The sequence below is a fragment of the Heptranchias perlo genome, chromosome 11 (genome assembly GCF_035084215.1).
Source record: "Heptranchias perlo isolate sHepPer1 chromosome 11, sHepPer1.hap1, whole genome shotgun sequence".
In the NCBI taxonomy this organism is placed as follows: Eukaryota; Metazoa; Chordata; class Chondrichthyes; order Hexanchiformes; family Hexanchidae; genus Heptranchias; species Heptranchias perlo.
In genome coordinates, this window is record NC_090335.1 from 51,441,232 (window position 1) to 51,585,410 (window position 144,179).

General features: G+C 43.8%; 2 protein-coding genes and 1 long non-coding RNA gene across 4 annotated transcripts in view; all 3 read left to right on the forward strand.

Moving 5' to 3' along the window:
• Positions 1-32,193: 32,193 nt before the first annotated feature.
• LOC137326836 (potassium/sodium hyperpolarization-activated cyclic nucleotide-gated channel 2-like) lies at positions 32,194-75,518 on the forward strand. Its single transcript, XM_067992216.1, has 11 exons — positions 32,194-32,277; positions 35,119-35,226; positions 43,598-43,732; positions 46,052-46,213; positions 56,895-57,020; positions 63,952-64,045; positions 65,004-65,131; positions 70,882-71,038; positions 73,573-73,705; positions 74,292-74,394; positions 75,162-75,518. The coding sequence occupies exons 1-11, from the start codon at positions 32,194-32,196 to the stop codon at positions 75,405-75,407; spliced, it is 1,476 nt and encodes a 491-aa protein (XP_067848317.1). The 3' UTR covers positions 75,408-75,518.
• A 1,290-nt stretch (positions 75,519-76,808) lies between these two features.
• On the forward strand, positions 76,809-94,890 carry LOC137327325 (uncharacterized). Its single transcript, XR_010964424.1, has 3 exons — positions 76,809-76,975; positions 87,740-87,907; positions 94,750-94,890. It is a non-coding gene; the product is annotated as an uncharacterized lncRNA (long non-coding RNA).
• A 17,164-nt stretch (positions 94,891-112,054) lies between these two features.
• cfap91 (cilia and flagella associated protein 91) overlaps positions 112,055-144,179 on the forward strand; it is a 65,093-nt gene continuing 32,968 nt past the window's right edge. For both annotated transcript variants that reach the window (XM_067993016.1, XM_067993017.1), the window contains exons 1-7: positions 112,055-112,270; positions 115,027-115,103; positions 121,083-121,240; positions 123,736-123,819; positions 127,824-127,880; positions 133,724-133,899; positions 134,942-135,119. In XM_067993016.1, the coding sequence (XP_067849117.1) occupies positions 112,195-112,270; positions 115,027-115,103; positions 121,083-121,240; positions 123,736-123,819; positions 127,824-127,880; positions 133,724-133,899; positions 134,942-135,119 (806 nt within the window). In that variant the 5' untranslated portion in view covers positions 112,055-112,194. The remainder of the gene's footprint in view (positions 112,271-115,026; positions 115,104-121,082; positions 121,241-123,735; positions 123,820-127,823; positions 127,881-133,723; positions 133,900-134,941; positions 135,120-144,179) is intronic.

Consider the following 144,179-nt stretch of genomic DNA (forward strand, 5'->3'; position numbering starts at 1 on the left):
CCACATCCAGTCGTGTATGGTGGTGGATAGTTAAACAACTAACAGGAGGAGGAGGCTCTGTAAACATCCCCATCCTCAATGGTGGCAGAGTCCAGCATGCGAGTGCAAAAGACAAGGCTGAAGCGTTTGCAACCATCTTCAGCCAGAAGTGCCGAGTAGATGATCCATCTCAGCCTCCTCCCGATATCCCCACCATCACAGAAGCCAGTCTTCAGCCAATTCGATTCACTCCACGTGATATCAAGAAACGGCTGAGTGCACTGGATACAACAAAGGCTATGGGCCCCGACAACATCCCGGCTGTAGTGCTGAAGACTTGTGCTCTAGAACCAGCCGCGCCTCTAGCCAAACTGTTCCAGTACAGCTACAAAACTGGCATCTACCCAACAATGTGGAAAATTGCCCAGGTATGTCCTGAGGCAAAAAGCAGGACAAATCCAATCCAGCCAATTACCGCCCCATCAGTCTACTCTCAATCATCAGCAAAGTGATGGAAGGTGTGGTCGACAGTGCTGTCAAGCGGCACTTATTCACCAATAACCTGGTCACCGATGCTCAGTTTGGGTTCCGCCAGGACCACTGGGGTCCAGACCTCATTACAGCCTTGGTCCAAACATGGACAAAAGAGCTGAATTCCAGAGGTGAGGTGAGAGTAACTGCCCTTGACATCAAGGCAGCATTTGACCAAGTGTGGCACCAAGGAGCCCTAGTAAAATTGAAGTCAATGGGAATCAGGGGGAAAACTCTCCAGTGGCTGGAGTCATACCTAGCAAAGAGGAAGATGGTAGTGGTTGTTGAAGGGTAATTATCTCAGCCCCAGGACAATTAAGGATGGGCAATAAATGCTGGCCTTGCCAGCGACGCCCACCTCCTATGAACGAATAAAAATAACAAGACAATTCAATGGATAAATCTAATCATGTTATTGTGACGACAGTCGTCATTTGCGGGAGATTAAATAAGTTAGGATAGTCCTTTATAATGTGAATTGTGCTTTACCAATGGGAAAGAATGGGGTAGATTTTCAACATGCCATCTGGGGGTAAAACTGATATTACGGATTGACCTCTCATCATAGAAACAGCCTGATTTTAATTTCCATTGATTTCAAGTTGAAAATCTACCCCAGTGGGTCTTATAAATTGAATAACTTTCTCTTGTTGCATACTTTCTTATATTCTGTTACTTTGTCTTAACACCTTTGCCAAAAAGCTGTTCAAAGATTTCATTACAATGAAAAAAGTACTTTAACAAAGTCACACAACTTGTATACTAATATTTTGTTGATTAAGAACATTAGAAAATTGCCTAATAAAAATTTGAAACCTACTTTATGAATTAGACTGGAATATTGTTAAAACAGTGATTCGATAATTTTGTAAATTGTGGAATAGACAATATTCTAAATGTATAATTATAAATGCAGAACTCCAGAGATTTGAATAGTTAAAATATTAGGGGCCTGAAATTCTGCCCTGGGACTAGATGCATTTCTAGCGTGACTTCTGGAGGACGCCGATTCTTTCAGGATTCCATCTCATGGAAAGGAGGCCTGAAAATTCCGGTGTGGGCGAGGGCAGAGGGAAAATCTTCCACCTACCTCACTACAGACTTGAGTACATAATCTAGCTGACACTTTAGTGCAGTATTGAGAGAGAGCTGCATTGATGAGATGTTAAACCAAGGCTTGTCTGTCTGTTCAGGTAGACGTAAAAGATTCCATGGCACGATTCAAAGAAGAGCAGGGGAGTTCTCCTGATGTCCTGGTCAACATTTATCCCTCAACCTACATCACCAAAAACAGATTAACTTCTCATTTATCTTCTATGCAATGTGCAAATTGCTGCCGCATTTGCCAACATGATAATTATCTGTGAAGCGCTTTGGAACATGAAGGCGCTGTATAAATTTAAGTCTTTCTGTGTTACAAAACTAATTGTATAAATAATATCTGGTGTGTAATACAATATTTTGAATGCTTCATTAAGTAAATATTAAATAATTCCTTTACGATTATGCCTTGAAACTCTCTTGGTTTCTATAGAAATGTCATACATTAGCACAACCAATTCAGAATCATCCAAATCTCAAAGAGTTGATGGGGCGTCAAATATTTTACAAGCTGTTTAAGAGCAAAGCTGTATGCCAGCCATGAGGACAGTTCTTGAGGTAGTGATGATAGATGTTAAAATTTGGGCTACTTCACAATACTCTTCATTTTATATTCTCCCACAAGTCAGATTGCACGGGGCAAGTCCATGGTTCCATTGAACTGAAACATGGCTTTAAGTCTAAAATATTGGGCAGTAATAGTATTCTCCATTGTATGGGATACAAAGTCCATCTATGGAAGTGATTAATGGTGCTGAACCTGAGAGAATATCTACTATAGACCTCTGCGATTTGTGAGAGACATCCATTCCTCCCTTCACTCTCCCCTTTGTGAGTATTGCTTCTAATGGAAATGATTCTGGCAGCTGCATACTTTAGGCAGGAACTCCTGTTCTCATGAGAATTCCCACCTACAGTATGCAGCAGCTGGAATTACTTCCATTGGCAGCAGGGCATAGGTAGGAGCAGCACTGAAGAGAGAGTTACCTTGTTGCATTTTTTTGTCCACAAGTGCAGTCAGGTATGAAGAACAAAAGGACATACATTTAAATTAAATTCAAAACAAATCTTAGTAAAATGGCACCAAAATCTGTAGTCATTCTTGTGGACTTTGGTGGGAGTCAACTTGACCTGCTGCAAACTCCACGGGATCCAGAGATGCTGGAATGGGTTTGTGGGGGTGGAGCCTCTGCTTGGCCAGTGATGTAAGGGGGCTAGGGGCAGAGACCCCCCCCCTCATGTTGGGAGCTCCTGTACCCAGCCTCAGTCAGGATCTGGCATAGAATTGGTGCAGGCACGTCTGGTCTCATAAGGCAAATCTAGCCAACAGGTGGGGGTTCAGGCTGGTTTCGGGATCCGTTAATATGGGGGAGCAATGCAGCCCGATCTAAGCTAGTTACCTCTGACTCATTTAATGTGGGCTCATAAAGACAAAAGGAACAGTCAAGGATGAGAAAAGGCTATTCAGCTCATCGGGCCCCTGAAGGTGAAGGACAAGCATCCGCCTAACACAGAATAAGGATTTTGTGCTGCAGGCAGTTCTGAGACCATATTCGTCAAAGTCAGAAACAACATCTTGTGTAGCTTTCTGTTTCTCTTCATCCTCCTCGACCTCTCCACCCACTTTGATACCGTCGACCGTTCTATCCTACACCAGTGTCTCTCTGTAGTCCACGTCTGTGGCATTCCTCTATCCTGGTTTGGCTCATATCTGTTGTAATGCAGGCACTAAATTTGCTCCAATGACTTCTCTGCCCACATGGTCACCTTTGTTGTAACCCAAAGGTCCATTCTTGAACCTTCCTCTTTGCTGTCCACATGCCACCCCATGGTGACATCATCAGGAAGCATTGTCAGGTTTCCACATGTCCAGCTCTACTTCTGTGCTTGCTACATTGAAAAGTTGTTAGTATATGCTTCAACTGCCTGTCAGAAATCAAGACCTGGATGAGCTAAAGTTTCCTCCACCTCAATGTTAGCAAAATTGATGCCCTCATTATTTGGCTTCTGCCAGCACCTACATGCCTCTGGCTTTGACTTAGTCACCCTCTCTAGCTGCCACCTCAGGATGAATCAGAAAATGTGGAACCTTGGTGTGCTGCCTGACTCCAATGTCAGCTTTTCTCCCTACGTCTGATCTCTTTCCAAGACTACTTTCTTTGACCTCTACATCATCATCTTTATCTACCATGAAATGGATGACCACCAGGCAGAGTAAAAGGACTAGGCAGGTAGAGCAGGAGTCCCCTGGGGCCATCTCCCACTCAAACAGATATTCTGCTTTGGATACTGTTGGGGGAGATGGCTTATTAGGGGAAAGCAGCAAGAGCCTAGTTTGTGGCACCACGGGTGGCTCTGCTGCTCAGGAGGGGAGGAAGAAGAGTGGCAGGGCTATAGTGATAGGGGACTCAATTGTAAGGGGAACAGATAGGCGTTTCTGTGGCCGTAAACGTGACTCCAGGATGGTATGTTGCCTCACTGGTGCTAGGGTCAAGGATGTCACGGAACGGCTGCAGGGCATTCTGGAGGGGGAGGGTGAACTGCCAGTAGTCGTGGTCCCTATCGGTACCAGCGACATAGGTAAAAAAAGGGATGAGGTCCAGCAAGGTGAATTCAAGGAGTTAGGAGATAAATTAAAAAGCAGGACCTCAAAGGTAGTGATCTCAGGATTACTACCAGTGCCACGTGCTAGTGAGTTTGGGACAAGAGAATAGACAGGATGAATGTGTGGCTGCAGGGATGGTGTAGGAAGGAGGGATTTAGATTCCTGGGACATTGGGACCGGTTCTGGAGAAGGTGGGACCTGCAGAAGCGAGACGGGTTACACCCGAGCAGGACCGGGACCAATGTCCTTGCGGGGGTGTTTGCTAGTGCTGTTGGGGAAGGTTTAAACTAGAGTGGCAGGGGGATGAGAACCTTAGCGGGGAGTCAGAAGGGAGTAAAGTTGAGAGGGGAAGACCCAGGGGAAATTTACAATACAAATAGTACAAACAGTTGTTCAAGAACAAGTGAAAGGGAAAAACGTAGAGCAGCAGAAAGAAAGTGTACTTTAGACACTACAGATAAAGTGAAAACTAGAAGGCGTAAGGCGATTATCCCAGCATCAAAGCTGAAGGTCAGGCTAGGGTGTGTGGCCCAACTAAGAGTCCTATATACAAATGCACGGAGTATAAGGAATAAATTAAATGAACTACAGGTTCAAATTCAATTTGGAGGGTATGACATGATAGCTATTACTGAGACATGGCTGCAGGATGGTCAGGATTTGGAACTAAATATACCGAGCTATAGGGCTCGATGTTACCAGGGCTGCGGGTTCGCGGCGGGGAGGCTATTGGGCGCATGGGTAACGCGCCTGGTGAAATCAGTCTGCCCCGCGCGCGATCGCAGCCTAATTGGATCCACTTACCTGTTGTTCCGGATTCCCCGCTGCTGATCTGCGCGTCGGGCGGACTGCGCTTACGCAGTAAGCTCTGTCAGCTGGAGGAGCTCTATTTAAAGGGGCAGTCTGCCACTGACAGATGCTGCAAGAAATAGGAAAAATTACAGCATAGAGCAGCCCAGGGGGAAGGCTGCTCCCAGTTTAATGATGCCTCACTCCAGGTATCATTAGATGGGGTGAGGAGGAGGGAGAGGACAGAGATCTTCCCCCCGGCGGGCGGGAGGAAGCAGCCTGCCTCTGCCACCAGGAAGGCCTGGCTCGAGGTGGCAGAGGAGGTCACCTGCACCACCAACATATCGCCCACCTGCATACAGTGCAGGAGGCACTGCAATGACCGAAGTAGGTCAGCCAAAGTGAGTACACTTACTCATTCCCCTACACTCCGTCTGCCACATCAACGCCCCCACCCCACATCTCCTTCTGCACTGCCATCACAACTATGTCACATCACCCCTCACACCCTCTCAAACCTCATCCTCACCTTGCCTGCACTTACTCACCTCGCCAGTACTCATCCCGCCACTACCACTCAACCCAATCCTCATACAATCTCATGGCTCTGTCTCATACTCACCCTCTCATGCATCTCTTTCACGGTCAGCCTCACTCAACCTGTCACTACCTGTGCTGCAGCCACAGGGCATGCATCACATATGTGCAGTAGGAAGCGTAAGGCAAACGTGTCGTGAGCATGAAGGGGGTGCACAAGGGTGTTTGAGAGTTTGTCATGGTTTTTACTTATATTTAATTTCTGAGCAACTCACATTACATATTATAGTGGCACCACTACTGTCACGTCTTTGCGAATCTTGTCTGGTTTGTGCAATAATGCCCTTTCCTGAGGATCACAATGAAGACCCACACCTGATGCCACCCATTGTGTCACTGCAGAGTGGGTGTAGGTGTATTTGCAGGGCTCTTTTGTGCAGACGACTGAGAGACGTCGGCGATGTCCCCGGTGGCACCCTGGAAGGATGCAGAGGAGAAGTTGTTGAGGGCAGTGGTGACATTGACAGCGACAGGTAAGAAGATGGTGCTCGGGCCAGCCGGGGGCAGCTCGGCATGAAGGAGGCTGCAGATGTCCACGACTACATATCGAGTGACTCTGAGCCTCCATGAGCACTGCTGCTTAGTGAGGTCCAGGAAGCTGAGCCTCGGTGTGTGGACCCTGTGGCGAGGGTAGTGCCCCCTGCGACGCATCTCTTTCTGTGGTTGCCCTCCCTCCTGCTGTGCAGGTGGATGTGTCACAGCACTGTGTTGTGGAGCTCCATGTGTCAGAGGTGGACGGCGTGGATGGCGAGGCTGGTGATGCTGTTCGCCCTTCGAGGAGGTCATGACTGCAGCTATGGCGGCCCCCATCCGGAAGATGTACATCTGAGGGGGTCCGCAAGGTCGGTACATGTGTCTGGACCCCGGGGTAAGTGTGCAAGTTGGTGAATTTGATTGTCAGGAGGAGGGTGGTGGAGGCCAAACTTTGTCCCAAGTGACAGAGTGGCCTCCTGCAATGAGTGAGGGTCTCCCCCCACACCTGTCAAATGGACCTTTGCAGCTGCCACAGGCTGATAGCTGCAACACGTCCATTTGAACTGGGAGTGTTTCCTCCAGTATGGGAAACAGTCCTAGTTGTTTCTAAAATCCCACCCCTCCTGACATATTCCCTTAATCAGGTCTGTTAATGACCTGAAATACCTAGGTAAATAGTCTCAAGTGGCACCATGCTGGCTTTAATTGCCTGCGGGAGTCCCACATGTGGGGGCTGCGGGCGCACATCGGCGCGTCTGTGGGGAACCCGGAAGTGGGCGGATTGGAGCCGGGCTCCCGACCCGCTCTGGGATTCCCCGATTTTCGGAGCCCCCCGCCAGGAACGCACCCGATAGCGAGTGCTAAAATGGAGGCCATAAGGTCTACAGGAGAGATAGGGAAAATGGAAGAGGGGGAGGAGTAGCCTTAGTGATTAGAGATGAAATCAATTCAATGATAAAGGAGGATATAACGAGAGGTAAGCAGCCAACAGAGACCTTATGGGTTGAATTGAGAAATAGGAAAGGATCTAAGACTATAGTGGGAGTTGTGTATAGGACCCCTGGCAGCAGCTCTGAAGTGCTAGATTGTATAAATGCAGAGATTAGACAAGCGTGTAAGAAAGGCATAGTGGTCTTAATGGGGGACTTTAACCTTCACATAAATTGGGGAAAGCAGACTAGCAACTGTCAGAAAGGTAGTGAATTTCCTGAGTGTGTCCGGGATAGTTTTCTACAGCAGTATATCCTAGAGGCAACAAGGGGGCAAGCCATACTAGATTTAGTAATGAGTAATGAACCAGATTTAATTAACAGCTTAACTGTGCATGAACAATAACGATAATAACATGATCGAGTTCAATGTAGTGTTTGAAAGGGAAAAAAGTGAATCAGCTGCTAAGATTCTAGACTTGGGTAAAGCCGACTTCAATGGGATGAGACAGAGACTGTCCACAGTAAACTGGGCAAATCTGTTAATGGGTAAATCGACTGATGATCAGTGGGAAATGTTTAAAGAAACATTTAACGAGATACAGAACCGGTTTATACCCCTGAGGGGCAAGAACTCTACTTGCCAAAAAAAACAGCCATGGACAACTAAAGAGGTAAGGGACAGTATAAGACATAAGGAAAGGGCATACAAAAAGGCAAAAAATGGCACAGATCCTGGCGAATGGGAAAGATACAAAGATCAACAAAGGGTCACAAAACTGATAGTAAGAGCTACAAAAAGAGAGTATGAAAAGAAACTCGCAAGGGATATCAAAACCAATACGAAGAACTTTTATAGTTATATTAGGAAAAAGAGGGTGGTCAGGAGCAGTGTTGGCCCCTTAAAAACTGAAAGTGGGGATATTGTCATTGACAATGGGGAAATGGCGGACATGTTGAATAATTACTTTGCGTCAGTATTTACAGTAGAAATAGAGGATAGCATGCCGGAAATCCCAAGAAAACTAATATTGAATCGGGGACAGGGACTCGATAAAATTAACATAAGTAAAGCAACAGTAATGAAGAAAATAATAGCACTAAAGAGTGACAAATCCCCAGGACCAGATGGTTTCCATCCCAGGGTTTTAAAGGAAGTAGGTGAGCAGATTGCAGATGCCCTAACTATAATCTTTCAAAGTTCTCTAGATTCAGGAACTGTCCCTCTGGTTCGGAAAATTGCATATGTCACTCCGCTTTTTAAGAAAGGAGAGAGAGGGAAACCGGGGAATTATAGACCAGTTAGCCTACCACCTGCAGTGGGGAAATTGCTGGAGTCTATAATTAAGGATAGGGTGACTGAACACCTCGAGAATTTTCAGTTAATCAGAGAGAGCCAGCATGGATTTGTGAAAGGTAGGTTGTGCCTGACAAATCTGATTGAATTTTTTGAAGAGGTGACTAAAGTAGTGGACAGGGGACTGTCAATGGATGTTATTTATATGGCCTTCCAGAAGGCATTTGATAAGGTCCCACATAAGAGACTATTAGCTAAGATGGAAGCCCATGGAATCGAGGGAAAAGTACGGACTTGGTTAGGAAATTGGCTGAGCGAAAGGCGACAGAGAGTAGGGATAATGGGTAAGTATTCATATTGGTAGGATGTGACTAGTGGAGTCCCGCAGGGATCTGTCTTGGGGCTTCAATTATTCACAATATTTATTGACGACTTAGATGAAGGCACAGAAAGTCTCATATCTAAGTTTGCCGATGACACAAAGATTGGTGGCATTGTAAGCAGTGTAGACGGAAGCATAAAATTACAAAGCGATATTGATAGATTAGGTGAATGGGCAAAACTGTGGCAAATGGAATTCAATGTAGGCAAATGTGAGGTCATCCACTTTGGATCAAAAAAGGATAGAACAGGGTACTTTCTAAATGGAAAAAAGTTAAAAACAGTGGATGTCCAAAGGGACTTAGGGGTTCAGGTACATAGATCATTGAAGTGTCATGAACAGGTGCAGAAAATAATCAATAAGGCTAATGGAATGCTGGCCTTTATATCTAGAGGACTGGAGTACAAGGGGGCAGAAGTTATGCTGCAGCTATACAAAACCCTGGTTAGACCGCACCTGGATCGCAGTTCTGGGCACCGCACCTTCGGAAGGACATATTGGCCTTGGAGGGAGTGCAGCGTAGGTTTACTAAAATGATACCCGGACTTCAAGGATTAAGTTATGAGGAGAGATTACACAAATTGGGGTTGTATTCTCTCGAGTTTAGAAGGTTAAGGGGTGATCTGATCAAAGTTTACAAGATATTAAGGGGAACGGATAGGGTGGATAGAGAGAAACTATTTCCGCTGGTTGGGGATTCTAGGAGTAGGGGGCACAGTCTAAAAATTAGAGCCAGACCTTTCAGGAGTGAGATTAGAAAACATTTCTACACACAAAGGGTGGTAGAAGTTTGGAACTCTCTTTCGCAAATGGCAATTGATACTAGCTCAATTGCTAAATTTAAATGTGAGATAGATAGCTTTTTGGCAACCAAAGGTATTAAGGGATATGGGCCAAAGGCAGGTATATGGAGCTAGATCACAGATCAGGCATGATCTTATCAAATGGCAGAGCAGGCACGAGGGGCTGAATGGCCGACTCCTGTTCCTATGTTCCCTCACTGCCAAAATTCTAGTCCATGCCTTCATCACAGAATGAGGCATGGTGCAAAAAATTAGGAGTTAGTGGAAAGATGGGTTTTGAGAAGATTTTTAAAAGTATAGAGAAAGATGGAGAGTTGGAAGGGTATAGACATGGAGTTACAGAGAGTAGGGCCAAGGCGGTTGTAGGCTCTGCCACCAATGGTGGGACAGAGGAAAATGAGGATTCGCAAAAGGTCAGATTCAGAGGCCCAAAGGGTGAGGGAGGGTATGTAAGAAACATAGAAAATAGGAGCAAGAGTAGGCCATTCGGCCCTTCGGGCCTGCTCCGCCGTTCAAAATGATCATGGCTGATCGTCTAACTCAGTATCCTGTTCCCGCTTTTTCCCCATATCCCTTGATCCCTTTAGCATTAAGAAATATATCTATCTCCTTCTTGAATACATCTAATGACTTGGCCTCCACTGCCTTCTGTGGTAGAGAATTCCACAGGTTCACCTCTGAGTGAAGAAATTTCTCCTCATCTCGGTTCTAAATGGCATACCCCGTATCCTGAGAATGTGACCCCTGGTTCTGGACTCCCCAGCCATCGGGAACATCCTCCCTGCATCTGTCTAGTCTTATTAGAATTTTATATGTTTCGATGAGATCACCTCTCATTCTTCTAAACTCTAGTGAATACAGGTCTAGTCGACCCAATCTCTCCTCATACGTCAGTCCTGCCATCCCACGATTCAGTCTGGTAAGCTTTCGTTACACTCCCTCCATGGCAAGGACATCCTCCCTCAGATAAGGAGACCAAAACTGCACACAATACTCCAGATGTGGTCTCACCAAGGCCCCGTACAACTGCAGTAAGACATCCCTGCACCTGTACTCAGATCCTCTTGCAATGAAGGCCAACATACCATTCGCCTTCCTAACTGCTTGCTGCACCTGAATGCTTGCTTTCAGCGATTGGTGTACAAGGACACCCAGGTCTCGTTGCACCTCCCCTTTTCCCAATCTATCACCATTCAGATAATAATCTGCCTTTCTGTTTTTACAACCAAAATGGATAATCTCACATTTATCCATGTTATACTGCATCTGTCATGTTCTTGCCCACTCACCCAACTTGTCTAAATCACATTGGAGCCTCTTTGCATCCTCCTCACAGCTCACATTTCACCCCAGCTTTGTGTCGTCTGCAAACTTGGAAATGTTACATTTAGTTCCCTCATCCAAATCATTGATATATATTGTGAATAGCTGGGGCCAAGCACTGATCCCTGCGGTATCCCACTAGTCACTACCTGCCACCCGGAAAAAGACCCATTTATTCCTACTCTCTGTTTCCTGTGTGTCAACCAATTCTCAATCCATGCCAGTATATTCTTCCCAATCCCAAGTGCTTTAATTTTGCACACTAACCTCTTGTGTGGGACCTTATCAAAAGCCTTCTGAAAATCCAAATACATCACATCCACTGGTTCTCCCCTATCTATTCTACTAGTTACATGCTCAAAGGAGGACAAAGAGATTGATTAAGAGGGGAAAATAGAGTATGAGAGTAAACTAGCAGGGAACATAAAAACTGACTGTAAAAGCTTCTATAAATATGTCAAGAGAAAAAGATTAGTGAAGACCAATGTAGGTCCCTTACAGTTAGAAATGGGGGAAATTATAATGAGGAACAAAGAAATGGCAGAACGATTAAACACATACTTTGGTTCTGTCTTCACAAAGGAGGTTTGTTAAGCATGATTTCCCTTTCATAAACCCATGCTGACTTTGTCCAATCCCATTAATGCCTTCCAAACGTTCTGTTATCACATCTTTTATAATAGACTCTAGCATTTTCCCCACTACTGATGTTAGGCTAACTGGTCTGTAATTCCCTGTTTTTTCTCTCCCTCCTTTTTTAAATAGTGGGGTTACATTTGCCACCCTCCATTCTATAGGAACTGTTCCAGAGTCTAGAATTTTGGAAGATGATCATCAATGCATCCACTATTTCTAGGGCCACTTCTTTTAGTACTCTGGGATGTAGATTATCAGGCCCTGGGGATTTGTCAGTCTTTAGCCCCATTAATTTCCCGAGCACTATTTTTTTACTAATACTGGTTTCCTTCAGTTCCTCCCTCACACTAGACCCTTGGTTCCCTAACATTTGTGGGAGGTTATTTGTGTCCTCCTTTGTGAAGACAGAACCAAAGTATGTGTTTAATTGTTCTGCCATTTCTTTGTTCCCCGTTATAATTTCCCCCATTTCTGACTGTAAGGGACCTACATTTGTCTTCACTAATCTTTTTCTCTTGACATATTTATAGAAGCTTTTACAGTCAGTTTTTATGTTCCCTGCTAGTTTACTCTCATACTCTATTTTCCCCTCTTAATCAATCTCTTTGTCCTCCTTTGCTGAATTCTAAACTGCTCCCAATCCTCAGGCTTGCTGCTTTTTCTGGCAATTTTATATGTCTCCTCTTTGGATCTAATACTATCCTTAATTTCTTTTGTAAGCCACGGTTGAGCCACCTTTCCTGTTTTATTTTTGCGCTAGATAGGAATGAATAATTGTTGTAATTCCTGCACACGTTCTTTAAATATTAGCCATTGCCTATCCACCGTCATCCTTTTTAGTAAAGTTCCCCAATCTATCATAGCCAACTCGCACCTCATACTTTCGTAATTTCCTTTATTTAGATTCAGGACCCTAGTTTCGGATTCAACTACTTCACTCATCTTAATGAGGAATTCTATCATGTTATGGTCGCTCTTCCCTAAGGGACCCCGCACAACAAGATTGTTAATTAATCCTTTCTCATTGCACAATAGCCAGTCTAGGATTGCCTATTCTCTAGTTGGCTCCTCAATGTATTGGTCTAGAAAACTATCACGTACACACTCCAGGAATTCCTCCCCCACAGTATTATTGCTAATTTGATTTGACCAATCTATATGTAGATTAAAGTCACCCTTGATTATAGTTGTATCCTTCTTGCATTTGTCTCTAATTTCCTGTTTAATGCCCTCCCCTACATCTGCACTACTGTTTGGGGGCATATAGACAACCCCCACCAACGTTTTCTGCTCCTTGGTGTTTCTTAGCTCCACCCATACAGATTCCACATCGTGATTTTCTGAGCCAATATCCTTCCTCACTATTGCATTGATTTCCTCCTTTACTAGCAACGCTACCCCACCTCCTTTCCCTTTTTGCCTGTCCTTCCTAGATATTGAAACCCCTGGATGTTCAGTTCCCATCCTTGGTCACCCTGCGGCCATGTCTCCGTAATCGAAACTATATCATAACCGTAAGGCTACAGAGACAAAGATGGGGTGAGGCCATGGAGAAATATTAAAATGAGGATGATAAATCTAATGCACGTGGGGGACATGGAACAAATGAGGTTGACGAGGACCGGCGTGATTAGTAAACGGGGCTTTAGTGTTGGACAGGATATAGACAACTGAGTTTTGGACAAGTTGAAGTATATGGAGGATGGGAGGCCAACAAGGAGAACATTGGAGAAATCAAATCTAGAGGTGACAAAAGTGTGAATAAGGGTTTCAACAGCAGTGGTGGTGAGGTAAAGGTGGAGGCGGGTGATATAATAGGAGTGGAAATAAACAGCCATTGTGATGGAAAGGATGTATGGTTTTCAGCTCTGCTCTGGGTCAAACAGGATGCTAAGGTTTTGCATGGTCTGCTTTATCTTGTGGCCAGGGAAGGGGATAGAGTCAGTGGCAAGGGAACAGAGTTTATGGTGGGGGCCAAAAATGATGGCTTCAATATTCCTTATGTGCAGTATCTGGAAATTTTGACTCATCCAAGATGTCATTCAGGTAGTCTGATCGCACAGAGGTGATCATGGAGTTGAGGGAAGTGGTGGAGAAGGAGAGTTGGGTGTCATTAGCATGCTCTGTAAGAGATTCCTTTGTGTACATTTCAAGTGAACAATTAATTTATAAAAAAAATTCACGACATGAATTAAAACTGGGATACTAAGCTGCTCCACAGGAATGTGGAAGAATTCATTACGGAGTACTTATCATTTCAAAATAATTTATTTTTATTTCTTTGATGCTATTGTTTCTGATTGACTTGAGAATGCTAATATCAATTGCCATGATCTGGTGACATCATTAAATAGAGTGGTTGCTTTTCCATTTACAGGAGCTACTATGTCATATTTATGTTGATGCTTACATTCACCAATCTTATTATTACACCACTTGGAATTACTTTCTTTGACCATGATCAAGGTCAGAAGACATATGGATGGAGAACCTTCAGTTTTGTGTCTGATATTTTGTATATTGTCGACATCATTACAAATTTCAGAGTGGGCATCTTTACTGAGGATCGTGAGGTAAGAAATACAAATGTCATAAATGTGCATCACTGCATAAATAGTGAAAAGCCAGCAACTTAATTGATTTGTCAGTAGACAATATTTCCAAGTAGACCTCTATATTGATGGAACACAGTGAATTACAAAGTTATGCACTGCAGAAACTGAATTGTCTACTAGAAGTTATATGTGATCGTGCTTGTCCTTTTATATTATATATGGGCTATTCTCTTATTCTAACTCAGAACCAGCAAACTCAAGAGTCGATAATACAATCATTTCTTCCTATAGCACTGCCGTGCATTATGTGCTGGTTTCTTACATTATGGGGCCTGAGTCCCGAGGCCTTCTAAATGCATCGTAATGCAAACCATTATGGATGCTAGGCTCAGTAAGGCCCTAATTTTTTATATAATTTAGGGAATGCGCCCGTAATGCATTTAAGACACCTGAACAGCATTCCAGATGCTTACTGTTCATATAAGGGAGAAAAAATTGTGTTTCAACTTATTACTATTTTATATCTATGTTAATAAAAATCTTATATATGCATATACTTCTTGTCTGCAAACCTTACACCCTGTTATGATTTTTGGCAGTGCTTTTAGGTCAACATTTAATATTGAAACTGCCCACAAACATTTTATAATGACATTTCCCCATGTAAACAGTTGCCTGTCATGGTTTGTCAATTGACCATTTGAATCAATCAAATTGCTTTTTGAAATTTTCATCCACTATTTTTTCTTAGTAACTGAAATCTCTGTCTAAAATAAGGTTGTAAACAAAATTTAAAAAGTGACAAAATTACATATATCACAATAACATGATTAAATGTATCCATTTTTTTGTATGTCTTTTAATATATTCATTCAAGATTTTACTTAAAAGGCCTTAGCCTCTCTAAAAAGCTTGAGCTTGGACTTGATACATTTGCCCGGAACGATGACTCTGTCAGCTGAATGCAGGTTGTGCGGTCCGAGTATGTGCAGCGTGCACAATTTCCCAGGATGTTTCAGTAGCATTTGCGCGAGCCAAATGATAAAATGCTTCTCCCCCACTCTCTAACAAAATCTATTTGATAGTTTTTAAAAGTTATTTGAAAAAAAGCTAGAAGACAAATTTCAAATTCTTTAATCGGGAAAAATTGTGTTGAGTTTTTTAAATACCGAGCCTGTGTGTGAGAGTGAAAGAGAAAGAAATATGATAGCCTTTACTGATTACACACTTGTTATAGTTTTAGTTGATGTCCAAATTATAAGTACTCTATAAACTTCAGAAAGTTATTAAGCTGAGAAAGAGAGAGAAAAACATACAAAGTGCAGAGAGTAACTTTATTCATCGTAATATAATTTTTTTTTTGAAGTGTTGCATTTTGAAAGCAAGCAGAATCCTCTAATTATCAAAAGCAAAATACTGCGGATGCTAGAAATCTGAAATAAAAACAGAAAATGCTGGAGAAGCTCAGCAAATCAGGCAGCATCTGTGGAGAAAGGAACAGAGTTAACGTTTCAGGTCGACGACCTTTCGTCAGAACTGGAAGATGTTAAAAAAGTTAAAGTTATTGAGCAAGTACAGAGCCAGGGAAAGGGGAGAGAGGGAGGGGAAGGGAGGAAAGAACAAAAAGGGAAGGTCTGTGATGGGGTGGAGGGCATGAGTGATTAAATGACAAAAGAGATGATGGTACAAGGCAAGGAAGGTGGTAATGGGACAGGTTAAGAAACAAAAGATTGATCAGGAGTGGCTGTAAATGGCAGCAGCAGAACCATTACTAGCACTAACTGATAGAAAAAATGGGAGCAGTGATTACGATCAGTTGATTATCAGGTGTGTTTTGTTGATAGTTATTCATTTACTTATCGACTGGGAGACAGAGAGAGAATGAAAGACTTGCACCAGGAATTTCCTCACGGGATCTACCAAATGGCCATCGCAACTTCAGCGGAAGGTTGGCAGAAACCCTGTTTACACATGTATCTGGGGATTTTACTGACATGCTAAAGTTACTGTGGCCAATCAGGAGAATCCCTGAGGAAATTCCAGGCAGTAATTTATATAGCACCTTTCATGTACCCAGGTCATCCCAAAGCAGTATATAACCAACAAATTTACTTTCAGCTGTCTTCACTGCTATTTTTGTAGGTAATCGCATGCAGCCAATTTTCACATAACAAAGACTCACAAACAGCAATCTGATGAATGGTCAGTTAATCAGTTTTGGTAGTATTGGTTGAGGGATGAATGTTGGCTACGACATAGGAACATAGGAACAGGAGTAGGCCATTTAGCCCCTCCAGCCTGTTCCACCATTCAATGAGATCATGGCTGATTTGTGACCTAACTCCATATATCCGCCTTAGCCCCATAACCCTTAATACCTTTGGTTAACAAAAATCTATCTCAGATTTAAAATTAACAATTGAGCTAGCATCAACTGCTGTTTGCGGAAGAGTTCCAAATACTTTCCACCCTTTGCGTGTAGAAGTGTTTCCTAACTTCACTCCTGAAAGTCCTGGCGCTAATTTTTAGGCTATGTCCTCTAGTCCTAGATTCCCCAACCAGCGGAAACAGTTTCTCTCTACCTATCCTATCAGTTTTTAATATCTTGAAAACTTTAATCAAATCACCCCTTAATCTGCTAAATTCCAGGGAATACAAGCCTAGTTTTTGTAATCTCTCCTCATAATTTAACCCTTGGAGTCCAGGTATCTTTCTAGTAAATCTACGCTGCACTCCCTCTAAGGCCAATATATCCTTCCTAAGGAGCCGGGCCCAGAATTGAACACAGTACTCCAGGTGTGGTCTAACCAGGGCTTTGTATAGCTGTAGCATAACTTCTACCCCCTTGTATTCTAGTCCTCTAGATATAAAGGCCAGCATTCCATTAACCTTTATAATTATTTTCTGTACCTGTCCGTGACATTTTAATAATCTATATACATGGAACCCTAAGTCTCTTTGGACTTCCACTGTTTCAAACTTTTCACCATTTAGAAAGTACTCTGATCTATCCTTTTTAGGTCCAAAGTGGATGACCTCACACTTGCCTACACTGAAATCCATTTGCCACAGTTTTGCTCATTCACTTAATCTATTAATATCTCTCTGTAATTTTATGCTTCTGGCTACACTGCTTACAATGCTGCCTATCTTTGTGTCATCGACACACTTGGATATGTGGTTCTCTATCCCGTCATCTAGGTCGTTAATAAATGCAACTTAAATATGTCACTGGGAAAACGCCCTGCTTTTTTCAAAAAAGCACCATGAGATCTTTTACACTTGAACAAACAGAGAGGGCATTGATTTATTGTCTCACCCAAAAGATAGCACCTCCAATAATGCAGCACTCCCTCACTAATGCACTAAAATGTCAGCCTAGATTATGCGCAAAAATCCTGGAACTGGGCTTGACTGTACAATCTTCTAACTCAGAGGTAAGAGTACGCTGAGAGAGAGCCAGAAAGAGACAATGGGGTCAATTTTAGGATGGCCGAGCAGGTGCGTTGGGGGTGGGGAGGCTCGTAAAATCGGGGAATCCCGGAGCGGGTCCAGAGCCTGGCTCCAACCCACCCACTTCCGGGTTCCCCAGTGACGCATCTGGGTGCGCGCGCAGCTCCCGCATGTAGGACTCCCACCGGCAATTAAAGCTGTCGGGATGACAATTTAAATATTTACTTACCTAGTTGAGGTACTTGACAGCCCTCATTGACAGGAGATTTTGGCAGGGGTGCAATTTTCATGGATCCTCAGCGTGTTTCCCGTGCTGTGGGAAACACTCCCTGTTGGAGCAGATGTGTTTCAGTCAGCAGCCAAGCCCAGCCATGGGAGATGAAAAGGATTTTTTGACAGTTGGGGGGAATATCTCATTTACTGCAGCAGGGCACTCTGTCACTTCAGACAAAGTTATGGCTGCAACACTTTTGTCTTTCCACTCAAAATTATTAATTTATACCCTAAACTCTGCTGTGCAAACACATTTACCTACTTTGCGGACCCCCTCAAACTCACACCGTCAGGATGGTGGGGGGTGGGGGGGGGGCGACGTGGCTGCATTCATCACTTCATCCAAGGACGAGCAACATCACCAGCCTCGCCAGGCATGCCGTCCACCTCCGCCACGTGGAGCTCCACAACACAGTGCTGCGCCACAGGCACCTGCACAAAATAGTCGTGCAACTACACATACACCCACTGTATTGTGACCCAATGGGTGGCATCAAGTGAAGGTGTTCATGGAGAACCTCATGAAAGGGACTTATTGCACAAGCCAGTCAAGAATGGCCAAGACGTGGCAATCGTGGTGACAATATAATGATGATATATACTGCCAACAATACTCTATCACATCACTCCTCACACCCACTCAAACCTCATCCTCAACTTACCTGCACTTACTCACCTCCCCAGTACTCATCCCACCACTACCACTCAACCCAGTGCCGAAGGAGTTGTGGGGTGGGGGCGGTGATGTGGAAGATAGAGTGTAGGAGAATGAGTAAGTGTGCTCACTTTGGCTGACGTAGTTAGGTCATTGAAGCACTTCCTGCACTGTATCCAGGTGCGGGATATGTTGCTGGTGCTGCTGACCTCCTCTGCACCTCGAGCCAGACCTTCTTGGTGGCAGAGGCAGGCCACTTCCCCCCGTCGGCCGGGTAGAAGATCTGTCTCCTCCTCCTCACCCCATCCAGTAAGACCTGGAGTGAGGCATCATTAAACCTGGGAGCAGCCTTTCCCCTGGGCTGCCCCATGGCTGTTTGCTGCAGGAGCAGCATTGGAGGACTGCCCCTTTAAATAGGGCTCCTCCAGCTGACAGCCTGTGATGCGGGTGCGCAGTCCGCCCACTGCGCAGGTTTCCAACGGGAAACCCGGAAGCCAAGGTAAGTGGCTTCAATTTACTTGGGAAATAAGGAAGGGCAGGTGACAGAAGTGTTAGTGAGGGATCACTTTGGGACCAGTGATCATAATTCCATTAGTTTTAAGATAGCTATGGAGAATGATAGGTCTGGCCCAAAAGTTAAAATTCTAAATTGGGGAAAGGCCAATTTTGATGGTATTAGACAGGAACTTTCAGAAGTTGATTGGGAGAGTCTGTTGGCAGGCAAAGGGACGTCTGGTAAGTGGGAGGCTTTCAAAAGTGTGCTAACCAGGGTTCAGGGTAAGCACATTCCTTATAAAGTGAAGGGCAAGGCTGGTAGAAGTAGGGAACCTTGGATGACTCGGGAGATTGAGGCCCTAGTCAAAAAGAAGAAGGAGGCATATGACATGCATAGACAGCTGGGATCAAGTGGATCCCTTGAAGAGTATAGAGATTGCCGGAGTAGAGTTAAGAGAGAAATCAGGAGGGCAAAAAGGGGACATGAGATTGCTTTGGCAGATAAGGCAAAGGAGAATCCAAAGAGCTTCTACAAATACATAAAGGGCAAAAGAGTAACTAGGGAGAGAGTAGGGCCTCTTAAGGATCAACAAGGTCATCTATGTGCGGAACCACAAGAGATGGGTGAGATCCTAAATGAATATTTCACATCGGTATTTACGGTTGAGAAAGGCATGGATGTTAGGGAACGTGGGGAAATAAATAGTGATGTCTTGAGGAGTGTACATATTACAGAGAGGGAGGTGCTGGAAGTCTTAACGCGCATCAAGGTAGATAAATCTCGGGGACCTGATGAAATGTATCCCAGGACGTTATGGGAGGTTAGGGAGGAAATTGCGGGTCCCCTAGCAGAGATATTTGAATCATCGACAGCTACAGGTGAGGTGCCTGAAGATTGGAGCGTAGCAAATATTGTGCTTTTGTTTAAGAAGGGCGGCAGGGAAAAGCCTGGGAACTACAGACCGGTGAGCCTGACATCTGTAGTGGGTAAGTTGTTAGAGGGTATTCTGAGAGACAGGATCTACAGGCATTTGGAGAGGCAGGGACTGATTAGGAACAGTCAGCATGGTTTTGTGAGAGGAAAATCATGTCTCACGAATTTGATTGAGTTTTTTGAAGGGGTAACCAAGAAGATAGATGAGGGCTGTGCAGTAGACGTGGTCTACATGGACTTTAGCAAAGCCTTTGACAAGGTACCGCATGGTAGGTTGTTACATAAGGTTAAATCTCACGGGATCCAAGGTGAGGTAGCCAATTGGATACAAAATTGGATTGACGACAGAAGACAGAGGGTGGTTGTAGAGGGTTGTTTTTCAAACTGGAGGCCTGTGAACAGCGGTGTGCCTCAGGGATCGGTGCTGGGTCCGCTGTTATTTGTTATTTATATTAATGATTTGGATGAGAATTTAGGAGGCATGGTTAGTAAGTTTGCAGATGACACCAAGATTGGTGGCATTGTGGACAGTGAAGAAGGTTATTTAGGATTGCAACGGGATCTTGATAAATTGGGCCAGTGGGCCGATGAATGGCAGATGGAGTTTAATTTAGATAAATGTGAGGTGATGCATTTTGGTAGATCGAATCGGGCCAGGACCTACTCCGTTAATGGTAGGGCGTTGGGGAGAGTTATAGAACAAAGAGATCTAGGAGTACAGGTTCATAGCTCCTTGAAAGTGGAGTCACAGGTGGATAGGGTGGTGAAGAAGGCATTCAGCATGCTTGGTTTCATTGGTCAGAACATTGAATACAGGAGTTGGGATGTCTTGTTGAAGTTGTACAAGACATTAATAAGGCCACACTTGGAATACTGTGTACAGTTCTGGTCACCCTATTATAGAAAGGATATTATTAAACTAGAAAGAGTGCAGAAAAGATTTACTAGGATGCTACCGGGACTTGATGGTTTGACTTATAGGGAGAGGTTGGATAGACTGAGACTTTTTTCCCTGGAGAGTAGGAGGTTAAGGGGTGATCTTATAGAAGTCTATAAAATAATGAGGGGCATAGATAAGGTAGATAGTCAAAATCTTTTCCCAAAGGTAGGGGAGTCTATAACGAGGGGGCATAGATTTAAGGTGAGAGGGGAGAGATACGAAAGGGTCCAGAGGGGCAATTTTTTCACTCAAAGGGTGGTGAGTGTCTGGAACGAGCTGCCAGAGGCCGTAGTAGAGGCGGGTACAATTTTGTCTTTTAAAAAGCATTTGGACAGTTACATGGGTAAGATGGGTATAGAGGGATATGGGCCAAGTGCAGGCAATTGGGACTAGCTTAGTGGTATAAACTGGGCGACATGGACATGTTGGGCCGAAGGTCTGCTTCCATGTTGTAAACTTCTATGATTCTATGATTCTATTGCGTGGTGAACCCACCGATTTTATTGGGCGGGTTATCCACGCGCCCAATCGACCCCCGCTGCCAACCCACCTCTCTGGTAATATCGGGGCTATATCTGTGTTGGTGCTTGCAGCAGTTAGTGAGAATGATGGAAGGTACTGGCACAGTTAAGGCCAATGGCAATCCTAGCATGCTGTTCTTCTAGGCCTACAAGAAATGTATATGGTATGCTTTCTCCACCTTCAAACAAGTGTGTGCATACTATGAGTGATGTTTCAATGGTTGAGTATATGCCTATGTGTAATTGTGTGATTAAATAGAGGGACAAGACATGATAAGAGCAGGATGATAGCCCTGAGCTTCGAAGAGATATATGGCATCATCCTCCCCTACTCCCTTGATCTTCTCAATAGCCAACGATGTCCAGCATGGACTCCTGAAAGGGAGTCAAGGGCTTGTAATTTCTGGGGCCCTCCTCCACTATGGGTCTATTTCCTTTCTCTATGTGCTGTCTTGTCCTGCAAGCACAGAATTAGTCTCATGATGTTGCAAGTTTAAGGAGCACGTACAGTGACAGACAATGGCCATCTCACAGCCCATCCTGTGTATCTGTAAATTAACACACATCATATAGCTAAGTTGTGTTAGGAGGATTTACTGCATGAAGGCCTTTTAAGATTTAAATACATAGAAATCATGGCCTAAATTTTAACTAGGAGGCGGGATCTCAGCGGGGTGGGGGGTCAATAATTGGGTGGCAAACCCGGAGAAAAAAATTGTGTGGTTTCTCGAGCAATCGTGACTCAATTGAAGCCACTTAACTCAATTTCTGGGTTTTGTGTCCTCAAGCTGCATGGCGGGTGGACTGCACACCCGCATGACGCGTTTAAAGTGCACTATTTAAAGGACTACCCTAACAATGCATTTTGAAGGAGAAAGGAGGCTAAAATAAATATGCAACGTTCCAGGGCCAAACCAGCACCTAGGTTCTCCAATGCCATCCTGGGGACATGGCTGGGCGCAGTGAGAAGCAGGAGGGAGGTGGTTTATCCAGCAGACAGGAATATGAAACCTGGGGGTTCTGGCGCAAAGAAGGTGTGGCTGGAGGTGGCAGAACAAATCAGCAGCAGGAGCACACTGTCCCGGTCGTGGCTGCAATACTGAAAGAGATTTAATGACCTAACCAGGTCAGGAAAATTGAGTACAGTTACTGATTGACCTGCATTCTATGGTGAACATTACCCCCCCCTCACACTGCCCTGCGAAGCCTACTCCATCACATCACTCCTCACACCCACTTAAGGCTCAGTGTCAAGTTACCTTCACTTTCTTCACCCCCCCAATTTGTGCACCTACCCGTCCCACTTACCCCAATCCTGATCCAATGTGATCAATCTGTCTGATAGTCACCCTTTGATGTATCTGCTTCATTGTCATCCTGACCCAAAGCAATGCATCCATTGGGTGACCACTTCACCCTCAATCACTCACATGTCTGTACTTTCTCCTCTTGTAGGAGAAGAGAGCACAAACTGCAAGGGAGAGGACGAGGACTGGAGGGGGGCCTCCACAAATCGTGGCCTTCACAGAGGCCTAGGAGGAGGCGTTGGAGATAAGCCGGACAGTGGAGTGCCTGGCCGTAGGGGATGCCGAGACTGGCACCCTGTAAATGTCTGATGACAGAACTTTAACATCCCTCACATACAACATGGATTGATGTTATCCGTAATTGACCTGTTGCACACCTCATTATGCTCATCACAACATTACTTCTGCAATGATTATTAATATTGCTGTATGTTCTCTTTCAGGGCATCACGGACTGAAGACGTAGTTGAGGGCAATTCCTCAGAGGAGCTCCCTGCCTCTGAGGGTGCACCGTCACATCTTAGCGAGCCATCCATCAGCGCAAATACTCACACCTTGTTGCGTCCTATTAGAGAGGTGGTTGGGTTGTCACCTGGTGAGTCAACACACACACAAGTGAGCACAAGCAGACACTGGTGGCAGGGGCAGTGGTGGAGAGTCCACGTCAGTGGGCGCACTTCTCTCCAAGCTCTGCTCAGCTTGGCACAGATGCTGAACCCGGGTGCCATCCTTGAGAAGGAGAATGATGGAAGTACAGGAGCAACTTTACGAGTAGAAAACGTGCCATGCACACTCTCCACAATAGCGGAGAGGATGAGGAGTCCAACTCCGTCGTTAGTGGATTGGTGGCGCAGATAAGTGCGGGAATGTCTGCGATGGAGAGAATGGCAGCATCCATTGAACTTCAAGCACGGCTCACAAATGAGTCCATTTAGGCCCTGGCAACAGCCGTGCAAACTCAGGGCGAACTACATTCTGCTGCCTTAGACAGGCAGACAGATACATTAGCACTGGCCTTACAAGGCATCACACATGTCCTGCAGAATGGTAGGTGTGATGTGGCCCTGGCCCAGGAAAGGGATAATGGCGAAAGGGGACATGGAAGTGGGGATGCCACTCAAAGCGCTCCCATGTCTCACCCGTTGCCCGCCCCCCCCTCAACCGCTACCCGCAAAGCTGCCTCCTCTCCAGATGGCCGAATCTGCCCCTGCATAGGTGCAGGTGGAGCAGTCTCCAAAACCCAGAGGTCATAGGCCAAAAGCATCTATGCAGTCCAGGCATGTACCTGAGCAACCTACCACTGCATCTGCTGCAGCCATAGGGGATCCACCACTTAGAAGCGTTAGGAAGAGGAAATTGAAGGTTTTGTAATCACCAAGGGTATGTACAAGGGTTTCTGACAGACCATCATGTTTTTCATTTATATTTGGTTTCTGTTAAATTCACATTAAATATTATGATTCTCACCACCACTGCCACGTCTTGCCCATTCTTGAGTCCCTTTGGTGAATGCGCCCTTACATGTGGTGGCTCATAAATGGCGAGACTTGATACCAACCATTGGGTGCGTCATTTGCAATGGGTGTATGTGTGTTGTATGACTGTTTTGTGCAACTTAGGGTGGTTGGCAGGGGGTTGTGGTGGTCCTTACAGGTGGTCTGAGTACTTGGCTGTAGTCACTTTGCAGATCTCCCTATGAGAATCTATCAAATATAAGTGACTGCTGGCATGATGAGCAGCCAGGTGAGACGCTGTTCTGCTGATGGTTTGCCCATCCTCATCATCCTCATCAGCTTCCTCGTCTTCTTCAATGTCGTTGGCAGATGCGGCTGCTTTTGGAGCGCATGGGAACTCATTCACCGCTAACCCTCTCTGTTGAGCGATGTTATGCAGGACACAACACATGACTATTTTTCACAGAATCATAGAAAGTTATGGCACAGAAGGAGGCCGTTCGGCCCATCGTGTTTGTGCCGGCCGAAAGTGAGCTATCCAGCTAAATCCCACTTTCCAGCACTTGTTCCGTAGCCCGATAGATTACGGCACTTCAAGTGCACATCCAAGTACTTTTTAAATGTGTTGAGGGTTTCAGCCTTTACCACCCTTTCAGGCAGTGAGTTCCAGACCCCCACCACCCTCTGGGTGAAAACATTTCTCCTCAGCTCCCGTCTAATCCTTCTACCAATTATTTTAAATCTATGCCCACTGGTCACTGATCCCTCTGCTAAGGGAAATAGGCCCTCCCTATCCATTCTATCTAATCCCGTCATAATTTTATATACCACAATTAAATCTCCCCTCAGCCTCCTTTGTTCCAAAGAAAATAACCCCAGCCTATCCAATCTTTTCTCATAGCTAAAATTCTCCAGCCCTGGCAACGTCCTCATAAATCTACTCGGTACCCTCTCTAGTGCAATCACATCTTTCCTGTAATGTGGTGACCAGAACTGTACACAGTACTCAAGCTGTGGCCTAACCAATGATTTACACAGTTCTAGCATAACCTCCCTACTCTTATATTCTATGCCTCGGCTAATAAAGGAAAGTATCTTTTATGCCTTTTTAACCACCCTATCTACCTGTCCTGCTACCTTCAGGGATCTGTGGACATGCACTCCAAGGTCCCTTTGTTCCTCTACACCTCTCAGTATCCTCCCATTTATTGTGTACTCCCTTGCCTTGTTTGCCCTCCCCAAATGCATTACCTCACACTTCTCTGGATTGAATTCCATTTGCCACTTTTCTGCCCACCTGACCAGTCCATTGGTATCTTCCTGCAGAATACAGCTTTCCTCCTCACTATCAACCACACGGTCAATTTTTGTATCATCTGCATTGATCAAGCCCCCCACATTCAAGTCCAAATCATTAATATATACCACAAAACGCAAAGGACCGAGTACTGAGCCTTGCAGGACCCCACTGGAAACAATCTTCCAGTCGCAAAAACACCCGTCAACCATTACCCTTTGCTTCCTGCCACTGTGCCAATTTTGGATCCAACTAGCCACTTTCACTTGGTATCTTGATCCCATGAGCTTTTACTTATTTGACCAGTCTGCCATGTGGGACCTTGTCAAAAGCCTTGCTAAAATCCGTGTATACTACATGGACCCTCCTTGTTACCTGCTCAAAAAATTCAATCAAGTTAGTCAGACATGACCTTCCCTTAACAAATCATTGCTGACTGTCCTTGAGTAACCCGTGCCTTTCTAAATGACGTGAAAGCGCCCTTACATGTGGTGGCTCATGAACGGCGAGACTTGATGCTACCCATTGGGTGCATCGTTTGCAATGGGTCTATGTGTTGTTGTATGACTGTTTTGTGCAACCTGGGATGGTTCGGAGGGGGGGAGGTTGTGGTGGTCCTTACAGGTGGTCTGAGTACTTGGCTGTAGTCATTTTGAAGATCTCCCCATGAGAATCTATCAAATATGAGTGACTCCCTGGCATGACGAGTAGCCAGATGAGATGCTGCACTGCCGGTGGTTCGCCCATCCTCATCCTCATCCTCATTCTCCTCGTCTTCTTCAATGTTGATGGCAGGTGCGGCTGCTTCTGGAACGCATGGGAACTCATCCACCGCTAACCCTCTCTGTTGAGCGATGTTATGCAGGACACAACATATGACTTTTTCATAGAATCATAAAAAGTTACGGCACAGAAGGAGGCCATTCGGCCCATTGTGTCCATGCCGGCCAGAAAAGAGCTATCCAGCTTAATCCCACTTTCCAGCACTTGTTCCGTAGCCCTGTAGATTAGCGCACTTCAAGTGCACATCCAAATACTTTTTAAATGAGTTGAGGGTTTCTGCCTCTACCACCCTTTCAGGCAGTGAGTTCCAGACCCCCACCACCCTCTGGGTGAAAAAATTTCTCCTTAGCTCCCGTCTAATCCTTCTACCAATTACTTTAAATCTATGCCCCCTGGTCAAATAAGGGAGAAACAATTATGTTTTAAGCTATTATTATTTTACATCTATGTTAATAAAAATCTTACATATGCTTATTCTTCTTGTCTGCAAACCTTACAACCTGTTATGATTTTTGGCAGTGCTTTTAGGTCAACAATTTACATTGAAACTGCCCATTTTAATAATCATGACGACTTATGCTGTCCCTCAGAATCAATTCCAATAATTTGCCCACCACCGAGGTTAGACTGACTGGCCTATAATTACTCGGTCGATCTCTTTCTCCCTTTTTAAATAATGGTACAACGTTAGCAGTCCTCCAATCCTCCAGCACCACCCCTGTGGCCAGGGAGGATTGGAAAATGATGGTCAGAGCATCCTCTATTTCCTCCCTTGCTTCTGTTAGCAGCCTATCTACTTTCAAAGATGCTAAATCCCTTAATACTTTCTCTCTCACTATGCTTATCCCATCCAATATTTCACACTCCTCCTCCTTAACTACAATCTCTGCATTGTCCCCCTCTTTTGTGAAGACAGACACAAAGTATTCATTAAGAACCATACCCACATCTTCAGCCTCCACACATAGGTTACCTTTTTGGTCTCTAGTAGGCCCTACTCTTTCCTTAGTTGTCCACTTGCTGTTTATGTATTTACAAAACATTTTTGGGTTTTCCTTAATTTTATTTGCCAGTATTTTTTCATGCCCTCTCTTTGCTTTCCTAATTTCCTTTTTAATTTCACCCCTACACTTTCTATAGGCTTTCTGCAGTACTGAGCTCTTGGTTTCTGACATAAGCTTCCCTTTTTTGCCTTATCTTACCCTGTATGCTCCTTGTCATCCAGGGGGCTCTAGATTTGGCAGCCCCACCCTTTTTCTTTGTGGGAACATGTTTATTCTGAACACCTTGAATCTCCCCCTTGAATGCCTCCCACTGCTCTGACACTGATTTACCTTCAAGTAGCTGTTTCCAGTCGACTTTTGCAAAACATGACTGGACAGATGGTCTGAGAAAGCAGGGCAAAGAACAAGGGAAGTCTAGATTAAACTGCATTTATTTCAATGCAAGAAGTCTGATGGGCAAGGCAGATGAACTCAGGGCATGGATGGGTACATGGGACTGGGATGTTATAGCTATTACTGAAACATGGCTAAGGGAGGGGCAGGATTGGCAGCTCAATGTTCCAGGGTACAGATGCTATAGGAAAGATAGAGCAGGAGGTAAGAGAGGAGGGGGAGTTGCGTTCTTGATTAGGGAGAACATCACGGCAGTAGTGAGAGGGGATATATCCGAGGGTTCGCCCACTGAGTCTATATGGGGAGAACTGAAAAATAAGAAGGGAGAGATCACTTTGATAGGATTGTATTACAGACCCCCAAATAGTCAATGGGAAATTGAGGAGCAAATATGTAAGGAGATTACAGACAGCTGCAAGAAAAATAGGGTGGTAATAGTAGGGGACTTTAACTTTCCCAACATTGACTGGGACAGCCATAGCATTAGGGGCTTGGATGGGGAGAAATTTGTTGAGTGTATTCAGGAGGAATTTCTCATTCAGTATGTGGATGGCCCGACTAGAGAGGGGGCAAAACTTGACCTCCTCTTGGGAAATAAGGAAGGGCAGGTGACAGAAGTTAGGTCATTGAAGCACTTCCTGCACTGTATCCAGGTGCGGGATATGTTGTGGTGCTGCTGACCTCCTCTGCCACCTCGAGCCAGACCTTCTTGGTGGCAGAGGCAGGCCACTTCCTCCCGTCCGCCGGGTAGAAGATCTCTCTCCTCTTCCTCACCCCATCCAGTAAGACCTGGAGTGAGGCATCATTAAACCTGGGAGCAGCCTTTCCCCTGGGCTGCCCCATGGCAGTTTGCTGCAGGAGCAGCATTGGAGGACTGCCCCTTTAAATAGGGCTCCTCCAGCTGACAGCCTGTGATGCGGGTGCGCAGTCCGCCCACTGCGCAGGTTTCCAACGGGAAACCCGGAAGCCAAGGTAAGTGGCTTCAATTTACTTGGGAAATAAGGAAGGGCAGGTGACAGAAGTGTTAGTGAGGGATCACTTTGGGACCAGTGATCATAATTCCATTAGTTTTAAGATAGCTATGGAGAATGATAGGTCTGGCCCAAAAGTTAAAATTCTAAATTGGGGAAAGGCCAATTTTGATGGTATTAGACAGGAACTTTCAGAAGTTGATTGGGAGAGTCTGTTGGCAGGCAAAGGGACATCTGGTAAGTGGGAGGCTTTCAAAAGTGTGCTAACCAGGGTTCAGGGTAAGCACATTCCTTATAAAGTGAAGGGCAAGGCTGGTAGAAGTAGGGAACCTTGGATGACTCGGGAGATTGAGGCCCTAGTCAAAAAGAAGAAGGAGGCATATGACATGCAAAGGCAGCTGGGATCAAGTGGATCCCTTGAAGAGTATAGAGATTGCCGGAGTAGAGTTAAGAGAGAAATCAGGAGGGCAAAAAGGGGACATGAGATTGCTTTGGCAGATAAGGCAAAGGAGAATCCAAAGAGCTTCTACAAATACATAAAGGGCAAAAGAGTAACTAGGGAGAGAGTAGGGCCTCTTAAGGATCAACAAGGTCATCTATGTGCGGAACCACAAGAGATGGGTGAGATCCTGAATGAATATTTCACATCGGTATTTACGGTTGAGAAAGGCATGGATGTTAGGGAACTTGGGGAGATAAATAGTGATGTCTTGAGGAGTGTGCATATTAGAGAGGGAGGTGCTGGAAGTCTTAACGCGCATCACGGTAAATAAATCTCCGGGACCTGATGAAATGTATCCCAGGACGTTATGGGAGGTTAGGGAGGAAATTGCGGGTCCCCTAGCAGAGATATTTGAATCATCGACAGCTACAGGTGAGGTGCCTGAAGATTGGAGCGTAGCAAATGTTGTGCCTTTGTTTAAGAAGGGCGGCAGGGAAAAGCCTGGGAACTACAGACCGGTGAGCCTGACATCTGTAGTGGGTAAGTTGTTAGAGGGTATTCTGAGAGACAGGATCTACAGGCATTTGGAGAGGCAGGGACTGATTAGGAACAGTCAGCATGGTTTTGTGAGAGGAAAATCATGTCTCACGAATTTGATTGAGTTTTTTGAAGGGGTAACCAAGAAGATAGATGAGGGCTGTGCAGTAGACGTGGTCTACATGGACTTTAGCAAAGCCTTTGACAAGGTACCGCATGGTAGGTTGTTACATAAGGTTAAATCTCACTGGATCCAAGGTGAGGTAGCCAATTGGATACAAAATTGGATTGACGACAGAAGACAGAGGGTGGTTGTAGAGGGTTGTTTTTCAAACTGGAGGCCTGTGACCAGCGGTGTGCCTCAGGGATCGGTGCTGGGTCCGCTGTTATTTGTTATTTATATTAATGATTTGGATGAGAATTTAGGTTTGCAGTAAGTTTGCAGATGACACCAAGATTGGTGGCATTGTGGACAGTGAAGAAGGTTATCTAGGATTGCAACGGGATCTTGATAAATTGGGCCAGTGGGCCGATGAATAGCAGATGGAGTTTAATTTAGATAAATGTGAGGTGATGCATTTTGGTAGATCGAATCAGGCCAGGACCTACTCCGTTAATGGTAGGGCGTTGGGGAGAGTTATAGAACAAAGAGATCTAGGAGTACAGGTTCATAGCTCCTTGAAAGTGGAGTCACAGGTGGATAGGGTGGTGAAGAAGGCATTCAGCATGCTTGGTTTCATTGGTCAGAATATTGAATACAGGAGTTGGGATGTCTTGTTGAAGTTGTACAAGACATTAGTAAGGCCACACTTGGAATACTGTGTACAGTTCTGGTCACCCTATTATAGAAAGGATATTATTAAACTAGAAAGAGTGCAGAAAAGATTTACTAGGATGCTACCGGGACTTGATGGTTTGACTTATAGGGAGAGGTTGGATAGACTGAGACTTTATTCCCTGGAGAGTAGGAGGTTTAGGGGTGATCTTATAGAAGTCTATAAAATAATGAGGGGCATAGATAAGGTAGATAGTCAAAATCTTTTCCCAAAGATAGGGGAGTCTATAACGAGGGGCCATAGATTTAAGGTGAGAGGGGAGAGATACGAAAGGGTCCAGACGGGCAATTTTTTCACTTAAAGGGTGGTGAGTGTCTGGAACGAGCTGCCAGAGGCAGTAGTAGAGGCGGGTACAATTTTGTCTTTTAAAAAGCATTTGGACAGTTACATGGGTAAGATGGGTATAGAGGGATATGGGCCAAGTGCAGGCAATTGGGACTAGCTTAGTGGTATAAACTGGGCGACATGGGCATGTTGGGCCGAAGGGCCTGTTTCCATGCTGTAAACTTCTATGATTCTATGAAATCACTTCTCAGCTTAGTAAAATTGGCTTTTCTCCAATTTAGAACTTTTACTGCTGTTCTATCTCTGTCCTTTTCCATAACTATGCTAAATCCAACTGAATTATGATCACTACCACCATAATGCTCTCCCACTGATACTCCTTCTACCTGCCCAGCTTTATTCCCTAAAACTAAATCCAGAACTGCACCCCCACCACCCCCCCCCCACCCACCACCTCGTTGGGCTTACTACGTACTGGCTAAAAAAGTTCTTCTGAATGCAATTTAAGAATTCTGCGCCCTCTATACCTTTTGCGCTGATTGTATCATAGTTAATATTAGAGTAGTTGAAAATCCCTACTATTACTGCCCTATTGTTTTTGCACTTCTCAGAAATTTGCCTACATATTTGTTCTTCTATTTCCCTCTGACTATTATTCTACACACCCTCGCTGGTTCGTACTGAAGGGCTCCCCCAGATCAATCCAGGCACTGGAAGCACATCTTCAGCATTCCTATGGCTTGCACTATGACAGGCCCGGTGGGTGACTGTCGTAACGCTTCTGTGCCTCGCTAATGGGGTTCCTCAAAGGTGTCATGAGCCACGTCTGCAGGGGATATCCCTTGTCTCCAAGGAGCCCTCCCTTATGTGTGTCTTGTGCGTGGAAGAGGGCTGGGATGTTGGATTCGCACAGAATGAAGGAATCATGGCAGCTGACCGGGAATTTGGCACACACCTGCAGAAATTTCTTCCGGTGGTCGCAAACCAGTTGCGCATTGATAGAGTGACATCCCTTTCTGTTTATGAACATTCCTGGCTCATGTGGAGGTGCTCGGATTGCCACGGGTACAGGATCATTTGCGTCCTGTGCCCGTGGGAAGCCTGCCAGAGAGTGAAAACCCACAGCCCTCTCATTCTGGCTGATGTCGCGATGGGGAAGTTGACATGGTGGAATGCCCTGGCAAACAAGCCATCTGTGACCTGTCGTATACACTTATGGGCAGACAATTGAGAGATCCTGGTGGTGTCACCGGTGGCACCCTGGGTGGATCTGGAGGCAAAGAAATTGAGGGCAGCGGTGACTTTAACTGCGACAGGCAATGCATGGCCACTGGGCCAAGTCGGGAGCAGCACTGCATGAAGGAAGCTCAGCCTCTGCCTGTAGACCCTCTCACGAGGGTAGTGCCTCCTGCGACGTCAGGCTCTATGTTGTTCCCCTCTCAGCTCTTCTGCAGGTCCCTGTGGCGCACCTCTGTCTTGTGGAGCTGCAACTGCCATAACTGCACGCCGTGCCTGGCGCAGATGGTGATGTACCTCCTCCTCAGATGTAGTGCTGAATACATCAATTGCACCGCCTAAGTTGATGGTGTGTGTCAGTTTGAGGGGGTCCAAAATGCAGGCAAATACGTCTGAACAGAAGAATTTTGAGTGTGAACAAAGAAATCTGTGTCTAAACACTAAGAACTCCCTGCCAAATGTTTGTCTGAGAGAATTGCTTGCCTTGCTGTAAAAACTCACCTTTTATCCCCATTTGTCAATCACTGGTTTAAATGTCCAAATGGCTGCCGGCTGCAACTCGCCTCCGTTTCCATGGCGTGTTTCAGAGGCCACGGGAGACAAGTTCAGGCAGAGTTAGAATCATTTGTCTACCTCAATCCGCACAAATTTAATTGATTTCCCGCTCCACACTTTTAAAATATTTACTGCGGCAACACCCCCCCCCACCCCGCCCCCGCTTCCAACCCACCCATTCTTCAGGGTTAAAATCATGCCCCATCACACAGAAACAGACTGTTCGATCCTACCAGCCTGTGTCGGCATTACCCGCCACACAAGCAAATCATACAAATCACATTTACCTGTCCTTTTCCTGCATCCTTTTATCCCATTTTTCTTCATCCACCTATCAAATCCAATCTTGAATGTTGACACAGCCTCAACCACGAACCCTGGAAGTGATTTTTAACAGCCTCACAACTCTGCATAAAGAAGTTTCTCTTGCCCTCTTCTATCATATCGCCCTGTAATCTGCATTGTGCTAATGAAAAAAGATCCACTTTTTTAAGTCTTTGCACATACCATGCAGCATCCAAGTGAATCTGCATAGTACGCTCTCTATAAAGCATCATATTCTTCCTATAGTGTGGAGCCCAATACTGCAAAAGATACTGTAACTGAAGTCTTATTAAGGTTTTATATGGGTTCATCATAACCTCTTGGTGTTTATATTCTCTATCTCTTGTGATAAAACCTAGAATCCCATTCGTTTTTTTATAGCCGTATCAACCTGAAGTGCTGCATTTAATATTCTGTGAATCTGTCTTTATCTCCAAATTGTTCTGCTCTTCCACAGCACTGAGCCTATTTCTATTCAGAGTATAATTACTGCTGTTATTTTTTTACCAAAATGTATTACCTCACACTGACATTGAATTCCATTTGTCACATTTTAGCCCATCTTATCAATATCCCTTTGCAGCTTCCTTTGGTCTCCAAAAGAATTAACCATACCTGCTATTTTGTATCATTTGCAAATTTCAACACCTCTCCCTCTAGGCTTATATCCAAATCATTGATTTACAAACTGAACAGAAGTGGTCCAGAATTGAATTCTGTAGGACATCACTACCTACTTCAATCAAGCTCTACTAGCTACCTATAGCTTATCTCCTACTGACCACTGAATTTTCACTCTCTGCAAATTCTAAAGGACTCTTTTAGAAGCACTATTGCATACAGGCTTAGTACGTGAAGAAGCTTTGGAGATCCGTATATGGACCTAAATCACTGCCCTAATTCCTGATTTTTTTGCAAGGCATACTATTGTTCAGTCATAGAATCATAGAATGATACAGCACAGGAGGAGGCCATTCGGCCTATTGTGCCTGTGCCGGCTCTTTGAAAGAGCTATCTAATTAGTTCCATTCCCCTGCTCTTTCCCCAAAGCCCTGTAAATTTTTCCCCTTCAAGTATTTATCCAATTTCCTTTTGCAAATTATTATTGAATATGCGTCCACCACCCTTTCAGGCAGTGCATTCTAGATCCTAACAACTCGCTGCCTAAATTTTTTTTTCCTCATTTCGCCTCTGGTGTTACCGACCTTTCTGCCACTGGAAACAGTTTCACCTTATTTGCTCTATCAAAACCCTACATGGTTTTGAACACCTCCATCAAATTTCCCCTTAACCTTCTCTGCTCTAAGGAGATAAGACCCAGTTCCTCTAGTCTCTCCATGTAACTAAAGTCTTTCATCCCTGGTATCATTCTAGTAAATCTCCTCTGCACCCTCGCTAAGGCCCTGACATCCTTCCTAAAGCGTGGTGCCCAGAATTGGCCACAATACTCCAAATAGAGCCTAACCAGTGTTTTAGAAAGGGTTAGCTTAAATTCCTTGCTTTGTACTTTATGCCTTTATTTATAAACTCAAGGATCCCGTATGCCTTTTAACTTGTCCTGCCACCTTCAAAGGCTTGTGTACGTACACTCCCAGGTCTTTCTGTTCCTGCACCCCCTTTAAAATTGTACCATTTAGTTTATATTGCCTCTCTTCATTCTTCCTACCAAAATGAATCACTTCACACTTCTCTGCGTTAAATTTCATCTACCATGTATCTGCCCATTTCACCAGTCTGTCTATGTCCTCCGAGTTTCGTGTCATCTGCAAACTTTGAAATTATGCCCTGTATACCCAAGTCCAGGTCATTAATCTATAACAAAAACAGCAGTAGTCCCAACATTGACCCCTGGGGGACACTACTGCACACTTCCCTCCAGTCTAAAAAACAACCATTCACCACCACTCTCTGCTTTCTATCCCTTAGCCAATTTCGTATCTATGCAGCAACTGCCCTTTTAATCCCACGGGCTTCAGTTTTGCTGACAACTCTATTATGTGGTACTTTATCAAATGCCTTTTGAAAGTCCATATACACAACATCAACTGCACTCCTCTCGTCAATCCTTTCTGTTACTTCATCACAGACAGGCTGGTCTTGTTGATATGATTTTTTAAAAAGCATCTGTCATATTTGTATTTCTTGTTGGACCCCTTTACTTTCATCTATGTATACTTTGCAATAGTTTTTGTTTTAAAAAAAAAGCATTGTTTTGTACATTTTTGTTTTTGTTTCAGATTTGGTTTGCCTTTTACAGCTATTTGGTTATAGTACAAGAAACCAAAAAGTATTCTAATTAGTAGTTGATCAGTGTGACAAATTTCAATTTTACATTATTGCACAGAAATGATTCTTTACATTGTTCAGTTTTCGTAATGTGGAACTAGGGTACAGTAACATGAGTCTGTATCTTTACCTATAGGTGGTGCTCTTGAATCCAAAAGATATTGCAAAACAATACATCAAAACTTGGTTTCTGATTGACCTAGCTGCAGCATTTCCTCTGGACTCTATATTGTTCCTTATTAAGGTAAGAATACTAAGCTGGATTTACTCAAAAACATTTACATAACAAGCTACTTAATTTCTTCAGACTACAAATCTATATGTGTTATTAAAAAACATCTTTGCATGTGTGCACTTACTGTCCACAAATATTATTTCCTGTAATAGTTTTTATGTCAACTTTTATAATGGAAACTTCCTATGTAAACATTTATAATGGGAATCTGCATGTAAATATTGATGTAAACTATAATGGGAAAACTGTATATAAACACCTCATCATCTTGATTTGTTGATGAACCAATCAAATCACTCAGAATGATTCTTGAAAGCATTTTTCTGCCTTTTTTCAATAACTACAAACTCTAATAACTTAAATAAAGTTTTAAACAAAATTTTAAAAGTCACAAAATTACACATTTCACAATAGCGTTCTTAAATTTATCCATTGAATTGTTTTTTAAAGTTTATACCCGAATGCCTCAACCTCAAAAGCCTGGGCTTGAACTTGATATTTTGCCTAAAGCCATCTAAATGTATGTAGTGTGCACAATTTCCTCGGATTTTTCAACTCATAAGCTACCAAAATAAAAGAATATTTTTCTCTTTCAGTCTCCAAATCTATTTAGTTGTTTTTCACATTTTTTGGAACAAAAATTAGAGAAGAAATTTCAAAAGCTTTATTCAGGTAAAATTTAACTTGAGTTTTTTTTAAACAGAGAGACTGTGGGCCCGATATTACCAGAGCGGCGGGGGTTGGGGGGGGTGGGGGGGGGGGCGGGCGATTGGCCACGTGGGTAACGCGCCCGGTGAAATCAGTCTGCCCCGCACGCAATCGCAGGCTAATTGGATCCACTTACCTCTTGTTCCGGGTTCCCTGTTGCTAAGCTGCGCGGCGGGCGGACTGCGCATGCGCAGTAAGGTCTGTCAGCTGGAGGAGCTCTATTTAAAGGGGCAGTCCTCCACTGACTGATGCTGCAAGAAATAGGAAAAATTACAGCATGGAGCAGCCCGGGGGAAGGCTGCTCCCAGGTTTAATGATGCCTCACTCCAGGTATCATTAGATGGGGTGAGGAGGAGGGGGAGGACAGAGATCTTCCCCCCGGCGGGCGGGAGGAAGCAGCCTGCCTCTGCCACCAGGAAGGCCTGGCTCGAGGTGGCAGAGGAGGTCACCTGCACCACCAACATATCGCCCACCTGCACACAGTGCAGGAGGCGCTCCAATGACCTAAGTAGGTCAGCCAAAGTGAGTACACTTACTCATTCCCCTACACTCCGTCTGCCACATCACCGCCCCCACCCCACATCTCCTTCTGCACTGCCAACACTACTCTGTCACATCACCCCTTACACCCACTCAAACCTCATCCTCATCTTACCTGCACTTACTCACCTTGCCAGTACTCATCCCGCCACTACCACTCAACCCAATCCTCGTACAATCTCATGGCTCTATCTCATCCTCACCCTCTCATGCATCTCTTTCACAGTCAGCCTCACTCAACCTGCCACTACCTGTGCTGCAGCCACAGGGCATGCATCACATATGTGCAGTAGGCAGCGTAAGGCAAACGTGTCATGAGCATGAAGGGGATGCATAAGGGTGTTTGAGGGTTTCTCATGGTTTTTACTTATATTTAATTTCTGAGCAACTCACATTACATATTATATTGGCACCACTACTGTCACATCTTTGCGAATCTTGTCTGGTTTGTGCAATAATGCCCTTTCCTGAGGATCACAATGAAGACCCACAACTGATGCCACCCATTGTGTCACTGCAGAGTGGGTGTAGGTGTATTTGCAGGGCTCTTTTGTGCAGACGACTGAGAGACGTCGGCGATGTCCCCGGTGGCACCCTGGAAGGATGCGGAGGAGAAGTTGTTGAGGGCAGTGGTGACATTGACAGCGACAGGTAAGAAGATGGTGCTCGGGCCAGCCGGGAGCAGCTCGGCATGAAGGAGGCTGCAGATGTCCACGACTACATATCGAGTGACTCTGAGCCTCCATGTGCACTGCTGCTCAGAGAGGTCCAGGAAGCTGAGCCTCGGTGTGTGGACCCTGTGGCGAGGGTAGTGCCCTCTGCGACGCATCTCTCTCTGCGGTTGCCCTCCCTCCTGCTGTGCAGGTGGATGTGTCACAGCACTGTGTTGTGGAGCTCCACGTGTCAGAGGTGGACGGCGTGGCCGGCGAGGCTGGTGATGCTCTTCGCCCTCCGAGGAGGTCATGACTGCAGCTACGGCGGCCCCCATCCGGAAGATGTACATCTGAGGGGTCCGCAAGGTAGCTACATGTGTCTGGACACCGGGGTAAGTGTGCAAATGGTGAATTTTATTGTTAGGAGGAGGGTGGTGGAGGCCAAACTTTGTCCCAAGTGACAGAGTGGCCTCCTGCAATGAGTGAGGGTCTCCCCCACCACCTGTCAAATGGACCTTTGCAGCTGCCACAGGCTGATAGCTGCAACACGTCCATTTGAACTGGGAGTGTTCCCCCAGTACGGGAAGCAGTCCCAGTTGTTTGTAAAATCCCAACCCTCCTGAAATATCTCCTTAATCAGGTCTGTAAACAACCTGAAATACCTAAATAAATAGCTTAAGTGGCACCCCGCCGGCCTTAATTGCCTGCGGGAGTCCCACATGCGGGGGCTGCACGCGCACGTCAGCGCGTCTGTGGGAAACTCGGAAGTGGGCGGGTTGGAGCCGGGCTCCCGACCCGCCCCGCCCCGGGATTCCCGAAGCCCCCCCCGCCAGGAACGCACCCGATCGCAGGTGCTAAAATCAACCCCTGTGTGTGTTTGAGTGTAAACACGCAAGAAGAATATGGCAGACTACTAATTACACTTCTGTTCTAACTTTAGCTGGTGTTTGAATTATATTCTAAAAACTTATAAAAGCATATTAAGCTGAGAAAGAGAGGCAGAAATGCTAACACTGTCTTCCCTCATCCTTATTTGAGTTCTTTAACAAAAATCAGTTGATTTTGAAACAAAAAACCTCAAATTATCACCTGTTCTTTGAGAGTTAGAAAATGCGAACATTCTAATCACTGGTACTTATGGGAAAGAGAGAGAGAAACAGAGTGACACAAGAGGCAAAAACAGGGAAGGAGAGGGAGACAGACAGAATGGGCCCGATTTTACCAGGCCTGCGGGTTTCCGGCGGGTTGGGTTTCGGGAGCGTGGTCAACACGCTCGGTGAAATTAGTGGGTTGCCCGCGCGATCGTAGCAGGCAACACACTAATTGGATCCACTTACCTGCTCCTCCGGGGTCCACGCTGCTGGTCTGCGCGTCGGGCGGGCTGCGCATGCGCAGTATGATCTGTCAGCTGGAGGCTCTCTAGTTAAAGGGGCAGTCCTCCACTGACAGATGCTGCAACCAATAGAACACATTACAGCATGGAGCAGCCCAGGGGGAAGGCTGCTCCCAGTTTAATGATGCCTCACCCCAGGTATCATCAGATGGGGTGAGGAGGAGGGGGAGGACAGAGCTCTTCCACCCGGCGGGCGGGAGGAAGCGGCCTGCCTCTGCCACCAAGAAGGCCTGGCTCGAGGTGGCCGAGGAGGTCACCTGCACCACCAACATATCGCCCACCTGCATACAGTGCAGGAGGCGCTCCAATGACCGCAGTAGGTCAGCCACAGTGAGAACACGTAGTCTTTCCCCTACACTCCGTCTGCCACAACACTGCCCCACCCCACATCTCCTTCGGCACCGCCAACACCACTCTGTCACATGACCCCTCATACCCACTCAAACCCCATCCTCATCTTACCTGCACCTACTCACCTCGCGAGTATTCACCCCGCCACTAACACGCAACCCAATCCTCATATAATCTCATGGCTCTATCCCATACGCACCCTCTCGTGCATCTCCCTCACGGCCAGCCTCACTCAACCTGCCTCCACCTGTGCTGCAGCCACAGGGCATGCATCACATATGTGCAGTAGGCAGCGTAAGGCAAACGTGTCGTGAGCATGAAGGGGATGCACAAGGGTGTTGGAGGGTTTGTCATGGGTGTTACCTATATTGAATTTCAGAACAACTCACATCACACATTATATTGGCACCACCACTGCCATGTCTCCGCGAATCCTGTCTGTTTTGTGCAATAATGCCCGCTCCTGGGTATCACAATGAGGACCCACCACTGATGCCACCCATTGTGTTACTGCAGAGTAGGTGCAGGTGTATTTGCAGGGCTCTTCCGCGCAGACCACTGAGAGACATCGGCGGTGTACCCGGCTGCACCCTGGAAGGATGCGGAGGAGAAGTTGTGGAGGGCAGTGGTGACTTTGGCAGCGACAGGTAAGCAGATGGTGCTGGGGCCAGCCAGGAGCAGCTCGGCATGAAAGAGGCTGCAGATGTCCACGACTACATGTCGAGTGAATCTGCGCCTCGGTGTGCACTGCTGCTCAGAGAGGTCCGGGGAGCTGCGCCTCAGTTTGTGGACCCTGTGGCGAGGGTAGTCCCCTCTGCGACGCGTCTCTCTCTGCGGTAGCCCTCCCTCCTGCTGTACAGGTGGATGTGTCACAGCACTCTGTTGTGGAGCTCCACGTGTCAGAGGTGGACAGCGTGGATGGTGACGCTGGCGATGTTGTGCGCCCTCCGAGGAGGTCATGACTGCAGCTACGGCGGCCCCCATCCGCAATATGTACATCTGAGGGGGTCCACAAGGTAGGCACATGTCTCCGGACCCCGGGGTGAGTGTGCAGGTTGGTGACTTTGACCTTCAGGAGGGGGGTGGTGGAGGCCACACTTTGTCCCAAGTGACAGAGCGGCCTCCTGCAATGGGTGAGGGTCTCCCCCCACCACCTGTCAAATGGACCTTTGCAGCTGCCACAGGCCGACGGCTGCAACACGTCCAGTTCAACTAGGACTGTTTCCCCCAGTGTGTGAAACAGTCCCATGTTTCTCCAAAATCACACACAGTCCCTTAATCAGGTCAGTTAATGACCTGAACAAGCAAAATAAATACACTCAAGTGGCATCCCGCTGGCTTTAATTGCCTGCGGGATTCCCACCAGCGGGGGCTGCGCACGCACCCCCGCACGTCATCGGGGAACCCGAAAGTGGGCGGGATCGTGGCGCGATCCGGTCACGTGCCTGGATATCGGGATTTTCGGGGCCCCCCCGCTGGAAACGCACACGAAACCCGCTGGTAAAATCGAGCCCAGTGGCTCTGATTTTAAAGTGGGGATGGGGACGGACCATGCGATCCCCAAAGTGGACGGAGAATCTGGGGAATCCAGGAACCTGAAAGCCGAACCGATCTTAATGGCCGAGCTTCATTTACATAAATTCTGAACCCGCCAGATTCACTACCTGGCCAGTGGGCGGGAGTTCGGCAGCAGAAGACCACAGCCAGGGATGGTCTCTGGCCGTCAGTTGGGGGTGGGGGGGGCCGCTAGAAGTGATCGGGGGCAGGGAGGGCTTATACCCATGATCGGGAAGGGCTAGGAGCCGCGATCAGTGAGGGCTTGCAGCCGAGATCGGGGGTGGCTTTCTTGGGGCAAGAAAAGCCCAAGGCTTTCTTGTGAGGACTGGAGGAGCACTCCTGCTCCTCCTGGCCCACATGGAAACCTAAAATTAATTTATTCAGACTTATCTGCTGGGCCTCTCCTGGTCCACGATCTGGCTTCCGGCAGGTCTGGCCTGACGGGGAAGCCATCACTGCACCCCCGCTCAGGCCTCCAACTAAAACTGCAGATCAGGCCCCGATGACATCATTGGACCTGATCTGCATATTTAAAGAAGGACTCAGAAACATAGGAAGAGGAGTAGGCCATTCAGCCCCTTGAACCTGTTCTGCCATTCAATTAGATCATGGCTGATCTGTATCTTAACTCCATCCACCCGCTTTGGTTCTGTAACCCTTAATCCCCTTGCCTAACAAAAATCTATCAATCTCAGTTTTGAAATTTTTAATTGACCTAGCCTCAACAGCTTTTTGGGGAGAGAGGTCCAGATTTGCACTACCTTTTGTGTGAAGAAGTGCTTTCTGACATCACCCCTGAATGGCCTAGCTCTAATTTTAAGGTTATGCCTCCTTGTTCTGGACTCTCCCACCAGAGGAAATAGTTTCTCTCCATCTACCCTATAAAATCCTTTAATCATTTTAAACACTTCAATTAGATCACCCCTCAATCTTCTATATTCAAGGGAATACAAGCCTAGTCAATGCAACCTGTCCTCATAATTTAACCCTTTTAGCCCCGGTATCATTCTGATGAATCTGCACTGTACCCCCTCCAAAGTTAATATAGCCTTCCTGAGGTGCGGTGCTCAGAACTGACTGCAGTACTCCAGATAGGGTCTAACTAGAGCTCTGTACAGTTACAACATAAGTTCCATCCCTTTGTATTCCAGCCCTCACGAGATAAAGGCCAACGTTCCATTAGCCTTTTTAATTATTTTTTGTCCCTGTCCACTAGCTTCCTTCCTATGGGTATCCCGTTTGCCTGCTCGAAAGAGCAGATCAAGATCGGGCTACGGCTGGAAGGGTGCAGGATCAGAAGAGGTAACTAATGCCTCATTTTAACTACCCCCATCCCCCTCCCAATTTCTGCCAGGCGGGGGGAGTTACTATCGGGGCCAATATTTCGCTTCATGTTAATCTGAGTTCTTTTAAAGGGAACACCTGATATTAGGTGTTGGGTCTTGGTTTAAATGAGACCGGAGAGCTACGAACACATGCAGACAGCGACCCTCAGGTAGGTCCTGGGAGTGGGGGGGTGGTAGGCGATCGGGAGGAGGCTGGTTAAGCTGCACGTAGACTACATTTTCCTGAATGCAGCCGTCAAAGGGGGCCTTTGTGTATGCAAAGGGCCTAACACCTAATTCAGGCTCCGGCCCAGGCCTCCTCTTTTTCTGCCTTTATCAATATGCCGGGCAGCACACTTCCAGCGTGGAATGTTTGTGCACACGTGGTCCACTATATTGGAAGCTTTGGTGTCCGTTTTACACCTGTAAAATGGAGTGCGGCGACGACCAATTTCTGGGTCCAGGAATAAAGGATATTTACTGTCTTCATAGAATATTGAGCAGAGTTATGGAATCAAATCTTCAAACAACCATTAAAAATCCCAGAATACCAATTAATAAAAATTAGAATTTGATTTACTCAGTCACTGCAAATTAGTAACCCTATGTATCATAAGCTTCCCTATTATAGCATATCCTCTGACTCACCATAACTAATGCTGCAGGAGATCTGCCAGAAATCAAAACTCAAGCGAGTGCAAGCTTTAATGTGTGGTGATGGGAACCACTGCAGTAGTATTTTCAGACTTTTACATTGCACTGAAGTCAATAGACTGTCACTTGAACACATCTCTTCCAACTTCTTACAGTGTACTTTTTTGTTTAGCTGCCAAATTGCACTTTATCATAATGATTTCTTGTAAAAGCATATGAACTAAATGGTACAATTTTAAAAGAGGTGCAGGAACAGAGAGACCTGGGGCGTACGTATACAAATCTTTGAAGATGTCAGGACAAGTTGAGAAGGCTGTTAAAAAAGCAAACATCATCCTTGGCTTTATAAACAGGCATGGAGTACAAAATCAAGGAAGTTATGCTAAACCTTTACAAATCACTGGTTAGGCCCCAATTGGAGTATTGTGTCCAAATGTGGGCACCATACTTTAGGAAAGATTTCAAGGCCTTAGAGAGGGTGCAGAGGAGATTTACTAGAATGGTACCAGGGATATGGGACTTTAGTTACATGGAGAGACTAGAGAAGCTGCTTAGAACAGAGAAAGTTAAGAGGAGATTTAATAGAGGTGTACAAAATCATGAAGGGTTTTGATAGAATAAATAAGAAGAAACTGTTTCCAGTGGCAGAATGGTTGGTAACCAGAGGACACAAATTTAAGGTAATTAGCAAAAGAACCAGAGGCGAGATGAGGAGAAATTTTTTTAATGCAGTGAGTTGTTATGATCTAGAATGCAATGCCTGAAAGGATGTGGAAGCAGGTTCAATAATAACTTTCAAAAGGGAATTGGATAAATACTTGAAGGGGAAAATTTTGCAGGGCTGTGGGGAAAGGACAGGAGAATGGAACTAAATGGATAGCTCTTTCAAAGATCCAGCACAGGCATGATGGGCTGAATGGCCTCCTTCTGTGCTGTATCTTTCTGTGATTCTACATACAAAAAGAAACAATAAATGGTTTTCTTGATGGAATATATTAATTATGTCACAGACTGATATTCAAATATATGATAATTATTTAATTTATTTATATTGGAAGAATACATTACAGTTGTCTACACCCTGACATTCCACATGGATGTTGGATCAGCAGTAATAGCCCTTACATTACAATGCAAAAACCTAAATTAACATGTCGTATCAGAAGAAGTTATACTATATTAAATGTTTTGTTTTTCAGGCTGTTGGCTTTCATCAGTTCAGTTCTTACACTTTCTCCAAATTTCTAAGATTTCTGTACTTTGGCCGGATAGTGAGCTTGATACGACTTCTGTGGGTCTCCAGTCCGATGAGACGCTTTAAAGAATGGGAATTAGTAAGAAATTTTACACTTCAAAAATAATATGTATTAATGAGATACAATTTTTTTGGAACATTTATAACTGAGGGCTATAAATAACTTTCTGCCTTTCACTGAGTCTGTAATTGAAACTGATAAGAACCATACTTTCTCATTTACATGTTTGGAAATTCAATTAATTTTTAAAAATATAATATAAATTTCAAGGTCGAAATGGTGAGAGGTGGTATGCTGGCACAGTATTTGGACATGGGTTTGCACCTGCAGTCCTGTACATGGTGAGTCACCGATCTCAGCTGTGCCATGCTTGGGACAGCAAATGGATGATAGCAAGGGAGAGAAAATAAGTTGGAGGGAGATATGTTTTTTTTCAGCTCCTAGAAATAAGTTCGGAGTGGTATTAGCAGAAGCTGAGGAGTGGTTTGCCCACCTACCCTTTTAACTGCAATTGTTACAAGGCCCAGGGGAGAAAATGGGAAGAAAAATTAAAGGGCATTTGCCCTAAAAAAAACCCTGCACACTTTGATTCTTATTTTCAGGGTTACGTTAACTTTTTTCTTGTGACTGATCCCTTTGGATGTTTCACATTTGTTTCTTCTGTTCTAAAGAGGTGTTGGACAATTGCTACCCCTTTGGGAGCCCTCATCTGACTGTGAAGACTCCTCCATTTGTGGGAGCAGGGGAAATACAGGGACGGAAGTTTCTGGGACCACATCTGGAGAGGCTTGACAGCCCACAATGATTTACCCTACACCTTAAGCAACACGTAGATTGAATGTCCCACAGGAGTTCGACAACACTTTGTAAGATCATTACACCAAGATTCACATCTTGATTCTCTGATCGGTACGTGTAGAATTGGAGATATAGAGAGGAAAATAATAACTTTGCACAAATTTGTAAAATAATTGGATTTGACTGCACAGAGATTCATGTTTGCATGTGGGAAGGAGAAAATGTGACTCTGACTCCAAAACATTTAAACTTTGCTTACATTGTGTAGCTATGATCTCATAATCAATAAAGCCATAAGAGGTCCGAGGAAAAAAGTATATGACATCATCAGCTTAGTAATAGACCTTTACAGGCCAACTGCACTAGGACCAGAAGGATACATACCTGCAGGACATGAGTATGCACCAGGAGCAATGAATATTTAATTAAATGAGTTGACCTCGCATTTATTATGTGAGATCTACTCATGTAAGTAAATATTCAGTGCTCCTAGTGCATAGCACATGACATGCTGTGCACACCAAAGAGGCAAAGGGCGTGCAAGAACTTTGTAAAGGGCTGTAGGTTGCCCCTAAACGGGAACATCAACATTTTAAAAACCTGACAATGATGTGGAGGCAGACAGTGTGCAGCTTTAAGAAGCTGTCCATAACTAGACTTTTTGCAATGTATCCAAACAGATACATACCGTAGGAATTGGATAGGGGAACACCAAAGAATCACAGAAATAGCTGCAAGCAAATATAGTGGAAGAATCTGAGAAGTAGCTGCAAATTTAGCGGCTACTGGTAGCAAATCACTGCTGTGAAACCAAGAAAAGAACTCCTACAACACTTGTTTCAAATGAGCAATGAGTGTTTAATGTGCCTTTCAGGTACTCCAAGTACATTATGGAGCAATCCCCTAATTTGAATAAAATTCAGGGCCATAATAAGACTACTGCATTGGCAATGGTTCACAAGTGCTAGCATGCTGAGCATACATGACTGAACAGGCTGCATGCTTCAGCAGTCCATAATGCAGGAAGTGGGCGCCTTATGCACATCAGTGCTATGGGTGCTGCATATTTCATTATCGGCTTCACTTATCTTTAACATTTAAAAAAAATGAGTTTCCTGACCTTGCAGGCAATCTATTCATTGGCCCTTGTCAATATTGCTCTTCAACCGGCCACTAGGAAGTGCGCAAACTCGTCCTTCAATTTTCTTTCCTTTTTTTTGGAAAAGCACCTGGCTTGTCCCCAGCATCTGCACTTGATGGAATGACTGAGATCAAAAATTCATTTGATGGGCAAACCCAGAGGCCAACATACTGTATCTTTGTGCCACCAGTGCCAACAGATATAAACTGAGATTAATGATAGAAATTATACCAATAAGTAAATGCTTATCAATTTTTGCAGCTTCTTTACAGGAAACTGGACAATTCATACTTTGGACTTTTTTCTGAGCAGCTCTAAATCTCTTTTTCCTTTTCAGGAGCCACATTTATAGATAAAGTTAACTTTTCATGTGGTACTGATTAAAACCTTACTAAAATGGTAAATGTTTCCTATAGACCTTCACTAATTTTCCAAAAATGTGTTTTTGTTTTGTTTAGGCAACAGACATGAATCTGGAACCAATACAGTTGCTTCTGCGTGCTGTGTCTGTTTGCTTTATAATACTACTCGTCTGTCATTGGAATGGCTGCATACAGTTTTTCATTCCAATGCTGCAAGGATTTCCTAAGGAAAGCTGGGTGGTAAAAGCAAATCTTACAGTAAGTAATTTCTTCATTATCTAGACTGATCCTTGTCAGAGATAACAGCACTACTAATTGGAATATTTTCCATTTTTGTACCCAGTGACAGCATCAGACTCTCTCACCTCTGTATGGTGTGGGCCAATTATATTGCACTGCGTTCTTGTAAGCACTGATTCAACCTAAATTCTTGAAACAAAATAAATGAACAATATGAAGATTTTCATAATATTCAAAATGTGATAGGTTAATTATTATTAGCTAATATTCATGCTTGGGAAATTGAGGAGAAGTTGGGCAAATTGTCTGAAGCCCTTGGTTCATCAAAATATAGCTTGAAGATTTTCACATTTTATTTTCATATTTCTTGTTATGTTTCTTTTCGTTTAAACAAAGTTCTGCACATGTTTCCTTGTACTGTGCTGGTTACATAGCTTTAATAAAGCTCCAAGAATAAATAAGTAATATGTTTTTTTCCCAATTTTTTTTGCTGGTTTTTATGTTGTTGCATTTGTACAGTTTACTTCCACAGTATAGACAGTTGCATATTGCCTAATTATCCACATGATACAAGGTTATGTCAGTTATTAAAAGGCCAGGAGGCGAGCCAAAGGGGACTGCTTACAGGGAGCACACATCAGACTGGGGTGACAAGTGGAAACTAAGCAAAGCACCTCAGAATAAAATACTGTTATCAGTTTCTGGTGCCTTGAGTTCTATTCTCATAGGATCCAAACACCTATATCAATACAAGAGGAGTGTTGGCATAGTTATACATACTACTAATGTATTAGTCCTGTGGGACTAAGTATAAATGCAGCACTGCAAACTTAGGACCACTACCGCCCCATTTCCACCAGGCAGGCCGAGTTAAAACTGGCCCTATAGAAAGTTACAGCACAGAAAAACAGGCCATTTGGCCTATGAAAGCTATACAGATGTTCATCTCCACATGAGCCACCTAAACTAATCTCATACTTTTGCTTGCTCCCCATACCTTTTTGACATACAGTGGGGGCAATTTTTACCTTCACTGCCTGGGCGGTGGAGCAGATGGGATGGATGTCAGGTGAGTTTTACAACATGCGAGTGATCCGCTCTGACAGATTACCGCCCAAGCACCCTTTGTCATGCCCCCCTCAATTTGATGTCATTAGCAAATGTTGATATTGCTCCCTTAATTCCTCAGTCCTCATTTATGTATATAGTAAATAAAAGCGGCCTCAGCACAGACCCTTGTGGAACACTACTCTCTCGTCCAAACTTCTTTTTGCCTCTATACTTCGCTTTCTGCTCTCCAACCATCCCTCTATCCTTGTGATTACATTGTCCCCATGCCATTATCTTTGCCCTGAGTCTCGTATGTAGTACCTTATCAAATACTTTTTGAAAATTCATATAAACTACTTCTATTGCATTTTCTTTATCTATCCTCTCTGTTATTTCTTCAAAGAATTCTATAAAGTCAGTCAAACATGACCTGCCTTTTAAAAATCCACGCTGACTGACCCAGATTAATTTGTGTTCCTCATAAATTAGTGTTATGTTTAGTAATTAGTGTTTAGTAATTTCATCCCATGTTCTAGACTAGAGGCTGATTTTTGTATTCAGATGTAAGTCAGTTTCAAGTGGTTTAAGATTGTGCCTAATCCAACCTGGTTCTCAAGTGCAAATAATACTCAATCCCCCACTCATCAGATATGGTAGTGTTGTGGTTATGTTACTAGATTAGTAATTGACAGAACGTGAGTTCAAATCTCACCATGGCAGTTTGAGAATTTGAATTCAGTTTAAAAATTTTGAAAATAAAAAGCTGGCATCAGTAAAAAGCGACCAAATAAAAAGGGTTGTTTTAAAAACATCACTGGTTCACTAATGTTCCTTAAGAAGGAAACCTGCTGTCCTTACTTGGACTAACTTATATGTGATTCCAGTCCTACATCAACATGGTTGACTCTTAGCTGCCCCATGAAGTGGCCAAGCAAGCCCTTTAGTTGTTTCAAACTTTCTCAGGGCAACTAGAGATGGACAATAAATGCCAGCCTTGCCAGTGACACCCACATCCCGAGAATGAATTAAAATAAACTCTTAAGCTAGTTTGAATAATTATTCACAGCTCCAAAAGCAAAATCAGATAGGTCCAGGAAAGACACTAGTGTTGGAAGAGGTAAATTGCGTAAATGAAATTTAAAGGGATTGACAATGAAAGGGGAGTGTCACAATAGGAGGAGAAACTGTCAGCAAACTTTTGGGGAACTGTAAAAAGGTATCTCAACCCATCAGCAGCTTTTGCCAAGGATTAAGAAGTGGCAGGTAAAAATGAAGTGAAAGAGGACCCTAGGTGCAGTGTGACCATGCAGACAAGTGATGGAACAACTCAGCATCTAAACTCCTCCCTTTCAGCAGTTAATACTGCTGAAATAATGGTGTTGCTGGCTGGGGTACTTGTGAGGAGGGTTCCTGTGTGCGCCATTCCCAGCATTATTTCCATAGGTCAGCTTTGCAGCATGCCTGCAATAAGGTGCAGCAAGGTTTCAGTTGACCATTACTGTCCTGAATGTGCCAGCCCTCTGCTGCATAGCAGCCACTGGTGTCCTTATAGCAGATGGCACAGCTCAACATCTGCTTCTCTGCTGACCCAGATCCTGAAAAGAAAGCTTCCCATGTCTTTTCCAGATTGGTGTTCCAGGGCCTGCAGAAATGCTTGGTGGTATCTTGACAGGTGTGACCAATTAAGTAATGCTGGCTCTTGGTCACAATGGCATGCCTTCTTTTATGCAGTATCATATAAAGCAAGATATGTTCTTGGTGATGCCATCTGGGGAATGCTATCTGGGGTATGTGAGTGCAGCTTCCTTGGGAAGAGGAGCCTCCACCAGTGCAACATCCGTCAAACTGAGGTAATTTCACCTCTCCCTGTAGATCTGGGGGTGTGGGTACTAGTGGCAGGTATACCAGAAACTGAAGTAAGATTAGCTGCCCTAAAATTTCCTGGCATGTCTTTATTTCCTTTTTGCTACCCTCATCTCTAGCATGATTTTTTTTTCCAAAGAATTTTGTAAAATTATATTCAGAGTTTCTGATGTTTTTTTCCTAGTTTCTCTTAGATCACTGGGTGTAAATCATCTTAAATCCAGGTACTGAATGTCCCTGTGATTTGTCTATCTTAAAATTGGGTAACCTCGTTAGAACCTTCTTTATAACTTCAGGACCTCCCAACGTGCTTTACAGCCAGTGAAGTACTTTTTGAAGCGTAGTCACTGTTGTAATGTAGGAAACACGGTAGCCAATTTCTGCGCGAACAAGGTCCCACAAGCAGCAATGAGATAAATAATCAAATCATCTGTTTTAGGTGTTGGTTGAGGGATAAATATTGGCAAAACACCAGGGAGAACTCCACTGCTCTTCTTCGAAATAGTGGCATGGGATCTTTTACGTCCACCTGAGAGGGCAGACGGAGCCTCGGTTTAACGTCTCATCCGAAAGACGGCACCTCCAACAGTGCAGCGCTCCTTCAGTACTGCACTGGAGTGCCTAGATTTTGTACTCAAGTCTCTGGAATGGGACCCACAACCTTCTCACTCAGAGGTGAAGGTGCTACCAACTGAACTACTGCTGCCCTTTGTTTTATCCTAATTTCTCTCATCATTCCCTCAGCCTTTCTAACCTCCCTTTATGTAGCTTTCTTTTATTCCTTATATTTGTCCTGCCTTTCCTATTTATTATCTAACCTGCAAGTTTTTATTTGTTTTCAAGTTTTTTTCAAATCTTCCTTTCATTCATGGAACCCCAGCCTTTGGGACACCCCCTTTTTTTCTTTATTGGAATATACTTGATTTGTTACTGGATTAATTAATAATCTTATAATAAACGATCCTCTGGGGAAGAGTGATCATAATGTGATAGAATTTCATATTGAGTTTGAGAGTGATTTAGTTAAGTCTGAAACAAGGGTCTTAAATTTAAACAAGGCCAATTATGTAGGCATGAGGGACAAGTTGGCTAAGGTAGATTGGGAAATTAGATTAAAAGATATGACGGTAGATAAGCAATGGTGAACATTTAAAGCAATAATTCATAATTCCCAGCGAATATACATAACCTTGAGGAATAAAAACCCCACAGGAAAAGTGATCCAACCGTGACTAACTAGAGAAGTTAAGGATAGTATTGATTAAGAAATAGACTTACAATGTTGCTAAAAAGAGTAGTAGGTCTGAGGATTGAGAGGGTTTTAGAAATCAGCAAAGGATAACTAAAAATTGAGAAATTGATAAAAAGGGAGAAAATTGAATATAAGAATAAACTAGCAAGAAATATAAAAACAGATTTTTTTTATTCATTCATGGAATGTGGGCGTCGCTGGTGAGGCCGGCATTTATTGCCCATCCCTAATTGCCCTTGAGAAGGTGGTGGTGAGCCGCCTTCTTGAACCGCTGCAGTCCGTGTGGTGAAGGTTTTCCCACAGTGCTGTTAGGAAGGGAGTTCCAGGATTTTGACCCAGAGTTCCAGATTGTGAGAGCTTCTGCAAGTATATAAAAAGGAAGTCAGTAACGAAATTAAACGTGGGTCCCTTAGAGGCAGAGGCAGGAGAAATTATAATGGGGAATAAGGAAATGGCAGAGACGTTAAACAAATATTTTATATCTGTCTTCATAGTAGAAGACACAAAAAACATACCAGAAATAGTGGGGAACCAAGGGTCTAATGTGAGGGAGGAATTTAAAGTAATTAAAATTAGTAAAGAAAATGTTTTAGAAAAATTAATGGGACTAAAAGCCGACAAATCCGATGGACCTGATGACTAACATAGAGGTGGCTGCAGAGATAGTGGATACATTGGTTTTGATCTTCCAGAATTCCCTAGATTCTAGAACTGTTCCCATGAATTGGAAGGTAGCAAATGTAACCCTGCTATTCAAAAAAGGAGGGAGAGAGAAAACAGGGAACTATAGGCCAGTTAGCCTGACATCAGTAGTAGGAAAGTACAATAATCTATATAAGGATGTAGTAACAGGGCACTTAGAAAATCATAATATGATTAGGCAGAGTCAACACAGTTTTATGAAAGGGAAATCGTGTTTGACAAATCTATTGGAGTTTTTTGAGGATGTAACTAGCAGGGTAGATAAGAGGGAACCAGTGGATGTAGTATATTTGGATTTTCAAAAGGAATTTGTTAAGACACCACATAAGAGGTTGTTACACAAGATTAGGACTCATGGGATTGGGGGTAATATATTAGCATGGATTGAGGATTGATTAACAGAAAACAGAGAGTAGGAATAAACGAGTCATTTTCGGGTTGGCAGGTTGTAACTAGTGGGGTGCCGCAGGATCAGTGCTTGGGCCTCAGTTATTTACAATCTATATTAGTGACTCAGATGAAGGGATGACTCAGATTAAGGTTTGGTCTCCTTACTTAAGGAAGGATATTCTTGCCTTAGAGGCGGTGCAACGAAGGTTCACTAGATTGATTCCTGGGATGAGAGGGTTGTCCTATGAGGAAAGATTGAGTAGAATGGGCCTTTACTCTCTGGAGTTTAGGAATGAGAGGTGATCTCATTGAAACATATAAGATTCTAAGAGGGCTTGACAGGGTAGATGCTGAGAGGATGTTTCTCCTGGCTCAAGAGCCTAGAACCAGGGGACATAGTCTCAGGATAAGGGGTCGGATAATGAGATGAAGAGGGATTTCTTCACTCAGAGGGTCGTGAATCTTTGGAATTCTCTTCCCCAGAGGGCTGTGGATGCTCAGAAGTTGATTTTATTCAAGACTAAGATCGATAGATTTTTGGACTCTAAGGGAATCAAGGGAAAAGGCGATCAGGCGGGAAAGTGGAGTTGAGGTTGAAGATCAGCCATGATCTTATTGAATTGCGGAACAGGCTAGGGGGGCCGTATGGCCTACTCCAGCTCCTATTTCTTATGTTCTTGTGTACACTTTCCATCGCCTGTTTAAGTATTTCCCATTGCTGACCTACGCTTCTATCTGCCAATTTTTCCTTCCATTTAATCTTAGCGAGATCCCTTTTACCTTGCTATAATTTACTTTTTTCCAGTCAAGTACCCGTGTCTTCATCTTTTGTTTTTCCTTTTCTATTCGTACACTGAACTTAATGTAGTATCTGATTCGTAAATGTTACCTACTTTTAGGTTACCTACTTGCTCTAATTCATTACCGAGAGCCAGGTCAAGTAGCGCTTCCTTCCTTGTTGGAATGCAAAAACGGTCTGGAACACACTACAAAGAAAACACTCCCTTTCTCCCGACAAACTTTTTCCTTGTTCCAGCTAGTTTTGGATAACTAAAATCTACTACAATTATGACTGTATTGTTAATTCACACCTCTCTAATTTGTCTACAAATTTATTATTCAATTTTCTTCCCAATTTTTGGTGGTCCATAATATATTCCCAGTAAGTTCTCAGCTCAGATTCCGTTTGAACCATTTCTCCATTCAAATACATATGCTGTAGTGCTTTGATATTATCTATAATTAATTCTGATTTGTTCCTCCCTTTCTTCCTTCCCTATTCCTCCTGAAAATCCTGTACTCAGGATTATTAAATTCCCAATCTTGACTCAGCTGCAGCCTCATTTCAACTGCTGCTGCTATGTCATGATTTTCTCTTTTAATCTATGGTTTTAGTTCCCAACTTTTTTTCTAAACTAATATGCTAATATGCATACAGTTTAGTTTGATCCCCTTGGTTTGGCAATTTTTCCTTTTTATTACCTTGCCACGTCCTGATTTTTTCTATTTTACGGTCTTTGAATCTTTTTACCTCATTGCTAACAATATCATCATTTGTAGTATACAGGGGAACAACTTGCCTATTTGAGATGGTAATGATGTGTTAATGTACGCCCAATCTGACTTTTCTGTTTCATTGGACTACTTAATTTTCTCATCCGTATATATTTGAGTATATATGAGTTTTGGACTCCCCCACAAGTGGAAACATCTTCTCCACGTCTACCCTAACAAACGCTTTCATAATTTTAAACACTTCTATTCAGTCACCTTTCAGTCTTTTTACTCGAGAAAAGAGCCCCAGCTTGTTCAGTCTCTCCTGATAGTCGTACCCCCTCAGTTCTGGTATCATCCCTGTAAAACTTTTTTGCACTTTCTCCAGTGCTTCTATATCGACTTTGTAATATGGAGATCAGAACTGTGCACAGTTCTCTTTAAGTGTGGTCTAACCACAGTTCTATATAAGTTTAACACAACTTCTCTGCTTTTAAATTTTATTCCTCCAGTGCTTTGTTTGCACTTTTTATGGCTTTGTTAACCTGCGTTGCTACTTTTAATGGTTTGAGTATCTGTACCCCTAGATCCCTTTGCGCCTCTACCCCATTTAGACTCTTTTTTCCCCCAAGGAGTACATGGCCTCCTTATTCCTCCTACCAAAATGCACTACCTCACACTTATCTATATTGAAATTCATTTGCATTTACATGCCCATTCTGCAAGCTTGTTAACATCTTCTTGTATTTTGTCGCAGTCCTCCTCTGTATTAACTATACCACTGCCCCCCCCCCAATTAGTATCATCCATAAATTATGATATTGTACTTCTGATTCCTGAGTCCAAATCATTTATGTAAATGGTGAGCAACAGTGGTCCCAGCATCAATCCCTGTGGAACACCACTTCCCACCTTCCAACACTCTGAGTAATTACCTTTAACCCCAACTCTCTGTTTTCTGTTTTGTCGATAGTTTCCTATCCATTCTGCTACTTGTCCTCTGACTCCATATGCTCTGACCTTAGTCACGAGTCTACTATGCAGTACCTTATCGAATGTCTTTTGAAAGTCCATGTATATCACATCCACTGCATTACGTTACTATTACTTCTTCAAAGAATTCAATAGGTTGGTCAAGCATGACCTTCTCTGTTGAAATCCGTGCTGACTATTCTTTATTATATTTTCAGTTTCTATGGCCCTGATATTACCAGGAAGGCGGGTTGGCAGCGGGGGGGGGGGGGGGGGCGACTGGGTGCGTGGGTAAATCGCCCAGTAAAATCCGTCTGTTCCCCACGCGATCGCGGGTAAATTGATGCCACTTGAAGTGGCTTCCGGGTTTCCTGTCGGAAACCTGCGCAGCGGGCGGACTGCACACCAGCATCACAGGCTGTCAGCTGGAGGAGCCCTATTTAATATTTAAAGGGGCAGTGCTCCGATGAGTGATCCTGCAGCAAAGAAACACACAACACCATGGAGCAGCCCAGGGGAAAGGCTGTCCCCAGGTTTAATGATGCCTCACTCCAGGTCTTACTGGATTGGGTAAGGAGGAGGAGGGAGATCTTCTACCTGGCGGACGGGAGGAAGTGGCCTGCCTCTGCCACCAAGAAGGCCTGGCTCAAAGTGGCAGAGGAAGTCAGCAGCAGCAGCAATGTCTCCCGCACCTGGATACAGTGCAGGAAGCGCTTCAATGACCTAACTAGGTCAACCAAAGTGAGTACACTTACTCATTCTCCTACACTCCATCTTCCACATCACTGCCCCAACCCCACAACTCCTTCGGCACTGCCAACATGACTCTATCACATCACTCCTCACACCCACTCAAAGCTTATCCTCAACTCACCTGCACTTACTCATCTCCCCACTACTCATCCCACCACTACCACTCAACCCAGTCCTCATACAATGTCATGGCTCTGTCTCATACTCACCCTCTGATGCTTCTCTTTCATGGTCAGCCTCACCCAAAACAATGCGTTCAGCGGTTGGCACGTCACCATCCCTCACTCATGCCTCTCTACTTTCTCCCCTTATAGGAGAAGAGAGCCCAGAATGCATGGGAGAAGGCGAAGACCGGAGGGGGGCCGCAACATCAGGTTGTCCTCACGGATGCGGAGCAGGAGGCTCTTGAATTGAGCCACACCCTCGAGTGCCTGTCCGTCGGGCACGCCGAGATTGCCACCCGACAAACGGCTGAGTGACAGAACTTTAACATTCAGCCCTCACAATAGCAAATGATGTTAACATGCCTTGCCATCTTCAGCACCTCAACATCTGTCATCATGCTTAATATTGCCTTCTGTTCTCTTACAGGGCCTTCAGTGACTGCTGTGATGGCAGAGGGCGATTCCTCAGAGGACCTGTCAGCCTCTGAGGGGGCACCATCACATCTGAGCGAGCCATCCACCAGCGCAGATACACATACCTCGGTGGGTCCCTGTCCTCACTTAGTTGGGGTTGCACATGGTGAGTCACCACACACGTGAGCATGAGCAGACACTGGTGGCAGGGGCAGCTGTGGAAGCATTCTTCTCCAGGCTCTGCTCAGCTGGACACAGATGATGAACCCTGGGGGCCATCCTTTAAAAAGAGAATGATTGAGGGGCAGCAGTACATTTGCGAGGTGCTGGAACAGGTGCCACGCGCACTCTTCACAATCGCGCAGAGGATGGAAGTGTCCAACTCCTGCATGAGTGGAATGGTGGCACAGGTACAGGAGGGGATCTCCGAGATACTGTCACATGGACGTGAGGGCACCTCTGAGATAGTGTTGTGGGTAAGTGCGGGAATGTCTGAGATGGCGGGAAGGCTAGCCTCTATCGAGCTTCACGCACGGCTCACCAATGAGTCCATGGAGGCCCTGACAACACCCTTCGGACTCAGGGTGAGCAACTTTATGCCACCTTAAACAGGCAGGCTGATACACTAGCACTGGCCTTACAAGGCTTCACACGTCCTCCAAACTGTTGTCCAGCAGGATGGTAGGAGTGGCCCAGGAGAGGGATGATGGCGAAAGGGAACATGGAAGTAGGGACGTCACTCAAAGTGCTTCCATGTCTCACCCGTTGCCCCCCTCTCAACCAGTACCCGCGATGCTGCTTCCTCTCCAGGTAGTCGAGTCTGCCCCTGCACAGGTGTAGGTGGAGCAGTCTTTGGAGGGGCCCTCACAGGCACCCAACCCAGAGGGCGTCAGCCCAAAGCATCTAATCGGTCAGGGCATGAACAAGAGCAACCTGCCACCACCTCTGCTGCAGCCACAGGAGAAGCACCACGTAGGAGTAGTCGGAAGCGTAAAGCAAAGGTTTTGTGAGCACAAAGGGGATGCACAAGGGTGTTTGACGGTTTGTCATGTCTTTTATTTATATTTGAATTTTGTTCAACTCACATTAAATATTATATTGTCACCACTACTGCCACATCTTGGCCATTCTTGACTGGCTTATGCAATAAGTCCCTTTCATGAGGTTCACCCACACTTGATGCCACCCATTGGGTCACTCTACAGTGGGTTTATGTGTAGTTGCATGACTATTTTATGCAGGGGGAGGGGGCTGGTGTGGCCGCTCCTCTGTCCAAGTGGTGAGGACTGGACTTTTCACACTGTCTGATGTTAGGAGAACCGTTCATATATCAGTAACTCCCTGGCCTCACAAGCAGCCAGGTGAGCCGCTGTTCTGCCCATGAGTTGCTCCTCCTCCTCAATAGGGGTGGCATATGTGGATGGGGCCTCCTGCAGCGGCACCCCTCTCTGTTGTGCCCTGTTGTGCAGGGCACAACAGACGACTATAATGCGTCCCACTCTGCAGGTGCGTATTGAAGCGCTCCCCCAGAATGATCAAGGCACAAGAAGCGCATCTTGAGCAGTCCTATAGCATGCTCAATTGTAGATCTGGTAGCGATGTGGCTGTCGTTATATCAACGCTGTTGTTTGGTGGTGTTCCTCAGAGGTGTCATGAGCCACGTGAGCAGGGGGTATCCCTTATCCCTGAGGAGCCAGCCCTTGCGGGTGTTCAGTGCGTGGAAGAGGGGCGGGAGGTTGGACTCCCGGAGGATGAAGGAATCGTCGCATCTGCCAGGGTATCTGGCGCACATGTGAAGGAATCTCTTGCGGTGGTCACAGGTGAGCTGAGTGTTGATGGAGTGATAGCCCTTCCCGTGGATGAACAGTCCTGGCTCATGTGGAGGTGCTCCTATTGCTATATGGGTGGAATTAATTACACCCTGCAGCCGTGGGAAGCCAGCCACAGCATGGAATCCTATTGCCCTCTCCGTCTGGCTGAGGTCATCCAAGGGGAAGTTGATATAGTGCGAGGCCCTGCGAAACAAGCTGACGGTGACCTGCCTTATGCACTTGTGTGCAGACGACTGAGAGACCCCGGCAATGTCCCCGGTGGCACCCTGAAGCGGAGGCGAAGTTGAGGGCGGTGGTGACTTTGACAGCGACAGGTAAGAAGATGCTGCTCGGGCCAGCCGGGAGCAGCTTGACATGAAGGAGGCTGCAGATGTCTGCGACTACCTGCCGACTGACTCTGAGCCTCCGTATGCACTGCTCCACAGAGAGGTCCAGGAAGCTGAGCCTCGGTCTATAGACCCCGTGGCGAGGGTAGTGCCTCCTGCGATGCCGCTCTCTCTGTTGTTGTCCTCCCTGCTGTTGTGCAGGGGCCTGTGGCGTAGCACTGTTTTGTGGAGCTCCATGTGGTGGAGGTGGATGGCGTGCCTGGCGAGGCTGGTGATGTTGTTCATCCACGGAAGAAGTGATGAATGCAGCCATGGTGCCCCCCACCCTGACGGTGTGAGTAAAGTAGGTAAATGTGTTTGCACAGCAGAGTTTAGGGTATAAATTAATAATTTTGAGCGGAAAGACAAAGGTGTTGCAGCCAAAACTTTGTCTGAAGTGACAGAGTGCCCTGCTGCAATAAATAAGGTATTGCCCCCAACTGTCTAAAAATCCTTTGTGTCTCTCACTGGCTGCTGGCTGAAACAAGTTTGCTCCAACAGGGAGTGTTTCCCACAGCACGGGAAATATGCTGAGGATCCTTCAAAATGCAACCCTGCCAAAATCTCCAGTCAATGAGGTCTGTCAAGTACCTCAACTACCTAAATAAGTATCTAAATTATCATCCCGCCGGCTTTAATTGCCGGTGGGAGTCCCGCATGCGGGAGCTGTGCGTGCACCCGAACGTGTCATTGGGGAACCCGGAAGTGAGCGGGTTGGAGCCGGGCTCCGAACCCGCTCTGGGATTTCGCCATTTTCGGAGCATCCCGCCCCCAACGCACCCGCTCGGCCATCCGAAAATCGGCCCCAATATGTTTTTCTATTATATCTTTAAGTAAAGATTCCAATATCTTTCCTACCACTGACATTAAGCTAATTGGTCTATAGTTCCCTGGATTTGTTCTATCTCCATTTTTGAATATAGGAATAGCATTAGCTGTCCACCAGTCCTCTGGCACTATTCCCTTTTCTGTTAAATTTTTATGTATATATACATAGCATCCAGGGTAGCTAAAAAGACAGGAGCAAAATTAAAGATCTCAGCAGCTATAGATGTTATATCATCAGAAACCTTATTTATGACCTGATTTTTTTTGCTGTTTCCAAAGGCTTTCCCATTTGCCATTGTGCAATTTGCTGTAGGGCTGATGTTTTTCTTCCCCTTCTTTCAGACATAGCACAGTCATTTCGCATTGGGAATTCTCTGTAATTTTGCTTTTTGGAAGAAAAAGAAGAGGAAGAACATTGGTGGATTGCCACGCTGGTCAGACAGTACCAGAAACACATGGCACCCCACACTAGTCTACTTCCAGTCAAGGTTATACCTTATTAGAAAGCCTAGGCTAGATTGTCAGATTTTCTACCATGGAAAGTCTAGGCTATAATGTCAGATTTCCCACTATAAAATCCATATTCAAGCTTAGCCTTGTTTGACATTCAAACTAGACTGCCATATTGAATTATCTGAGATTGAGAGATTTTTGAACTCTGGGGGAATCAAGGGATATGGGGATCGGGCTGGAAAGTGGAGTTGAGGTCGAAGATCAGCCATGATCTTATTGAATGGCCTACACCTGCTCCTATTTCTTATGTTCTTATTAGGGTGGCTTTTTCTCAGCTGTTCCACGAAAGGAAACACTGCACGGAAGGGAAGCAGTTGTGTGTGTGCGTGGGGGCGTGTGGAGTGGGGGTGGGGGTGGGGGGGGCGGGGAGAGCAAGCAGCAGCATGGATTTCAGATTGTGAAATTGTTTTTTTTAGTAGTCATATACTGCTATTTCAATTGATTGCTTATCTCATTTTTCTTCTGTTACTTTTTCTGTGTTTTATGTGTAACAAAATTATAAATCAATTCTTTATAAATGGGTTTAATTACATGTAGTGTACAGAGGAAAATTCTAATCTATTATATAATGAAAGTGGTGATTGACTTCAACATTCTTAAGTATTGTAGCTTTAGGCATGCTGAAAGCATAATAGTACATAGCCAAATTATAACAATGGGGTTGGACCTAATGTTACGTGACAGCCCCCAATCAAGGTAAAAAAACGGCCTCCATTATACTGAGCCACTTTCTTTGCCCTCCCCCCACTGTTAGAAAGATTTATCCGATGTCCACAGCCCCCAATGTCCACAGCCTTCCTCCGATGTCCACAACTCCCAATGTCCACAACCCCCGATGTCCACAAACCCCGATGTCCACAGCGTCCGATGTCCACAGCCCCCAATGTCCACAGCCTTCCTCCGATGTCCACAGCCTTCCTCCAATATCCACAGCCTTCCTCCGATGTCCACAGCCTTCCTCCGATGTCCACAGCCTCCCTCTGATGTCCACAGCCCCCGATATCCACAGCTCCCAATGTCCACAGCCTTCCTCCGATGTCCACAGCCCCCGATGTCCATAGCCCCCAATGTCCACAGCCTTCCTCCAATGTCCACAGCCTCCCTCCGATGTCTACAGCCCGGATGGCCACAGCCCCCGATGTCCACAGCCCCATTGTCCACAGCCCCTCCCTGATGTCCACAGCCTCCGATGTCCACAGCCCCTGAAGTCCACAGCCTTCCTCCGATGTCCACAGCCCCCGAAGTCCACAGCCTTCCTCCGATGTCCACAACCCCCAATATCCACAGCCTTCCTCTAATGTCCACAGCCCCCAATGTCTACAGCCTTCCTCCGATGTTCACAGCCCCCAATATCCATAGCCTTCCTCCAATGTCTACAGCCCCCAATATCCACAGCCTACCTCCAATGTCTACAGCCTTCCTCCAATATCCACAGCCCCCAATGTTCACAGCCCTCAATGTTCACAGCCCCCAATGCCCACAGCCTTCCTCCGATGTCCACAGCCCCCAACGTCCACAGCCTTCCTCCGATGTCCACAGCCCCCGATGTCCACAGCCCCCAACGTCCACAGCCTTCCTCCGATGTCCACAGCCCCCGTGTTCACAGCCCCCGATGTCCACACCCAATGTCCACAGCCTTCCTCCGATGTCCACAACACCCGATGTCCACAGCCCCCCGATGTCTCCAGCCTCCCCTATGTCTGATCCCCTCCCGATGACCGATCCCCTCTCACCCCCACGATGTCCAGCCCCAACACCCTTTTGACCGACACCCTCCCCCCCCCGATAATGTCAGTCTTACATGGCATCCCCTCCCAGGTTACTTTCCCGCCCGACAGGTAGCCAGCTTGTCAATCCGGCTTGCTGTCGTGCGGAATATCTGGAAGTAAAATTGTAATGATTCAATTAGGTCACGATCGCACATTCCAACCCGCCAACTTTACTTCCAGGTTTCCCACGCGTAAATCTACCTCCCCCCTATCTTTCCAGCTCCAGATAAAAAATCATGTCCATGGTCTCTGCTACAATAATGAATTCCTGTAGTACATTTTACAGCCTTACAACGCTCTGTGTAAAAATATTTCTTCTGCTCTCTGTCCTAAATCTCTTGTATCTGTGTCCTCTTGTTCTAGACCCCTCAGCTACTGGAAATAGTCTGATTCTATCTATTCAGTCCCATCCCTTCATAATTTTAAACACCTCTATCAAATCACCCTGTAATCTCCTTTGACAAAAACAGTTCTGATTTTTCAAGTCTCTTTTTGTATTTGTATTTCCTCATACCAGGCAGCATCCTAGTGAGCCTGCACAGTACCCGCTCTATTGTCTCAATATTCTTCCTGTGGTGTGAGCCCAAAACTAGACATAAGACTGCAACTGTGGTCTTACTAAGATTTCACATAGATTCAGCATTCTTGACTTTTATATTCTATACATAGAATTACAAAGAATTTACAGCACAGAAACAGGCAATTCAGCCTAATGGCTTCATGCCGATATTCATGCTCCACACGAGCCTCCTCCCTCCCTACTTCATCTAACCCATCAGCATATCATTCCATTCCTTTCTCCCTCATGTGTTCACCCAGCTTCCTCTTAGATGCATCTATGCTAGTGACCTCAACTACTCCTTATGGTAGCGAGTTCCACATTCTTACCACTCTCAGTGTAAAGAGGTTTCTCCTGAATTCCCTATTGGATTTATTAGTCACTATCTTATATTTATTAGTGACTATCTTATACCTCCTGCCATTAAACCCACTATTCCATTCGCCTTTATTATGGCCTTATCCACTTGACATGCTGCTTTTAATGTGAAACATCCCAAAGATATACCAATATTCGGCTATCTTGGATCCTTGACTGTGGACAACAATTCGAGATCCCTGATTGAAGAGGTATCATGGAAGGCATAATACAGTACAGCTCTCTGTGATGTAAAGAAATATTTGATTCATTATGTGGCCGGTAGAAAGACAGGACGAGAGTGCTCTTCACAATTATTTAAGCGCCAACAACCATAATTCAAAATGCATTCCCTTTCAAATAAATTTGATTTCGGGACATCTCTTATAGATGGATGACTCTAAAAACTTTAATCCCAAAAATCCATGGCTGTTCTGTAACTTCAGCGGACGTCTGCCAGAGTGGCTGGAAACTATTCGGAGACTCAAATATACTGGGTCCTGGCCTTGTTTCCAAATAATCCAATGGCTTTGTGTGGGATAGCCTCTGTCCACCCCAAACAATGCGATCATTGTAAGGGATGGGGCAGGACTCTATATGTTCGGAGCTTCCACTCCCTGATCCTTCAGAGGGACTCAGCATATGACTGGCGGGGGTACACCTGGTTTAACCAGGCAGACCTCCCCAACCACCAGTGGTTGTGAGGTTCACCTTTGTAAGGGCACCACTGGGGGCAGCTCTATTGTTTTCAGAGGAGGGTGAGCCACCCCCACCTCACCCAGACTCCTCTTCCAGACTTTCCAGTCTGATGCTAATGGCAGGCACTCTAGATGTGCCGCTTTTGGCATGGGAACCCAAGTTTGGCATTTTAATAAAAGGTCCTCCACCTGAACTCCCGCACCCCCCCCAAACTTGGAAAGACGCCCTCGTAAGAACGGGATATGACGCTCGACTCGTCGATCGACAGTTCCGACGAGCCACGGTGAAAAATCGCATACACCTCCTCAGAAGACAAACACGGGACACAACCAACAGAGTACCCTTCGTCATCCAGTACTTCCCCGGAGCAGAGAAACTGCGCCATGTTCTCCGCAGCCTTCAACATGTCATTGATGACGACGAACACCTCGCTAAGGCCATCCCCACGCCTCCACTACTCGCCTTCAAACAGCCATCCAACCTCAAACAGACCATCGTTCGCAGCAAATTACCCAGCTTTCAGGAGAACAGCGTCCACGACACCACACAACCCTGCCACGGCAACCTCTGCAAGACATGCCAGATCATCAACACAGATACCACCATCACACGAGAGGACACCACCCACCAGGTACATGGTTCATACTCCTGTGACTTGGCCAACGTTGTCTACCTCATACGTTGCAGGAAAGGATGCCCCAGAGCATGGTACATTGGCGAGACCATGCAGACAATGCGACAACAGATGAACGGACACCGCGCAACAATCGCCAGACAGGAGGATTCCCTCCCAGTCAGGGAACACTTCAGCAGTCAAGGACATTCAGCCACCGATCTTCGGGTAAGCGTTCTCCAAGGCGGCCTTCGAGACACAAGACAACGCAAAATCGTCGAGCAGAAATTGATAGCCAAGTTCCGCATCCAAGCGGACGGCCTCAACCGGGATCTTGGGTTCATGTCGCGCTACACGTAACCCCACCAGCGGGAAAAAAAATGTTATCTGTTTTTAATACAACTGGTCATTCTCTCTCTTTCTCTTCCTTTCGGATGTTTCTCTCTCTCTCTCCCTCTCTGTCTTTGGTTCTGGCCGTTTGTATATTCAGTAGTCTGGTATCTAATGTTTCTCTGTCTGAACACTATTCAATTCATTTGATTGCCTAGATAACGGGCAGTTGGAAAGATTATCTGTAATCACCAGGCATTGTTCTATAACTATATATGCGGTAATTTTCAAGGAATCCGACACTCACCTGATGAAGGAGAAAGCCTCCGAAAGCTTGTGATTTTCAAATAAAACTGTTGGACTATAACCTGGTGTTGTAAGATTCCTTACATTTGTACACCCCAGTCCATCACCGGCATCTCCACATCAAACTTGGAGAGGTCATTGGTGGAGGCATTGGGTATTTGTGCCTAGATGCACCCCATGGTGGATATTCAGAGACTTTATGTTTTTAAAAAATGTTTGTTTCTTTACATTATTTTTACTTTTACCACTTTCTCTGCTCCATCTGTCCTCCATGCACCAAAAACACAACCAACAAAAGAAGAGCTAGAGATACTTTTAAAGGACAAAAAAAAGTAAGTGGCTGTTGCTCTAGATGGCCATTTACATTTAGTCTTAATGTTGTATCAGATGCTGTACATTTTCAATATATAGGTTTTTTACACATTTAAAATAACTGGGTGAACTTATACACCACTCCATGATTTGAGATATCCTAAACATCATATTAATATTGTAAATTTGTGTACAGAAGAATTCTGTTTTATTTTACAGACAGCATGGTGGGCTGATCAGTATTCAGCTGGAGTGCTTCGTGCTATTTCTCACACACTAGGCAACAGTTATGGGATAGGAGGCCTACCTACAGGTACCAAAATGCATCAAATTTTATCGTCAATCAGATCTAAGCTTAAAATAGAGTTCAAGCACCCTGATAAGAATCCTGGAGCGTTCAATTCCTGCGACAAGTTGAGAGTTCAAACATTAGTGTATCTAATTCAAAATACTATTGCAGTATTTTCCATCGAAGTGCCCTGAAGAAAATTGATATATTTTACTATTGAGCAATGAACACTACATGAAGAGAAACAAATGTCAAAAATGTAAGGTGCAGACATGAGTCTGCAGACAAGTGACAGTAGACCAGCACCCATATCCATTGTGATGACCGCTGAAGTGGATGGAAATTGTGGTACGTGAGATGGTTGTGAAGAGGGTGGATCACTGCGTCACTACATAGCACCATCTCCATAGTTCAGAATTGCAGCATGCCTGCAATGAGGTGGAGCAAAGTTTAAGGATACAGCTGGCCATTACTGTTAGTGCATGTGCCGGGTCTATGTTGCATGGTAGCAGCAAATGTCCTTGCAGCACTGTATCTACCTCTCTGCTGATCCAGACTCTGAGAAGACATTTCCACATGATAAATAGCAGGTAGGTGTGCCAAGACCTATACAAATTGATAATGGCATCTTGGTGGTAGCAAGTAACATGCTCTAAGGTTCCTACCTGCACTTTTGTTGACCACTTGGACGTGCATGAGAATAGTTGAGGATGGATCATCATCAAAGTAGACTTTCCTTCCATCCTGGTAGGGAAGCACCTAACCTCCTCTCAATGCTGCTAATTAAGGTCCACCTACGCACTGCAGTACAATGATAGCAATCTCAAATCTGTTTTGTTCAATATCAAAAAATTAGAGGGAAAAGTTATGTCATTGCAAAATTTAAAATGTAAAAATTGCACACAATGTTTAATACTAAAACGGTTGTTTTTTTCGGTCATAATTCGTGCAATAACGTATTTTTCATTGAACAATCTTGCAGAATTTACAGAGATTGCAGTCACGGTGGTCAGTATGATTTCTGGAGCTCTGATGCATACAATAATGGTGGCAAATGTGGCGGCTTTGGTATTAAATGCAGATGTTCCAGGACGTATGTACAGAGAGAAGGTTTGTGAAGTTTAATATGAAAAAATGCTTATGTTTAGTTATAATGTATAGACATGCATACCAAAACCTAGTCTTTCTAAATATGTCAGCTCATCAATCTTACAGTGTAGGTCATCTTGGCATTTTCTTAGAGCAAATTTTCATATTTAGTTGATACATCTTAATACATTTAAATATATCTCCTCTCCATCAGGTTTAAACTACAGAAATTGATCTTTGAAAGTGTCCTATTCTCCAAGCATTTTTGTTAGTTCAGAGGATGCTTTAGAAACACATGCCACAGTGAGACTGTAGGATTTACTTAAGGATAGTGCTTAATTTATTGCTAGGATTAGGAATCTAGCAGAAATGTTCTGTTGGAGTTAAAGGGAGACATTTTGATGAAAAAGTTTGTCATCCTTTGTTTGTAAATACGGCACAATGACAAATTGATTTTTTTTATATCACTTACTTATTCAGTAAGACAGTGACTTTTCAATTCTGGCTTTAGCAGTAATAAACTATAATGTACCAAATTTACTGTGTATGTTGTGCACTTTTTATTTGGGCATCACCACTCTGCAAAGTCTCTAGGTGGCTCTCGATAGGATTTACCCTTATAAAAACTACCTGTCACACAGCTATACCTGCAATTGTACACAAGATTGAGTGTCATAAGCTCTTAAAACTGTAGATCCCCATGCTTACACCTACAATAACACATGCACTGATGGAAATTTGTTTTTTTCAGACATTCTGTTAGCAATGCTACGCGAGATCCACTAATAATATACAAAAAAATAGAAAATACAAAAACACTCTACTGCTCAGATCAAGTGCTGTGGTGCTCAAAAATGATGTGTCATAATTTAGGAACACTGGACACTGAATTCAGCATGCCTCTGATTTCAACATTGAGCAGACTGCTGAGTGAAATTACCCAGAATCTACCATTATTGAGGGGTATGATTAATATCTTATATGTCTTTCATCTAAACTTGACATCTGTGCTTGTCAAAGAACCCTTGGGTTTTCCTCACTGACCCACTGGGTCTGACTGCAACTTTACGTGATGATTCTTCAGAAATGCAAATGCCTGAAGAATCAGCTTCATGCAATCATGCAAGGAAACTAAATGGGTTCTATTCTTGATATTTCACTGTCTCCAAAAAAATCCAGGAATTTCAAACTCTGTGACACTCATTAAAATAGCTCTGTCCCGATGCAAAAGACCAGCTTATGTACAAAAATTGAGGTGCAGCAGGACCCTTAGGTCACCTGATAATGGTATAATTCAGAAGTTTCAGCCTTGGAAGAGGCCCAAACTTTGTAGCTTTAGTTCTGCAGCTGTACAGCAATTTTTCTTGTGATTTTTGGTGATTATTTTGTCATTGAGACCTGCACTAAACTTAACCGAAGTGCTGTCAGTCTCTGAATCAGACATTTTTCGAATCCACTCCCCCCCAACCCATTTTCTAGAAGGTTCAAGTAGTTGTAATGGCCTTCCCAATGGGCATACCCCTGTTCAGCATGATCATGGAAGAGGAAGGGGGGGCAATAGATGCAGGATGCCCTGAGTGAAGCACTGTGGCAGGAGGCAGTGTCCCACTCGCTATTACCCCCCTTCCCCAGAGTGTGTACTGGCAGCGCAAGTCCTTCCAGGACCTGTCGGAGGAGCTATGAGTTTGCAGACCGTGCTTCACAAAGGAAGCCATTGGCCATCTGTCTGCAGTTCTGCAGGAGGACCTCTAACCACAGCCGTTATCCGTGAAGATCACCACGACCTTGAACTTCTACAGCTCGGAATGTTTTTAATCAGCCACGAGGGGATCTATGCAACATAAACCAAGGAGCTGGAAGGATCACTAGGTTACAGATGCCCTTTTAAACACAGGGCACCAGAATTAATCTCCTATGGAATGTCACAAGCAGAGCAAAGAGAGAAGGCCATACAGTTCTGCAGGCTCGCTGAATTCCCCATTGTGCATGGGCCGATCAACGGAACCCACATGACACTGAAAGTGCCAAATATGAGCCCTGTGGCTTATGTCAACAGGAAGGATTTTCACTCCCTTAATGTGCAGATAGTCTACAATGCGCAACAGTGGATACTGCACGTTAGCAGCTCCCAGCATGCTGCACACTATGATGCAGCCATTCCACCATCTAGCAGATATTTACCGAGGATAGGCAACGATGGTTGAATCCTGGGGGATACGGCCCCTGATACCATAGCTGTTCACACCATTCAGAGTGAGGGAAGGGCTGAGCTTGAACATCCTTGGAGAGGAGCACATAGAAGCAGAAGTTCCTGAGCTGGAGATCCCAGAGTCAAGGGGTGATGCCAACTCAGACGAGATATTAGAGGACAATCAGAGCTTGGCTCTAAGCAGAAGTGTTCAGCGACTGATAGCCTTCACCGTCCAAACGCAGCTTCACCACCTTCTCCCTCATTCTTTGACAGTAAAGGTTCTTGGAAGGCCATGGCCACCCAAGCACCTGGCAACGCATCAGCTCTCTGACCTCCCCAGAAGGCGATGCCAACTTTCATTAGCCACGTGGAAAAGTCTGAACCAATTGTGTGAACCATTCCCTGTGGGATTGTGATCGTAAAGAGTGACAGACCAGAGAATTAAAGTGCAAATACAATTTTAATTCAACGAGTAACAGAACACAAACTAGTTTTCAAAATCAACAAGGTGCAAACATGAGCAAACTTTTAACCAATGTACATAAACAACGAAATCCAGACCCTTCTCCACAAAACTGCATTGGTGACCAACAATGAATAAGTGAACAATCAAGGAACATTCACACTTTGCAAGATACATTCTCTATGGAACTCTATCAATGCACTTTAATCCTCATTAGTTAAATAGTCAATTGCAAGCAGACCTACATAAATAGCACAGAACTGAGAGAGTTGCATCCATCAACTCTAGACAACTCTTGCTAGAATGAAAACATTTCTCTTATATTAAAAAAAATCCTCCAGCCTGCTGTTGCAATCTTCAGTCAGACTTGGCTTTTTAAAGGCTGCACTCTGATTTCAGACAGGGTTTTAGTTTAACATCTCAGCTGAAAGACAGCTCCTCTGACAATACTGCATTCCTTTTGTCCTGCATTGAACATAAACCTAAATTATGTGCTCAAGTCAATAGTGGGGCTATGAACCCATGACCTTCTGCTCAGAAGTGCGAGGGCTACCATTGAGCCAAGCTGAAACTTGGGAGGTGAAAGTAATTAAATTTAGCCAGATAGCAAATAGAGAATCACAATGTAGTGATCTACCTGGGATTTTGTAACCACAACAGGCCACACCTTGATTTAGCAAGCAATTATGCACAATTAACATGTATATTATTTTACTGAAATCAGGAAACCCTGCACCATGCACAAGGGGCATCATGCATCCACACAGAGGATTGTCAAGCACATTTTTGAATATGCTTCTTGTGTTCCAACATTACTGTACAGCGCATTCCAGTAGTACGTCATTTTGAATACAAAATTACTGAATAGATAGATGTGTAGCATTTATATAGAAGGCAGAATTGCATTTTTGCAACCACAACATGAATAGGGTAATGCCCTCAGTATCCTCCAGGAGAAAACAGATTAGATCGTGAAGGTGCGCATTCACCATGCTGAAGAATCTAATCCATATATGAACTTGGCTTGAAAGACTGGCTTAGAGAAGGAGACATAAGCAAGGAGCTTTTATTAAAACGAGAAGAAAAATATTGTAGGTAATGCAGAACCAGAAATATGAGAAACTCATCAATATTACTTCAAGATTCCTCCACATATGTCAGTTTGGTATCCATACTCATTTTATTTTATGAATAATATCAGATATTAATAAAAATATCAAACTGATTTTTTTTGGTTTAAGTCTTAGCAGAACTAGAGCCCAGTGAGACTTACACCCCTCGTAATATATGGTGATTTAAAATTCAGAATACGCAGTGTGAATCAAGTCATCTGCCACTTTTATTAATTTGCTCCATTTGTGTTTTAAGTTGACTGGTCGTACTTTGTTACCACTGTTTTGAGCCAATATGCAAGTTAATGCTGCCCAAAGTGTAACAATCTCAAAATTGAGAATATATCCAACATATTGCTGAATACATATTATCATATTTGGGCGAGATACCAGTGGATTGCAGGTACAAAGCAAGATGCCATCCACATATAGTGGAATTTTATGTTTTACTTCCTTTATTTCAGGATTGGTTCTCACTTGCATAGGCAGGATTTAATGGCTAAGGCAAATAAAAGAGGGGATAAAGGATGCTGCCACTATATTCCCCTGGATCAATCAAAGTTTGTGGAAACCTCCCGTTTGTCAGCACCAAAAATCTTAGGTTGAGCTTAGAAATTCCATCCTATTTTAGATGTGGAATTAGTGGAACCCATTCTCCAGGTACTGCCCCTTTCTGGCCTGGTTGCTAAATTCCGACAGAGGAAGTCGTGGGTAGTGCTTCTTCTAACAACGCCTGTTGTGACATTACTTTTGGAGGTGGGACTGGCAGAATGCCGTGACCCTCCCCCCCCCCCATCAAGAAATTCCGCCAGTTCCTCTCAGCATATGGCCAATGGTAAGTTGCATGAAGCAAGCTTACTTGCTGTACAAAGGCCATAAGTGGACCTCACCGTACTATATCTCAATGGCAATCAATCTCAAATTTATCCAATTTATTGGCCCAGAAATTGCTTAAAAAAGAATGGTGAGCTCAACAGCACTCACTGTTCTTAGTGGTGAAATCGAGGAGCAAGTTCCAGCATTTGCACATGCGCACCGAAACGCAGAAATCCAGAACTTGCTCCTCCTGCTTCGCCAGAGATATGACAGCATTGAATTAAAGGGATATCGCGGGCTGGAATCAGTGAAAACAATGGACCAGCACCAATTTGCTCATCTGCCCAGCTGGAAAGTAACTAATGTCACCACAACACAGGTACACTTAAAAATAACAGGTCTAAACTAAATTTTAACAGTAAGTCTTAATGACTGCCAAACAACTAAAAATTAACTTTTAAAAATGTAGAGTCTCATTACCCCTTATTTTAATAGTTTTTGGTTAATAAAAAAAATGTTTTAAAATTATTTTTTTTTATTTTACTTTTCCCTTCTGTCTCTTTTATTTAATTCGATTATTTCTTATCCTCTCTTTTTCGCTGTCTATAACTGTCTTTACAAATGATTTTAGTGTTGTACCTTTCACTTCTTGGATTTTACATTCCAGTTTGAAGAAAATGTTCACAGCTTGTCAAAAATGCTGCATTCTGATTGATCGAGGGGAGAGATCGCTCCTCTTGCTTCTCCCATGGGTCCTAGCTTTGCTGGAGCTAACGCTAGGCTCTTCTCCGCTTTCTATTCGAGGAAGTGCCCGCAGTAAAGACCGCAGTAAGTTAGTGGATTAGTATAAATCTATAGAGCAGCAAGCACTGTTGGTTCGCCGCTCTGAGCAATTTCTGGGCCAATGATTATCTTTCTCCTTTATCCCAAGAGCTTTCACTTCAGATACAAATCAGTATTGAGGCACCTCATCTAGTACCTTCTGAGAGTTAAAATATATTACACAAACCATCATTGCAAATCTTGTAACATCCTCAAAAAATTTGAAGAACTTTATTAGGCACGGCCTACTTAAGTACAGGCACAGTTCATTACAAAATGCCATCATTGGATCTATGGTCACTTTAAATAATTGAAGTGTCACTAAGATATTAGAGTTTAAATAATCATTCTTTATTTTATAATTTAGCTGTGTCAAGTAGAAGAGTACATGATCAATAGGAGATTCCCTCGGCTTCTACGGTTGAAGGTTTCAAACTATTACAGAGAACGTTATCACGGCAAATGGTTTAATCAAGAAGGAATTGTTTCTGAGATGTCTGAGTATCTGAGAGAGGTATTGAACTGTGACAAAATGCATGTAGAATATTGAACCTCAAGGAAGTAAGTTTTAAAGAAATATGTGTAAAACTACTTAAAGTAACTTATAACATTTCAAAAATAATCAATAATTCTTTGTATTTGAAAATAATATGGAAACAAAAAAATATTTTTTCAAAGACTTGACAATAATGGTATAGTCATCTATGCAGTTAATTAGCTACTGCGCAGCTGTGAATGTTATCCCTTTCCTCTGAACATCTTGGCTTCCACATAATTTGATATTATCTGGAAACTTAGACCTTTTTAAAGTTTTTATATCATTAAGCCTTGTTTAAGTGTCATGGGATTGTTGTAACAAAAAACATTTTCTGGTCTATTTTGGCTCCAATGTATCTGTTCAGCCAGTCATCAAATTCTCTCCTTACCCAAGGCATGGTTGTGTTTCTGGCCTAAGAAGCACTGGAACACTAGTGGGTGGTTATCTATTAACAGGAGAAAACTCACCAATTGTTATTGGTCAACTGGCATGAGTGAAAGAAACAAACGACCAGTACCGTTTACATATTTAAACTTAGAAAATGAGCATCCAGGTCTAACTTCAGTTTAGATTGCAACTGTTTGGTCACTGTGGCTAATCTCAGAGCTGTTCTGTGCTTGGAGGGTGGATGCTGAATAAGGTTTTCCAAAATTAGACCATAGCAGGTGATATGCCTACCCATGATCCATTGTCAACCCCACTGAAACTTACAGGATCGGGTAACTGGTAAGCAGTGAAAGCTCCCAACATGGAATATGCCTATACTTGGAAGCTGACACAATGGGGGAATTTCTTGCACTATTACAGCTATATAAGGAGCGGCCATTTAATGGAAGTGGCCACTTAAAGATAAAGTCTTTGGATGACACAAACTGTTTAGCTGGCAAAAGCCTCTGAATGGCACAATTTTTTTGTGAAGGCAGGAAAAGGAGTCTTTGAGCAAGTGATGGAGTGACACACCACCCAAATCTCTTGTTTGATGGATGTTCAAATGGAGACATAACTGCATTGCAGAGATCCCTTCCAAGAGGACAGTAGTGGAGCATGCCTGGCAGATGGTAGCAACCAAGGTCACTGTTAGGCACAGTATCAAGCTGCAGAAGATGGCAGACTTTAAGGAAGGTAATGCTATCCAACAGTAGCATATGCCAAGGAGATAATCTAACACACATGTGTGTCAAGCCTCTGAACTGTCAAAGCCCTCAGACAGCTTTACAGCTTTTTCATTGATTACCATGGATGTCCTTACTGCAGGAGGACACACATTCAAGCTGCAGCTTACAGCTGAAAGCCTTGGTGCACTGACATCTTAAAAGGACTTCACATTGTAACACAATGTAGCTATATGATTAACGTTCAGTTACTATATACAGGATGGGCTGCAGGTCTGTCACTGTACGTGCTCCTTAGAGTTTCAACATCTTAAGACTACGGCCTAGAATTTCGGGAGCAAGTAGAAATGTGCGCGGGGTTGGGGATCACCCCTACCAGTTGAGAGCAATGCAGACAGGACGTAGAATCCGTGTTGCCTGCTTATTATAATTATTTGTGCGTGCAGCCAGCGCTGCCCACACTGTTCATTGGTTGTATGCCTCTCGGGGTGGGGGGAGATTTCTTAAAGGCAGCTAGCACCTCTTAAAGGGGAGGTGGGTTCTGGCTGCAAGATCTGTTGTGTTACTTTTTGTAGTTGAAATGGCTGAAGCAGGGAGAGAGCAGGCACCAAGTTTTTCCGTTGCTGCACAGGAGGCCTTGGTGCAGGAAGTGGAGAGGAGGCAGGACATCCGTTTCCCCCAGATGCAGGAAGCCGTTCAGATATCTGATGAGGAGTCAGTGGGAGGAGATTGCTCACCACGTCAATGCCAGGAGCTTTGCTCTAAGAACATGAATGCAATGCAGGAAAAAGTTTAATGATTTGACTAGAGTTTTCAAGGTAAGAACACTGTTAAAATACTTTCTCATCACAGCTGCACCACTCACAGCCTCATTAATTGCAACACTCAGCGCACTCACAACACTCCCCTCCCCCACCACCCTGCCTTGTGCTGCAATCAGTACAGCACACTTCTCTAAACATTCTTCACCTCATTCTCACACACTCAACACCAATACAAACTTCACACTCACATCTCACACACACATACTGTCGGCTATTTAATCATGACAGCCACATTCCCCAAACATCTCACAGGACTCTCACTAACACACTTCCCTCTTTTTTTCAGGAGAAAGTAACGCATAACACCAGACAACAAGCTGCCACTGGAGGAGGAAGAGCCCGTCTGCACACACTCTGCTCCCTTGAAGAGATGGTCCTGGAAATTATGGAAGGGGCAGAGTGGAGTCCGTGGTGACGCTGGAGGAGACGGCGAGCAGGGTTTCTTTATACCTCATCCTCTCTGTCTCTTCTCACTTCTTTCTCACCCAAACACTCTGCAAGACAAGCTGCAGATGCTTTCAACACTCACTTCTTTCTGTTTTCCTGCACACCGTGACCTAACCCTTGTCCCTTTTTCATTTCAGCTCCTGAGAATGTCGACACTCCGCTGCCAGTGGAGGAATTCAAACGCATTATACATGAAGATGCACCTTGTGTTCATCTGACTTTCACAAGCACCAGCTCACATACTGACACCAAGTGGATCTTAGATGTTAGGTTAGAGGAGAGATGGTGACTCCGGGCAGGAGGATAGGATGCCACAGGTGCCAGCTCACCAGAGGGCGAGGTCACATACTACTTCTGCTGAAGAGGACTCAGATGCTGACTTTAATAGGCCAGATCGAAGCTCTCTGGAAGGCTGCCCAGTGTAACTAGCATTTCCTGGTAGATGCTCATCAGCCTTCTCTGGTCATCTGGGCCCTGAAGGTCAGCATCTTAGTCCTCTGCAGCAGAATTAGTATGCGACCTCACTCTTCGGCAAGCTGGCACCTGTGACGTCCTATCCCCCTGCCCTGGCTTCTGCAAACTTATGCCCGGTGTGTAGACGCCTCCTCTAACCTAGCCTCTAAAGTCTGCAGCAGTATCTGAGCTCGTGCTTGCAAGAGTCCGATCGAGTGATGGTGTATCTTCCTGAAGGCTCGCCTGCTTTTCCCCCACTGGCCCAAGGGCTTCCACATTCTCAGCATCTGAAATGAAAGAAAGGGACAAGGGTTAGCTTACGGTGTGAAGAGAGAGCATTGAGAGAGGAGTGGGTGGTGAAAGCATCTGCAGCTTGTCGTGCAGAATGTGTGGGGTGAGATAGGAGTCAGAAGGGACAAAAAGGATTAGGTATGAAGAAACCCTGCATGACTCCTTCTCCAGCGCTGCCAGTTGCCATGGTCTTGACTCTGTCCCTGTCCATGCTGGTAAGTACACTTTTATCGAGGTGGGGGAGGGTGTTCAGGTGGGCTCTTCCTCCTCCGGTGCCAGCCTGCTGTCTTGAGTTGTGTGCCACCTTCTGCTGCAAGAAAGAAGGGAGTGTGTTAGTGAGAATAATGTGAAGTATTTGGACAATGTGTCTGTCATGATGATACAGTGGGTGTGTAAGATGTGAGTGGTAGGTAATTGAGGGTTGTAATAGTGGTGAGTGTGTGAGGATGAGGAGAAGGAGGTGTGGTGCAGTGATTGTAGGAGAGTGAAGTGAAACGGGGAGAGGAGACTTGTGAGACCTGTGAGTCTTGTGATCCGTGAGGCTGTAAGTCCACATTCACCTGAGGAAGGAGGAAGCCTCCGAAAGCTTGTGAATTTCAAATAAAATTGTTGGACTATAACTTGGTGTTGTAAAATTGTTTACAAGTGAGCAGAGAGTAAGAGAGCAGTATTTTTACCTTAACAATGCTAGTGGGATCATTGAATTTCTTCTGGCATTGCAGCCATGTCCTTGGTGCTAGGCTCCTGGCATTCATGTACACTGCTCTTTAGATGAAACTCCTTGCTTCTATAAAGTGTTCCATTTTGCAATCTAGCCTAGAATTTAAAAAGTCACCCCACTAAAACAGGCAAGTTCAAGTGTGAGGCAGCCCTGAGGTTAAAAACCTGTTTGGCACTCAAGTTGGCAGTCATGAGTTATCTGAGCATCTCTTTTCTAAAACAGTAGTTATGATAAGTTGTTTGCTTTGTTATTTTATTACAGGATGTTCTAAGCTACCTATGCAGAGATCTGGTCAATAATGTGCCAATGTTCCAAAATGGGGATCCGAATTTTTTGAAAGCAATTATCACAAATCTGCATTATGAAATCTTTCAGAAGGACGATGTGATAATAAGAGAAGGAGCTGTGGCAGAAAGGATGTTCTTCATTGAATCTGGTATCGTTTCAGTAGAGACAGAGTTTTATCAAAAGCACCTTTCTGATGGTGCTTACTTTGGAGGTTTGTGAACATGGGATTTTCAGTAGTGGAAATGCCAAAGGGGCTGGGAAGTGCAATGTACTAGAATTGTAGAATTATATTCATAGGTGCACCTTTCAATTTAATTGGGACATCCTGATTTTTAGGGTGAATTTAAATTCTGTCCAGCTGTTCTAACTTCATAGCAGCATTATTGGTTGCATTCCAAGCCTAAAACTTGGAGTTAAAAGAGTTAGGGAAATAAAACAAATCTAAAGTGCTCAATTGTTTTTTCCCATACTTCTAAGAATGGGGGTTAACATCTTATTGTATTTTGCTTTAACACAAAAAGAGTTTAAATAACACTTGGGGTGTGCTACTGCGAGTCAGAACCGGGAGTACTGCTTATGAAGAGATAAAGAAGGTATGTGAAAACAGAAATTTTGAGGGTAATAGGTGATTTTAACCAACTTTCTATAAATTAGGAATGCCCAAGTGGTTTAAAGTCTGAATTAGTAAATGTAATGCACAATTGCTTCATAACTAATGCATAAAGGAAGCACAAGAGGCAGCTCTCACCTGGACTTGGTACTGGTAAGTAACCCTTGAGATGTTTTCCTACATTAAAGCACTATATAAATTCTAGTTGTTGTTGTAGAAACGATCATAAAAGTACCCATATTCAAAAAAGTGATAAATCTAATATATGAAACTTTGAGGACCAAACTTGAGGATTACCTATGCAATACTAACCTAATTAATAGCAGCCAGCACAGGAGTGGAAGACTGCTTCAATAACCTCGCTGACATTTTAGAGGAGGTGCATTCCAAGTGGACTGTGATATTTTGAGTATCTTGATTTCCAATACCGTTGATAAATTTCTTCATGAAAGGCTGCTACATCAACTTAAAGCAGTGGGAATTCATGGTAAAAGAAAAAAGTTGAGAAAATGGCTAAAGGCGAGCCGAGCGGAGGGAGCGTCCGATAAAAGGCGGGATTTCAGAGCGCTGAGAACAGCTGAGAGGAGCCGAGCCGAGCGGAGGGAGCGTCCGATAAAAGGCGGGATTTCAGAGCGCTGAGAACAGCTGAGAGGAGCCGAGCCGAGCGGAGGGAGCGTCCGATAAAAGGCGGGATTTCAGAGCGCTGAGAGGAGCCGAGCCGAGCGGAGGGAGCGTCCGATAAAAGGCGGGATTTCAGAGCGCTGAGAGGAGCCGAGCCGAGCGGAGGGAGCGTCCGATAAAAGGCGGGATTTCAGAGCGCTGAGAACAGCTGAGAGGAGCCGAGCGGAGGGAGCGTCCCATAAAAGGCGGGATTTCAGAGCGCTGAGAACAGCTGAGAGGAGCCGAGCCGAGCGGAGGGAGCGTCCAATAAAAGGCGGGATTTCAGAGCGCTGAGAACAGCTGAGAGGAGCCGAGCCGAGCGGAGGGAGCGTCCGATAAAAGGCGGGATTTCAGAGCGCTGAGAGGAGCCGAGCCGAGCGGAGGGAGCGTCCGATAAAAGACGGGATTTCAGAGCGCTGAGAGGAGCCGAGCGGAGCTGCGACCGAGTTCGAAGTGACGTCAGGAATCAGATCGGGACGCGACACAGGGGAGGCACCTGATTGGTGAGTAGGTTCAGGTGAGTATTTCTCCTTATCTACAGTAACTGAAGTAAAAGGAAAGGGAAGGTCTGCAGGTCTTATAGGAAGTAGCGTTTATTTTTTAGTGAATCAAGGTCCCTAGTGTAGTTAACATTCTCTAAATTGAGAACAATTTAAAGGAGTAAACTCCTTAAAGGGAGTGGTAAGTAGTTTTTCTTTCCTTTTTTTTTCTCTTGACATTGTAGTTGTTCTTAAGCTAATTTAAGGGTTAAGTCATGGCAGGAGATCCCAGCGCCGTGTCATGTTCCTCTTGTGGGATGTGGGAATTCAGGGCTCCTTCCTGTATCCCTGATTCCTTCACCTGCGGGAAGTGTGTCCAGCTGCAGCTATTGTTTGACCGCTTGACGGCTCTGGAGCTGCGGATGGACTCACTTTGGAGCATCCGCGATGCTGAGAAAGTCGTGGATAGCACGTTCAGTGAGTTGGTCACACCGCAGATAAAAATTACTGAGGGAGATAGTGAATGGGTGACCAACAGACAGAGGAAGAGTAGGAAGGCAGTGCAGGGGTCCCCTGCGGTCATCTCCCTCCAAAACAGGTATACCGTTTTGGATACTGTTGGCGGAGATGGCTCACCAGGGGAAGGTGGCAGTGGCCAGGTTCATGGCACCGTGGCTGGCTCTGCTGCACAGGAGGGCAGGAAAAAGAGTGGCAGAGCTATAGTGATAGGGGACTCGATTGTAAGGGGAATAGACAGGCGTTTCTGCGGACGCAACCGAGACTCCAGGATGGTATGTTGCCTCCCTGGTGCAAGGGTCAAGGATGTCTCGGAGCGGCTGCAGGACATTCTGGAGGGGGAGGGTGAACAGCCAGTTGTCGTGGTGCATATAGGCACCAACGATATAGGTAAAAAACAGGATGAGGTCCTACAAGCTGAATTTAGGGAGTTAGGAGTTAAACTAAAGAGTAGGACCTCAAAGGTAGTAATCTCAGGATTGCTACCAGTGCCACGGGCTAGTCAGAGTAGGAATGACAGGATAGCTAAGATGAATACGTGGCTTGAGAGATGGTGCAAGAGGGAGGGATTCAATTTCCTGGGCCATTGGAACCGGTTCTGGGGGAGGTGGGACCAGTACAAATTGGACGGTCTGCATCTGGGCAGGACTGGAACCAATGTCCTAGGGGGAGTGTTTGCTAGTGCTGTTGGGGAGGGTTTAAACTAATGTGGCAGGGGGATGGGAACCGATGCAGGAAGTCAGTGGGAAATAAAGTGGTGACAGAAACAAAAGGCAGTAAGGGAGAGTGTACAGAACATGACCGGACAGATGGTCTGAGAAAGCAGGGCAAAGACCAAGGGAAGACTAGATTAAACTGCATTTATTTCAATGCAAGAAGTCTGATGGGCAAGGCAGATGAACTCAGGGCATGGATGGGTACATGGGACTGGGATGTTATAGCTATTACTGAAACATGGCTAAGGGAGGGGCAGGACTGGCAGCTCAATGTTCCAGGGTACAGATGCTATAGGAAAGATAGAGCAGGAGGTAAGAGAGGAGGGGGAGTTGCGTTCTTGATTAGGGAGAACATCACGGCAGTAGTGAGAGGGGATATATCCGAGGGTTCGCCCACTGAGTCCATATGGGTAGAACTGAAAAATAAGAAGGGAGAGATCACTTTGATAGGATTGTACTACAGACCCCCAAATAGTCAACGGGAAATTGAGGAGCAAATATGTAAGGAGATTACAGACAGCTGCAAGAAAAATAGGGTGGTAATAGTAGGGGACTTTAACTTTCCCAACATTGACTGGGACAGCCATAGCATTAGGGGCTTGGATGGAGAGAAATTTGTTGAGTGTATTCAGGAGGAATTTCTCATTCAGTATGTGGATGGCCCGACTAGAGAGGGGGCAAAACTTGACCTCCTCTTGGGAAATAAGGAAGGGCAGGTGACAGAAGTGTTAGTGAGGGATCACTTTGGGACCAGTGATCATAATTCCATTAGTTTTAAGATAGCGATGGAGAAGGATAGGTCTGGCCCAAAAGTTAAAATTCTAAATTGGGGAAAGGCCAATTTTGATGGTATTAGACAGGAACTTTCAGAAGTTGATTGGGAGAGTCTGTTGGCAGGCAAAGGGACGTCTGGTAAGTGGGAGGCTTTCAAAAGTGTGTTAACCAGGGTTCAGTGTAAGCACATTCCTTATAAAGTGAAGGGCAAGGCTGGTAGAAGTAGGGAACCTTGGATGACTCGGGAGATTGAGGCACTAGTCAAAAATAAGAAGGAGGCATATGACATGCATAGGCAGCTGGGATCAAGTGGATCCCTTGAAGAGTATAGAGATTGCCGGAGTAGAGTTAAGAGAGAAATCAGGAGGGCAAAAAGGGGATATGAGATTGCTTTGGCAGATCAGGCAAAGGTGAATCCAAAGAGCTTCTACAAATACATAAAGGGCAAAAGGGTAACTAGGGAGAGAGTAGGGCCTCTTAAGGATCAACAAGGTCATCTATGTGCGGAACCACAAGAGATGGGTGAGATCCTGAATGAATATTTCACATCGGTATTTACGGTTGAGAAAGGCATGGATGTTAGGGAACTTGGGGAAATAAATAGTGATGTCTTGAGGAGTGTACATATTACAGAGAGGGAGGTGCTGGAAGTCTTAACGCGCATCAAGGTAGATAAATCTCCGGGACCTGATGAAATGTATCCCAGGACGTTATGGGAGGTTAGGGAGGAAATTGCGGGTCCCCTAGCAGAGATATTTGAATCATCCACCGCTACAGGTGAGGTGCCTGAAGATTGGAGGGTAGCAAATGTTGTGCCTTTGTTTAAGAAGGGCGGCAGGGAAAAGCCTGGGAACTACAGACCAGTGAGCCTGACATCTGTAGTGGGTAAGTTGTTAGAGGGTATTCTGAGGGACAGAATCTACAGGCATTTGGAGAGGCAGGGACTAATTAGGAACAGTCAGCATGGTTTTGTGAGAGGAAAATCATGTCTCACGAATTTGATTGAGTTTTTTGAAGGGGTAACCAAGAAGATAGATGAGGGCTGTGCAGTAGACGTGGTCTACATGGACTTCAGCAAAGCATTTGACAAGGTACCGCATGGTAGGTTGTTACATAAGGTTAAATCTCATGGGATCCAAGGTGAGGTAGCCAATTGGATACAAAATTGGCTTGACGACAGAAGACAGAGGGTGGTTGTCGAGGGTTGTTTTTCAAACTGGATGCCTGTGTCCAGCGGTGTGCCTCAGGGATCGGTGCTGGGTCCGCTGTTATTTGTTATTTATATTAATGATTTGGATGAGAATTTAGGAGGCATGGTTAGTAAGTTTGCAGATGACACCAAGATTGGTGGCATTGTGGACAGTGAAGAAGGTTATCTAGGATTGCAACGGGATCTTGATAAATTGGGCCAGTGGGCCGATGAATGGCAGATGGAGTTTAATTTAGATAAATGTGAGGTGATGCATTTTGGTAGATCGAATCGGGCCAGGACCTACTCCGTTAATGGTAGGGCGTTGGGGAGAGTTATAGAACAAAGAGATCTAGGAGTACAGATTCATAGCTCCTTGAAAGTGGAGTCACAGGTGGATAGGGTGGTGAAGAAGGCATTCAGCATGCTTGGTTTCATTGGTCAGAACATTGAATGCAGGAGTTGGGATGTCTTGTTGAAGTTGTACAGGGCATTGGTGAGGCCACACTTGGAGTACTGTGTACAGTTCTGGTCACCCTATTATAGAAAGGATATTATTAAACTAGAAAGAGTGCAGAAAAGATTTACTAGGATGCTACCGGGACTTGATGGTTTGACTTACAGGGAGAGGTTAGACAGACTGGGACTTTATTCCCTGGAGAGTAGGAGGTTAAGGGGTGATCTTATAGAAGTCTATAAAATAATGAGGGGCATAGATAAGGTCGATAGTCAAAATCTTTTCCCAAAGGTAGGGGAGTCTATAACGAGGGGGCACAGATTTAAGGTGAGAGGGGAGAGATACAAAAGGATCCAGAGGGGCAATTTTTTCACTCAAAGGGTGGTGAGTGTCTGGAACGAGCTGCCAGAGGCAGTAGTAGAGGCGGGTACAATTTTGTCTTTTAAAAAGCATTTGGACAGTTACATGGGGAAGATGGGTATCGAGGGATATGGGCCAAGTGCAGGCAATTGGGACTAGCTTAGTGGTATAAACTGGGCGACATGGACATGTTGGGCCGAAGGGCCTGTTTCCATGTTGTAACTTCTATGATTCTATGATTCTATGAAGTAATAGGTGGTAGTTAGGGGAGTGATGTCAAAGTGGAGGGAAGTATTGAGTTGAATGCCCCAGGGATCAGTGCTAAGACCCTTACTGTTTGTAATTTACTCGTGACCTACTCTCAAACTCAATGCAAAATGGCCAAGTTCATAAAATCACAAGGAAAGTTGAGTTTGAGAAGGCAGCCAGTTAGATAAAATCTGAAAATGGGCAGAACAGTGGCAGATGAAAGTTGATACCAATAAAAGTATAAGATACTACAGCATTGAAGAAACAACTGGATACATATGTAAACAATACCAAAGTATATTGCCAAATCATTGTAGTATAAGTTAGATTGGATTTTCTCAAAATGTACAATGCTTTGGTCAGACAGCACCTTGATATTGTTGCTTAGTTTTCATCATCAAGACATAAAGGAAACATTCAAACCCTGTGCACCCCTGCCTTGGAATCAAAGTAGCCTAATTTATCTGATAACTGCAAACTGACTGTCTACTTGGGTTAAGGCAACCACTGATAAACACCTTCTGGCCACAGAACTGTCAATCAAAGGACTCTAGCCAATCATTGAACCCACCCCATCTCACAAACCTGACTTACAGCTGTCAATCAAAATCACGACCCTCAGGCAGGTATGGTTTATTGATTGGTGCCATATAACTTGACCGACCTGTTTTCAAGATCTTTTGAACACATGTCAGAGTAAAATACATAAACAAACTAGAACTGTAATTATATAGATTGGCTGCCATTTCATAGAATTCAAACAGAGACGATGCTTCAAGTATGGAACTCTTTGTGGTTCAGAAGCTTTGAAATGAAAGTCTTGGCCATTTAAATTCTCTATTATCTAACAGGAACTGGCTGTAGAAGTACCAATTTACATCTGCATATTAATTAATTTTTGGCTTGCCCGACCAAAATTTGTATTCCTATATTTTGCAGGAACAGTCATAGAATAATAAAAATTTACTGCACAGAAGGAGGCCATTTGGTCTATTGTGTCTGTGCCGGCCGAGAAAGAGCTATCCAGCCGAATCCCACTTCCCAGCTCTTGGTCTGTAGCCTTGTGGGTTACGGCACTACAAGTGCATATCCAAGTACTTTTTAAATGTGATGAGGGTTTCTGTCTCTACCAACCTTTCAGGCAGTGAGTTCCAGACCCCCACCACCCTCTGGGTGAAAAAATTTCTCCTCAACTCCCCTCTAACCCTTCTACCAATTACTTTAATTCTACGCCCCCTGGTTATTGATCTCTCTGCTAAGGGAAATAGGTCCTACCTATCCACTCTATCTAGGCCCCTCATAATTTTATACACCTCAATTAAATCTCCCCTCAGCTTCCTCTGTTCTAAAGAAAACAACCCCAGCTTATCCAATCTTTCCTCACAGCTAACATTCTCCTGTCCTGGCAACATCCTTGCAAATCTCCTCTGTACCCTCTCTAGTGCAATCACATCTTTCCTGTAATGTGGTGACCAGAACTGTATGCAGTACTCTAGCTGTGGCCTAACTAGTGTTTTATACACTTCTAGCATAACCTCCCTGCTCTTATATCCTATGCCTTGGCTAATAAAGGAAAGTATCCTGTATGCCTTCTTAACCACCTTATCTATCTGTCCTGCTACCTTCAGGGATCTGTGGACATGCACTCCAAGCTCCCTCTATTCCTCTACACTTCTCAGTATTCTACCATTTAATGTGTATTCCCTTGCCTTGTTTGCTTTCCCCAAAGACATAAACTCACACTTCTCCAGATTGAATTCCTCAATGGCTATTTAATGGGCTACGGTCGTAAGTAACTGAGCCATACAGATTACGAAAGTTCCAGTTTTGTTCCTAAGTCATTTTTAAGTAAGCTTGTTTCAGTCAGGGCAATGATGGTGGTGAGGGGAGGAGCATTATAATCGGTCTCAGTGCCCTTGGGGTAGGGAGGGGAAAATTAGCCCAGGGTTCCGTTCTTGCTTACCATCCAGCGACCCATGCACTGTCTCAAACCTGGAGGTATTATACTTCCAGTGTTGTCCTTTCACTTCAGATGGTTTAATTTAATTTTTTAAACTGCTGTTTGATTTGCAATTAACAATATCCCACCAGTGCTGCTACCAGTTGTTGCAATTGGGGTTCTTGAAAGCACATTTTTCCTTTCAGTGGTTTCACAGCAATTTCCATGAGCAGACTTTGTTCCCCACAGTCGAGCACCTCTGTTTTTTGTGGCCCCTCCCCTTGCAGATGGTACGTGACCAAGGGATAACAATTATATTAATTGCAGCAAATTGAATATTAAAATTTAAATAGGCTCATTCTATGTCACCCTTTGCTTCAGCAGACCGAATGTGAAAACACATGAGAGCTTGTAAAGACAAAAACTATTATGGTATTGAAGCACAATGATGAAGCATTAGAAAGCCAATATACACATGCAACACTGAAAATCCATCAGAACGTTAGCACAGCTCTTGTTAAGCAAAAATTGTGATAGGATCTCTTGTGTGTCAGTACTGAGTACTGATGTAGTAAAATGCAAACAATACATCAAAACTGATTTCAATCTGTTCAAACTTGATTGACGAACCCAATAGATTCAACCCACCACCACCCCCTCCCCATCCCATTATGATAGGTCTCTCAGGTGGTCTCCCTCAAACTGTAATCTTCCAGTTTATAAACCATGGCCCAGGATTTGCACGGGCCTTCTTGTGCATTCCCTGCCGTAACTCTGGTAGAACCCAGAAATAGGCCAGGACCCGGATATGCTGGGAGTTTCTGGCGGTCTTGTCTGGGATGAAACCTTTGTCCACCCCAAACACTGTCCTCTGTGTCAGAAGGCGCAGGGGCGGGGACTCCCTATGCCAGTGTTTCCCTCTTCTCCAACCTCAGTGGTACCCCATATAAGGTTAGAAACCGGTATGCCCAGTGAGATGAGGGCGCAAAGTGATGAATTGGTAGAATCATAGAATCATACAGCACAGAAGGAGGCAATTCGGCCCATCATGCCTGTGCCGGCTCTTTAAAAGAGCTATCCAATTAGTCCCACTCCCCTGCTCTTTCCCCATAGCCCTGCAGATTTTTCCACTTCAAGTATTTATCCAATTCCTATTGGAAAGTTATTATTGAATCTACATCTACCACCCTTTCAGGCAGTACATTCCAGATCATAACAACTTTCTGCGTAAAAATGTTTTTCCTCATATCGCCCCTGGTTCTTTTGCCAATTACCTTAAATCTGTGTTCTCTGGTCACTGACCCTTCTGCCAGTGGAAATAGTTTCCCCTTATTTACTCTATCAAAACCCTTCATGATTTTGAACACCTCTATCAAATCTCCCTATAAATTTCTCTGCTCTAAGGAGAACAACCACAGTTTTTCTAGTCTTTCCACATAACTGAAGTCTTTCACCCCTGGTGCCATTCTATTAATCTCCTCTGCACCCTCTCTAAGGCCTTAACGTCCTTCCTAAAGTGTGGTGCCAAGAATTGGACACAATAATCCAGCTGGGGCCTAACCAGTGTTTTATAAAGGTTTAGCATAACTTCTTTGCTTTTGTACTCTATGCCACTATTTATAAATTGTAAACAATTTTACAACACCAAGTTATAGTCCAGCAATTTTATTTTAAATTCACAAGCTTTCGGAGACTTCCTCCTTCCTCAGGTAAATGTTCAGGAGCTCCTTGAAGCCTACGCATTTATACATATAGAACAATACATGGTGTTTACAGAATGCCCCTGCAACTGCCCGTTGCCAAGGCAATCACCGTGTTCAGACAGAGAGGTGTCACCTGCAGAACCCCCGAATACACATTCAACAAAAAAACAAACAGGAAAACAAACACCCAACCTCAAACAGACCATCGTTCGCAGCAAATTACCTAGCTTTCAAGAGAACAGCGTCCACGACACCACACAACCCTGCCACGGTAACCTCTGCAAGACATGCCAGATCATCGACACAGATACCACCATCACACGAGAGGACACCACCCACCAGGTGCATGGTTCATACTCCTGTGACTCGGCCAACGTTGTCTACCTCATACGTTGCAGGAAAGGATGCCCCAGAGCATGGTACATTGGCGAGACCATGCAGACACTGCGACAACGGATGAACGGACACCGCGCAACAATCGCGGGGGTTCTGCAGGTGACACCTCTCTGTCTGAACACGGTGATTGCCTTGGCAACGGGCAGTTGCAGGGGCATTCTGTAAACACCATGTATTGTTCTATATGTATAAATGCGTAGGCTTCAAGGAGCTCCTGAACATTTACCTGAGGAAGGAGGAAGTCTCCGAAAGCTTGTGAATTTAAAATAAAATTGCTGGACTATAACTTGGTGTTGTAAAATTGTTTACAATTGTCAACCCCAGTCCATCACCGGCATCTCCACATCATGACTATTTATAAAGCCATGGATCCCATATGCCTCTTCAACAAACTCCTCAACTTGTCCTGCCACCTTCAAAGACTTGTATATGTACACCCCCAAGTCTCTCTGTTCCTGCACCCCCTTTAAAATTGTACCATTTAGTTTATATTGCCTCTCCTCATTCTTCCTACCAAAATGAATCGCTTCACACTTTTCTGCATTAAATTTCATCTGCCGTGTGTCTGCCCATTTCACTAGTCATTCTATGTCCTTCTGAAGTCTGTTACTATCCTCCTCACTGTTTACTCCATTTCCGAGTTTTGTGTCATCTGTAAACTGTGAAATTATGCCCTGTATACCCAGGTCCAGGTCATTAATATATATCAAAAAGAGCAGTAATCCCAACACCAACCCCCTAGCCAATTCCATATCCACTCTGCAACTGCCCCTTTAATCCCATTTTGTTCCTTAAAAAAAATTATCAACCCCGATGTAAGAGAGCTGAAGAGGGTGGAAAAATTGTTCCTCTGGTGGGAGGGGACCCAGCTCCTGCATGTGGCAAATGTCCGTAGTGGCGCTGGCACCTGCCAAGCCCATGCTGATGAGCTGCCATTCCACTGATCCCATATACACTAGCAAGGTTGGCATTGGAGGACACTGGCAGATCCAATGCTGGCACAATGGTCAGGATTGTGGCCTGTGCAAATTTGAGGACCACATTTCTCTTTATATTCCAGATTTGGAATGACATAAGATTAACAGCTGAAGTTGTTTTTAAAACATACAATTAATGTTGAATAATCAGAGAGTGACTAACACTCTCTGATTTCCAGACAACAAATTTGCAGCATTTACCTGACTAGTTAAGAAAATACATTATTATAAAAATAATTATAGTAAGCCTATATAAATATTGGCAGGCCACTCAGGAACACAAAACAGCAGTAATATTCAATTGTTTACTCAATTATGATTTAAGTATTTACCTATTCACAGCCAACTATGATCCAGGGCATGTTCTGCTTTTAACGCTATACATAACGTTTAAACAATATAAACATTTTTACATTGGACGAGGAGCACCAGTTTTACAGCACAGGAAGTCTAATTTAACTTAATGAAGAGGCTGTTTAATATTTTACAAATCAGGCATTTCGCATAATTTGTGCCTGTAGTCATTTTGTATTTGTTACATTTAAAGAATACAATGCATTTCCATCACATCTCCACCTTTGATCTGCAAGATTGCTGTTTTTAGTTCACCAGCATTCATCACTGTGATAATCATACACTGGAATATATGAACTAGTATTGGGGCACAAATCACTTCTGAAATAACGGAGGAGCTCAACAGCACTCTCCGTTGTTAGTGGCGAATTGAAGGAGTAAGTTCCGGCGTTTGCACATGCACAATGAAACGCGGAAATCCGGAACTCACTCTTAATGGTTCGCAGGCGATATGACAGCTTTGAATTAAAGGGCCATCACACGCTGCAATCTGTGGGCGTGACTTCTCTTCCTGACAGATTTTGTGGGCGTGTCTTCTCCTCACACACTTTTCCAGCCATGGCAACTCACGCTGCCCAGAGGCTGGGTTGATAGCGCACAATTTTTTTAATTTCAAATTCAAGCAATTCGACATCACAGAGCCCACAGTAAGTAATTTCATTAATTTAATAAACTGGTATCAATACTGCTCAAAGTAGCCTTAATGCCTGCGATGGAAAGTAGATGCTATAATTATTGCTAGTTGGAATATCTGTCTGAAACTGTTTAAATTGTAAAACGCTTTGTTCTTACATACACACCTAGGCTCTCGCTCTAGTAGATCTGGATTCCAGCTGTATGTTGGCACATTAGGGAGGAATAACATTGCAGGGTCCCTATTACCTGCACTTCACATGGGGCCAGTTGTTACCCCCGTCCCTTTCTCGCAATGGTATTATTTATTGTGAGCATTATAATGCCTCAATTCTGCAGGTTAAAATATAATCTAAATTTAATGCATGTATTAAAAAAATAGCTGTAATGGGCACCATAATAACTTTTTGGCCAGAGGTAAACCCATACCATTTTTCCACGGAACTGCAAATTGTCCTGTGCGTTAATAAGAGTAATGATGCAAACAGCAAAAATAAAACATAGCTCACCTTATTTACTATATTTTTTTTGATTTTCAGAGATCTGTCTTCTCACCAAAGGTCACCGGAAAGCAACCGTGCGAGCAGTAAGTCTCTGCAAACTATATTCATTGTCAGCAGACAAATTTAATGACTTGTTGAAGCTATTTCCTGCTGCGAGGGAGGAAGTAGTACTAATGGCAGCCAAAAGGCAAAAAGCCCTCAAAAGTAAGTGACAATCCAGGAGATCGTTGTTTATCATTTGTAAGTAATGCTGATAGGATACTTCCATAAAACCCTGTCTAAAATGTTTTCGTGTCCATTGTGAGATCTGGAAGCACAAGCTGATGACGGTAGTGTTCCATTGATATGTGTGTGTATATGCCTACCAGGCGTGCAAAAATAACACTACTATGTTCAATCTGTCTGTATGTGTCATGTGATTGGCAAGAACTGATTTTATATCTTTTGTGATCTCTTCTTTTAATATTATGCCCACCTTATTAGTCTCCCTGGTAAATACTGAGACAAAGTAACTATTCAATATTTCTGCCATTTCGCTGTCATTACTTGTGAGTTTATCTTGTGCATCCCTTAATGGCCCTATCCCTATTCTGATTTTTCTTTTGTTATTTATGAATCTGTAGAATACTTTACTATTTCTTTTTATATTTCTTGATAATTTCATTTTGTAGTTCCTTTTTGCTTTCCAAATTGTTTTTTTGACTTCTTTCCTAACCTCTTCGTATTCCCTTTTGTCATCCTCTCCTTTTATTGTCCATGTACTTAGTGCATGCCTTTTTCTCTAGTTTCAGTTTTACTCTTTTCTCTTTATTCATCCATGATGCTTCATTATTGGCTAGTTTGTTCGAGCTTTTTAGAGGAATATATTTCTCCTGAACTCTATTGATCACTGTTTTAAATATTTCCAGGTTATAGTCCAACAGTTTTATTTGAAAATCACAAGCTTTCGGAGGATTTCTCCTTCGTCAGGTGAGTGTGGGATTCCATGAAGGTTACCGCATATATAGTCAGAGAACAATGCCTGGTGATTACAGATAATCTTTCCAACTGCCTGTTGTCAAGGCAATCAAACTGTTCAGATAGAGAGACATTACATACAGGACTACTGAATATACAAACGGTCAGAACCCAAAGACAGCCACTTTTCCAGCTTCCACCCTAACCACATCAAAGAGGCCATCCCCTATGGACAGGCTCTGCGAATACACAGGATCTGCTCAGACGAGGAGGAACGCGATGGACACCTACAGACGCTCTTGTAAGAACGGGATATGACACTCGACTCATCGATCGACAGTTCCGACGGGCCACAGTGGAAAATCGCATAGACCTCCTCAGAAGACAAACACGGGACACAACCAACAGAGTACCCTTCGCCGTCCAGTACGTCCCCGGAGCGGAGAAACTGCGCCATGTTCTCCGCAGCCTTCAACATGTCATCGATGACGACGAACACCTCGCTAAGGCCATCCCCACGCCTCCACGACTAGCCTTCAAACAGCCACCCAACCTCAAACAGACCATCGTTCGCAGCAAATTACCCAGCTTTCAGGAGAACAGCATCCACGACACCACACAACCCTGCCACGGCAACCTCTGCAAGACATGCCAGATCATCGACACAGATACCACCATCACACGAGAGGACTCCACCCACCAGGTACATGGTTCATACTCCTGTGACTCGGCCAATGTTGTCTACCTCATACGTTGCAGGAAAGGATGCCCCGGAGCATGGTACATTGGCGAGACCATGCAGACACTGCGACAACGGATGAACGGACACCACGCAACAATCGCCAGACAGGAAGGTTCCCTCCCAGTCGGGGAACACTTCAGCAGTCAAGGACATTCATCTTTGGGTAAGCGTTCTCCAAGGCGGCCTTCGAGACACACGACAACGCAAAATCGTCGAGCAGAAATTGATAGCCAAGTTCCGCACCCATGAGGACGGCCTCAACCGGGATCTTGGGTTCATGTCACGCTACACGTAACCCCACCAGCGAAAAAAGAGTTATCTGTTTTTAATACAACTGGTCATTCTCTCTCTTTCTCTTCCTTTCGGATGTTTCTCTCTCTCTCTGTCTTTGGGTTCTGACCGTTTGTATATTCAGTAGTCCTGTATGTAATGTCTCTCTGTCTGAACACTTTGATTGCCTTGACAACGGGTAGTTGGAAAGATTATCTGTAATCACCAGGCATTGTTCTCTGACTTTATATGTGGTAACCTTCATGGAATCCCACACTCACCTGACGAAGGAGAAAGCCTCCGAAAGCTTGTGATTTTCAAATAAAACTGTTGGACTATAACCTGGTGTTGTAAGATTCCTTACATTTGTCCACCCCAGTCCATCACCGTCATCTCCACATCTTAAATATTTCCCACTGCTGTTCTATCTCTTTGTCAAATTTTTTTTCTAGTTTACCTTCCCTAGTTCCATTCTCATCCCTTCAAAATTAGCTTTTTTCCAATCTATTACTTTGGTCTTCATCCTACTTATGTCTTTCTCAATCATTATTTTAAACCTTATTATGTTATGATCGTTATTGCCTAGATGTTCCCTACACTTACTTCTCTGATCTGCTCTGGCTCATTTCTCTTTATTAGATCCAGCAGTGATTCCTCTCTTGTTGGGCTTCTCACATACTGGGTAAGAAAGGAGTCCTGTATACATTGAAAAAACTTCATTCCCTTTTCCCCTTTCCCTGCCAATTCTTGCCAGTTTATTTGGGAGTAGTTGAAATCTCTCATGATTATTATTCGATGATTTTTACCCATTTCATAGATTTATCTACATCTTTCATCCTGCACTTCTCTTCTATTAGGTGGTCTGTAGAATATACCATGATCGATCCCTTCTTATCCTTTGTCTCAATCCATATGGATTCTGTTTCTATCGTAATGTTACTTATGTCCCTTTTTTCTATTGCCGTTATGTTGCCTCTAATCAGTACAGCTACCCCATCCCCCTTCTTCCTTCCCTATCCTTTCTAAATATGTTACATCCTACAATATTTAACTGTCAGTCCTGTTCCTTATGTAGCCATGTTTCATTTATCCCAACTACATCTGGCTCCTCACTATGAATATTGCCTCCAGTTCCCCCATTTTGTTTTGGATGCTGTGCACATTGCTGTACAGGCAGTTTAATTTGTTTTTATTAATTGTTCCCTTCGCTTTTATTTTAACAGTCATTTTGTACTTATATTCTATGACTGCATTTGTTCCCTGGCCATTTATGTTACCCTTATTCCTTACCTTGGTCTGACCTTTTGCTCTCATTTCCTATTTCTTTTTTCTTCAGACTTATGTTATCTTCACCAGATCCATCCCCCTGCCTTAATAGTTTAAAGTCCAATCGACAGCCCTATTTATCTTTTCCGCTAGGACATTGGTCCCATGCCCAATGATACAGCTCCTTCCTATCCCAGTACTGGTGCCAGTGTCCCACACCAGTCCTTCAGCCACGCATTCACCTTCCTGATCTGTTTATCCCTATGCCAATTAACGCTTGCTCGGGTAGTAATCCTGAGATTACCACCCGTTAGGTCCTGTTTTTTAATTTAGTTCCCAATTTCTGATATTCTCTTAGCAGGACTTCCTCCCTTTTCTTCCATATGCCATTGATCCCAACATGGACCATGACAACTGGATCATTCCCCTCCCTTTCCAAGTTCCTCTCCACTTGCTGCAAGATATCCTTTACACTTGTACCAGGTAGGCAACCCTCCCTCCTGGACTCTCGGTCACCACTATCCCCCTAATTATCGAATTCCCTATGACTACAACTTTTCTATTCTGCTCTTCCCCACCTTGGATTTCCTCCTGCTCCACGGTGCCGTGATTAGCATTCTGGCTGTCTTCCCCGCAGCCTACATTCTTACCCTCACATGTAGAAAGTACACTGTACCCGTTGGATAGGACCAGTGTCTGCGGAATCTCCTTCTCTATCTCCCCCTGGTTCCCCTTACCCTGCTGACATATGTGTTGGAGTGTCTCCAACTCAAGCCAAAGACATTTACTGCAGATGTGGCAATCCGGGACAGTCTCACTGTCCACAAACTCCCAAATATCACATTCCTGGCCATTTCTAGTTTTAAAATGTGTTAATTTATTTATTTATTAGTATTAACTTAATTCTTGAACTAATCGAAACATTTAAGGGCTAGATTATATTTAGTAGATGGATTTTAGCAGTGAGTAGAGTTTTCCCTGCGGTTGACCTTGTCCAGAGGTCAGGCTTGAGCTGACACCATCAATGACTTTCAATTGCCAGCTGCCCATTTCTCACCCGCCCCAACGATGCTCAAACCTCACCTGAGGCAATTTTCAGGCAAGAGTGGTTGCATAAATTTGCAAATCAGGGTACTATGCCTGTTGTAGGAACCTGATTACAATTTTCAGCTACAAATAGGCCCACATAATAACTCTGGCCCGCTGCCATTCCCTCCAAGGCCCTCCCCGGGATCACCTCCTACATCTCCCCCCCCCCCACCCCAGGCCGTCCTGCTGGCTGGCTTAGTGTGGAAGACGTCCGATTTCCCGCCCTCCCACAACCGGCGAGTTGCAGCTCACTGGCAGTATTTAAATTAGGCCCAAACCACTTTGGGCAGAAGTCGAAGATCGTCCCCAATAATTCTTGAATCACAAGTGGCGAAGATAGGTCACCTTAAGTTGGTTTAACTAGGTCTGAATACTTGGCTTCTGGGATGAGGCTGAGTATGTGCCAGACGTCAGAGATGCAAGCTTACATGCGTTTGTTCCCTCTGCGTGAACTCCTCTTAATCCTTCACTTCCATCGGAAGGCCCAATGGCATTCCCATACACTGTGGTTACCGCTAACGAAGGAACTGCTGTTAGCAACGTTGTTGTGTCAAAAGGTATCAGTAGAAAGAACCTTGCAAAGCAAGAATGAGGCAGCAAAAAGCAACAGAAATTAATGCACCAAATATAGTACAGAAACAGCTATATGAAAAGTAAAAAAGAGAATTTGTAATGCTATAATAAATTTCCATTCACACCTTTAAAAACAAAACTCAACTTCTGACCAGAGAAAGAAATCTCAGCAACACCCATTTTAGATGGGCAGACAGCACTGAAAGAGCAATGAGCTGAGAAACATTGTGGAATTTGGCATTAATTTCAGAACTCTAATGAAACTCTTACTGCTTTATACAAGACCTCCAAACCTCAACTAAATTTTAGTATTGTGGAAATTGCCCCCTGTGAATTGGATGCTTTGGCCTACTCACCCAACTTATTACTGCACACACCCAGAATGTGAAGCTATGCCTTTTCCATATATACTATCATGAAATCAGTCTTGCTGTTCCTGAAGCTTGTTTTGAACTTGGTTGGAGCTGCGTGAGGCCAAAGATGGAAAGGTCAGAATGAAAATAAGGGGTGGGGGAGAGAAAGTGAGGCGGTAGAAATGGAGAGCCACAGAGAGCCACAGAGATGGTCATGCTTATGGAAAGATTGAAGATGCTTAGCAAAGTGGTCATCCAATCTGCGTTTGGTTTCTCAATATAGAGATGTGAACAGCACATAAAATATTCTAGATTGAAGAATGTACAAGCAAACAGCTGTCTTACATGGAAAGAGTGTTTTAAGGCTCTGGACCACAGTGTAGGGGGAAAACAGAGGGACAGATGTTTCACTTACTGCAGTTGCAATGGAAATGCCTGGGAATGAGTAACCAGCAGTTAACTCGAGGACATATTTGATTTTTTTTGTTTGACTATTTTTTAAATCCCCAGTTAATAAGTGGGAAATAGACCTGCTCGCAGACCTCCACTAATGAACATAAGAAAGAAAAGAACATAAGAAATAGGAGCAGGAGTAGGCCATACGGCCCCTCGAGCCTGCTCCGCCATTCAATAAGATCATGGCTGATCTTTAATCGCAACTCCACTTTCCTGCCCAATCCCCATATCCCTTGATTCCCCGAGAGTCCAAAAATTTATCTATCTCAGCCTTGAATATGATAAGAACATAAGAAAATATAATAAGAACATAAGAAATGCCACTCTTTATCCAGTCAATGGAAGGTGCAGAAGAGGCTGATTGTCCTCCAATTTTCCACTTTGTACTTTCCCTCGTGGCGCTGCTGAACTCATTATGTGGTAATTCATGTAAACAACCCTGTGTCTTGGCGGAGCAGCACCCTTTGAAGCAGATCGTACCTTTTTTTTAAAATGAGTGTGTATGTATAATCTCACATAGATTGCAGGATCTTCTAGCATTTAACAATTAAATCCTCACTGAATGAGTTTTGTCTGCACCAAAAACAGCAAAATGATCCTACTCATCTGACAAGAAAACGCATTAGAATCAGTCCCATCCTAAAATAAACAACAAAAACATAAATAAAAATAAAAACTCAGGGGACCAGGTAATGCAGTAGGTTAGACAGTGCACTTTTACTTTGGGACCAATCCAGTTTAGACTAAAAGAATAAAAGTCTTCTTTCTCTGCTCGCAGTAAGGATGCTATCTGAAATAATATTGGACAGTTACAATCCAGTTCCTGAACCCACAGATCAAAACTACCCTTAATTTGGCATTAATTATTACTAATTTTGCATTCACACTGAGAGGATGGCTGATGTGGGAAATGGAAATGTTGTAATAGTTCAGCAGGGGTGCTCTTCTGAAGTTCAAGCTAAGGCACATCACTGGAACAGAGTGAAAAAAGCTTTACTGAATCTCTGGGCTGTGCTATACCTGACCTGGGTGTGCTTGATGTTGACACTGAGTGCTTGAAATGAGAATGTCCTTCAATTCACGGCACTAACATCACTCACCTTGATGAGCACAAAGAATTAAAAACTGAACATTGTGGGAGTAAAATTGATGTTCAATGGAAAAGAGAATCAGGCAGAGTGTAAAACAGGCTGCCAATTCGTGAGCACTCATTTTCAGCTACAGCCCAAGATAAATTTCACTCCCTATTATGTATTTCTTATTCTTAGTTCCATTTTGTTACCATGCAATGGTTCCATGTTGGTTTTACTGATCTGCCTTTTTTCTTGTTTCATTGTCAGAAGCCGTGGATCTCTGGAAGCCTCGTGTATCTCTTGAACCTCAATAGCAGACAGGAAGAATCAATAAATCTGTATATTTTGAATTCTACTATTTGTATGATATCACTTGAAAATCAACTACATTAAAAATAATAAACTCCACAGTTATTCCTTGTCCCTTATTAATAAAACTCATTTTTTATAAAATAGATTATTATATTCTGTCAAATTGAACGGCATCATATTTGCAGCCCTGCATTCAACCCTAAAAGTAAATTGCAAAGAATACATGATTTGGTTATAGGCTGGTGATATTTTGTCCATGTTGCAAAACCTGAAAACATCTATATCACCTTTGATGTTACTAGTTCACGGTCATAGCTTGGTATCTGGATATAGGTGAATTGAGGAAAATCCGAAGCTCTTCTCCTGGATGATAGCTGTCATCAGGAAGACACTGAAGGCCGCAAGGTCACAAAAAGAACCTCAAAATGAATAATGTATTTTGGCATCCTGGTGATCTCTAATTTTTAGCAACTCATAGATGTTAAGTAGGCTATTGATTCAGAGTACGCCAGGGTACAGTTTTGTAAGCCCTACCTCTTCCTTCACTGCAGTCTGTGGATGGAGGAGGATTGAGGACTAACTTCACCCCCTTCTCCGGAACGGAACCATTAATAGAAGCAGCTACGGTAATTTGAATTTTTATATAGAAACATTAAAACAATGTAAAGCATAAATGTTTGGAATTTTATCTAAAATCACCTTCACAGGAAATTGATATCTACATAATATATTAAAATTTTTACAGCTGCATGCACTTTCTGTTAATGTTTCCCATTATAAATTCCTTTGTCCACATTTATAATGGAACTATCCATGTAAATTTGTCATGCTGTAATTAGACTTCCAGCAGTGGTGGTGCTGCAGCACCTCCATTGGCAGGATGGTGTAATCACAGTGACAAGTTTACATAGGCAATATAATACTTGTGGACTACAGTTCCCAGGTAGAAATTTTCCTTTTTAAAAAAAAAAGCCCATTTTTGGGTGGTCTTCAGGCAGACGAGTGAGTAAATTTGGGCAGAGAGGCCCTCCGCCAAAACTCCACCCCTAATTATGGCCACCTCGACATTCCTCTTGTGACCTCACAGTTATCTAGATCTGCCCAGCGGTAATATGGACTGACATATTTAAATAAAGCATGATCATGTGTCCCCTGAGATTTCCTTGCATCTACACTCACCTACCACCCCTGAAAATTACACTATAAAAGTGGTGGTGCTGAGCCTGTATGATGCCTCAGAGCTGCAATTTCTGAGCATTTAAAGGAATTTAGTGAAAACTGCTGAGAATTTAAAGGGACCTCTGCATAATGAAATAATGGATTTCCCTCTGGGGATTCCTTTCTTCCTGTGCAAGAATGATGATGAGAACATAGAAAAGAAAAGGATGGAAGCTAGGAGAGTGCAATATCAAGCATGCAGTCAACAACCGGCCCACAGGTAGGATCCACAGACCATGGAGGACCTATCTGGATTTTTCCTGTAGGCAGTGCCTGAGAAGGTTGCATTTCTCCTGACACCATGACAGCAGTCTGCCAGCTGCTGGAATCTGACTTGAGTTTCTTGAGTCAATACAGAGGTACTGCATTATCTGGCTGTGAAGGTGACAGCAGTGTTTTAATTTTATGCATCTGGATGCTTCCAGGTGGCTTCTGGTGACATTGGTCACATCAGTCAGTCAGTAGTTCATCTCTGCATTCGACATGTCATGATGTGCTGTTCAGAATGTCTCTGAGTTCGCTCAGTTCCACATGGGCCCATCAAAGCAAAAAGAGAGAGCCATCAACTTCTCTCAAGTTGATGGCTCTCTCTTTTTGCTTTGATGGGCCCATGTGACTTGGATATGAATGTAAAAGGTATGATCAGTAAGTTCGCTGATGATACAAAATTGGTAGGGTGGTAAATAGCGAGGAGGATAGCCTCAGTCTACAGGACGATATAGATGGGTTGGTCAGATGGGCAGAACAGTGGCAAATGGAATTTAACCCGGAAAAGTGCGAGGTGATGCACTTTGGAGGGACTGACAAGGCAAGGGAATACACAATGAATGGGAGGACCCTAGGCAAGACAGAGGGTCAGAGGGATCTTGGTGTGCAAGTTCACAGATCCCTGAAGGCGGCGGAACAGGTAGATAAGGTGGTAAAGAAGGCATATGGGATACTTGCCTTTATTAGCCGAGGCATAGAATATAAGAGCAAGGAGGTTATGATGGAGCTGTATAAAACACTGGTTAGGCCACAGCTGGAGTACTGTGTGCAGTTCTGGTCGCCACACTACAGGAAGGATGTGATCGCTTTGGAGAGGGTGCAGAGGAGATTCACCAGGATGTTACCAGGGCTGGAGCGCTTCAGCTATGAAGAGAGACTGGGAAGATTGGGTTTGTTTTCCTTGGAGCAGAGGAGGCTGAGGGGGGACATGATTGAGGTGTACAAAATTATGAGGGGCACAGATAGGATGGATACTAAGGAGCTTTTTCCCTTCGTTGAGGGTTCTATAACAAGGGGACATAGATTCAAGGTAAAAGGCGGGAGGTTTAGAGGGGATTTGAGAAAGAACTTTTTCACCCAGAGGGTGGTTGGAGTCTGGAACTCACTGCCTGAAAGGGTTGTGGAGGCAGGAACCCTCACAACATTCAAGAAGCATTTGGATGAGCACTTGAAATGCCATAGCATACAAGGCTACGGACCAAATGCTGGAATATGGGATTAGAGTAGACAGGGCTGATGGCCGGCGCGGACACGATGGGCCGAAGGGCCTCTATCCGTGCTGTATGACTCTATGACTCTATGACTCTAAGTGGCTGGACTACTACAAATGGATTGATGCTACCTTTAGAATCATTGAAAATTTATGGCACAGAAGGAGACCATTCAGCCCATCGTTTCCATGCCAGCCGAAAATGAGCCACCCAGCCTAATTCCACTTTTCAGCGCTTGGTCCATAGCCTTGTATGTCACAGCACTTCAGGCATATTTTTTTCATTCGTTCATGGGATGTGGGCGTCGCTGGCGAGGCCAGCATTTATTGCCCATCCCTAATTGCCCTTGAGAAGGTGGTGGTGAGGCGCCTTATTGAACCGCTGCAGTCCGTGTGGTGACGTTCTCCCACAGTGCTCTTAGGTAGGGAGTTCCAGGATTTTGACCCAGCGACGATGAAGGAACGGCGATATATTTTCAAGTCGGGATGGTGTGTGACTTGGAGGGGAACGTGCAGGTGGTGTTGTTCCCATGTGCCTGCTGCCCTTGTCCTTCTAGGTAGTAGAGGTCACGGGTTTGGGAGGTGCTGTCGAAGAAGCCTTGGCGAGTTGCTGCAGTGCATCCTGTGGATGGTACACACTGCAGCCACGGTGCGCCAGTGGTGAAGGGAGTGAATGTTTAGGGTGGTGGATGGGGTGCCAATCAAGTGGGCAGCTTTGTCCTGGATGGTGTCGAGCTTCTTGAGTGTTGTTGGAGCTGCACTCATCCAAGCAAGTGGAGAGTATTCCATCACACTCCTGACTTGTGCCTTGTAGATGGTGGAAAGACTTTGGGGAGTCAGGAGGTGAGTCACTTGCCGCAGAATACCCAGCCTCTGACCTGCTCTTGTATCCAGGTACTTTTTAAATGAGTTGAGGATTTCTGCCTCTACCCCCTTTCAGGCAGTGAGTTCCAGACCCCTACCACCCTCTGGGTGAAAATTTTTTTCCTCAGCTCCCCTCTAATCCTTCTACCAATCACTTTAAATCTGTGCCCCCTGGTTATTGGCCTCTATGCTAAGGGAAATAGGTCCTTCCTCATAATTTTGTACACCTCAATTAAATCTCCCCTCAGCCTCCTGTATTCCAAAGAGAACAATGCCAGCCTATCCAATCTTTCCTCATAGCTAAAATTCTCCAATCCTGGTAATATCCTCGTAAATCTCCTCTGTACCTTCTCTAGTGCAATTACATCCTTCCTGTAATGTGGTGACCAGAAATGTACACAGTACTCAAGCTGTGGCCTAACCAGTGTTTTATACAGTTCCAGCATAACCTCCCAGCTTTATTAGCTGAGGCATATTCTATGCCTCAGCTAATAAAGAAAAGTATTCCATATGACTTCCTAATCACCTTATCTATCTGTCCTGCTACCTTCAGGGATCTGTGGATATGCACTCCAAGGTCCCTCACTTCCTCTATACCTTTCAGCATCCTCCCATTTATTGTGTACTCTCTTGTCTTGTTTGCCCTCCCCAAATGCCTTACCTCATATTTCTCTGGATTGAATTCCATTTGCCGCTTTTCTGCCCATCTGACCAGTCCATTGATATCTTCCTGCAGTCTACAGCTTTCCTCCTCACTATCAACCAAACTGCCAATTTTTGTATCATCTGCAAACTTCTTAATCATGCCCCCTACATTTAAGTCCAAATCATTAATATATATCACAAAAAGCAAGAGAACTAGTACTGAGCCTCCGGAACACCACTGGAAACAGCCTTCCAGTCACAAAAACAGCCGTCGACCATTACCCTTTGCTTCCTGCCACTGAGCCAATTTTGGATCCAACTTGCCACTCTCCCTTAGATCCCATGGGCTTGTACTTTTTTGACCAGTCTGCCATATGGGACCTTGTCAAAAGCCTTGCTAAAATCCATGTAGACTATATCAAATGCACTACTCTCTTCGACCCTCCTAGTTATCTCCTCAAAAAATTCAATCAAGTTAGTCGGACACGACCATCACTTAACAAATCCATGCTGACTGTCCTTGATTACTCCGTGCCTTTCTAACTCACGGTTTATCCTGTCCCTCAGAATTGATTCCAATAATTTGTCCTCCACCGAGGTTAGACTGACTGGCCTGTAATTATTTGGTATATCCCTTGCTCCCTTTTTAAACAATGGTACAATGTTAGCAGTTCTCCAATCCTCCGGCAATGCGTCTGTATCCAGTGAGGATTGGAAAATGATGGTCAAAGCCTTGGTTATTTCTTCCCTTACTTCTGTTAGCAGCCTGGAATACATTTCATCCGGGTCTGGCGATTTATCTACTTTCAAAGATGCTAATCCTCTTAATACTTCCTCTCTCACTGAGTTTATCCCATCCAATATTTCACACTCCTCCTCCTTAACTACAATGCCTGCATCGTCCCCCTCTTTTGTGAAGACAGACGCAAAGTATTCATTAAGAACAATACCAACGTCTTCCGCCTCCACATATAGGTTACCTTTTTGGTCTCTAATATGCCCTACTCTTTCCTTAGTTGTCCTCTTGCTCTTTATGTATTTATAAAACATCTTTGGGTTTTCCTTGAGTTTACTTGCCAATATTTTTTCATGCCTTCTCTTTACTTTCCTAATTTCCTTTTTAATTTCACCCCTGCACTTTTTATACTTCTCTAGGCTTTCTGTAGTATTGAGTTCTCAGTGTCTGACATAAGCTTCCTTTTTTTGCCTTATCTTACCCTGTATGCTCCTTGACATCATGGGGCTCTAGATTTGGCAGCCCCACCCTTTTTCTTTGTGGGAACATGTTTACTCTGCACCCCTTGAATCTTCCCCTTGAATGCCTCCCACTGCTCTGACACTGATTTTCCTTTAACTAGCTGTTTCCAGTCCACTTTTGCTAAATCACTTCTTAGCTTAGTAAAATTGGCCTTTTCCCAATTTAGAACTTTTACTCCTGTTCTATCTCTGTCCTTTTCCATAACTATGCTAAATCTAACTGAATTATGATCACTACAACCAAAATGCTCTCCCACTGATACTCCTTCCACCTGCCCAGCCTCATTTCCTAAAACTAAATCCAGAACTGCCCCCTCTCTTGTTGGGCTTGCTACATACTGGCTAAAAAAGTTCTCCTGAATGCAATTTAAGAATTTTGCACCCTCTGTATCCTTCACACTGTTTATGTCCCAGTTAATATTTGGGTAGTTGAAAATCCCCTACTATTACTGCCCTACTGTTTTTGGTCTTCTCAGAAATGTGCCTACATATTTGCCCTTCTATCTCCCTCTGACTGTTTGGGGGTCTATAGTACACTCCCAGTAGTGTGACTGCTCCTTTTTTGTTCCTTAGCTCAACCCATATGTCCTCATTTGATGATCCTTCTAACATATCATCCCTCCTCACAGCTGTAATTGTTTCTTTAACCTAAATTGCCACCCCCCTCCTTTTTTAATCGCCTTCTCTATCTCGTCTGAAAATCCTGTAACCAGGAACGTTGAGCTGCCATTCCTGCCCCTCTTTAAGCCATGTTTCTGTAATAGCTAAGATATCTTACTGCCACGTATAGGAACATAGGAACAGGAGTAGGCCATTCAGCCCCTCGTGCCTGCTCTGCCGTTTGATAAGATCATGGCTGATCTGTGATCTAACTCCATATACCTGCCTTTGGCCCATATCCCTTAATACCTTTGATTGCCAAAAAGCTATCTATCTCAGATTTAAATTTAGCAATTGAGCTAGTATCAATTGCCGTTTGCGGAAGAGAGTTCCAAACTTCTACCACCCTTTGTGTGTAGAAATGTTTTCTAATCTCACTCCTGAAAGGTCTGGCTCTAATTTTTTGACTGTGCCCCCTACTCCTCGAATCCCCAACCAGCGGAAATAGTTTCTCTCTATCCACCCTATCTGTTCCCCTTAATATCTTATAAACTTCGATCAGATCACCCCTTAACCTTCTAAACTCTAGAGAATACAACCCCAATTTATGTAATCTCTCCTCGTAACTTAACCCTTGAAGTCTGGGTACCATTCTAGTAAACCTACGCTGCACTCCCTCCAAGGCCAATATGTCCTTCCGCAGGTGCGGTGCCCAGAACTGCTCACAGTACTCCAGGTGCGGTCTAACCAGGGTTTTGTACAGCTGCAGCATAACGTCTGCCCCCTTGTACTCTAGTCCTCTAGATATAAAGGCCAGCGTTCCATTAGCCTTCTTGATTATTTTCTGCACCTGTTCATGACACTTCAATGATCTACGTACCTGAACCCCGAAGTCCCTTTGGACATCCACAGTTTTTAACTTTTTACCATTTAGAAAGTACCCTGTTCTATCCTTTTTTGATCCAAAGTGGATGACCTCACATTTGTCTACATTGAATTCCATTTGCCACAGTTTTGCCCATTCACCTAATCTGTCAATATCCCTTTGTAATTTTATGTTTTCATGTACACTGCTTACAATGCCACCAATCTTTGTGTCATCGGCAAACTTAGATATGAGACTTTCTATGCCTTCATCTAAGTCGTTAATAAATATTGTGAATAATTGAGGCCCCAAGACAGATCCCTGCGGGACTCCACTAGTCACATCCTGCCAATGTGAATGCTTACCCATTATCCCTACTCTCTGTCGCCTTTCGCTCAGCCAATTTCCTAACCAAGTCCGTACTTTTCCCTCGATTCCATGGGCTTCCATCTTAGCTAACAGTCTCTTATGTGGGACCTTATCAAATGCCTTCTGGAAGTCCATATAAATAACATCCATTGACATTCCCCTGTCCACTTCTTTAGTCATTTCTTCAAAAAATTCAATCAGGTTTGTCAGGCACGACCTACCTTTCACAAATCCATGCTGGCTCTCTCTGATTAACTGAAAATTCTCGAGGTGTTCAGTCACCCTATCCTTAATTATAGACTCCAGCAATTTCCCCACAACAGATGGTAGGCTAACTGGTCTATAATTCCCCGGTTTCCCTCTCTCTCCTTTCTTAAAAAGCAGAGTGACATGTGCAATTTTCCGAACCAGAGGGACAGTTCCTGAATCTAGAGAACTTTGAAAGATTATAGTTAGGGCATCTGCAATCTGCTCACCTACTTCCTTTAAAACCCTGGGATGGAAACCATCTGGTCCTGGGGATTTGTCACTCTTTAGTGCTATTATTTTCTTCATTACTGTTGCTTTACTTAAGTTAATTTTATCGAGTCCCTGTCCTCGATTCAATATTAGTTTTCTTGGAATTTCCGGCATGCTATCCTCTATTTCTACTGTAAATTCAACATGTCCGCCATTGACAATATCCCCACTTTCAGTTTTTAGGGGCCAACACTGCTCCTGACCACCCTCTTTTTCCTAATATAACTATAAAAGTTCTTTGTATCTATCTGTGCCCTCAACTCATCTGCCTTATTCACTATACTCCTTGCATTGAGGTATATACCTTTAAGCACTGACAAGCTCCCTTGTTGTTTATTTTATAACCTTCGTTTCCTCTTCCTTCCTAAGTCACTTACTAATTTTTTGTCTTCTATCTCCAGTTCTGATTTTGTCCCATCTGAATCTACACTCAGGTTCCCATCCCCCTGCCAAGCTAGTTTAAACCCTCCCCAACAGCACTAGCAAACGTACCCATAAGGATATTGTTCCTGGCCCTGGTGAGGTGTAACCCATCTGGCCTGTACAGGTCCCACCTCCCCCAGAACTGGTCCCAATGCCCCAAGAATCTAACGCACTCCCTCCTGCACCATCTCTCCAGCCACACGTTGATCTGCTCGATCCTCCTCTTTCTATACTCACTAGCGCGTGGCGCCGGGAGTAATCCGGAGATTACTACCTTTGAGGTCCTGCTTCTTACTCTCTTTCCTAACTCCTTAAAATCTTCCTGCAGGACCTCAACCCTCTTTCTACCTATTGAGGTCGTGGTCCATGTCATTGGTACCGATATGGACCACAACCTCTGGCTGTTCACCCTCCCCCTCCAGAATGTTCTGCATCCGCTCGTTGATATCCTTGTCCCTGGCACCGGGGAGGCAACATACCATCCTGGACTCACGTCCGCGGCCGCAGATGCGCCTGTCTGCTCCCCTAACTATAGAATTCCCTATCACTATTGCTCTGCTGACCTTTATCCTCCCCCCACACCCTGCACAGCTGAGCCACCCATGGTGCTATGGTCTTGGCTCTGGCTGCACTCCCTGGAGGAAGCCTCTCCCCCACCAGTATTCTGAATACTGGTTAGAGAGCGAGATGCACTCAGAGGAATCCTGCACTACCTGCCTGGACCTCTTTGTCTGTCTGGTGGTCACCCAGTCCCTCTCTGCCTGCACCCCCTTAAGCTGCGGGGTGACCACCTCCTGAAATGTGCTATCCACGTAGCTCTCAACTTCACGGATGCACTGCAGTGACGCTAGCTGACACTCAAGCTCCGAAATCCTGAGCTCGAGCTCCTCCAGCTGACGACACTTCCTGCACCCGTGGTTGTCCAGGACACGGGAAGCGCCCTGGAGTTCCCACATTGCACAAGATGTGTATTCCATGCGTCTGAGCTGCCCTGCCATGCCTCGGTTTATTAGATTATTAACTAAACTTAACAAAAATAAACTAAAGACTTAAAAATAAACACTCACCAGAAAAAGAAACACTCACCAATCAGCTACTCACCAATCAGCTCCTTCCCTTCTGCTGACGTCACTTTGGTTTTTTTTTTCTCTCTCCCCAACCCTCGCGCTCGGTCGTTCCTCTGCTCCCTCGCCTCAGCTAATCCTGTGCTCCTGACTCCCACCTCTGCTCCCCCGCCTCAGCTAATCCTGTGCTCCTGACTCCCACCTTTTAATGGGTCACTCCTCTGCTCCGCCGCCTCAGCTAATCCTGTGCTCCTGACTCCCACCTTTTAATGGGTCGCTCCTCTGCTCCGCCGCCTCAGCTAATCCTGTGCTCCTGACTCCCACCTTTTAATGGGTCGCTCCTCTGCTCCGCCGCCTCAGCTAATCCTGTGCTCCTGACTCCCACCTTTTAATGGGTCGCTCCGCCGCCTCAGCTAATCCTGTGCTCCTGACTCCCACCTTTTAATGGGTCGCTCCTCTGCTCCGCCGCCTCAGCTAATCCTGTGCTCCTGACTCCCACCTTTTAATGGGTCGCTCCTCTGCTCCGCCGCCTCAGCTAATCCTGTGCTCCTGACTCCCACCTTTTAATGGGTCACTCCTCTGCTCCGCCGCCTCAGCTAATCCTGTGCTCCTGACTCCCACCTTTTAATGGGTCGCTCCTCTGCTCCCCCGCCTCAGCTAATCCTGTGCTCCTGACTCCCACCTTTTAATGGGTCGCTCCTCTGCTCCGCCGCCTCAGCTAATCCTGTGCTCCTGACTCCCGCCTTTTAATGGGTCACTCCTCTGCTCCGCCGCCTCAGCTAATCCTGTGCTCCTGACTCCCGCCTTTTAATGGGTCGCTCCTCTGCTCCGCCGCCTCAGCTAATCCTGTGCTCCTGACTCCCACCTTTTAATGGGTCGCTCCTCTGTTCCGCCGCCTCAGCTAATCCTGTGCTCCTGACTCCCACCTTTTAATGGGTCACTCCTCTGTTCCACCGCCTCAGCTAATCCTGTGCTCCTGACTCCCGCCTTTTAATGGGTCGCTCCTCTGCTCCCCCGCCTCAGCTAATCCTGTGCTCCTGACTCCCGCCTTTTAATGGGTCGCTCCTCTGCTCCGCCGCCTCAGCTAATCCTGTGCTCCTGACTCCCGCCTTTTTATGGGTCGCGCCTCTGCTCCGCCGCCTCAGCCAATGTGACTATAAACAGCCTGTTTGAAAGCCCCATCATCTTCGTTCATAGGAAGGGATTTAATTTCCTGGACGTACAGATAGAGTGATGGTCACCACCTCATTATATTACCCGAGACATTTAGGAGACTATGGGTACCTGTTTGAGCCAAGGCTGCTGACATCCTTTTCAGAATCCAAAGACATTCAGAGATTGAAACTATGTTCAATGAGGCCTTGGGACTACAAGGATCATTGTGGAACAGACCTCTGGAATTGATAAGTCCCGTTTAAAATCATTGCTAGATTTTAAATAAAATAATCCTGGTAGCATCAATAGAGCTGTACGCTCAGGTAATTTTTGTTGAGACATTAACATTCTTTTATAAACTCTGTAAAATGTGACTTTTTGAAAATGAATGTCATGTAAGGTTACATGGAGGTGGATTTTCTTCCAAATTTCTTTTAGCTTATTAGACAAAAATATTTGATTTTCATCATTCCTGCTTATGCTATTAATCACTACATATACATAAAACAGTGGACGTGGGAAAATAATTACCAAACCAATAATAATTGCAACAGGAAAAAATCAATTAAGAATAACGTGTGCTGATATGTTACAATGTCAAATAAATCGGTACATATTTGTCAAGTCTTTGGAGGGGTTTTGCATTCTTCTATTTGTATTTTTCTTCAAATTTCCTCAAACGGATACGGTTGGTTGCTAAAATTCTTGTTCCTTTCTGCTGAGGCTGTGAGCTTAAAGAACAAAACATCTGAGTGACTAGCCACGGAAGATATTTCGTCGGATGTAAGAAACATTGGTCATTGGCAGCATCACTTCTAATTTGCTGCTATGCTCCCTGGCATCTAGAAGTTCCTACAATATTTAATTAGGAAATCAGTGCGACTGTATAATTTATTTAAATATTGTATTGCTCCACAAGTTTTGAATCAAGTAAAAAAACAATTAGCTCATCCTAAAAAGAAAACAATGTGTATTCTATTTTACTGTGGAGATGCTGTAGTCTGAAATGTAGCATGTTGTACTGTAACAGATTCGACTTTTCCTCATCACTTACAGAAGTAACACCAAATCAGGCGCAGGCATAAGAACATAAGAACTAGGAGCAGGAGTAGGCTACACGGCCCCTCGAGCCTGCTCTGCCATTCAAGTCGGGATGGTGTATGATTTGGAGGGGGAAAAAAAAGGGTAGTAGGCAGAAGGCTGGAAATTATAGACCAGTTAGCCTAACATCTGTGGTGGGTAAAATTTTGGAGTCCATTATTAAAGAGACAGTAACGGAACATTTAGATAAACATAATTTAATAGGACAAAGTCAGCATGGCTTTATGAAGGGGAAGTCATGTCTGACAAATTTGCTTGAGTTCTTTGAGGACATAACGTACAGGGTGGATAAAGGGGAACCAGTGGACGTAGTGTATTTGGACTTCCAGAAGGCATTCGACAAGGTGCCACATAAAAGATTATTGCTCAAGATAAAGAATCACTGGATTGGGGGTAATATTCTGGCATGGATGGAGGATTGGTTATCTAACAGGAAGCAGAGAGTTGGGATAAATGGTTCATTCTCGGACTGGCAACCAGTAGCCAGTGGTGTTCCGCAGGGGTCGGTGCTGGGTCCCCAACTCTTTACAATCTATATTAACGATTTGGAGGAGAGGACCGAGTGTAACATATCAAAGTTTGCAGATGATACAAAGATGGGAGGGAAAGTAGAGAGTGAGGAGGACATAAAAAACCTACAAGGGGATATAGACAGGCTGGGTGAGTGGGCGGAGATTTGGCAGATGCAATACAATATTGGAAAATGTGAGGTTATGCACTTTGACAGGAAAAATCAGAGAGCAAGTTATTATCTTAATGGCGAGAAACTGGAAAGTACTGCAGTACAAAGGGATCTGGGGGTCCTAGTGCAAGAAAATCAAAAAGTTAGTATGCAGGTGCAGCAGGTGATCAAGAAGGCCGACGGAATGTTGGCTTTTATTCCTAGGGGGATAGAATATAAAAACAGGGAGGTATTGCTGCAGTTATATAAGGTATTGGTGAGACCGCACCTGGAATACTGCATACAGTTTTGGTCTCCATACTTAAGAAAAGACATACGTGCTCTTGAGGCAGTACAAAGAAGGTTCACTCGGCTACTCCCGGGGATGAGCGGGTGGACATATGAGGAGAGGTTGAGTAGATTGGGACTCTACTCATTGGAGTTGAGAAGAATGAGAGGCGATCTTATTGAAACATATAAGATTGTGAAGGGGCTTGATCGGGTGGATGCGTTAAGGATGTTCCCAAGGATGGGTGAAACTAGAACTAGGGGGCATAATCTTAGAATAAGGGGCTGCTCTTTCAAAACTGAGATGAGGAGAAACTTCTTCACTCAGAGGGTAGTAGGTCTGTGGAATTTGCTGCCCCAGGAAGCTGTGGAAGCTACATCATTAAATAAATTTAAAACAGAAATCGACAGTTTCCTATAAGTAAAGGGAATTAGGGGTTACGGGGAGCGGGCAGGAAATTGGACATGAAGCTGAGTTCGGATCAGTCAAGGCCTTGTGGGTGGCGGAGCGGGCCCAGTGACCGATTGGCCTACTCCTGCTCCTACTTCTTGTGTTCTTTAGATTTGAGGTTAGGATCAGATCAGCCATGATCTTATTGAATGGCGGAGCAGGCTCGAGGGGCCGATTGGCCTACTCCTGCTCCTATTTCTTATGTTCTTATGTTATTATGTGTTGTTCCCATGTGCCTACTACCCTTGTCCATCTAGATGGTAGAGGTTCCGGGTTTGGGAGGTGCTGTCAAAGAAGCCTTGGCGAGTTGCTGCAGTGCATCCTGTAGATGATACACACTGCAGCCACTGTGTGTCGATGGTGAAGGGAGATCACTTCTCATTCTTCTAAACTCCAGAGAATATAGGCCCATGCTACTCAACTTCTCTTCATGGGACAGCCCTCTCATCCCAGGAATTAATCTAGTGAACCTTTGTTGCACCGCCTCCAAGGCAAGTATATCCTTCCTTAGATAAGGAGACCAAAACTGTACGCAGTACTCCAGGTGAGGTCTCACTAAAGCCCTGTACAACTGTAGCAAAGCTTCCTTACTCTTGTATTTCAACCCCCTTGCAATAAAGACCAACATTCCATTTGCTTTCCTAATTGCCTACTGTACCTGCATACTAACTTTTTGTGTTTCTTGTATGAGGACACCCAAGTCTTTCCGGACACCAACATTTAATAGTTTCTCACCATTTAAAAAATATTCTGTTTTTCTATTCTTCCTACCAAAGTGAATAACCTCACATTTCCCCACATTATATTCCACCTGCCATCTTCTTGTCCACTCACTCAATCTGTCTATATCCCTTTGCAGACTCTTTATGTCCTCCTCACAGCTTACTTTCCCATCTAGCTTTGTATCGTCAGCAAACTTGGATACATTACACTCGATCCCTTCATCTAAGTCATTAATATAGATTGTAAATAGTTGAGGCCCAATCACCGATCCTTGTGGCACCCCACTAGTTACAGCCTGCCAACCTGAAAATGACCCGTTTATCCCTACTTTCTCTTTTCTGTCCTGTAACCAATCCACTATCCATGCTAATATATTATCCCCAACCCCAAGAGCCCTTACCTTGTGTAACAACCTTTTATGTGGCACCTTATCGAATGCCTTTTGAAAATCCAAATATACTACATCCACTGGTTCCCCTTTATCTACCCTGCTAGTTACATCCTCAAAATACTCTGATAAATTTGTCAAACACAATTTCCCTTTCATTAAACCATGTTGATTCTGCCTAATCATGTTATGATTTTCTAAGTGCCCTGTTACCACTTCCTTAATAATGGATTCCAGCATTTTCCCGATGACTTATGTCAGGCTAACTGGTCTGTAGTTCGCTGTTTTCTCTCTCCCTCCCTTCTTGAATAGCGGGGTAACATTTACTACCTTCCAGTCCACTGGGACCGTTCCAGAATCTAGAGAATTTTGGAAGATCATAACCAATGCAACCACTATCTCTGCAGCCACCTCTTTTAGAACCCAAATGTAGGCCATCAGGTCCAGGGGATCTGATGGCTTTTAGTCCCATTAGTTTGTCCAGTACTTTTTTTCTAGTGATATTAATTGTTCTAAGTCCCTCATTCTCATTTACCCCTTGGTTCCACACTATTTTTGGTATGCTTTTTGTGTCTTCTACTGTGAAGACAGATACAAAATATTTGTATAACGCATCTGCCATTTCCTGATTCCCATTATAATTTCTCCTGTCTCAGCCTCTAAGGGACCAACGTTTACTTTTGCTACTCTCTTCCTTTTTACGTACTTGTAGAAGCTCTTACAATCCATTTTTATATTTCTTGCTAGTTTACTTTCATATTCTATTTTCTCCCTTTTTATCAATTTTTTGGTTGTCCTTTGTTGGTTTCTAAAACTCTCCCAATCCCCAGACTTATTACTCTTCTTGGCAACATTATAGACCTCTTCTTTCAATCTAATACTCTGCTTAACTTCTTTAGTTAGCCACGGGTGGATCACTTTTCCTGTGGAGTTTTTATTTCTCAATGGAATGTATACTTGTTGAGAATATTGAAATATTTCTTTAAATGTTTGCCATTGCTTTTCAACTGTCAAATTTAATTTCCCAATCTACCTTTGACAACTCGCCTCTCATACCTGTGTAATTGGCTTTATTTAAGTTTAAGACTCTAGTTTCTGACGTAAGCATGTTACTTTCAAATTCAATGTGAAATTCTATCATATAATGATCACTCTTCCCCAGAGGTTCTTTTACTGTGAGATTACTAATTAACCCTATCTCATTACAGAATACAAAATCTAAAATAGCCTGTTCCCTGATTGGTTCCATGAGGTATTGCTCCAGTAAACTTGTCTTCCAAACTGTCTTTGCCAACTTGATTTACCCAATCTATATGCAGATTAAAGTCCACCATGATGACTGCAATTCCTCTGATACAAGCTCCCATTATTTCATGATTAATACTCTGTCCAACGGTATTGCTACTATTAGGGGGCCTATAAACTACTCCCACCAGTGTTTTCTGCCCCCTGTAATTTCTAATTTCCACCCATATTGATTTTGCTTTCTGATCTTCCGAGCCAAGATCCTTTCTCACCACTGTCCTTATGTCATCCTGTATTATTAGGGCTGCACCCCCTCCTCTTCCATTCTGCCTGTCTTTTCTAAATATTATGTACCCTGGAATATTTATTTCCCAACCGTGGTCATTTTGCAACCATGTCTCTGTAATGGCTATTAGATCAAACCCATTTATCTCTATTTGTACAATTAATTCATCTATCTTGTTATGAAAGCTCCAATGCATTCAAAGAGCCTTTAATTTTGACTTTTTACCATTTTTTCTTGCTTTGACCTTACTTGTTGTTGCACTATTATTGGTAAACTCTCTGTCCCTTCCTGCCACACTCTGCTTATCTTTACCCAAATCGCTACACTGTTCTATTGTCTTAATTTTTCTCATTAGGTTTCTAAATTTCCCCTCTCCTGATCCCTCCCGCCCTTTTAGTTTAAAGCCCTATCTATAGCCCTAGTTATTCGATTTGCCAGGACGCTGGTCCCAGCCCGGTTTAAGTGGATCCTGTCCTGTTGGAACAGCTCCCTCGCTCCCCAGTACTGGTGCCAGTGCCCCATGAATCGAAACCCCTTCCTCCCACACCACTCTTTGAGCCACGCATTTAACTCTCATCTGTTTGTCCCTATGCCAATTTGCACGTGGCTCAGGTAGTAATCCAGAGATCATTACCTTTGAGGTTCTGCTTATTAATTTAGAGCTTAATGCCATTGGCATAAACCACCAATATAGGAGTTCCTCAGGGCAGTGTCCTAGGTCCAACCATCTTCAGCTGCTTCATCAATGACCTTCCCTCCATCATAAGGTCAGAAATGGGGATGTTTGCTGATAATTGCACAGTGTTCAGTTCCATTCGCAACCCCTTAAATAACGAAGCAGTCCGAGCCCGCATGCAGCAAGACCTGGACAACATCCAGGCTTGGGCTCATAAGTGGCAAGTAACATTCGCACCAGACAAGTGCCAGGCAATGGGAGAACCTTCACCACACGGACTGCAGCTGTTCAAAAGGCGGCTCACCACCACCTTCTCAAGGGCAATTAGGGATGGACAATAAATGCTGGCCTCGCCAGCGACGCCCACTTCCCATGAACGAATATTTTAAAAAGGTACTTTTCTTGCAGTCTGCTAGCAGCAGTGTGCAGAAGATTGATCCTCAGTTCCGGGAGACTCCCAGGTTGGCAACCCAATTTCCCATCTTCAATGTTTTGATAACAAATAAAGTAGTGTTCAAAGAAAATGAAAAAAGGAACATAATTTTTTTAATACCCCTATGATTTTCCTCCTAGGTTGCTTGCAGCCTTGTCTTGGAGATTAATCTTTAATTGCAGAGACTCTAGGGCAATCCGAGAGGGTTGACAATCCTACTCTTGATACAAGTTGCTGCTGAATTAACCAATTACCCCATATTCTACAAAGCCTAACAACCCTTTCCTCAAATCTCTGGTCAAGGTAGAAAATTAGAACCAGGATAATTTTCTCTTTAAAATGTGATTTTTTTTTGGGTTGACATAAATTGAACAAGTCTTATTCTTTTTTACAAATTCCTACTTCCGTTAACTGAAACGGGTTGCTGCAGACGCACTAACGGTTGGTGGCGGTGTGTGTGGATGATAGCACAGCAGGCGCATCATTCCGCTTGTTTCGATCCTCGTTTGCTGTAAATGCGTCGCTGCAGGTGTTGCTATGGTTACCGTACGCTACAAACAAGGTTGCTGCTGAACGGATTCCTTCGGCAAAAGCGGATGAATTATAATTAATAACTCTCGACATGTTCGACTGAAATATATTTTTAAAAACCCGTTGGAACTATAATTAGCGGTCTTTCACCGTCGAACACCATGAGCTTTACTCTAACCCAGACCCTGCAGGGGAAGCAACGATCCAAGCCCGAGCGAACCCACGACTATATCTATGGTAAAGCAGCCGCGCTGTTCTACTCACTGTACTGACCATTGCTGTGCTGTCCATTGTTAGACTCGTTTTCAGTTATCTTTTTGCCCTTTTGCATGGTTTCATTTAACTTTTTTAAAAAACCTCTTCCTTCTTCCCATTGATTTGCTCCAATATTCAGTCTCTGATTTCCTAACTCACGCTGAAGTGAGTGGGTACCGGTAACCCACCACCAGTGCACCGCCCCAATGGCCATTCTGTATGTGGGAATGGTAAGCTATTTGCCTGTGGGAGCATTGCAGCTGAGTCTAATTCGGCCTTTTCTGAACACGTGTGTACTTTTCAACAGCAGACATTAAAAGGAGCAGCAAGCCTGACTGATTTCTCCCCCTCATCTCCGGGACACTGAGGCCAGTTGCACCGCTTCTGCTGTCGCCCTGATTGAGATTGGCAAATTCAGCACAGGCCAAAGATTAAATCTGGGACCTTCATAGTGTCTGTGGATCCCCACCAAGGCAATTACTTCATGATCTATTGAGGGAATCCACCACATTTTTGTCTTTGCCATTTATTTTCTCATGTAGTCAGGAAATAACTAACTGTTCACCACTATGATAATTTAATTGTCAATTGCTGTGGAGCATAATTTTCTTAAAGGTGCTGTGTGCTTCAGTTTGATATTCTTGGAGGTAGAATCAGCAGTGATGTGATTCTAAAGTGTTTACAAATAAGCAATTGTTAATAAACAACAGTGGGTGCAATGATGCAGTCATTGACATAGTTACATTATCATGCCATCAGCTGTCACTATTTAGTTTTCTTGTTTAAATGCTAAAAATATGAATAATAATAAAAATGGAAAATTTGCTCAGCAGCTGATGTCTCAAGCAGCACACAGCCGGATGTTACAGGAACTGAGCCTACATAAATATGAGCCTACATACTCCTATTTTAAAAACAAAATCCAATGATAATTATAATATATGAATAGCACTTCTGCTGCCTGTCAGGATGGCCATTTTGAATGTTAACAGGCTGAAGGAGCTCCTGCAGTTTGATGCCCGTTTTCTTGGCAGCATATGGATGTCCCTAACTGGTCATGCTAGATTGCTTGTTCAGTGTTCCGTAGACTGATCTTCCAAAGCAAGCGTCTTATTTTTGACCACATCATTCAGTGTCACTGCACAGAAATTTATGCCTATGTTTGATAGTTCCTTGGATATGTAAAACAAATAATTCATGGTAATTTGCTTATGTAACAGTATTTGAGTATGCAGGAAAATCTATTTTATCCAATTTTTTGCTGATTTGTTTGCACAGTTTAAAAGTGTAGTAATTGCATTCCTGTTCCAGTCTCCTGCCTTTATAGCCTCTCTTATTTACCAGTGTAAGAGATCATAGCCCTGAAGTATAGTGGTTATGGTATTGAAATTGTAACCCAGAAGTTGTGATTTCAAATCTCAGTGACAAATTGTGAAATTGCATTCTAGAAATCTGGTAATTTGTAGGGTAGCATTAAAAGAAAGTTACCATGAAAGCTGCCAAATTGCTGTAAAACCCCAACTGGATCACTAATGTCCTTCAGAGAAGAGAACCTGCCACCCAGGGAAAGTCCCACCCTATGTGGTTGACTTATTGACCTTTGAGATGGTATAGCAAGTTGCTCAATTGTTGTTAGGGCAATGAGCGATGGGCAATAAATGTGGCCTTGCCAGTGTCACCCACACCCAGATAACAAACAAATAAAACAATTCTAACTTTTCTTTTGGTGCTGGAATTGCGCAATATGGGTAAAGGCTGAAATTAGGGCAAATATCCACCCCTTTCTTGCCCTGTTGCAGAATTCCAATGGAGAGGAGGTGGGCACTTCTGCTCATCCACTCTGTTGTGACATCACTATAAGAGCTGAGACTGATGGGGTGATGTCTCCCCCCGCCCAGAGGTTCCAACAATTCCACCTAGCGTATGACCAACATATAATGCCATAGAACAGCGTATGTGGAGCTCACAATGTCATTCCCAAATGGCAATCAATCTTATGATAGATTGATTGCTGATCTCAGAGAGATTGATTGTCATTAGGAAAGCGGCAATGACACAAAGGAACACACGAGGATGAAAATTTCTTTCTTTCGCCAGACCAGTCTTCCGCCGCCGCCCCCCCCCCCCCCCACCCCACCGCGCACGCGCACACACAACACACACACACACACACACACACACACAGAGCTGCAAGTGTGACTAGGTGACACCCCAAAATTCCAATGTGCCTAGGGAGTGTCGTAAATGGTGCAGGTACCCATCCGATTTATATTAATGACTTAGGGTTGGGATTTGGGAAGGGATCAGTGCTGGAGCAGACTGGTGGGCCGAAGTCTTGCCCTGCTGCAATTCCGGGAGTGCAGTAGCCCAACCAGAATTTCCAGGACCATATTTCCCTGCTTGGTTTTTACCAGTTTCAGCTTTTTGTTTTGTTTTTATATTGGTAGGACAGTTTTGAGAAATGGTATCTTCCCAGAACCTAAGTGCAATTTACTTTATATGAATTACAGCACAATGAAAATATAACCAAATTAGTGCATTTATGTGAAAATTGATATTACAACTAGATGAGTTCTTAGAAATAAACTAACAACTTGGAGCTAAAGGATTCATCTTGATGACTCCTATAGTTATAGTCATTCTTATTTTAATTATACACAGCAATACTTCTCATCAAATTAGAAAAAAAGTTTTGTTGATGAGCCATTGAATAACAAAACTACTCTTGTCCACCACAGATCCTCTGTATTCAGTATCTAGTGAGAAGGATCATGCCAAGATGTCCATGAAGGCATTCACATCCATTAACAGATTAGTGAGTACTTACAAATGTAGTTTATCAATATAGCTCAATCCAAAAACAAATTCTTCACTAGAATGGGTTGAGGGGATGAATGTGCTAGTATTTTTTCAACTTCCTATTGAAATGCATGGAAATTCATAGAAGAATAAGCTGTGCAAATGTATTGTCATCTAGCATCCTCTATTATTATCATTTTTTTTCTGGAAATAGTATGCAGTCTCTCTACTTTTCAGAGTTCCCTGGTTTCCCCAGATAACATACCAACTCTAATAGATTGTCCTTAAGAAAACTCCCCATTTTCGGGTAGTGTAGAGTCGGTCTGGTAAGTAAAATGGGGTGAAACTCTGTCCTTAAAAATGGCCACCAGGATTTCCCTTCCATGACCTGCTGTGATTCTGATCTGTGTGCCAGAAGTGGCACCACTGCATTTGAATGAAGCGGGCAGTGGCATAGCCAAGTGCCCCTGAGATTATCCTGCCTTTCTGCACAATTGCCACACCTGAAAATCAGAGCCGCTGTAAAGGTGACTCACAGGCGGAAGTGATCAGGAAGGTGAAAGGTCATATTGGAGTGCAATTTTGCAACGCTGTTTTGGTTAGGAGTCACTTCCACTACTTTGAAACTGCAATATCTGAGCATTTAAAGGAACTTTGTGAAATTTGCTGAGAAGTTAAAGGAAATAATGAAATAATGGATTTATCGCTGGGGATTCCATTGTTCCTGTGTTTAAAGCAGAGGAGGAAAGGATGGAAACCAGGAGACCGCAGCATTACATGTACAGTCAACACCTGTCCTACAGATATCCCATACCACAGAGGACCTATCTGGATTTTTCATGTAGGGAGTGTCTGAGAATGTTGTATTTTCTTCCTGACACCGTTATGAAGATGTGCCAGCTGTTGGAACCTGACTTGCATCCTCTTTCAACTAGGGGTACTACCTGACTGTGGCTGTGAAGGTTACAATTGCACTTTTATGCATCCGGATGCTTCTTGGTGACCTAAGGTGACATTACTCACATCAGTCAGTCAGAGATTCATCACTGCATTAGACAGGTCATGGATGCCCTTTTCAGTTACTCCTCTGAGTTCATTCAGTTATACATGGACACAGCAATGCTGATGACACCTTTTCGGAATCCAAGGAGACGCCATAAACAGATTCAGTAAGGCCTTGAATGCTACTAGGATTATTGTGGAACAATGACAATTGAAATTCTCAAGTCCTGTTTCCAGTGCCTGGACAGCTCAGAGGGAGCCCTGCAATATAATCCAGAATTATAATGACTTGCTGCATCCACCATAATTTGGACATTACAAAAGGATTAGGCCTTCCAAACACAGAAGATGAAGAGGGAGAAGGTGCTGGATCTCCACCTCATGATAAAGAATTCCAGAAGAGAGAGGAGGTGGACAATGACAGCACATGCTTCTGACAACAGGCTATCAGGCAAGAGATCATCACCAACTTCTTCCAATAAAGAGGGTGTCCTCTATCTGAATGACACAGTCAAGCCCTTCATGATCCCTTGCCTTTCTCTCATAACTATTCAGCCAATCTGTAATACCTTCAATGTCCTCTCTGAGAGAGAACAGTTACAAACATTAATCACCATATATGATGCCATGTATACCGTGAAAAAATACCCAAATACATTGAATTGCCAGAAATGTACCTGCTTACTACCACCTTGTCCCTTCATTGTATCCTACTGCTACCTGTTAACAGGGTGACTACCCCTTGTGCCAAACACTCTTTTCACGTGTGATCCTAGCCTCTTACCTCACTTACCATGTGGTGTTACCTCACTATCAGACGGTTGTGAGGTTTGTTTACCAGAACTGTACTGATGGAGCTCTTGAGGGCTGATGGGGCATTCATCTCAGTGAAGCCGATGTCCTTAAAGTACCTGTTTCCAGAAACACGTTGCTTGTGTGTTCAATATCTACCAGGCCCAGACCAGAAGCTTCCATCTATATGCTGCACCTGCTACTTGCAGCCCACTAGTGATGGGCACGGGCTCAGTTGGGCTAATTGTCTGCATTTTAGCAGGTTGAATAGTGCCAATTAAGCCCTAAAAGTCCTGAGTTAGGATTCTCTTCAAGCCATTTATGGCAGTAGTCATTGTTGCCACTATGGAAATGCAACTATGGAAATCCTCCTCCTGACGTTTTGAGGCTGCATTGATTTCCTGGACTGCCAAAATCACCAGTGTGTTCCTCATGTTGTGTCATTCCTCCTGCATTGTATTGCAGACGTAGGTTGTTGACTCCTCCAACTTTTCCATCATTTGCACCATATGAGACTGATCCACTGCCTGTACGTGGGATCAATGCTACTGAATTATAGATCTCTTAAAGACTGGGACCCTAAGATCTTAATTCTTGGGTTTCTCAACGAAGAGCAGACGTTTCTCCAGCATTCCGTCCCAGCTCCTCCTGCTCACTGGTGCTCTGTGATTCACCCTGTGATATCTCCTCTATCTGATTAATGCCCTCATCCGAAGTAGGTGTACCTGGGCTGGTGCTTGAGTAAGTAAGTTGCCATGATGGAGTGAGTGAATCAGTTGGAGGAAGAGCTTTCTTGGAGGTGCCAGGTTGATTAACAGATGTTTCTTTCTGTGAGTGTTCAGCAGCTATGAGGGTCACAAAGGACATTCAATTTAGGAAGACGCTCTCTGAATTGTGAACCAGAAGATATGACTGAGCAATGGCAGGAATCATTACAAGTCCTCAGAATGTCTGCAAACAGCAACAACTCACAGTTCTGTAAGCATTCCATCCCATTAACAACCTAAACCTGACAGCTCTCCTTCAACTTCTCCAACTCCCACTGACTCCATGGTATAAAAACAGAAAATGCTGGAAATACTCAACAGGTCAGGCAGCATCTGTGAAGAAAGAAACAGAATTAACGTTTCAGGTCGATGACCTTTCATAAGAACTGGAAGAAGTTGAAGATTTAACAGTTTTTAAGCAAGTACAGAGCCAAGCAAAGGGGGGTGTGGGGGAGAAGGGGAGGGGAAGAAAGAACAAAAGGGAAGGTCTCTGATATGGTGGAGGGCAAGAGTGATTAAATGACAAAAGAGATGATGGTGCAAGGCAAGGAGGGTGGTAATGGAACAAGTAAAGAAACAAAAGATGGGTCTAGAGGAGCTGTAAATAGCAACAGCAGAACCATTACCAGCACCCGCTGTCCAAAAAAATGGGAGTAGTGGTTATGATCTGAAGTTATTGAAATTGGTATTGGAGTCCAGAAGGTTGTAAAGTGCCTAATCGAAACTTGAGGTTCTGTTTCTCGAACTTCCGGTGAGCTTCATTGGAACAGTGTAAGAGGCCTAGGACAGAGAGGTGGGAGTGGGACGGTGAATTAAATACGTTCCCTTGTGAACATACCGAAGGGACCGTTCCCTCCGCGACACCCTAGTCCACTCTTCCATCCCCCCGAACACCTGCTTTCCTTCCCACTTGCCCTTTCACCTCCTCCCTTACCACCGTCCAGGGCCCCAAACACTCCTTCCAGGTAAAACAGTGATTTAATTATACTTCCTTCAATTTAGTATATGTATTCGCTGCTCACGATGCGGTCTCCTCTACATTCGTGAGACCAAACGCAGACAGGGTGATCGCTTTGCTGAACACCTCCGCTCAGTCCGCAAGCGTGACCCTGACCTTTTGGTCACTTGCCATTTTAATTCTCCGTCCCACTCCCACTCTGATCTCTCTGTCCTCGGCCTCCTACGCTGATCTAATGAAGCTCTACATAAGCTCGAGGAACAGCACCTCATCTTTCGTTTAGGCACTTTACAACCTTCCGCACTCAACATTGATTTCAATAACTTAAGATCATGACCACTGCTCCCATTTTTCGGACAGCAGGTGCTGATAATGGTTCTGCTGTTGCTGTTTACAGCTCCTCTAGACCCATCTTTTATTTCTTTACTTGTCCCATTACCACCCTCCTTGCCTTGCACCATCGTCCCTTCTGTCATTCAATCACTCCTGTCGTCCACCCTATCAGAGACCTTCCCTTTTGTTCTTTCCTCCCCCACCACCCCCCCTCCACCCTTTGCCTGGCTCTGTACTTGCTTAAAAACTGTTAAACCTTGACCTTTCGTCAGAACTGGAAGAAGTTGATCGACTTGAAATATTATCTCTCTTTCTTTCTCCACAGATGCTGCCTGACCTGCTGAGTATTTCCAGCAGTTCCAGATTTTATTTCAGATTTTCAGCATCTGCAGTATTTTGCTTTTGACTCCTCGGTATGTCTGCCCAGGAGTTGCAGAGCTTCCTCCTTATGCCTACTGAAGGGCCTGTTCCTCCACCCATGACAATCCTTTTCCTCTTGTTGTGTGCATGTTACTGTTTTTCAAAGAAGAGAAAGATTTAGACATCCTAATTCACAGTGTCCTTTCATTCATTTGTCTGCAGACATTCCCTTATGAACACACTATTAGGTGCAGGCAAAGCACCAGTCTTTTCTCTTCTCACTCAAACATTGCAAAAAATGTGATATAGGACGGTGGAATGGTAAGAGAGGAGTTGTACCCATAAGGGGATGGTGGGGGTCTCTTGTACCTACTAAGGGTCTCATTCATTTCATTTTAGACATTTATATGGTCCTGGGTAGTGAGGTGAGTCATGTTTCTAGCAGTATCTTAGTATCTGTATGGGCACTTGTGCCTTCACCTACCTTGGCCTGCCTGAATAGCTGTTTGTGGATTGGTAGAGTTGATACTGACTGCTAGAGCCACCTCCTTTCAAAGTTCCTACATATCTTTTTTCTGGGCCTTTACTCCCTGGGTGCCAAAGGACTTTTGTCTTCTGGCCCTTATCTCTGCCAGCGTTATCTACACTGTAGCGTCTGAGTATTTTGGGGTTTTGGTTATTGTAGATCTCCTAGATGGTGTTCTTACTTCTACCATCACTTTTCAATGTTCCGGTGGAACTCCAGCTCTCTCTGTCTCTCACATTGTGAGTGACCTGCTGTGCTTGTGGCCAGTACAACTGCTGCAGCCTGTTAACTGCTACAGCCTGCCACAGTTTCCCTCCCTCCCTCCCAAAGACGGAGACCCAACCAGTAGTGAGAGTCTTGCTGAAATCCAGACCTGCACACTCAATAAGGCCCACCCAAGGCAAAGGTGATCAAGTGCCGGTGGGATTACATGGATGGGTGGAAGTCTTGTCTTGCCATTTTACTGACAATTTCAGGAATATCCTCATCACTGTGTTATGTTGGTTGGTCGCCACTATTTATTCAATTTTTCACTGTGCCAATGAGTTCTTTCTGAACTTGACCAAGCAGGGAGCCATTGTTTTTGAGCACTAATTACCAACTTCAATACGTTTCAGATTTTCACGTGCATTAATCTGTGACTTAGTTTCCTAAGATCCATGATTGTTTTTGAAAATGTGCCTGCATGTTGTGTGTCTTTAAGTGATGCCATAAACGATTATCATACCATGACCTCAAAGATAAACTTGATGGTAATTTCTGCAGATTAGAGATATATTTCCTCTTTTTCAAAAATGGGTGTACAGGAAGCCATGAGTACAACTGCATTAGTTTATAAAAACTCTGCAATGCCACCTGGCAGATAGAATGTTTGTAATGAAGTAGTGAGACTTTGATATTTTATTTCTTATATAAATAGTACTTTAGTTTGACAAAAATAATCACAACCATTATGCAAGAGCTGCTAAATGACATAATAAGTCACAAATTATTCTTTTTTGATATTTGCTTAAGCAGAATAAGTTAAGCAATGGTACAGTTTACTGCCACTAAATGTCAACCACATGCCTTGCAAATGTGGAGTATTTATGAAGTGCAGAAAAGTTTACTATATTGACTTCATCGCTGATTCGCCTTTGTACGAAGCAATGACATAACTGTACTTTCATATCCATATATTTATGTTAGTGTGTGCTTTGAATAGTTGTCTTTGGGTCTAGCTGTCACAAATTCTGTATATTTCTTTCTATCATACAGAAAAAAATACCTGATTATAAGGCCATGTTCAGTAATTTGCAGCATTTCCCAAGGTACACCCTGCAGCTGGATCGCAATGACCCTGTCCCAAAATTTGTTGATCAACGCTGGAGAGGATATGGAGAGAAAAAACGAGAAGCCATCAAGCAACTGGCAGCGTAATTGCTATTTTCTTTTTAGATAAGCCAAATAGTCAAATCCACATATACTTTAGTATAAGCAAATCTTAGAACTGGAGTTTGATCATATTCGAAGAGCACATCTTGCTACAGATATCTGTTTGAAAAAGTTAATTATTACAAAAATGTTTTAACGTAGTGTTTGAATTCTATTTCACTTTATTTTATATATTTTTTTTATAAATTGTAAATAGTGATGATATTATTAGGGAATTGGAGAGGAGTGGCTGAATGCAATGGGGGAGAATTTCTGCAGTGGTTTTCCTATCTCCCGCTGTAACATCGGTAAAGACTGGCAGAACCACTGAAGAAATGGTCCTCATAAATGGCTGTTTTTAGTGCTTACACCATTTCTCTGGGGGTTCCACCGGTCTTCCATCAAAGTTGCAGTGGGAAATTAGGGGAACCTACAAGAAAATTCCAGACGAGTGCGTGAGGGAGCTGAATTAACATTAGTGGATAGCCATTAAACCAGAGGCCTCAAAGGTCGTGTCAGTTCAGCTGTGTGTTAAGTAAGGTTTGTCGCACTGTCCAGTGTAAAACTCATCTCAGTCAGTTCCTTTCATGTCATCGGGGCTCAACTTTTAAAAATATCAAATGAAGCAGAAAGGAAAGGAAATGTTTGGAGATTTGTGCTGGTGGTGTTCGTTAGCATATTCTCTGTTTATCAATGGGACCTAGATTTCAATAAAGCCAAGACTGATAAGATGAAAGTCTTCTCTGTGCCACCTTGTGATATCCTTTCCACTGTGAGCTGGCAGTTTGTGGTGTCGATGGTAGCCATGATGTGGAGATGCCGGTGATGGACTGGGGTTGACAATTGTAAACAATTTTACAACACCAAGTTATAGTCCAACGATTTTATTTGAAATTTATAAGCTTTCGGAGGCTTCCTCCTTCCTGGGAGGTTAGGGAGGAAATTGCGGGTCCCCTAGCAGAGATATTTGAATCATCGACAGCTACAGGTGAGGTGCCTGAAGATTGGAGGGTAGCAAATGTTGTGCCTTTGTTTAAGAAGGGAGGCAGGGAAAAGCCTGGGAACTACAGACCGGTGAGCCTGACATCTGTAGTGGGTAAGTTGTTAGAGGGTATTCTGAGAGACAGGATCTACAGGCATTTGGAGAGGCAGGGACTGATTAGGAACAGTCAGCATGGTTTTGTGAGAGGAAAATCATGTCTCACGAATTTGATTGAGTTTTTTGAAGGGGTAACCAAGAAGATAGATGAGGGCTGTGCAGTAGACGTGGTCTACATGGACTTTAGCAAAGCCTTTGACAAGGTACCGCATGGTATGTTGTTACATAAGGTTAAATCTCACGGGATCCAAGGTGAGGTAGCCAATTGGATACAAAATTGGATTGACGACAGAAGACAGAGGGTGGTTGTAGAGGGTTGTGTTTCAAACTGGAGGCCTGGGACCAGCGGTGTGCCTCAGGGATCGGTGCTGGGTCCGCTGTTATTTGTTATTTATATTAATGATTTGGATGAGAATTTAGGAGGCGTGGTTAGTAAGTTTGCAGATGACACCAAGATTGGTGGCATTGTGGACAGTGAAGAAGGTTATCTAGGATTGCAACGGGATCTTGATAAATTGGGCCAGTGGGCCGATGAATGGCAGATGGAGTTTAATTTAGATAAATGTGAGGTGATGCCTTTTGGTAGATCGAATCGGGCCAGGACCTACTCCGTTAATGGTAGGGCGTTGGGGAGAGTTATAGAACAAAGAGATCTAGGAGTACAGGTTCATAGCTCCTTGAAAGTGGAGTCACAGGTGGATAGGGTGGTGAAGAAGGCATTCAGCATGCTTGGTTTCATTGGTCAGAACATTGAATACAGGAGTTGGGATGTCTTGTACAACTTCAACAAGACATTAATAAGGCCACACTTGGAATACTGTGTACAGTTCTGGTCACCCTATTATAGAAAGGATATTATTAAACTAGAAAGAGTGCAGAAAAGATTTACTAGGATGCTACCGGGACTTGATGGTTTGACTTATAGGGAGAGGTTGGATAGACTGAGACTTTTTTCCCTGGAGAGTAGGAGGTTAAGGGGTGATCTTATAGAAGTCTATAAAATAATGAGGGGCATAGATAAGGTAGATAGTCAAAATCTTTTCCCAAAGATAGGGGAGTCTATAACGAGGGGGCATAGATTTAAGGTGAGAGGGGAGAGATACAAAAGGGTCCAAAGGGGCAATTTTTTCACTCAAAGGGTGGTGAGTGTCTGGAACGAGCTGCCAGAGGCAGTAGAGGCGGGTACAATTTTGTCTTTTAAAAAGTATTTGGACAGTTACATGGGTAAGATGGGTATAGAGTGATATGGGCCAAGTGCAGGCAATTGGGACTAGCTTAGTGGTATAAACTGGGCGACATGGACATGTTGGGCCAAAGGGCCTGTTTCCATGTTGTAAACTTCTATGATTCTTTAAAATTATTCAAGCCCATGACATAAATATTTTCTTTTTTCCCCAGATATGACGCCTCTATTAAAATGCAATTACAAGTACAGCAAGATCCAGAAGTGAGTGGTAGGAACCGGTACAAGTATTTCACAAGGTAAGATAACCAAAGAAAATATTTTTTCTCAGTTTGCCAATATTTTTGTAAAAATCAGCATGAGTATAAATTGAAGAATCCTACTTTATACTCATGTTGACTTTTTCAATAACATTGAGCTGGATTGAGAACTGGCTGGAAGGACTTAGGTAGAAATTAGTTATAGATGGATTTGGATCTGTTTGGAGACCGGTCACCAGTGGTGTCCTGCAGAGGATTGGTGTTGGGATTGTAGCTCCTTACTATTCTTATTAATGATTTAGTTGTAAGTGTTGGGGGTACAATCTGCAAATTTGCAAATGATACTAAGATCAGTGTGAGTGTCAGGACTGTAGATGATGTTCGACTGCTTCAGGCGGATCTTGATGTGTTGGGGGATTTGGTTTGTGACTGGCAAATGATGTTTAATTGCAGTAATAAAAGTGCAGTGTTATGCATGTGAGCAGGACAAACGCTGAACATACATACACCCTTCAAGGAAAAGCATTAAAGCAGGTGGAGAAAGAAAGAGATCTGGGCATTCTATTGCATAGATCTCTAAAGATTCACAAGCAATGCCGTGAAGCAATAGCCACAGCAAATAGGGTTTTGGGGTGCATTTGTAGGACAATTGGCTATAAGACAAAGCGTATTATTTTGTCGTTGTACAAGACCTTGGTCAGGCCTCATTTGGAATACTGTGTTCAGTTTTGGTCTCCTCACATGGTGGGTGATATTGAGGCTTTGGAAAGGGTGCAGAGGAGGGCCACTAGACTAATTCCTAGTTTAAAGCATCTTAGTTATCAAGATAGGCTAAAAGAGCTGGGACTCTATACTTTAGAGAAATGTAAACTTAGGAGTGATCTGATTGAGGTTTATAAGATGATGAAAGGAATATATTGTGTTCCAGTTGACAGTTTGTTCTAATTAAATACATTAGGGAGGACCGGGGGTCACAATTTTAAGTTGTACAAAGCAAGATTCAGGTTCGATGTCAGAAGGTGGTTCTTTTCCCAGAGAATAGTGGAACTCTGGAACAGGCTGCCGGCTCGTGCGGTGAACGCTGATTCGCTGAATTCCTTTCAGTGAGAGCTGGACCTGTTTCTGGCTGGGGCGGAGATCACCTCGTACAAAAGGTAGGTAATGTAATGCATAGAATTATCAGGGCCAGTGTGATTTTCTGGACTAGTTTTGATCACCAAAGGGGTCGGAGAGGAATTTCCCAGTTTTTTTTGCCCCTAAATTGGTCTGGGTTTTTATCTTTTTTTCACCTCTAAGAGAAAAAGGGGAGGATAGAACTTAAGTGGTCAGTCTGGCTGCAGAGCAAAAGTGGGGTGTACAGGGCAGAAATGGCAGTATGGTCTGCTGAAGGAAGACAGGTCAGGAGCGGCTAGGCTGGTTACAGACCAGGAGTGGGACCTATAGAATGGGATCGGGTCAGATAATTGTAGACTTTAGCCAGGAGGCAGGAAGTAGAATGGAGCACATGAGTTGAGAGAGGAGCACTTGTGTAGGGTAGGGGTGGGGTAGGGTAGGGTAGAGATCACAGCATTGAGTTGGAATGGGGAGCAGAGCACTTGAACAAGGAAAGGAGCACTTAGGTGGAGTAGGAAGAGGATTATTGGGCAGGAAGTGGAGCACTTGGACATGGAATGTAGCACTGTAGTGAGGTTGGGAGTGGAGCATTTGGGCTTGCAGCTCAGTGCTTGAACAAAGAGCGAAGCACTAAGTTGGGGCAAGGAGAGCAGCACTGTGGAAGCAGATTCTGAGTTGCAGTGAAAGGTATTTACATTTAATTGGTCTCTGATAACCACATGACTAATAATCCATTAACTGTCACTTGGTTACCATGAACCACTGAAATGTCTGGCAATGGACAGACAAACACGTCATGTTTTTTTAAAAAAAACAAATCTATAGGGTACAATAGCATGGTGGTTTAGCAAACTAGAGGTTGGGAGTTCAAATTTCACCATGGCAAAATTGAATTCAATAAATCTGGTAATTTTTCAGCTGGTACCAGAAAATAAATGATCATGAATCATAATACAAACAAGTGAATCCATACGATCAAGATTTCCTTTATTGTAAAAATCCAACTGGCTCATTCATGTGAAGGGAACTTGCTACTGTAAGGTGGTCTGGCCACCTCCTGGTGACTCCAGTCTCATACCATGTGGTTGACTCCTTATGGGCTCTTAAATGGCCTCCAAATTGCTATAACAGTTCATGAAGAAGGTCCACCACGCAACGATGGACTATAAATTTAAAAAGATGTGTCTTAAAAACAACATTCATCACATCTGTCACAAAAAATTCCAGCAAAATAAGCATACATATAGTATTAGGATAACAAAATGATCCTGTAAGATACAGGAACCATGGAACTATATCCAGTGACCATGAAGCTGTCGGATTATTGTAAAAACCCAATTGGTTCACTGATGTCGTTTAGGGAGGGAAACTTGCCATCCTTACCCGATCCAGCCTATATGTGACTCCAGTCCTACACCAATGTGGTTGACTCTTAATTGCCCTCTGAAATGGAAATTGGCCACTCAGATGTATGAAATCGCTACAAAGAATACCATCTTCTCAGGGTGGGCTGGCTATGCCAGTGATGCCCACATCCCAAGAATAAATTTTTAAAAACATGGTCATAAGGATCTTTGCCATATTGTAATGCTGCAGTGCTGTTTTTTTTATTCCACTTTACTAATAGCATTGCCACCAGTATGAAAAAATGACTTCAATTTCCTCCTCAACGGGCCTTCGACCCGCAGAATTTTCCACCCATTCATTTCCAAGATGGTGGAATTTCTTGGACACATTATTATGGTTGTGATAGCGATTTAAAATTTTCTTCTAAAATACATCTACCGTAGCTTTTTTAACATGACATCTAATAATTAAGTGTAGGTCTTGAAATTAGTGGTACATACTGCAGGTAATAATTTTCTGCCAAGTAATCAATCAATAATAAATATTTGCCAGAGTTTTCCTTATTGCCATACATACATCTGAGGAAAGAGATACAGGTCAAACGATTCAATTAGAAGCCTAATTTCAGACAGCGCCATACTATCTTTAGTATTTTCTACAATTGCTGCTGCCATCTTTGGAGTTTCATGGCATTTCACCTCCAGTGTTTGTTCACACTGTTCATCCTGCTGTCTCCAGAACATTCTTGCACACTCTTCCTTTACTTCACTTCAGAAGTTTTGGCTCAAATCCAGTCTGACAGTTGGTATGATGGTCTTCTCTTTACAGCTGGTTGTAAGAGTATTAAATGAAATAAGTTGTGCCTGGTTTCTAGTGAATGCTTTTGATAGTTTTGGTTAAGGAAACAGCTCATCTAAAGGATGGCATCTCTGACAATGCAGGACTCACTCAGTCTACCTCTGGAGAGGTGCTTGAATCTGCAACCTTCTGATTGCAGATGAGAGTGCTACCAAAGATTTAATATATCTAAAAAAATTGTATGCATGCACTTTGTGCATAAGGGTACAAAAATATAGGTATGCCATATATATTTACACACACATAGATCTTGGATGCAATGGTGTCTACTATTTTCTAATAGGGGACTCCTGAGGACAAGGAACTCCAGGTACAGGTTTTGGTATAGAGAAAACTTTAGTTTGTTGTTGATTATAACTCCATCCCTGGAAATACACTCAGCCAATTCTCAATTGGACTGCTAGAAAGAACAATGTTGAGCAATGGAACATTCGATTTTCAAGGGACAAGGAGGGAGGAGAATGGAAACTGACCAGATTGGTCTGACCATGCACCTTTTGTTGGCCATTCGTGGAGTTACATTACATTGACAGAGGTCAAAAAGGAGCATGGCTGTTCTGCCCTCTTGATTGGAAGGTAGCAGCAGTTGGGAATTAATGATGGGGAGGGACAAAGAAATGAAATCTGTTTGAAGTATCTTGCCTTGCCTTTTTAATACTTCTTGGTTCATAACACAGTTCTTATATTGCAATTTTTAATGGTTATATTTTCTGCTTACTTTACAGGCCCATTATTCCCTTTGTACAACAGCTACCTGTGAATGTAATTCTGGAGATGTCCAAGTAAGTTCATGTTACCTTTTGAGGAAGGTTAGTGATAACTTTGGTTTGGTGTATAACCCTTTTTTATATCATTTTTCCCTTTTTTTGGAGGAGGAGGTTGGTAGGAAGGGAGGTAACTGAATCAGTTGGGCTTGTATGCATGTAAATAGTACCATTCTGTACCATTAGCTAAGGGATAGGAGGCAGAGAGTAGCGGTGAACGGATGTTTTTCTGACTGGAGAGAAGTATGCAGTGGAGTCCCCCAGGGTTCGGTATTAGGACCATTGCTTTTCTTGTTTTATATAAATGACCTGGACTTGGGTAATGGGAGTACAATTTCGAAGTTTGCGGATGATACAAAACTTGACAACGTAGTAAACAGTGATGAGGATGGTAGCAGACTTCAGGAGGACATAGACAGACTGGTGAAATGGGCAGACGCATGGCAGATGCAATTTAATGTGGATAAGTGTGAAGTGATGCACTTTGGGAGAAACAACATGGAGGGACAGTATAATCTAAATGGTACTATTTTGAGGGGGGTGCAAGAGCAGAGGGACCTGGAATTGCATATTCACAGATCTTTGAAGGTGGCAGGGCAAGTTGATAAGGCGGTTAAGAAAGCGTATGGGATACTTGGCTTTGTAAATAGAGGCATTGAATACAAAAACAAGAAAGTCATGCTAAACCTTTACAAATCACTGGTTAGGTCTTAGCAGGAGTATTGTGTACAATTCTGAGCACCACACTTTAGGAAGGATGTTAAGGCCTTGGAGAGGGTTTACCAGGATGATACCAGGGATGAGGGACTTCAGTTATGTGGAGAGATTGGAGAAGCTGGGATTGTTCTCCTTAGAGCAGAGAAGGTTAATTTAATATTCAAAATAATGAGGGGTTTTGATAGAGCATGTAGGGAGAAACTGTTTCCTCTGGCAAGTGGGTCGGTAACCAGAGATCAAAGATTTAAAATAATTGGCAAAAGAACTAGAGGGGAAATGAGGAGAAATTTTTTTACATAGAGAGTTTTTAAGATCTGAATCAGATTCCGTAGGAACTTTCAAAATACATTTGGACATGTACTTGAAGAGGACTAATTTGCAGGGTTATTGGGAAAAAGCATGGGGTGTGGGACTAAATTGGATTAAATTAACTCCAGGTAGGTCTGACTTTGTAAACCAAGTTTGATACCACACTGAATTTTTTTTTATACGTTCTCAAACCCAATCTATGTAAGGAATCTTACAACACCAGGTTATAGTCCAACAGTTTTATTTGAAAATCACAAGCTCTCGGAGGCTTTCTCCTTCGTCAGGTGAGTGTCGGATTCCTTGAAAATTACCGCATATATAGTCATAGAACAATGCCTGGTGATTACAGGTAATCTTTCCAACTGCCCGTTATCAAGGCCATCAAGTGAATTGAATAGTGTTCAGACAGAGAAACATAAGATACCAGACTACTGAACATACAAACGGCCAGAACCAAAGACAGAGAGGGAGAGAGAGAGAGAGAAACATCCGAAAGGAAGAGAAAGAGAGAGAATGACCAATTGTATTAAAAACAGATAACTTTTTTTTCCCGCTGGTGGGGTTATGTGTAGCGCGACATGAACCCAAGATCCCGGTTGAGGCCGTCCTCATGGGTGCGGAACTTGGCTATCAATTTCTGCTCGACGATTTTGCGTTGTCTTGTGTCTCGAAGGCTGCCTTGGAGAACGCTTACCCGAAGATCGGTGGCTGAACGTCCTTGACTGCTGAAGTGTTCCCCGACTGGGAGGGAACCCTCCTGTCTGGCGATTGTTGCGCGGTGTCCGTTCATCCGTTGTCGCAGTGTCTGCATGGTCTCGCCAATGTACCATGCTCCAGGGCATCCTTTCCTGCAACGTATGAGGTAGACAACGTTGGCCGAGTCACAGGTGTATGAACCATGTACCTGGTGGGTGGTGTCCTCTCGTGTGATGGTGGTATCTGTGTCGATGATCTGGCATGTCTTGCAGAGGTTGCCATGGCAGGGTTGTGTGGTGTCGTGGACGCTGTTCTCCTGAAAGCTGGGTAATTTGCTGCGAACGATGGTCTGTTTGAGGTTGGGTGGCTGTTTGAAGGCGAGTAGTGGAGGCGTGGGGATGGCCTTAGCGAGGTGTTCGTCGTCATCGATGACATGTTGAAGGCTGCGGAGAACATGGCGCAGTTTCTCCGCTCCGGGGAAGTACTGGACGACGAAGGGTACTCTGTTGGTTGTGTCCCGTGTTAGTCTTCTGAGGAGGTCTATGCGATTTTCCGCTGTGGCCCGTTGGAACTGTCGATCAACGAGTCGAGCGTCATATCCCGTTCTTACGAGGGCGTCTTTCAGCGTAGGTGTCCATCGCGTTCCTCCTCGTCTGAGCAGACCCTGTGTATTCGCAGGGCCTGTCCATAGGGGATGGCCTCTTTGACGTGGTTAGGGTGGAAGCTGGAAAAGTGGAGCATCGTGAGGTTGTCCGTGCGCTTGCGGTAGAGTGAGGTGCTGAGGTGCCCGTCTTTGATGGAGATTCGTGTGTCCAAGAAAAAAAACGATTCTGAGGAGTAGTCCATGGTGAGTTTGATGGTGGGATGGAACTTGTTGATGTTATTGTGTAGTCTCTTCAGTGATTCTTCACCATGCAGACACTGCGACAACGGATGAACGGACACCGCGCAACAATCGCCAGACAGGAGGGTTCCCTCCCAGTCGGGGAATACTTCAGCAGTCAAGGACATTCAGCCACCGACCTTCGGGTAAGCGTTCTCCAAGGCGGCCTTCGAGACACAAGACAACGCAAAATCGTCTAGCAGAAATTGATAGCCAAGTTCCGCACCCATGAGGACGGCCTCAACCGGGATTTTGGGTTCATGTCGCGCTATGCATAACCCCACCAGCGGAAAAAAAAGTTATCTGTTTTTAATACAACTGGTCATTCTCTCTCTTTCTCTTCCTTTCGGATGTTTTTCTCTCTCCCTCTCTGTCTTTGGTTCTGGCCGTTTGTATATTAAGTAGTCTGGTATCTAATGTTTCTCTGTCTGAACACTATTCAATTCACTTGATGGCCTTGATAATGGGCAGTTGGAAAGATTACCTGTAATCACCAGGCATTGTTCTATGACTATATATGTGGTAATTTTCAAGGAATCCGACACTCACCTGACGAAGGAGAAAGCCTCCGAAAGCTTGTGATTTTCAAATAAAACTGTTGGACTATAATCTGGTGTTGTAAGATTCCTTACATTTGTACACCCCAGTCCATCACCGGCATCTCCACATCAAACCCAATCTATGTGAGACTATCTCCTTGAGGAAGTCTCACATTGTTTCCCTCTGGATTCACGCCAGGTCACAGCTATGGATTTATACAACAGCTTTAGTGTTGCTACAGAGAGGACACCATTTTTCAGTGATACTAAAATTGCAATCTAAACACACTCTAAAATACAAGACATTTGATATGTTTGTTCTTGACTATCTTCATCCTAACACCTCCAGGTGAACATAATCAGTATTCATTTTTTAAAGAAATGACAGTGTTTTGGCAAAAATAGTGAAAATGGCAATTATATTGGCATTGCCATCAAGACAGTTAACATTTAGAAATGTTTGCATTCTAGAAGTTTTTAATCTAAAGACTGCTATTTAAACATTAAATCAAAAAGTGCTCCCAAAAAAATTGCTGTTGGTTGGCTGTCTTCTGATATTGATTTTTTATTATTATTATTGCTAGTGACCTAGCTATTATCATATATATGTTGGATTTTTTACACAAATGGCAAAAGTGGCAGTTCTTCCCTTTTCATCATTGCAAGTCAGCAGGTGTTATAGGTAACATTTCTTTGCAGCTGAACCCTGGAGGTCAGCTTGTGGGAGAGTCAGCAGACATCTCCATGAGCTTCTTTCCTTGAACACTTTCTCATGTGATAGTTAGCAATTATGCACCTCCCCAATGTCCTTTTAAATCAAACTGGATTTTGCCTCAATTTTAAATAGAATAGATTGATTGGGCTTGTCTACTACCAGCTGCAATAGGTAGCAATGAATATTAGCAATTTTAAAAACCTGTACATATAAGAAACTTCTTAATTTATTTAATTCTATAAATACTATTTTAGATCTGGGTTTAATTGTGTTAATCATGTACAATAGCGATTGAGAGGATTCTTTTAAAGGCATTTAATTTGTCTTCCAACAGAACTAATTTTTCTTCTCCCCATACTAATAGTAGTTACTATCCCATTATAACAGAATGTTTCAGGTATAAGAGGCATTTATTGCTTTTTTTGCCATATGAGCATATTTTCTTGCACTTCAGAACTGTTCAGCTCATGTGTCAGTTGAATTCTGGTGCAGTCTGAAATTACAGTAAGTAACTTATACAAACATTAAAACCTTTTATTTTATAAATCCTTATATGCAGCTTTATCAAGGCATTCTAAAATAAACTATGTACATTTTAGTCAGTATTATAATGTTGCATCGTTTTTTTCATGCATTGTTTTTCTATCCTCATCATCAGTGAATTCTTCCCAGATTTGGAACAAGCGCCTTCATTTAAAAAAAAATTACTCATATAATTCAGCTGGAATAATATTAAGTCATACAAACCAGAGGGACCAGGTTTGCTTCCAGGTCTACTGATCTCAGCCAGGGCTGCAATTGGCTTCAGCGCCCCTGGACTAAAGAGAGGAAAGATTAGCTAGCTTTCCTTAACCTGGTTGCTATCCAATGCGTTTTTTTCTGAAAAGTGCACTTGAGAACAGGATTAGGTTTGGCTATGATATGCTCCACAGCTAAACAGTTTCCCATATCTACTGTTTAGGCTCAGACATAAAGAATTGCTACGTGGGCAAGTTATCAGAGGGTGGCCAGTGCCTGCTGAAACATACACCAACAAGATTCAATTCCATCAAGGGAAAATGAGGGAAAACTAGCAAAAGCAGTTGGGGCAAATTTAAAAAACACTAGTAGATTCTGATGGTTAGCAAACAATGAGTTCCTAATCTAACTTGAGTAGCCGATTCAAAAAAGCATTGCAGAAAGGAAACTGAATAAGGAAAATGTTGACATTATTTTAACAGAACATAATCCTTGGAGGGATGCTAACAAAAGAGGACATAATCAGTGTGTCCAGTGGGAGAATGAAATGGCTGCCCATCTCAACTCGGGGGGGGGGGGGGGGGGGGGGGAAACATAGTTACCTCCTTCTGCATGCAGTATCGCCTGTAGCTCAATGGTAGGACTCTTTCTTCTGAGTCAGGCATTGTGAGTTCAAGCCCCATTCTTGAGACTTGAGCACATAATTCAGCCTGACATTTCAATGCAGTACTGAGAGAGTGCTGCACAGCTGGATTTTTGGATGAGCCATTAAACCGAGGCCCCATCTGCCCTTTCATGCGGATATAAGTGATCCCATACCACTATTCGAAGAAGATACGGGAGTTCTCCCAGTGTCCTGTCCAACATTTATCCCTCAGCCAACATCATTAAAATAAAACAGATTATCTGGTCATTTATTTCATTGCAGTTTGTGCACAATTGGCTGCCGTATTTCTGTACATTATAACTGTAAATACACTTCAAAAGTACTTCATTGGCTGTGAAACGTTTTGGGACACCCTGAGGTTGTGTAAGGTGCTATATGAATGCAAATTCTTCCTTTCTTGAAATGGATCGTGGAAAAATTTGTCTGTCACTCAGAGTGCCTGAGTCTACTAGGATTTAGAGAGCCAACTGTTACCTGTGATTGTGTTGTTCCATCCTGGGTTTAATTACATGCACCATTGAAATTGAAATCCTGGAGGTAATTTAGTTTTGTTTATCACCTCTGTCCTAAAATTTATTTTCCTGCCGTTTTTTTCAGGAATGACACTTCAGCTAATTATGAGGATTTTTACGACCTATCTGCACCCAAACGGACGGTGGGGGTACAAACGGATTACAGGGACAGTGAAACACAAACTGAGCCATATTCTCCAGAATATGTGGTACGACCGGGATCGGCACCTGAACTCCTTACTCTTGCTGCATTGAAATTTGGTGAGTTACATATAAACTAGGCCAATGTGTAAGAATAAATAGTAAATTAATGACAGTTAAAACAGAGTAATTTAGTATTAATGTCTGATCATTTAAGGAGCACTCCTGGCTGGTCTTTCAGATGTAATGTAAACAAAGTTAATGTAACTAAATTCCCCCTAGTTGTTCCCCCTCCTGATAAATATTCAACCAGCCAAACAGGGACTTGGTCCACAGAGTACAAAATTCAGGGACAAATGAAAAAAGTCAGGAACGCTTGTTTTGACTGCTTGTAAAAGCTCACGTCCGTCTTGAACCCTTGTTTGCACATCTATGTGTAGCGTGGTAATTCGTCTGTTAAACCCACAGCTCCTGTTATAGATCTGATTCTTGTACAACACCAGTTGTTTTGTTTTGTGTTGCACTTTTGGCGTTGTTGTGCTACAATCTTGGCTATCGATGAACATCAAGTGTGCTGCATAAAAGGGACAAATGTAATTCAGTGCACTATTACTGATGCTACCTGAGAAAGAGGGCCTCACATCGGTACTGTGAAGCTGGGAATTACTGGTACAGTCTGTACAAGTGGGACAAGCATTTTTTTCACCACTGGAACTAGGTTGTTCCAGACAATATGAGACATTTGAGAAGTATGCTATCTGATGAATTTCTGGGCTTTTCTTTAACTATATGGAGGCTAATTTAATTCAAAAAGAAATGAGGACAAACATACTGAAGGCAGCAAATCCAATTTTAACACTCAAATAGAGTGATTCAAAGTTTACTGAATATATCATAAATTCTAATGCACTAGGCATATCTTCACAAAAGTGTTTCTGACCTGCAAAACAGAGGATGTAATGAGCAATATAGATCTATTATCCTGTGTTCTGAGTAAGTTACAGATACAACTTATGTACATCAGGCTTCTAAAGAGCAAAAAGGATCTGTTTCATCAGAACAATCCTTGAACATTTGTAGAAAATCTTTGCTTTCCTCTTAAACCATATTCAAGAATTTCTTTCAACTACTTAATGAATGGCACTCTCTCATGTGACCGCAGGCCGAGGCTTACCAGCAGGCTTAGCAGAAGTGGAGATGATTGAACGTGCACGAGCTAAACGTGCTTGGGAAGCTACTCTACCTCCATTGAGTGATCACTGCCAACTTGAGAAGAGGAAGAAGATGATGGAGGATATGGAAAGAAATGAGTGGGCATTCCGGGAACAAGAAATTGAAAAGTATGCATTAAAGTTGCACCCTAAAACTGAATGCTCCAACAGAGTTTCAGTTGAGTGGGCAACTCGAATACAAAAAAGAACCCAATTTATTTTAGGCTTGTTAAGGAAACTGTTTGGATGATGCACAGAGTAATGGACAAAGTTGGATTGAGAATAATAGAGATGTAATAATGGGTAGAAGGGAGTTATGACAAGGAAAATAGATGATTCTAACTGGACTTAGTTGTAGGCTGGCACTTCTGTGCAGTACTACACTGCCGGAGGTGCCGTCTTGCAAATGAAATTATAAACTGAGGCCTTGTCTGCCCTCTCAGGTGGACATAAGATCCCACAGCACTATACGAAGAAGAGCAGGGCAGTACTCCTGGTGTCCTGGCCAATATTTCTCTCTCAGCCAATATCTAAAAACAGATGATCTGGTCATTTATTTCTTGCTGTTTGTGGAACCTTGCTATGTGCAAATTGACTGCCAAGTTTCCTACATTATAACAGTGACTGCACTCAAAGTACTTCATGACTGTAAAGCGCTTTGAGACGTCATTAGGTCATGAAAGGTACTATCTAATTGCAAGTTCTTTCTTTCTTCTAGTCATAATGGAATTACTATTTTAGAATGACCAATCCAACACACTAATCCCACAATCACATGGAAGTTAGTGTCTTTGTTCTGGTTGGACTGATAACCATCTATCTGTCTGCACCATTTGATTCCTGTTATCACATTTTGGTCACAATTTTTGTGTCAACTTTTTTCATTATAAATTCCTATGTCCACATTTATAATGGAAAATGCCTTTGTAAACTTGCCACTCTGATTGCACAATCTGGCTGCAGGGTACCCACAATTCTTTCAAAATACTTCCTGAAAGTTTTTCTAGCATTTTTTCCTCAATAGTTGAAATTTCTATTGCCTAAAATAAGGGTTTAAATAATTTTTTTAAAAATGTAAAAATTTTGTATTTCACAATAACATGATTTAATCTATCCATTTAGTTGTTTCTGTGTCTTAATACCTTCATTAAAGTTTTTACGTGAAGGCCTCAAAGTCTCCTAAAAGCAATGGCCTGGAATTGATATTTCTGCTCATGATATTTTGCATTTGATATTTTGCGATGCTATGAGCTGAATTTGGATTGTGCAGTCTAAGCATGTGCAATGTACCTTTTTCCCCCAGGATATGTCAGTACCATTCAGTCAGCTATACTGAAGAATATTTTTTTCTTTAGTTTATTTGAGGAAAAGGTAGAGGACAAATTTCAGAAGTTCAACAGAGGTAATATTCATATTGAGTGTATTTTTCAAAAAGAAAAAGAGGCTGTGTGTCTGATAGAGAAAGAGACATGACAGTGTTCTGATTACACACCTATTGTAGCCATTATTTTGTGTTCTCTAAACTTTAGAAAGTGAAAGAGAGGGGCACTGGGGTCAGGAAGAGAGATAGAGGGTGTGAAGGGGAGAATAAGAGTGTGTCTTTATGTAATGTTACTTCAATTTTAAAATAAAAAGTTCAATTTTGAAACCAGCTAATTATCTCACATGTGGTCTATTGACAGTTAGAAAAGGTCAATGCTAATGTCTTACACAGATTCTAATTTCTAACACCTATGAAACAGAGGGAGAGAGAAACAGAAAAAAAGATACAAATAGAGAGAAGGGCAGACGAGCAGTATTTTTCCTCATTCTAATTTGATTTTTCGAAACAAAACAAGCTAAATTTTGAAAGCAAAGAAGATTTTTTTTGAGGGAAACAGTTACGGATGGTAGAGAAGGGAAACTAATTGACAATGAGGAGGATACTGGCCTCTTGTCACCTGGCTTTAGGATGAATGTATCCTAACTCGCACCAAGTCCCGTTCACCCATCACCACGTGCTCGCTGACCTACATTGGCTCCCAGTTTGGCCACGCCTCGATTTTAGAACATAAGAACTTAAGAAATAGGAGCAGGAGTAGGCCAATCGGCCCCTCGAGCCTGCTCTGCCATTCAATAAGATCATGGCTGATCTGATCCTAACCTCAAATCTAAATTCATGTCCAATTTCCTGCCCACTCCCCGTAACCCCTAATTCCCTTTACTTCTAGGAAACTGTCGATTTCTGTTTTAAATTTATTTAATGATGTAGCTTCCACAGCTTCCTGGGGCAGGAAATTCCACAGACCTACTACCCTCTGAGTGAAGAAGTTTCTCCTCATCTCAGTTTTGAAAGAGCAGCCCCTTATTCTAAGATTATGCCCCCTAGTTCTAGTTTCACCCATCCTTGGGAACATCCTTACCGCATCCACCCGATCAAGCCCCTTCACAATCTTATATGTTTCAATAAGATCGCCTCTCATTCTTCTGAACTCCAATGAGTAGAGTCCCAATCTACTCAACCTCTCCTCATATGTCCACCCCCTCATCCCCGGGATTAACCGAGTGAACCTTCTTTGTACTGCCTCGAGAGCAAGTATGTCTTTTCTTAAGTATGGAGACCAAAACTGTATGCAGTATTCCAGGTGCGGTCTCACCAATACCTTATATAACTGCAGCAATACCTCCCTGTTTTTATATTCTATCCCCCTAGCAATAAAAGCCAACATTCCATTGGCCTTCTTGATCACCTGCTGCACCTGCAAACTAGCTTTTTGATTTTCTTGCACTAGGACCCCAAGATCCCTTTGAACTGCAGTACTTTCCAGTTTCTCGCCATTAAGATAATAACTTGCTCTCCGATTTTTCCTGCCAAAGTGCATAACCTCACATTTTCCAATATTGTATTGCATCTGCCAAATCTCCGCTCACTCACCCAGCCTGTCTATATCCCCTTGTAGGTTTTTTATGTCCTCCTCACTCTCTACTTTCCCTCCCATCTTTGTATCATCTGCAAACTTTGATATGTTACACTCGGTCCTCTCCTCCAAATCGTTAATATGGATTGTAAAGAGTTGGGGACCCAGCACCGACCCCTGCGGAACACCACTGGCTACAGGTTGCCAGTCCGAGAATGTACCATTTATCCCAACTCTCTGCTTCCTGTTAGATAACCAATCCTCCACCCATGCCAGAATATTAACCCCAATCCAGTGATTCTTTATCTTGAGCAATAATCTTTTATGTGGCACCTTGTCGAATGCCTTCTGGAAGTCCAAATACACTACGTCCACTGGTTCCCCTTTATCCACCCTGTACGTTATATCCTCAAAGAACTCAAGCAAATTTGTCAGACATGACTTCCCCTTCGTAAAGCCATGCTGACTTTGTCCTATTAAATTATGTTTATCCAAATGTTCCGCTACTGTCTCCTTAATAATAGACTCCAAAATTTTACCCACCGCAGATGTTAAGCTAACTGGTCTATAATGTCCAGCCTTCTGCCTACTACCCTTTTTAAATAAGGGTGTTACATTGGCAGTTTTCCAATCTGCCGGGACCTTTGCCGAGTCCAGAGAATTTTGGAAAATTATTACCAAAGCATCCACAATCCCTACTGCCACTTCCCTCAAGACCCTAGGATGTAAGCCATCAGGTCCAGGGGATTTATCCGCCTTGAGTCCCATTAATTTACTGAGTACCAATTCCTTAGTGATTTTAATCGTATTTAGCTCCTCCCCCCCACTAGAGCCCCCTGTTTGTCCAGTGTTGGGATATTCTTAGTGTCCTCTACCGTAAAGACTAAAACAAAATATTTGTTCAGCATTTTTGCCATCTCCATGTTTCCCACCATTAATTTCCCGATCTCATCCTCTAAAGGACCTACGTTTGCCTTAGCCACCCTTTTTCTTTTTATATAACTGTAGAAACTCTTGCTATCTGTTTTTATATTTTTTGCTAATTTATTTTCATAATCTATCTTCCCTTTCTTAATCAATCCTTTCGTTACTTTTTGCTGTCTTTTGAAGACTTCCCAATCTTCTATCCTCCCACTAAGTTTGGCTACCTTATATGTCCTTGCTTTTAGTTGGATACTATCCTTAATTTCTTTACTTAGCCACGGATGGCTGTCATTTCTTTTACACCCTTTTTTTTCCTCAGTGGAATATATATTTTTTGAAAGTTGTAAAATAACTCCTTAAACGAACACCACTGTTCATGTACCGTCTTACCCTTTAAACTATTTTCCCAGTCCACTTTAATCAATTCCGCTCTCATACCATCATAGTCTCCTTTATTCAAGCTCAGTACGATTTTAAAATTCTCATCCTTGTTTATGAATCCCTCCATGGCCTTGCTCCTCCCTATCTATGTAACCCCCTACAACCCTCCGAGATCTCTGCGCTCCACCAATTCTGGCCTCTTGCACCTATCCGATTACAATCTCTCCACCTCTGTCACCTCCTTTAAGATGCTCCTTAAAACCAAGCTTTTGGTCACCTGTCCTAATATCTGCTTATGTGGCTCGTGTCAAATTTTGTTTGATAACGCTCCTGTGAAGCGACTTGGAGTGTTTTACTATCTTAAAGGCATTATATAAATGCAAGTTGTTGTTGAATGATTGTGAGTGGATAGAGGGTTAAAGGTGAGGTGAGTGACAGCAAAGCTAGGGGTAGGGGAGGATAAAGGGGGTGTGGGTAGTTCAAAGGGGAAGAAGTAGGGTAGTGATGGAAGGGGAATGGGTAATGGAAAGGTAAAGGGGTAGGGAACACAATAAGAGCGATAAGGCTAGGGGACTCTCGAGTAATTGGGGGAGGGGATGAGAAGGGAGCTGCTGTGGGACACATTTTCCCCACAACCACCCCCCCCCCCCAAACACAGAATGCAGGTATTAGTAGCTGCTTTCCTCAGTTCACCATGCCATACCATCCACTACCACCCACCCAAAAATAAAGAAGAAAAGAAAAAGACAGAGAGAAAAGCAAAAAGAGTTAATGGACATGAAGTAGCAGAGAAAAGAGAGTGACAGCACCAGAGGAGGAGAGACAGAGAGAGAAACGGCAACATGCAGACAGCAATGGTGCCAGGGATGAGGGACTTCAGTTATGTGGAGAGACTGGAGAAGCTGACAGGCAGCAGATAAAGGTTTAAAAAAAAAAGTGACCACATTTTCGGACTTACTGTATGCAATGCCACGGGAAATAAAACTTTTAAAATATTACTAGTTGATGTGCAGCGCACATTTCCTTAGCTTATAACAAGATTGTGTCATATTATTTCTATCACAGCTGGGTATCACATTTTTTTAGTACTAGGTCTAGGTTGGTGAGGTTTAAATTTCCCATATAGAATCATAGAATGACACAGCACAGAAGGAGGCCATTCGGCCCATCGTGCCTGTGCCTGCTCTTTGAAAGAGCTATCCGATAGGTCCCACTCCCCTGCTCTTTTCCCATAGCCCTGCAAATTTTTTCCCTTCAAGTATTTATCCAATTCCCTTTTGAAAGTTACTATTGAATTTGTTTCCACCACCCTTTCAGGCAGTACATTCCAGATCACAACACCCGCTGCATAAATTTTTTTTTCCTCATTTCGCCTCTGGTTCTTTTGACAATCACCTTAAATCTGTGTCCTCTGGTTACCGACCCTTCTGCTGCGGAAACAGTTTCTCCTTATTTACCCTGTTAAAACCGTTCATGATTTTGAACACCTCTATCAAATCTCCTCTAAACCTTCTCTGCTCTAAGGAGAACAACCCCAGCTTCTCCAGACTCTCCAGATAACTGAAGACCCTCATCCCTGGCACCATTCTAATAAATCTCTTCTGCACCCTTCTCTAAGGCCTTGACATCCTTCCTAAAGTGTGGTGCCCAGAATTGATCACAATATTCCAACTGAGGCCTAACCATCTTTTTATAAAGGTTTAACTTAACTTCCTTGCTTTTATACTCTATGCCTCTATTAATAAAGCCCAGGATCCCATATGCTTTTTTAACAGCCTTCTCAATTTGTCCTGCCACCTTCAAAGATATGTGTACATACACCTCCAGATCTCTCTGTTCCTGCACCCCTTTAATATTGTACCATTTAGTTTATATTGCCTCTCCTCATTCTTCCTACCAAAATGCATCACCTCACACTTCTGTGTTAAATTTCATCTGTCATGTGTCAGCCCATTTCACCAGTCTGTCTATGCCCTCCTCAAGTCTGTTACTATCCTCATTGTTTACTACATCTGAGTTTCGTGTCATCTGCAAACTTTGAAATTATGCCCTGTATACCCAAGTCCAGGCCATTAATTCATATCAAAAAGAGCAGTGGTCCTAATACCAACGCCTGGGGAACTCCACTGTAAACTTCCCTCCGGTCTGAAAAACAACTGTTCACCACTACTCTGCTTTCTGCTCCTTCGCCAATTTCATATCTAGGCTGCCACTGTCCCTTTAATCCCATGGGCTTTAATTTTGCGAACATGTCTATTCTGTGGTACTTTATCAAATGCCTTTTGAAACTCCATATACAAAACATCAACAGCACTACCCTCATCAATCCTCTCAGTTACTTCATCAAAGAACTCAATCAAGTTAGTCAAACACTATTTGCCTTTAACAAATCCATGCTGACTTTCATTTATTAGCCCATACTTTTCCAAATACCAATTAATTTTGTCCTTGATTATTGTCTCCAAAAGTTTCCCCATCACCGACATTAGGCTGACTGGCCTGTAGTTTGCCGGGTCTATCTCTCTCCCCCTTTTTTGAACAGGGATGTAACATTTGCAATCCTCTGGCACCACCCCCATATCTAAGGAGGATTGGAAGATTGTGGCCAGAGCCTTCGCAATTTCAACCCTTATTTCCCTTAGTAACCTAGGATGCACCCCATTGGACCAGGCCACTTTTCTACTTTTGAGTACTGCCAACCATTTAAGTACCTCCTCTTTATCTATTTTTATCCTATCCAATATTACTACTACCTCCTCCTTTACTGCTACAATGGCAGCATCCTCTTCTCTAGTGAAGATAGATGCGAAGTATTTATTTAGTACCTCAGACATACCCTCTGCCTCCACAAGATGATCTTTTTTGTCCCTAATCGGCTCCAACCCTCCTCTGACTACCCTTTTACTATTTATATGTTTATAAAAGACTTTTGGGTTCCCTTTTATGTTAGCCACTAATCTATTCTCATAATCTCTCTTTGCCCCTCTTATTCCCTTTTTTTTAGATCTCCTCAGTACTTTCTGTATTCAGCTTGGTTCTCTACTGTATTGTAAACCTTACATTTGTCATAAGCCTCCTTTTTCTGTTTCATTTTAATCTCTGTCATTAGTGATCCAGGGAACTCTAGCTTTGGATGCCCTTCCTTTCCCCCTTGTAGAGATGTGTCTACTCTGTACCCGAACCAACTCCTCCTTGAAGGCCTCCCGTTGTTCAATTACTGTTTTGCCAACCAATTTTTGATTCCAATCCATCTGGGCTGGATCCCTTTTCAACTCACTGGAATTAGCCCTCCTCCAGTTAACTATTTTTACACTTGATTGTTCCTTGTCCTTTTCCATAACTATTCTAAACCTGATGATGATCATTGTTCCCCAAATGCTCCCCCACTTCATTCCCCATAACTAGATCCAGGACTGCTTCCTTCCTTGTTGGGCTAGAAACATTGCTTGCATTATATTTATCTTTCACTCCTCCTAGGTCCTAGGATTTAAAAATAATTATTTGTTCTCAGGATGTGGCCAATCCTGACAGGGCAAGTTTATTGCCCATCCCTAAATGCCCTGATAATGTGGTGATAGGTCTTCTCCTTAAACCACTGTCTCCTTAAGCCACTGCAGTCCTTGTGATGATGGTGCTCCCATTAAGATATTAGGTTGGGAATTCCATGATCCTGGCTCAGAATGATGATATATGTCCAAGTCAGGATGGCCTGTGACTTGGAGTGAAACTTGGAGGTGATGGTATTCTCGCAACATTGCTGCTCTTGTCGGTGGTAGAGGTCGCAGGGAAGGTAGGTGCTGTCAAAGTAATGTTGGTAAGTTGCTGCAGCGCATCCTGTAAATAGTATATACTGCAGCCACAGTGTGCCGGTGATGGATTAGTGGGTATTGAGCCCAGTCACAGGGCCACTGATGAAACAAACTGCTCTCAACTGGATGGTGTCAAGTTTCTTGAGTGTTGTTGCGGCTGCAACTATCAAGCCGTGCGGTGAGTACTTCATCACCCTCCTGACTTGAGCCTTGTAGATTTGTGGAGGTTTTCGGTGATCAGGAGGTGAGCCACTCATCATAGAGCATCCAGCCTCTGCCCCGTTCTTGTAACCACAGTGTTGATATGGCTGGTCCACTTCAGCTTCTCGTCAATGGTGACCCCCAAGCTGATGATGCTGTTGAAGGTCAAGGAGAGATAGCTGGCTTTCTTTTGTTCCAGATGATCATTACCTGGCATTTGCATAGTGCAAATGTTGCCTGCCACCTGTTAGCCCAAGCCTGGATGTTATGCAGGTCCTGCTGTAGGCTGGCATGGCCTGCTTGATTATTGGAGGATTGTGAATGAAGCTGTAATCGTCAGTGCACAGCCTCACCCCTGACTTTATCATCTTAGGTACCATAATCCAGGCAATTTTGTTCACTCCACGTGATATTAAGAACCGACTAAATGCATCAAACGCAGCCATAACAACTCACCTGTGGTGCTGAAGATCTATGCACCAGAGCCAGCCGCTCCCCTAGACAAGCTGTTTCAGTACAGCTATGACACTGGCATTTATCCTCCTGGCTTCTGCAGTGCATCCTGTAGATGGTGTATACAGTACTGCAAAAGTATATACTATGATCTTTCAAACAATAAAGTTTGGTCTCCTTTAAGATATGTCTAGTAAAGTGTAACACTGCATCACTGTGTTTTGTTTTCAAAAATATAAGTGTGAAAGATTGCCCAGGTATGTACTATACACACCTGCCATTGGCCCCTGACCCCTTCTCACCAAGTAGCATCTCTGCAATCCAAGCCCTCTCCCCTGCTATCCAGAACCTCAAGCCTTCCTTGACACAAGGCCCTGTCCAGGTCCTCATGCCCTATGTTACTAAACACCAGTTCCTCCAGTCAGCCAGAACAACTTTAAGTGTTTTGATTGCTTTAAAAACGTGATTAATTTTGTTGAACCTGTGACCTTCCTGGTTTGTATGGTTCAGTACCACACTGGGTA

Coding starts and splice junctions, on each gene's coding strand:
- LOC137326836 (XM_067992216.1), top strand. CDS start 32,194: ATGCAGGCAAATACGTCTGAACAGAAGAATTTTGAGTGTGAACAAAGA. Junction 35,227..43,597: donor CTATATTGTTCCTTATTAAG/GTAAGAATACTA, acceptor TTTGTTTTTCAG/GCTGTTGGCTTTCATCAGTT. Junction 43,733..46,051: donor GCTTTAAAGAATGGGAATTA/GTAAGAAATTTT, acceptor TGTTTTGTTTAG/GCAACAGACATGAATCTGGA.